This window comes from Chrysoperla carnea, chromosome 4 (genome assembly GCF_905475395.1).
Source record: "Chrysoperla carnea chromosome 4, inChrCarn1.1, whole genome shotgun sequence".
NCBI classification, from domain to species: Eukaryota; Metazoa; Arthropoda; class Insecta; order Neuroptera; family Chrysopidae; genus Chrysoperla; species Chrysoperla carnea.
The window spans coordinates 75,588,550-75,710,445 of record NC_058340.1 but is presented as its reverse complement, the minus strand read 5'-3'; the positions used below and the strand labels follow the sequence as shown (position 1 = coordinate 75,710,445).

Below are 121,896 nucleotides of genomic sequence, written 5' to 3'. Positions count from 1 at the left end.
TTAGAGATTCAATTGTTTTTTATTAGTCTAAAAATAAAATTTAAGTACTTGCTAAGTAACAAGCTTTTAGTTTTAACGAACTAAAAATTAGAACATAAATTTTTTTCTCTCAGAAAATACAACTTTTGTTCGAAACAGAAAATACAACTCAATTCTTTTGCTGTAAAGCAGTCAGATTTCCATTTTACATGTTACATTTTCTATTTTTTCTATGTCAATAATGAGAATACCACTTCACAAATTGTACGTGTAAACGCCCTACAGACATTTTTTTAATAATTTTTTGTTGTCACGTGATTACACTACTAACGCCCCTCGAGTATCGTCAATTAGTTTTTGTATATTTCATGAGTGTAGGGTCAAGCATTGTATTTGGCATAATGTCCGGGAATTCAAGAATTGTTTTCAAGACTGAAGGTATTTAAAAAACTTTTCCTCTGCGAAAATTTTCGTGACTGGAAACTATTCTTTCATGGGTTCGGAAAATTTTTCATTTTATCAATTTTAAACTTAATGTCAACTTAAAGATTTGCCAGATGAAACGCTTTTACGATATTTTTAGAGCATTTTATTATATTTACGTCATACAAATTGCCTAGTTTACAATATTTTTTTAGAGCATTTTATTACAATTACGTCATACAAATTGCCTAGTTGACTACATAACAGACGGACTACTTTAACATCGTTTTGCACGAAAATCAAGAACAGGGATGGCTTCGTATTTTGGCAAGACTTAATACATGAATAAGTGACTGCCAATTTTTGGAAAAAGTTGTTGTACAAAACCTTAACAACATCTTAAATTCCCAACCGTATTAAAATGACAATCAAATACTACATCTGGCCCTAAACCAAAAATAGTCAAATCGTCTCTATGTAACTACTAACCACACAACGTACTATTTCTATTACCCTTCTTTACTAAAATAAAATAACACGGAAGAACAATTGAACAACAACTGGTAGTCGTAGTTCGTAGTCGTATCTTTTGTCGCATACGTCATACCCATATCATATTTACCTACATTCATGTCATACACATTGCCTATAATATAACATGAAGGCGTTTTTAACATTAACAAAAAAAACATAAACTCTCATAAAATATTAACGAAGTTTTTATTATTTATAAAACCAAACAAGAAAATAGAAAAATAAAATGATGTTCCTTAGTTTATTCATAATTTATTCATCATAGTATGTGGACATTAATTTTGAATAATTGTGATTTTAAAAAATATTCATTGATTTGAATAAAAACAATTTTTACAAAATATATTAAAAAATTGTATTTGTTATTTTCAAAATTAATAAAATTGTAATTGTTGTTTTTTAAAATTATTTTAAATTGAAATATCTGTGCGTGATTTCAAAAGAAACAAAAACATAGGAATTCTTTTTGATTTTCAAACTTGAATTGTAAGTTTCAAAATTTTTTATTGTTTTGAATTTATAAATCTTGGATTGTTTATTTTAAGATTTGTTTTTGATTGTAGGTTAAATTATTTTTGACAATATTGTTTAATTTAATTTTAAAGCAAAATTTGTAGAAAATTTATTTTATTTCATAGAAACAATTATTTAGGCATTCTTTTACAATTTAATAATAATTTTTTCTAAGTGATCTTTTTATATAAATTAAATTAGAAAATTATCTAAAATTGAAAATCTATTTATGTGGTGATGAATGAAAATTAAATTTTTATATGGGTTTTTCCAGGAAAATGTCTAGTCTAGTCATTGTAGTAAAAAACGTATTGTGTATGAACATATCGTGAAAAATAATCTTCCATTCATTGAAAATGACATGTGTGTGTTTTTAATACCCTATCATTATATTTGTTACGGTCAAAATGAGAACACCAATTTCACTAGACATTTAGAAAAGGCAAATTTATTTGAAAAAGGCAAATGTGAAAGTATAAGGTTGTTTGTTTGTTTGTTTGTTATGCTTTCACGCAAAAACAACTGTATGGATTTGAATGAAACTGTACAATAATATAGCTCATACATCAGAAAAACACATGAGCTATAATTTATAAACATTGAATTTAGTCTATGAATTTTCACAACGCCGTCCATGAGCATCATTTTGAACCACGAATTAAATATTTCTTTAAAATGCTTAACGAGATACAATTCATGACCACCTATTCTGATACACTCAATGAATACATAAAAAACATAAAAATTTGAAATCTGTACGTATACTTTTACCTGTGTAATGTTTTTGGCGCTTGATGTTTTGAATTGAATTTTTATACAAACAAATTTTCGTTCACCACTGAAAATTTTGGCGTATCAAGTGAATGAAAATGTAAAGCTTGTGTAGGATAATTGACAGTTTTAATATGAAGTGAAATCTCAATAAGTTTTTCATTAGAATCAATTATAAATTTTAACTGTAACATATATATCTACTATATTATTTTCATGTTCATTATTACTTTTACTATAATGACAATAAATATTACCATGGTAACACCCTTTATATACGATATGATACAGGGCTGGATTGAGAGTTATATTTAGCTATTCCTCAAACGCAAAAGACCTCACACAAATTTGCATTTCGGTCAAACTTTTTCAAATTTTGGAAGTTTAAGTAATTCTAAAGAAAAGTTTCTTATGTATGTATAGGCAAATACATATACAGATATGTTGAACTACATGCATACGTATGTGTTTTAATGTAAGGCTGTTGTTTTTTAATTCTTGTTTTTTTGAAGAATATATTACAAAATTCAAAGAAGAAACAGTATTAAATCGTCAGTGGATCAATAATATGAAGTGTTAAGATCAATATTTTCAGCTACGTATATGATTTTTGACAATTAACCAACTTTAATTTAGCGATAACTTGAAATCCTGTCATTTTCATGACTTGTGACCATGGAAACTTTTATTCAGAATGACTTAAACTATCATAACATTCGATCGAGCAATTTCGAGTCAGACGAGCTTTTTCTTAATTTTTATCCTGCTCGATATCGCGCGAACAAAAAATAATATCGACTTCGTTGAGGTGCCGATCGAAGCGTATTAACGGCAATATGATCCGAAAATAATTTCATAGAATTCGACCAAGTCGTTTCGAGTCGTTCGAGTTTTAATTTTTTTTAAATTTTTATAAATTTTTATTATACTGGGAAGTCTTTCGTGTGGACCTCAAGGGTCGTACCAGATTCTACCCACGGCTTGTTTTTAAATCGATATTGAAAAAATATTTAAAGAACTTTTTTTTGGGACACTTTGTACATACGAGGAAATAAAATAAAAGCCGATTCTGTATGAAAAATATGGGTTTCTAAATAAATAAAAGTTTTATACAAATGCATATCGTATTCGTAGTAGTTCATTGTTACATTTCAGTTGTAATTTAATTGAAATATGTCATAAAAATTTATTAAATTGAATTTAAATAAAATATTTTTAGATTTATGGTTTTTTTTGGTTATCAAATAACTATTTTAATAATTGTTTTATAAACTGACAATGAATAAAATTCAAAATGACAATGACCAACCGAATTTATTTATTTTTTTATTTTATTTTTATAATAAAAAACAAGTGAAAACAAACAATTGACTGAGTTAATTGTTGAAATACCATGCATAGTCATTGTTGATTTCTTTATCACATAACACATACAAACATGTGACACATACATAACTGATAATCAAGTATAGAACATATTATAAAATTTCCGCCTATTTGGCGCCCTCACAGGTAAACAGTGATGTTTACGAAAAAATGTTTCAGACAACAGTTGTTTAATTTTTGATGAGGAACATTTTTTACATTTAAACTTTTGTTCTATCTCTAACGGTTTACAAGATGGGTCTTACGGACCCAAGACACAATTGACCTATGATGCTCATTTACGAACTTGACCTCACTTTTTACGTCCTGAGTACGCTGTAAAAATTTCAGCTCGATATCTTTTTTCGTTTTTGAGTTATCGTGTCCACAGACGAACGGACGGACAACCGGAAATGGACTAATTAGGTGATTTTATGAACACCTATGACAAAATTTTTTCCCTAGCATCATTATTTTTAAGCGTTACAAACTTGGGACTAAACTTAATATACTATGTATATTTCATATACTGGGTGTTCCAAACCACCCGTCCAGGCTGATTATTCTGAATAGTTTTGAAAAAAAATTGAAACGAAAAAACACGTATCAAATATTTTTTGAAACTCTATCTAACCATACCAAAAACACCCTCCACCCTCAACCCCTGTTAGGGGTAGGGGGTGTAACTTGAAAAAATCAAATGGTAACCCCTATTTTTTTTCTGCAGATTTGAATTCTTCAGAAGAAAAGACAAACATTTTGTCTAAGAAATTTTTCCCGATTTTCGGTAGATCACGCTACAATCGACAAAAATCGTTCTTTTAGATTTGGCATTAGAATTGCAGTTCAAGTGAAGGCGAGAAAAGTTTTTTGAGTCGAGAATAGTTATTTTCAATTTTGTTTTTGTTTTTTGAAGAAAAGACTATTCTGATTTGTTTTTCATATTTTATTATGATTTAGAAAAATTATTTTTGTAAAAATGTTTTTTTTTATTTTGGAAAGTCTGAAAAAAAAATTAAATCTAAAATGATTCATATCTAATTCTTTCTAAGAGCTTTATTTAGTATCCTCCCAATTGTCTAGTGGTTTACCTCAATTACCGCAATTCGACATTTTCGCTTCTCTTTTATTTTCGTTGAATTTCTAACTTTTGTGTTGCTTTTGTTTTGTTTTTGTTTTGGTTCTGTGTGTTTGTGTTTTTATTTTTTTTTACTTTTTCGTTTTGATTTTTGTCATTGAACGGCGCAATTCTTATGCCAAATCTAAAAGAACGATTTTTGTCGATTGTAGCGCGATCTACCGAAAATCGGGAAAAATTTCTTAGACAAAATGTTTGTCTTTTCTTCTGAAGAATCCAAATCTGCAGAAAAAAATAGGGGTTACCATTTGATTTTTTCAAGTTACACCCCCTACCCCTAACAGGGGTTGAGGGTGGAGGGTGTTTTTGGTATGGTTAGATAGAGTTTCAAAAAATATTTGATACGTGTTTTTTCGTTTCAATTTTTTTTCAAAACTATTCAGAATAATCAGCCTGGACGGGTGGTTTGGAACACCCAGTATACATGGTATAATAAGGAATAAGTACAGAGTGTATGGGAGTTTTTATGCCAAATACTTCAGGCTAGAAAATTTATAATAATTTTGAGACCTGCACTTAAGAACACTTTTTTAATTAGAATTATTTTTAATTATATTTGTGTGTTGTTTTTAATGCTGTTATTACAGGATACCTTGTATAATATAAAACGTATCATATCAATCAATTAAAATTAAGTATGTCAACACACAACTTGATAGAGTAACGATAAAATTATTAATTAATTAAATAATTGCTTTTAATTAGTTAATAATTAATTTAGAACAATAATAAAACTAATTAAACAATATAATTGAATGAAATTCAATATAAAATCAATTATACAGAATATTGGGTACAAGGGCTGGCAACGTTTTTGAAATTGAATTTAAAGACGACTGAATTTTAGATATTTCTCTTCAGTCTTGAATTTAGGAAGGGGTGAAGAACATTCAGTGCTCGATCTAGGGTTGGGCAGATCGTGCAACCGCCCGAAACGACAAAAATTTGGGGCGGTAAATCCTTAAAATATTATAAACAGTAAACTTGACAATCGAGACTCAACTTTGATTGTATGGAAAAAATTGAGCCGTTTTAAAATCAATTTCATCAAGGTATATATACAGCCGCTTTGAAATCAATTATTTTGTGACGTTTGCCAGCTCTTTAGCTCTTTTACTTAATAAATTTTATAAAATTGATTACAAGGTATGTGTAAACTAAACGCACGTTTTAATAATTTACAAGTTAACACGTTTATAACAAGTTTTTATTAACACAGCTACCTACAAAATTAATTTTATACTTTTAAACAATATTTTATAACAATTATTTTAATAAATTGCGTACAGAATGTGCCAAATAATTATATATTACGTAATAAAATTACTTCATTAGGAGCTACCCCTTCGCGTAAGTGGAAAAGTTTATGTTAAAAATTACGACGGCTATCGATAGAAGAATGAATTCTAAGCAATAATAGTTTGGATTTTGCAGTGTTTGCAAATAAATTTGGAAAATTATTATTGTTTATAAAATATAATCATAATAATAATAAGAAATCATGATTTTATAATAAAATTTCATAATTTTAGGATTTTATTTTGAATAAAATAATAAATTAATTTTTATGTCCTCATTTATTTTATAATTTTATGCTGTAATTGCGATTTACAATTATAAAATTATTGATTTTGTGTTCTAAAATTAATCACAGTGTATTAATTAATGCCAAATGTTAATGCCATTGTGGTTCTATTGAGAAATCTAGTGACATTCCTTCGAGATTAAGCCCTTCGTATATACGAATTTGGCCGATATCTCAAAAACTACACGTTTGATCGTTAAATAGACCTGATTTTTAAAAAGTTCTATATTCAAAACAGATGTTTCGATTTTAGCAAAATTTTTATGCATCGGACTTTACTAAAACTTTGTAAATAGCGTAATTTTGATTCAAAAAGTACTAAAATCGGGTCCATTTAACGATTAGATTAATTATTCTTCTGATATCGTGTACGGAAAGTTTTTATTTCGGAGATAGGTATTTTGAAAAATACTAATCAAATCATTAGTTTTTACGATTGAATGACAAGTTTCTGGAATATTAGTCTGAAAAAGTAATCCAACTTTCAATCCCTTTCGCAGGATTTCAAGTTATTTGCTAAGAAGCAGTAGCCTGCCCGTTTCCTTGGACACTTTCACTTACCCCCAAAGAAACAAACTCTGCAGCTTTATAATATTAGTAAAGATTAGGTACTTAAAAAAAGTTGACTTCTTTACTTTTTGAAGCGTGTAACGTATGACTATCGATCCTCAAGGAACTCTAAAATTTAGCAATAAGCAGGTGTTTGTTAAAGTTTTTTTAACACTCTGTATAAAAACAATCTATCACTATTCCTCCATCGGTCTCATTCTATCATATGACAATCAAAATACTACAATAATATAATCATGATCCCCTTCGTTCCCTTGATAGTACTTTCCCCTCGCTCCCACTCTCCCACACATGGTCTCCTCTAACTACGTTTGTTTGTGGGTACTTTGTATATTATAGTTATGTTCACCTCCACTAAACAATAAAACTAATAATCTGTCATAGATTATAACATTTAGAGATCAGATCAATAACTTCCTGATTAAGGACGTTCCCGAAAAATTACGTTTTCTTAGGATTCTGTTTTTTATTGATAGATAGACATATGTATGCCTATCTATATACATTTTGGGGGTTGGTGATTCTCACAGGATATCCCACGCAACTTTTCTCTCCACGGCCCATCATTTACGGGAAAATATAGTACTACTCCTCAGTCCCATTCGCTGTTGATAGGAATTTTATTAGGAAGAAAATTATTTTATTTCTGCGTGTTCGCGTTCTATCTAGATCAGGGGTTCTTAAACTATGGGTCGCGACCCCATTTGGGGTCGCGTAGCAAAATTCTGGGGTCGCGAGAGGTAAAAATACAATTTAAAGATAAAATTTTAAGATAAATACAATTTAAAGATAAAATAACAATTATCGTAGATAAATATATCATAAAATCTTCTAGTTCGGAAAGATTATTTGTACCTGCATTTCTATTAAGAGTATTATAATAACTTGAATAACATTTACTATGAATTATGAAATGTTATTGGAATTAATAAAAAATATAAATTTATTTTTGTCAATCTCTAAAAGCCGAAATAATCCCTAGAAATAATTATGAACAAAATTTCTAGGTTTTATTGCTGAAGAAACAGCTTTAACACATATTAAATCCCAATTTGATTTGTTATGCAATAAAAAACAGGCACATCCATCTCATTAAATTTTTAACTTATACTTTAATTTAAAACTTACCACGCAACTACTTGAATATATTCGAGAGAATTAAGACGGTCAGAATCCAAAAGTGGTAATAAATACAATTTTATAATTTTTTTTTGCAATTTATAATTTTAGATTTTTGTATGTTTCAAAACGAATTCTAAACTTATATATTTTCATATGTATATGTATATTGTTACCTAATAAATAAATCATCAAAAAATATTAATTTATTTTTCTTTTATATTTGTATGGGGTCGTCAAGAAACTCGCAATCATAAATGGGGTCGTGGATTACAAAAGTTTAAGAAGCCCTGATCTAGATGTTTAGTTTTGGGATGAGCCTCGCTATCAATCTACTTGTTGTGGACGTTTGTCACCGTTCTTGCCACTCATGGTCAAATTGCTTACTTACAATTGCTTTTCGTTCATCTTTCAGCTATCCTATCATTCGGAGCTGGTATAGTTCTTTCCGCTCAACAGTTTGTAAACCGATCGGAATTACCTTTGAAATGACTAGCATCACTGCTTCGGAGACTGCGGGTTACGTACAGGTAATCTGGAGTACGGCTGGTCTTTGGACTGAGGCAAGTTTCTGCCTGTATCTTTCCGATCTTCAGACATTATCGATCTAAGCTATGTTTTCAACGACGACGACGCAAAGTTGAAAAGAAGCGTTCATTCGTCACTGTTGCAGCAGGAAAAACTGCTAGAGCGCGAAGCATTTGGTAAACATTTAAAAGCACTACATTGCAGATATCGAGTGCTTCGATCGAATTTTAGACGTCCTGTCCGATAATACGTTTTCGCCAAGTTTAACTTCGACGATCCAGATGTTACGGAAATCATCGTACAAAATTGCAGAGTATGGTACAAAAAGTTGCCACTATCTTAGGTTAGATTAGGTTAGATTAGGTTAGGCTAGATTAGGTTAGGCCAGATTAGGTTAGAGTGCCTGTCCTGGCGTGGGACACACTTAGACCATAGGGTCCGTTGTGATACCGTTGGCCCATCCCCGGCCACTACTCCATGAACCATTTAGAGCTTTTTTTGAACACCTGGAGTGCTGTGAGGTCAACGAACTTCAGGTCGGAGAGATCGTCAAAGAAAGGCTGGCTCAAGTGAGTTCACCTCCTCGTGCCAAGAGCTGGGCAGTGACAGAGAAAATGAGACATCTGCCACTACCTTAATAACAACCTTTTAAATTTCCCGTCAGTCTGAAATGACTGTTAATTAAACCTGGTTCTGGATCAACTAAAAAAATCATGAAATTTTGGTTTTCAGAATGAAATCACTAACTATTTGTATCAAATATGCTAAAAACTCAGGTGTATTTATCATAACAATAAACAAGAAATAAATTTACCTGTGCTGTTTTGTGTTGTTGTGTATGATTATTTGGATTCGCGTGTTTCCAACATTATATTGCAGCGCTCCGCTTATTACCAGTCCGTTCCGTTGTGTTCCGTGTTCTGTTCACCTCACATGTTCAATTCATTTTTATATGACAGACTTCATAAAACTCTCTGGCGTGGCCTAGTGGTGGTTCGTTTTATAATAAAAACAGTGTTTTGTCAGTTAGTATTTTAAGTGCATTTTTATACACAGACGCGACTCGACGCCGAAGCGACCGATTCGATCCCATTTACAATGCGAACGAATGCTTTTGAAATCATAACAATGGGAAAATTATAATAATGGGCCTATTAAATCATTCGGAAGTTTGCTTTTAAATTTTAAGTGGTTTTGTAAAAAAATGGTTGGGTTATTTTTTTGTTTGTGAAGTGAAATTTAATGTTTTGTTTTGTGTTTGAGTGATTTTTTTTTAGGTAGAATTTTTTCGATAAGAAAGTTTTTAAAATAGTGACACCTGTTCATTTTTAACGGTCGAATTTAATTCATAAAAAAAGAAAAAAATTTACCCCCAGAAAATATTTTTTTAAATCATTATTGTATCTGTCTGTTTGTCTATCGACGAATGTTTTCTTCGTAATGAAAAATTTTTCTATCGACTTCCAGGAACTTTGCGGGGACAACCCTGGTCCAAAAAATTTGAAATTTCAGAGCATATTAGTTGTCAATAAAGATTTATCGATCTAGTAGAAAATTTGTTATGTGAGAGCAAAGTTAATTGTGCTCTAATTAATTTTGGTACAGAATGCTTCATGATAAGTGGGCGAAATTTTTCGAATAATTTGCTATTTTTGTAATAGGGCTTATATGAAATTTATCGATGGAAAAACCAAAACTTATTCAGGTTCTAAATGTGTTTTTGGAGAATTTTCAAAGTCATACACTGAATAAAAGGAAATTTCCAATTAAAGGCTCCACTGAATTAGTGGAAAAATTGAGGTCTCAGGAGTCTAGATGGACTTGTCATGCCTTTTTTGATTCGGTAAATTGCGGAGCATCTTGCTTTGGGAATGACAGGTTCAGGTGAAAGAGGCGGTTTAGACGACCCTTCTCGTGCCAACGATTCTCCTGTTTCATTCCCTTTAACGCCAGGATGACCCGGTACCCAGATCAGCCTGACTGTGTTGTTCAGTGGCAGGTGATTTAGTTCCTCGAAGAATTCATAGACTATCCTCTATTGAAATCTTGACGCCTAAAGAGCTTGAAGGGCGGCCTGACTATCTGAGAAGATGCTGATGTGTCCCACTGTAACCTTTCGAGTTACAGATCTGGGCAGCTCTCGATTCCATTATTCTAGGTCCATAAGCCATGCACCAGATAGATCTCCAACTCTTTACCTATCCGTATAAAGATACGGTCCAGGAGTGGGCGAAAAGTTAGTCACATGCTGATGTGTGTCCCACTGTAATCTTTCGAGTTACAGATCTGGGAACCTCTCGATTCCTTTATTCTGGATCCATAAGCCCCTGCACCAGATAGATCTCCGGCTCTTGACCCGTCCGTATAAAGATATGGCCCAGGAGGGGGCGCACAGTTAGGCACATCTTTGTTCAAGTTTGTTCACAACTAATTACGCTATTTTTCATGAATCATTCTGTACATAAAATTATATAAAAAAACACTTTGATGCAAAAACTATAAAAATTATTTTTTTTCTTATAAAATAAAAAGTACCGTTTAGAAAAAAAAAAAAACTTTGGCGGTTGATTAATGAATAAAGTTTTTCCACAGTGATAAATAACAGTTCTAACAACGTGATAATGTATTCGGTAGTGTTACCACGTGAACGAGAATTATTTTATTCACAATTATCTGGAAATCATATTCCAGGGTGCGTATTTACAACTTTCTTATAAATGCACTTTAATATAGATGTTTAATTTGATTGTTGATGTAAGATTACAATGACATTCAACAACAACAACAATGATGATGATGATGATAATATTAAAAACATTTGTAGTAGATCATTTTGTTTGTTTTTTAATTATTTTCATACATCACACACGTGTTAAAATCAAAAAGATAAAAAACACCGGTTATGTGTTAAATTAAAAATTTGTTTTAATTGATTTTTTTGGTTGATATTATGTATTTGGATTGTTTTCCGAATGAACAAACAATTTTCTTTAAGCAACGTACCGATGGATTTATTCCTGGGTTTGTACTTTTTTATTTATTTATTTATTTATTTTTTTTTTTGTTATATTATCCTTTCTATTTATGTTTTATTTTTTCATTATTCGAAATTTTTTCATTTTTTCTTTATTTTTATTTTTTTATTGTTAATTTTGGTTTATTTTTTTTTTTTTTTTTTTTTTTTTTTTTTTTTATTATTTCTTGTTTTTTTTATTTAAATTTTATTTCATTTGGTATTTTCTTTAATTTCTGTTTTATAATTTGTTTATTATTTCATGTTTATGAAATATATCAAGGTATACTAAGTTTAGTCCCAAGTTTGTAACGCTTAAAAATATCGATGCTATCAACAAAATTTTGGTATAGGTGTTCATAAAATCACCTAATTAGTCCATTTACGGTTGTCTGCATTTCTGTCGTTTGTCTGTCGTCTGTCATCACGATAACTCAAAAACGAAAAGAGATATCAAGCTGAAATTTATATAGCATGCTGAGGACAAGTAAAAAGTGAGATCGAGTTCGTAAATGAGCAACATAGGTCAATTGGGTCTTGGGTCCGTAGAAACCATCTTGTAAACCGTTAGAGATAGAACAAAAGTTTAAAAATAAAAGATGTTTCTTATAAAAAAATTAACAACTTTTGTTTGAAACATTTTTTCGTAAACATCACTATATACCCGTAAGAACGCAAATTGTATAGTATGTACTTTTTTTATACTTTTGTTTTGCTAAATACAATATAATTCAGTATACATAATATATTTAAACAATTAAATATGTATAGTTTAAAATTTTCCATGAAATTCAATAATAAAATAATTAAATAATTGAAACATTTTCCAATAAACACGTGTAATAAAATATGCATATCAAGATGGCATGTTATTGGAAAATGATTTGTTAATTAAAAATTGAAAAATTTATTTATCTTTTGTATAAAAACACAAAGAAAATACCACCAACAACGAAGTTTACCTATATTCTAATACAGAGTGTTCTAAAAGTATCGTATACGAAGAGTAGAACGATGTTGAGGATGCAATTCTATATAGACAGTTCCTTTGCAATTTTTGGATTCGAAAATAATCGTTTTCAACTTTGAGAATGAAAGCTATCTATATATTATGTAAAAACGAAGAAATTGGTGCCTAGAAGCCACGGTGCCTAGAAGCATTAAGTGACGTTAGTATGTAATAAGAAGGGATTTCAGGAAATTCACCCCCTTTTTATGAGACTTGGCCAATTTTGAAGTTAGAAATATATACAATGATTTGAGGCAAAAATTTACTGTATCACTTTTATATGACAATTTGATTGTAAACCTACAGTATTGTAAAAAAGTTTTGGTTTATTGCACGGTACATACATATATAAACTAAATACATGCTTTGTAGTCAAATAATGTGTTATTTTTAGCTTTAAAACACCACGCAACTACAAAAATATATAATATATTGTGTGCAAGTGATGCTTATAAATTTGATTATATAGAAATAGCTCTTCAATCATCAATAATAATATAATTTTATCACCCTGCACTTCGTATACGTCAGTTTTAGGACACGCTGTATATTAATAAATCACAAGCGATAAGGATAAGGGTAATGTTGTAAGGATGAGGGATTGTGTAAGTTCCATGCAAAATATTTTATAATGCTGTTATCATACATAAACTAAATTACTTTACTAGCTTATTTAAAATAAAATGTAGGTAACGCAAATTGTTTTGTATTATAAATAGATAAAATAGTTCAAACTGTGTGTGTTCCTAGTTCCTAGATACACATTCAAGGTCTGTAGATAAAAATCCACAATAAACTAGTATGAAATTACGGACATTTACTGAAGAAAAAATCCTTAATACCAACCGATATGAAGTTGTCTCAACCTCATCGCGAGATTATATATGGCGAATGGTGCCACAAAAGTGATACAACTACCGTACGGAGTTGAGTGGTGAAGTTGACACAAACGCATGAGTTGTTTGTATGAAAGTAATATACTGTTTAACAAATATCAAATATTATTATTTTGAAATGCAACATAGTTTTAAAAAATATGTTTTTGATGGGTTCTACCACTTATAAGTATTATAACAAAATACTGATTGATGTGATTGTCACAACCACATGAGTAGGTAAAAAAATAAAAGGTTTAAACATGCTAATAGGTTTATTAGGGTTTTTTTTAACTATGACAGCAGAATATATATCTGAATACGGAATACTAATTTATTATGCGTTTGCTATTGCTGTATTATTGTATGTACGCATATGGATTAGTTCTATTCACACTTAACTATAAAATAAAAATGTGTATATTTTATCTGTTTCTGCTATAGTTTTGATATGGCTGATTTTTTGTTGTTGTTATTAAAGTTTTGTTTCGTTCCAATCGGTGAATAACACAAGATAGAGAATTATTATAAAATAAAATAATATATTATTAATATACAGGGTGTCACCAAGTCTTTCGTTCCCATTGGGCATTGTGGGCAAGTGTCCCGGACCCCACCATTCTAAAGACACCCAAAAACTATTGCGAATTTTTTTCCTGTTAATATCAAAACGATTTTAAAATGTGCTGCTGAATCATCCTTCTAATAATTATTCCTAACTAACACTGATTTTAGGTAGATGTAATTATCAGGTCCGGCTGTTGTGTAGTCAATTAGGCAATTTGTATGACGTAAATGTAATAAAATGCTCTAAAGATATTGTAAAAGCGTCAAAAACCAAAGTTTTCTTAGCGAAAAGCTGGTCTGATAATAAAGTATAGTCAACTTTATGTTCTACAACTTTGCTTATTATAAAAATGAAATTTTTTCCCGAATATTATTCAAGAAACGTTCCCGAAGAACGTTTTTTTTTTTTTAGAATTTCATAGGAAATTCAAAATTTTGTGTGTGTGTAATTTAGGGGGACACTCTATATAATAAATATTAAGATTGTTATAAAAATATTTGATATTAAAAATGGTTCAATGGTTTTATATAACTATAACTGATTTGATTCTGAATAATAAATAATATAAAAATTATTTATTACTTATTAGGTACAAGTTAGTTAGTCATTAGTCCGTGTTTTGTACTTGTTTGTACAAAATTTTTATATTCATTATTACAATAGGAATTATCTATTATCTACAATTCATTCAGTTCCTGATATCAATATCATTATCTTTATTTTATTACCTTTAGAGTACAGTTCTGATTCAATTAAATCGAATCATTCTAATATTAAATTTGTATACATAAATCTTATTATTGTGGAAAATTATTGACGACCACAAGCATTCAATATGGCAGTCATAAGTTGGCCTTACTTCGATAATTATCAATCATGTTTACCACGAAAAATAACGATTAAAAAATTGTTTTTTAAAAGACAAATTGTTTACTTTTCTTCTTACTTTTCGTCTTATATTGCCAAGTTATAACACAATTCTCAATCAAAATTCTTGATTACGTGAATATTGTACTTTATTTGGTACAATATAGACTAGGTGTGCAAGGCTTTATCCTGATAGAAATATTTTTCATATTTTTGACGCAGGGAAGTGATCTATATTGATTCATATTTATTGTATAATATTGTACACGATAATATTAAAATGATAGATAGTCATTAAGATTTATTATTATCAGTTAATTAGTTTGTTTTAATTATAAACCAATGTGATTTTATAAATTTATAAATAAATTATAAGGGCACTTCTATACGGTTACAATTTACATACCACATCCAAATTTTATCCAATTTTGTTAAACTAAGTATGTAATCAAACTAAATTTGGGTCATACTTTTCAAATTTGTGATCAAAATTAACCTAGCTCTAATAGGTTTCAAGAATGTGGAATCCTGGTCCCGAAATTAAGCACATTAGTAATAGCTAGCGAACAACTAACATCACAGCTGAAAATAATGACCCAAAATTAGTGGGTTTCAAAAAAATTCCAATAAGAACGGATAATATTTGCCTGTGTTATCAAAAAAATCGAATTTTTTAACTTTGTGACGTCAACAGAATTCAAAAATTTAATTTTTCTCTATCATATCCAATTTTTATCCAATTTTAATAAACCCAGTATGTAATCCTACTAAATTTGGGTCATACTTTTCAAATTTGTGATCAAAATTAACCTTGCTCTAATAGGTTTCAAGAATGTGGAGTCCTGGTCCCGGAAAAAAACACATTAGTGATAGCTAGCGAAAAACTGGCATCACAGCTGAAAAGAATTTAGTGGATTTCAAAAAAAATTCCATGGTGGAGTCCTGTTCTGTTTCCCAAATTCCCAAATTTTGTTTCGAAAATGCGGCAAAATAAAAATTTAAATTATAAAACACCATAAATATTTAAAGTAAAAGTGAAAATATAACTTTTCACTTCATATCACATATAAATGTACAATCAGTGACAAGTAAACGGAAACGAAATATATATATATCATAATTTTGTTTGTTAAACTATTTTTCCAACACACGATACAAATACCTTACAAATTTACTTTTATTAAAGAAAAATAAATAATAACAAATATATTAATAATAAAAAAAATATACATAAACTTTTAAATAGCAAAGGAAATTAAAATAAACGAATTTAATCACGAAATAAATTGTTTAGCAAAAATAATAATTTTTAAATCAAAGTTAACACACACTGTTACCTACATTGACATACAACTATTGTGGAGGTGGAGGTAAACATCAAACGTACAGACAGACAGACAGACACACGCAATAAATATCAATTTGTTTTTTTGGTAAATATTCTTTTAATAAAATCATTTAAATGCTTATTTTTTTCTTGTTAAAATATAAAATTTAATTTGATATTTGACATTGATTAGTTTATTTAAAAACAAAAAAACTGAAGGAAATATTATTTTATTATTTTGTTTGTCTAATTTATTTTTAGAGAATTTTCTCTTCAAGGTCAAGTATGATTTGTACCAGTCCTGGAGTCATTAGCATTCGCTTTCTAGAAAACACAATTTAAGCCCTACCGGAATGAAATAACCATGCACAAATCTTGTGGGAATTCAGATTTTGAAAAAAATAACCTGAAAAAAACTGAAATTTTCAAATGTTGTACCTTGTAATGATGAAAATCTCGATTTTTTCGAGTTTTTTGCATTTTTGTTTTCTAATATTTCGGCTCATAATCAGGTTTCGAAAAAAGAAACCGTTCGCACTATCCGAAAGTGCATTTAAAAAAGTTGCATAAACTGTATGAGCTGTTTTTCTCAAAATTAAGGTTATGTATCGGGCTAAATTTTTCCAACCTTTTTTATGATCATAAGTTACATCTTTTCCCAAAATTGCAACTCAATTGCTTCATTTTTCGAAAATTAATCAAAGTTGAAAATTTGAGGTAACTGCTGTTTTCCTGAAATTTTGAGGTTAATTTGCTATGTTCAGTGTTCGATTGTAAGCAAGGTCGGTGCAGAAACTCTAGCCTTTTCCCAAAAATTAGCCTTTTCCAAGAATTTTTTGTTTAAACTTTTTATATGAAAATAAATCAAAATCAATTTAATTCAAAATTAAATGAGTTTTTTTTTTGAATCTGTGCACACCCACCTGCTTCATTTAACTATTTAACTTTGATTGATGGTGACCTTTAAACAATAATCATGATAATCATAATTATAATATTATTGTAAACATTTAACAATGGTTTACAACAATTCACAATTGATTGTTAATTAATTATATTGTTATTATTTAACAATGATAAATAGCCTTGATTTTGTAACAAAATAATTATATTTATTTATTTTGTATTTACTAGTTCGACCCGTGCGAAATTTCGCAGTGTTAGAAACAGCCTAGATAATTAATAATTAAGTGATAATTTACTTTTTTTATCTATAGGCAATTTTATTACAGGTATGATACAAAAATCACATAATAAACAAAATTAAGTCTTAATATTATTTCTCTGGCGTGTTTTTTCCTAAATGAAACAAATTTAGACCGTGAATCTAATTTTCGCCAGCATGATAAGCTTTAAAATGAGGGATAAATCATGGAATTTTTTAAAGGAATAAAAAATACCTATAATATTTTTAATGCAGTTGGAAAAACTAAGCGTTACGGTGAAACAAAGAATCAAAGATATTATTTACCCATGGAAGCGCAAAAAAAGCGTAACTGCGACCATATTTTCGGCATGCATTAAGTCAAATTTGACCTAAATACATAATTCTACCATGACTGTATTAATCTAGTAGTAATTCATTTAATACATTTTAAAACAACAAATGTAATATTTGTATATGTAAATTTATTTGCATAATCCACTTTTTTTTAAAAATTTTTCAAAGAAAAATTAATTGTTATGTATACATTCGATCACTTGGATCATCTTCAGAACATATCCATTATGGAATTCCACAAAGTAAATCTCAACACATTGAATAAATAATTTTTTTTAAATATTCAATAATTTTGTATTTTTTTATTTGCAGATATACGGGTCATTGTCCAACATTAAAATTCCGTTTTGGCCAATGTTATGGCGCCAATACAAAACAAATAATGCAGGTATGTTTATCTACACTCTACTTAAATATCGTTCTATTCCAAAGACATAGAGAATCGACTGATCAATACTCGCACAAAATTGACCGTTCTGCCAAAAGAAACAAATACTAACCTAACATTCGCTTCTCATACTGTTTCTTGCCCATATTAGCAGTCCATTCTATAGGTCTTTGTTCTATTTCTTATGTATGACCAAAAAATAATGAAATATAGTATGTTTTATCTGTGTATCCGGCTCGAAGGACCAATTTTATATTGTTGTTAGCTGTCATAACTAAGAAGAGATTCGTATAGAAGATCCTTTATAATAAAATACATTAAATTTGATATATTTAAATAATATAGAAAGTTTATTTTAATATCAAACAACACAAAACTACAACAAGACGGAAAAAAAATATATAAACTTGAGAAGCGTAACACAATAAAACAATTGGAAGATTAAAAAGAAAGCATTGCAAACAAAACAAGACTCTGATTTACCTAAAAATAAAATATAAATTAAAATCATATTAAAACAATAAAGAAGAAAGTATTTATTTACTTATGACATAGAATACATTTAAAACTAAACTTAATATACCCATCTATTTATATTTAATGAAGTTGTAATATATTACTTGTAAAAAAAATATATAAATGTAATTTAATTCATATCTTCATACATCACTTTTATTCATTCATTCATACATCACTTTTATTATTTGATAAAAATCTAAAAAAATAATTTTACATTTCTAATTTTAAACGTCTCATACACGACCCAAAAATTTTATTTGGTAATATCAAAATAGTTTTTACTTATTATTAGGGAAAAGTGTCCTAAAATGATCTCCCTAATTTATAGCCAAACTATTCAACATTGCAATATTAGCACGCAAATTTCTTTTCATTTGTTTTAATTTTTAGTAACTATTCAATATTACTCAGAAGGGATCATTTTACTGACCTTCTATGAATATTGGGTAAAATGATCCCATTGAGCTTTTACCCAAACAGTTCACATAAAATATTAATTTTTTTTTTTTTTTCAATTGCATCAACGACGAACACAAAAATCACTGGTAAAATCATCTAAATCAACATAATCAAGACTATTATAAATTTACCTATTAAACTATTATAAATTTACACACAAAATAGGGATCATTTCACCTGTATAAAGGGGATCATTTTACCCGTATCGACATATTTGAATATCCGCATGAAAAGTGACCTTGAAATTTATTATACGCCTATCAAAATTAAATTATAATGGAATTAGAGACTAAATTTTTACTTCAAACTCATTTTAGGATTTTAAGAAAATTATTTCGCGAATTATGTTCTTTTCTTTTAAAAATTTATTTTTATGTTTCACTTTGTGCAGGAATTTAGTGATCAAAAAATCATGAAACGAGTACAACGTGAACCGTATCGACATCGTAATGCAGAAACATTACAACCAAGTCGTCAACAAACAGCAGCAACATCGACTGCAGCCATACATGGTTCACGTCCTACGGGGGTTCCTTTACGTGAAAATGGTACTACCAAAGATAATGTTGTACAGCATAGAAGTCGTAGATATATTTTAGGTTACACTGGTAAGTTATATCCGGTATATACATATGTACACATGAAGCAATATGTATAAGAAAGAGATATTATTATAGATATGCTTTCTGGCATATGTTGTAACTTCGTACGAAAGAGAGATTGGTCCGCTTTGACTTGTGTGACGGTAAACTACTATTCTGTGTGCTTATATGCTTTACTACTATGCTGTGTATTTCTTATACACATTGCTTAATACGCACACATATGTATGTACTCTTTCATACTGAAATGTACTATGAAAAAGTTTGAATCAAACGCTCGGTATATTTAATTTTAGTCCGAAGTTTGAAACCCTTAGAAATAGAAACATTGATACCTAACCGAAGTATTTTCTTTTTATTTTAGGTTATATACCTGGATTAAGTTTTCGTTATGGTAAATCATATGTAAGAGCTGCCGATGATTGTATGGCCGAATTCGGTGCACGATTATACGAACAACGTAGACGATTTGAGAGTGAACGGCGGGCTCGAAGTGCCCCACAAATGGAACCGATTCGAGGACGTGATGATGTTTCAAAACAAATGAAAGATTATTCAGTGAAGAAACAAACACGATTCAAAGGTAATGTATTTATTTTTACTTGAACAGGATCAAACAGGCCAGCGTAAAATTATTCTGAACTCTTCAGTTCAGATTTGATGAATATTTTAGGTAATAACATAAAAAATTTTAATATATAGAAATTTTAGATCATCATTTATCACCGAATTCACCACCGATAGCTGGTTACACCGGACACATACCACGATTGGCGAACACTGAAACATCATTATCACAGCGTTATGATGCGGCTGCACGTACAAGTCTAGCACATTTAGAAAAGGAACGTAGACAGCGTAGAGAGCTACGTTCAGCCGAACGTAAAGTTAATAGTCATGTTACCGAATATAAACAAAGAAAAAATATTAATTGAGAGAGAGAGAGAAAGCAATGTATATATTATATCAATTATGAGTGAATGAAATAGATCTGTTTTTTTTTTTTTTTTTTAATTACGAACAGATAATTCCATCACACTTAAAATATGCATCCGGCTTGAAGGACCAATTGAAGAATTCATTTTTACTTGAAACGCCTTTAATTCTCCAAATAGGTCAATAGTATATTAAGGCTTTACTGGTAAGCTCATAACTTTTGCTACACGCTACGATTTGAAATAAATAGACCCGTAAATAAAGTTCAAAATGTTTTAATCAAATAAACGGCCTAAATTTAATAAGTACCGGTTACACGACAGCTTGCCTTTGCTATTTTTATTTTCGAAAGTGATAAGTTACGAGAAATGATCAGATGTGTTATCTAAATTTTTGTGCTATAAAAATTATATACATTTTTGAAAATATGTAAAAAATAATTAAATTTAATGTACCTATTACAAAATTAGGTGGTTCGAAATTCGAAAAAGGTGATGACGTAACGTTTTTTACCGATTCACTCTTTGTATTTATTTTTTGAGTGGTGCGAGTAAAGAAGTTTCACTTCAATATTCGTTGAAAACGCTACTAGATTTATCAACTTTCTTTCGATCTAGGGACTCTTCGAACCACCTTTCGAGTGACGAAAGTTTTCTCTATATATATTTATTATAAAAGATTGAAAACGTTTTCAGGTACAATTGAATTGCTTAAAAAAAATGTTTATCAGTATTAAAATAAATAAATTAATAATTTTATAAATAGTATTAAATTATTCAAGATGACTGATAATTTGGGGGGCGTATCTTTGTTATATATCACGTAGATAGGGCACACAAAAAAACTAATTTTAGATCTAGGCGCCAGGCTGTAATATTTAAGAGCCACTTCAGAATGGATACCAAGTGAAATATTACAAAATTTAAAAAACCCTCGACAAATTTTTTGGATACGAAACAATAAACTTGCAATTGAAACATAGCTTAGATCATTATCCATTTAATTACCTTTCAAACGAAACAAAAAAAATCAAAATCGGTTGTGGACAGACAGACAGACACACACACATAGCGGTCCAACTTATAACACCTCTTTTTTGGTTCGGGGGTTTAAAATACATTCTGGAATAGCTGTTAAATATCACACATGGTACTAGACTAATTTGTATAAAATAATTATGTAAAAAAAATATCAACTAATTAATAATTTATTGTATGAATTATACATAGATGTTAATACAAAAATCTAGATGGCTTACTTAATACAAATATTAGCGATCTAGGTTTATTTTTACAATATTTGTGGTAAATTATTGATCATCTCATTGTTTACAAAAACCTACTTTTTTAATTTATTAGTACCGATTTTGAAATAACATCAAAATTTATGCCAAAAAAACTGCACTTATTAATGAATTTTGCACTTCCAGAATGTAACTGTTGTGTTTGGAATCGATAGCATTCACTGTTAGTATATTAGGCTGGCCGTAAAAGTTCCAAGAAAATATTTTGAAATGCCAAAATATGGCCTCTTCGAAGTTTTTCTTTTTAAAAACTAAGATCATATCAAAGTTGGAAAAAGATATAAAACGGGTGCTACAAAATTTTCACGGTTCATTCTTTCAAATTTGTCACTAAAAATTGCCGTCCATTAGCACATTTTTTTCAGTGGGACCACATTTCTATTGCTAATTAGAAAATCATTTAGAAACGGCACTTTCTTAATCGAAAACTAATTAAGAAATTATTAGGATTCAACAGTTACATTCTCATTTCTAGGTAATTAAAATATGCTTTGTATAGAGCTTTTAAAGTGAATTTAATTTTAAAAATATAAAAAAAAAGCCATCAATCAAAATATTGACAATAAAAAAAGAAAATTTATAGAGAGAGAGAAGGTACTTGTCAAATTTTCTTGTCTTTGAAAATTTATACAAAGTCATTTTTACTTAAATCCTATTATGCGCTTCAAAACCATTGTGCTCCTTTTTAACTTAAATATTTGTAGATTATTGATTTAACAGCTCCATGAAATTATCGTTAATTAACTGTTAAATCGATAAGCTAAAAATACTACAACTTCAGTTTATTAAATTCATAATTCAAGCTGTTTTATTCTTCTTTTTAGTAAATCCTCAAATCCAAAAAAAAGGATTTACCAACCTTTAATAAAGTTTTCTTAACAAAATCCACAGATGTCACTATTAAAAGGTAAATCGTAAAGTTGTGAGTTAGGATATTTTGGTATCTATGGTAATATAAAAGTTATAACTATTGAAAGGAAGATTTAATCTTCTACGATATTTCAAAAATATAAAAATCGGAAATAGTTCTAAGCTCACATTCAAGCACCATAAATTGTCAGCGATTTAGTTTTAATAAAAACGTCTGTGATTTCAGAATATGAATTTAATAATACTTGAACCAAATAAGTTTGAATTATTTTCGTTTTATGGAAATAATTACAAGCTTTTATTTTTACCAAATTTTCTTGTATACTCAAAACCCTTGAAAAAAAACTTTATATATCTCTATAAAACAAAAAACCATTTTCTAACCTCAAATAAAAAGGTTAGGGTCACGTGGAGTATTTGACAGTAATTTCAAAATGGCTATCAAATAAAGAGTGTCCCAAAATTAACACAAGATTTGAATGTTTGTCCATTTGCGTCAGTGGTGGATTTACCAGCAGGCTGAGTAGGCTGGAGCCTAGGGCGGCAAATTTTAAGGGGCGGCAAATTTAGTTCATAAATTTTTTATTTCGATTGACAAAATTTAGAAAAAATTATAATACAGTCCTATATACAGTGCTAAATAATAAATATCTCAAAATCTCTGCATAAACAATTGCTAAACGCTTTTGATATAATAAATGATTTTGCGAATTCAAAGTGTCGCAAAATAGTATTGTAATGCTTTTATAATTTGACTTGAATTATAATACTAACAAATAATTAAGAAAGGATATATTTATTGTGTTGTTTTGTAACTGTAAGTGTAATAATAAATATTTATCAACGTTCGCCAAATCTAGATTTTTTGTGTAAGCTTTATTCCTATTACATAAGTATTGTATAGTTTTAACACATACCTTAACTTACTTTAAAATTGGTACATGTTTGAGATATTTTTTGCATAAAATATTGTTTTTTGATAATTCTTTGCTGTAAAAATAATCAAGGATCTAACACGGTACCATAGTTCTCGATGATACTAACCATACGGGAAAAGTTGATGTAATGAGGATAATGGAGCACAAATCATAAAGTTGCAATTTTATTGATAAATAATTGATATGATTGTGAACTAAGATATCAAAATTTAGAGGCGGCAAAAATTGAATAGCCTACGGGCGGCAAATCTCTAAATCCGCCACTGATTTGCGTGTTAAAGTGTCCATAACTAAAAAGCAAAGACAGCCTGTCACGCTAGCAGTTTACGGTCTTTAAAATGGAGGACTAGACGAAAAAAGAACACGTCCTCAATACTGGGTGTTTTAGACCGTGATAGACCGCCCAAATCATAGGATTTAACATAATTGGATTTTTACCATGGAGTTTTTTTGAAGTATGAGTTTTCTGACAACAAGTATGCGATGGCTCACGCCTTAATGAAGAAAATTCAGTTTTAAATTTTACCGGAATTAATTTACAACTTTCACTTCTTGCGTTTATTTAGGGACACCCGTTACTACGCGTGATCCTAGATCGATACTATCTAAGTGGCCATTTCTCATTTATTGAATGCAAGCTAAAAGAAACAAATTTAGCCACTTCGCATATAAAATGAACCACACTGCTCTTCGCTCTGGCCTAGCCTACACTACCAAAGTTAATTTATTTTTATTTCAAGATAAATTTTAAAAAAAATGCAGCAATATTTTATTAATTAGATTGTTTTCTTAAAAATAAATAAATAATTAAACAAATTTTTACAAAAAAAAAAAACTGTGTATTTATATAAATATTGAATAAAAATTAAAACCAATTGTTTATTTGAAAGTTGTATATTTATTATTTCCAACCTTCCTTGCACACCCTGTCATTATTTCAGCTTGGTGAGAAAAAATTGGTGAGAAAACTGAAAATATAAAAACTTCATAGAAAGAAATATCAATATCTTTATAGAAATTCGAGAATAAAGATGAACCAAGCTACATTGTACCCGTCACTTGGTACTTGGTACTGTGACTTACCCTATACTTAAACTATATAAGCACTACAATGATTATGAACTTATTATCCTTTGTATTTGCTTCTGTAATGAGATAGATGATGATATGTTAATTTTGTAATCAAAACAATTTAAAATTTATCAAATCATCTTCAACACTACTAATTACATTGGCGTGGTAGCTATGGAGGAGCAAGAAATCAGCTGTGCTCACCGTAAAAAACTAATCTCCTTCCGTAGAAAATATTCATTTTTCATGGTTTTAGTCGCTCCCTTCCGGTCACCATTTTTGTTCTATCTCTAACGGTTTAAAAGTAACTTTAACTATTTTTAAGGGTCTCCGGATCGAAGATCCAATTGACCTATATTGCTCATTTACGTACTCAGACTCACTTTACTTCCTTAGCACGCTATAAAAATTTTAGCTTGATATCTCTTGTCGTTTTTTGACTCATTGTGATCACGGACGGACAGACAACCAGAAATGAACTAATTAGGTGATAAATATCAACATTTCTAAACGTTACAATCTTAGGATTAAAATTAGTATACCTTGATATATATTTCACATAGACAGGGTATAAAAATACGTCATAATTTTATATTCCAAAAAAAGAATCTTCTAAATAATTTTTTACGCGAAGTTGACCTAAAATAAACTCTCCAGCTACGCCAATGACTACTAAATCATCATTTATTTACAACAAGCAAATAATAATCATTTATCAACTTTTATAAATTAAATTTTATAAAACATAGTTCCTAGTTACAATCAGAACAACGATATAAAAACAGTATCGTTTTATAAATTATTTTAAAATACTTATTAAAATGAATTTTAAAAATTATTTAGTATTATTTATAAATATAATATTATTTATTGATAATGTATTTAGTGCGAATATTTTAGTATTATCACACGTTTTATCACCTAGTCATACAATATGGCATATACCAATTGTACAAGAATTAGTTAAAAATGGTCATAATGTTACATTGGTTACACCTGAATTTCAAAAAAATGCTAATAATTATACTTTAATACATCTTAAAGGTAAAGCAATTATTTTTTTCTAAATTAATTTTTTTTAAATAATTTTTTTTGACTATTTTAACTGCATTTAAGTCTAACAAGTTGCCTATAATAGAAAACGATGTAAGTTGATTTCAGCCCAGTTGATTTTATGAGATTTTTTTTCCTGGACGTACTTCATCCCTTTTACTCCAGTAAACGAGGAGAAAGAAAGATGGACTTTCTAAAAAATATATGTTAAAATGACAGCGGGGATCGACAGTGATAAAATCTAAGCAAATTTTTTTGCATTTTAATTGCAATATTATTTCAAAAACTATATATATCTGAAACTGCTAGAACTTTTTGAGCATGTCAGGAAAGCGGTCAGCCTTATATATATATACAAATTTTATTACCACACTGTAAAAAAATTGCCTAAATTATTGAAAAGTTTTCAGTTTGAATTTTTATACCATGTATATATGAAATATACATAGTATTATAAGTTTAGTCCCAAGTTTGTAACGCCTAAAAATATTGATGCTACAAAAAAAAAATTGGTATAGGTGTTCATAAAATCACCTAATTAATCCATTTCCGGTTGTCCGTCCGTCCGTCCGTCCGGCTGTCCGGCCGTCCGTCCGTCCGTCCGTCTGTGGTCACGATTACTCAAAAACGAAAAGAGATATCAAGCTGAAATTTTTACAGCGTGCTTAGGACGTAAAAAGTGAGGTCAAGTTCGTAAATGAGCAACATGGGTCAATTGGGTCATGGGTCCGTAGTACCCATCTTGTAAACCGTTAGAGATAGAATAAAAGTTTAAATGTAAAAAATGTTCCTTACAAAAAAATAAACAACTTTTGTTTGAAACATTTTTTTGTAAACATCACTGTTTACCCACGAGGGCGTTAATTAGATACAAATTTTATAGTATGTATTAATATAGGAATACCAAAGTGAATATCTTTTGTTATTTACATGACGTCAAAAAAAAACAAACGATTGCGCATCAACACTTGCGCATTATATGAGAATATCAGTTAAATATGTCAGATATGTATGTATGTGAAATGTGAGTTATCAACACTGCCTATACATGGTATTTCAACAATTAACTCAGTCAATTGTTTGTTTTCACTTGTTGTATTTTATTTTCAGGAGGTTACGAAAAATTAAATTTTGCTTCTTGGAATTTAGATGATTTTCAAGATTTCAAGGCGTTTGATACATTATTATTAGATTATTTCCCTATAAGCTGTCAATTGACATTAGAATCAAATGGATTTGAACAAATCTTGAATTATCCAAAAAATTCATTTGATTTAATTTTACTTGATGTTACAATGTCAGCCGAATGTTTTTATCCATTAATAAAAAAGCTTGGAACACCACCAATTATTGGAACTAGTCCATTAGGTTTAGTACCATGGAGTGGGAGTTTTACTGGAGATTGGATTTATCCAGCGATTTTTCCATTTTATACATTACCATTTACTGATAAAATGACTTTTTGGCAAAGATTTATAAATTTTTATGTTCATATATATCTGATATTGCATCGTAATTACGTAGCAACCCCAAGTGTTATGGATGTCATGAAACCAGTTTATGGTCCTGATGCGGATTATTCCTTAGATTTAGAAAAGCGGATTAGCCTTTTCTTATTAAATTTAGATCCCGTTCTTGGATTTCCTAGACCTATAACACCAAATGTTATACCAGTTGGAGGTTTACATGCAAGATTAAGGGGAAATTTACCAAAAGTAAGTTACAATTTTCGCATATTTGTACATTATTATTATAAAAAAACTGATTTTAGGATGTAGAAAAATTTTTGGATGATGCCAAAGAAGGTGCTATATTATTTTCTCTAGGTTCCAATATTCGATCAGATGTTCTTGTTAAATCGAAAAGAGAAGCTTTATTAAATGCATTCGCTCAATTACCATATAAAATACTGTGGAAATTTGAATCCGATGATTTACCGGGGAAACCTGATAATGTGATGATCCATAAATGGTTACCACAACCAAACGTTTTAAGTAAGTATCATTGTTTTGACAGGGCTGAATTAACCTTGTCGGGACCCAGAGGCCATGCAATTTGGGGTAGCTCTTTTCAAAATGTTTTATTTTTGTTAATTTGATATAATTTGATTAGCTCTCTGAACATGTGAATAAAGATTTTAATAATTAATGGTTTATTTAAAACAATAAGGGATCATTTTATCCTGAGGGATCATTATGTAGCACTTTCCTCTACTGAGAGTTTAGCAATCTTCTCGAGAAGATAAGTGGTCGAATTTTTCCATCTGTTATAGATAAATAGACAAATTTCCTGCCTTTGAAAAGTTATACCCATAAAAGAGCAAATCTATTTTATTTATCGAAAATTTTTCAGATCATCCAAATGTAAAGTTATTCATAACGCATTGTGGAGAATTAAGTACCCAAGAAACAATTTATTTTCATAAACCCACAGTTGGAATACCAGTATTTATGGATCAAAAGTACAATGCCCAAAGAATGCAACAAAAAGAAATAGGTGTTGCCTTAAACTTTGCAACTCTCAACACAAAAGATATTGTTAAAGCTGTCCGTGAAGTTATTGAAAATCCAAAGTAAGTTTTATTTATATTTTTTTTAGTTTCCAAAAATGATTTTATAAACTTTATTTACAGATACACCAAAAATATTGAAAGAATATCTTCAGCATTTCGTGATCAACCTCAAACACCACTAGAACGTGCAATATTTTGGATTGAATATGTACTTCGCCATAAAGGAGCTAAAGAATTAGAACCAGCATCTTTACACATGCCTTTCTATCAGACATATTGTTTAGATATCGTTGCCATAACTTTATTATTCAGTATTTTAATTCTTTATATTTTAAAAATTGTTATCAGTAAATGTTTAAGATTTATTAAAAGTAATTTATTTAAAAAAAAATTAAAAAAACATTAAATTTTGCTAAGTCATAATTATAATTAAATTAAAAAATTTTAATTAAAAAACTTTTTATTGAAAAATTTAAGTATTTAATCCTTTTTTATTATCTTTAGTTTTTTCTGTCAAGTACAACATCTTCTCCCAAAATACTATTCCGGGTACGTCACTGAAGAGACGATAATAATTTTAATTAAATTTAATAGCCTTGATGCGAATTAGAGATGTAGATAAACTGCGATTACTAATTTAGGCAGAATGGGCAGCATTGACATAACTAGGAAGAGACAAGGATTTTCGTTGCTCTGCACCCTTTTCTTGTTGTCCTAAGAATAAGAAAGTTGATCCTCATAAAAAAACTAACAATTTTTATTTAAAACGTTTTTTTCGAAAATCGTTTGTTTTCGGAAGAAATGGGACTTGAAAATATGTCATTCTTGCATTTAATCAAGCTATTAGCCATAATAATTAAATTGTTACACTTTGTATGTATAAAAAAGTATCTTTTTTTATACTCGCTGTACATACCTCCAGCATGTTAATTATGCACATTTTGATTGCTAATAATCTCATTCCACAGACGGTGAACAAATTCCTTTTTTTTTAAACACAGAATAATTTTATTAATCTTATACTTCAATTTTATTGAATACTAAGAAAAGCCATTTCTCGAGTAAACTACCTTAAAAGCATGAAAATTATAAAATTATTAACTACACAAAAAATGCTCTTGAAAAGTAATAAAATTGAATCCACGCCTGATTTTGTCTATTCAAATAAAATCCTTTCATCTGTAAAATTTTATCTGACCTTGATAAGTTAATTACTATGCATTGTATTTAATTTTCCAATTAATTGTATCTTCATCTAATCTGTAGGTATTTTATATTTATTAATCAGTATTAGTGTCAAAAAATTAGAATTAATTCAAGTGGTTTTAGAATAATTTACTTATTTATTGATTAAAGTTTTTATTTTTTTTCAAGCTTATTGTTAAATTAAAAAATGAATTATAAAAATTATTTAGTTTTATTTATAAATATAATATTTTTTGCTGATAATGTATTTAGTGTAAATATTTTAGTATTATCACCAATTCCATCTCATAGTCACTCGTTATGGCATCGTGTACTTGTTCAAGAATTGGTCAAAAATGGTCACAATGTTACATTTGTTTCACCTGATTTTGAAAAAAATCCTAATAATTATACTTTTATACATCTTGAAGGTAAGTATTAATTTTTATAAAAGATTTTCTACCTACAGCAACTCTTTCTGCATATGTGTCTAACACGTTGCCTATATTTTAGGTGTTTATGAAAAATTACTTGTGGAGGATTGGAATTTCGATGAATTTGAAAAAGTCAATCCATTCGATACCCTGTTATTAGATTGGGGTCCAACTTGTTGTCAATTTCAATTGGAATCAAATGGATTTAAACAACTTATGGAATATCCAAAAAATACATTTGATTTAATAATATATGACATATCAATGTTACCAGAATGTAATTATCCATTAATTAAGAAACTTGGCTCCCCGCCAATAATTGGTACCAGTCCGTTAGGAATGCTACCATGGTACAACGTACATACTGGTGATTGGTTATATCCAGCAATTTTCCCATTTTATACTTTACCATGTGATGATAAAATGTCGTTTGGAGAACGATTTATAAATTTTTATGTACATTTATATCAAATATGGCATCGAATTTATATCACAACCCCGAAAGTTTTAAATGTGATGAAAGAATTTTATGGTCCTGATGCTGATTATTCTTTGGATTTGGATAAACAAATTAGTTTGTTTTTAATGAATATGGATCCTGTTCTTGGATATCCAAGACCTTTAACACCCAATACCATACCGATTGGTGGCTTACATATTAAATTAAAAGGAAGTTTACCAAAAGTAAGTTAAAAGTAAAACAACCAAAACTATTTTCTGGTAAAAGAATCCTATTGTTTTCTAAAAAGTTAATTATTAGTTAAATTTTTAAGTGGTTCGGCTGTTTGAGCAAGTACTTTTCGATGAACAGCTGTTCAACCCGGCTTATTAGTTATACTATAAGTTTTAATTTTAATGAAAGATTTTCTACTTACAGCAACTTTTTATGCATTTGTGTCTAACACGTTGCCTATATTTTAGGCGTTTATGAAAAATTATATGTGGAAGATTGGAATTAGATTAAAACTAATTTTCAAACACAAATCTTTTATTTATCTAATCTTTTGTAGGATGTAAAGGAATTTTTGGATAATGCCAAAGAAGGTGCAATATTCTTTTCTATGGGATCTAATATTCGTTCAGATATTCTAGATAAATCGAAAAGAGAAGCTTTATTAAACGCATTCGCTCAATTACCATATAAAATACTGTGGAAATTTGAATCCGATAATTTACCGGGGAAACCTGATAATGTGATGATCCATAAATGGTTGCCACAACCCGACGTTTTAAGTGAGTATCAACATTTTGATCTTAATAATTAAGATACAACAGATTTGATCTCTATGAAATTTTTTGTTCTAGATCATCCAAATGTAAAATTATTCATAACGCATGGTGGAGAATTAAGTAGCCAAGAAGCAATTTATTTTCATAAACCGACAGTTGGAATACCAATATACTTAGATCAAAAGTTTAACACTGAACGAATGCAACGAAAGGGCATAAGTATTGCCTTAAATTTGCACACGCTCAACGCAAATGATATTGTTAAAGCTGTCCATGAAGTTATTGAAAATCCAAAGTAAGTTATTTATTAATATTTTTGTCACAAAAATTTCATTTTTTATATTTTTGTAGATACACAAAAAACATCGAACGTATATCTTCTGCATTTCGTAACCAACCTCTAACGCCAATGAAAAGAGCTATATTTTGGATTGAATACGTGATTCGCCATAAAGGAGCTAAAGAATTAGAACCAGCATCTTTACACATGCCTTTCTATCAGACATATTGTTTAGATATCGTTGCCATAACTTTAATATTCAGTATTTTAATTCTTTATATTTTAAAAATGGTTCTTAGCAAATGTTTAACACTTTTATGTAAAAATACACTTAAAACTAAACATAAGACACAATAAGCTCGAAAGAATTAGCTATTAAACTCGAAATTGTTTATATTATAAAAATAACTAAAAACTTTTGTAGAAAAAATTTATCTATTTTTATCTAGTTATGCTATAGTTGTGACATACAGGTTACACATATTGCCTACACAAGGTATTAATTAAATTCCTTTTTTTAAAAGAATGTTTTTTTTAAAGTACAAGCTTGATGTTGAACTAAAAAGTAAAAAGTAAATAATATAAATAAACTAAATACAAAGTTGTTTGCACTCACAAGATCTCAAAACTAAAGGGATAATAAATTAATTGTAGATAGTAATTAATAAGAAACAAATCAAAAAAATATCTTTTTGAACAATAAAATTAAGTGTTTGATATGATTGGAGTTGGAGCCTTGAGAATTTGGAGCACACTCGTAGCCTTGAGTCAATGTAATTGAACATTATACAAAGTTTAAAGTCTATTCACATCAAATTCTTGTGGAATAATATTTATTATTGTTACATATTATCATAATTTATAACTGCAATTATTTGTTAAATTTATGTAAATAATATTGAGTTTTATTCAATAAATTATTCTTTTTTTACCATTATCTTGCTTCCAAAAATTCCTTACCTTTTAACTGTAGAATATCTTGTCCGTGAAATATTTACCTTAAAACAAACGAAACTTTGATTATAGGTAATTTAATATTTGAACACCTGTTTATTGATACTACAAACATGGCGGTGTATGCGAAAATATTAAATTTTGGGGTGCTAAATTCGAATTTCTTGAATATATAAGGTGTTCGAAATATTTTTACTTGAAAAAGGGAAAAATCCGTTTTTCGGCTATATTCGAAATTCCGTAACACCATTCTTTTCTCATATGGAAATTGGAAACCTTCCTTTTCCTTTAAATGACTTTTTCAATCCTTCCAATATCCATTTTGCTCTTCGAGAAATCATATGATATTTAACATAAGTACTAATAAAAATATTAAGAGTACTAGAGCTTGATACTGACCCACTTCGTTGGACTTAAAAGTAAAGACCACCGCGTTTTAGCCAACATCTCTCTTACTCGCACTTATCCCCTCTTCCAACACTGGAAATATAGGGATAGGGATTGTTTTACACAGGAAAAATATATTTACAGTTTCCAATTTCTTTTTTAAATGAAAAATAGCCATATTCATTAAGTATATCAGAACAGATGGCCATAAATTGTATCTCGTGATCATAAATTGTAAGTGACATGAGTCACTTAAGGATGAATACCATGTCAAATTCGGGTAGTACATCTAATTAATTTTTTAATTAATTTTTATAGAGAATCATACATACTAATATTTTTTTAAGTAATTATAAGTAATTATAAGTATGAAATAATTAATATTGTATCTTTAATTAATTATTTATCATAAAACAAGTATGTAATTTGACTTGAAATTTTCATAAAATAATGTCATAATGACATTTAAATGACATAAAAGTATGACTTTCCCAAAATTGAACTCAAATATTTCTGCAAAAACCACGGTAAGGACCAATTTTTTTTGCATAAAATAATTCTAAAAAGTGCATAGTTTTCAAAAATTAGTTTTTTTTTTACTTGAGTTCAATTTTACGTATCAAATTTTTTAATTTTGTTCTAATTTAAACTACTTCCGGCAAAAATAACCCGGAGTTAATGACGCTTTCAATTTCGATTATTTCTCTTAAACCCACGGAAAAGTACTATTTTTTTCCATGTAATCGAAAGAGTGGAGTTTATTCTTCAACATACTTTAAATTGAATAAAATGACTTCAAATTTAATATTGGGTATTCATCCTTAAACTTCACCGTTTTTTTGTTATCTAGTCTGTAATGTCCTTCAGATTTAGGTAGAAAAAGACAATAGGATTTTTAAAATGAGTTAAATTCAATAATTTAGATAAAAATTTTATTTATTGACTTCCATTTTGTTTTCAATTTGATGTTTTGTACATTGTAAGTAAAATAATAAAAACACAATATTTAAAGTTTGATTTGCATTTTATTTCAAAATGAATCGAGGACGCAAAATGTATTTTTTAATTATTTTTAATCGCCATGCCATTACAAAACTTTTCAATAAGCAAATCAAACAAAAATAACAATTTTAAACTTCCAAACAAAATCCTTCCACCAAATCTTCTCACAATAACAGTTTTTAAAACAATTTCTAAAACATCTTCCAACAAACCTTAACTTCCTTCTTTCTCATTCTACTTCCTCTTCCTCGTGCTTCTCTCTCTCTCTCTCTGTCCCACTTACTAAACTACATTTAAAAGAATACATTTTGTATTGTTTTAAATGTACCAACAAACTCAAGAAACCTTCGAAACCACTCTTTAGCTCCAAAACTTGGGACGGCCTTCATCAATAAATGACGTCAAACTATTCGTCAACAAAAAAAAATATCACAATTTTCATTAAAAATCAAACTCCTAGCGAGAATATTAATTTTATATTATCTTAACACGAAAACGGGTTCCAAATTTATTAAATCATCTGGATTTAAGAGTATTATGGAAATTTTAGCAGATATTGTTCAAAGTCGTGCCTCAAAACTTTTAAATACGAAAATTTCCATAACTAGGAACTTCTCTTTCAAGGGGCATCGGATTTTTTTTTTTCGGGGTGACGAACTATGTCACATATTTAAACAAGAACACAATTGAAGGAAGAATGCAAAAATATCCGACATTCGAAAACGAACTATTTTCGCCGCACGAAAACTTTTAGTTTTCAAATTAATTAAAAAAAGAATTACTTAATTTTCCTATGTCCCTGAATTAATATTTGACTCGATAATAAAATTAATATCCTCATAAAAACTGTTGAATCGTGAAACATGAATATTCAATAATATCTTCGTACTTAACTGTTCAATTGTCTTCACATCATGATCTCTTTCTTTCTCTCTCTCTCTAAATTAATAAATACTTCTCTCTCTCTGTCTTTCTAAAGCTCAATAGATACGACTCAGACTTTATTATATAAAAATATTTTATATAAAATATCACTGTTATCAAAAAGAAATTTGTATCAAAAATAAAGTATTTTTCTTGGTAAATATTCATTATAATATTTTCGCCAAATAAATTTTCTTTTTATTAATTTTCCTTTACTTTTTATAAACAACCTGATTTCTCACAAAAAAAATTAATTTAGAAAAATAAAATTAAAAAATAAATACAGAATGTTTCAGAAACGTTTTACAAAAAAAAAATTTACCTAATTCGTATAAAAAAAAATTCACAAAATTTTAATATAAAGGATTAAATACAAAAAAAAACGAAAAAAATTAAACCACAAATATACAATTTATATTGCATACTCTTTTTTATAATGCTTAAACTGAAATTGAAAGTCAGCCTTGTACACACTGTATGTAACAATAGTTGTCAATTTTTTATTTTGAGAGTTTAAAAACCAAGTTTTTTCTTCTCCATTTTCAGGGTAGCAAACGATTTGACTATTATCTAACTCCTTTTGAAACGAACAATCGTTTATTCGGAAAAATCGATAAAGAATATGGTCTTTCAAGTTTTCGTTACTTGCGTTTATTCAAAATCTGAATATTGGATGTTTACAATTTAACATTTATAATTACAATCAATTTTCAGATCGTTCGTCACCCTGAGTTTTCAAAAACATTCGGTCCGTCAAGAAAACAGAAATAAAAATATAAAAATTTATTCGAAAAAATTTGTTAGTGACTCATTTTTTTGGAATGTTTGATAGCAAATGTTTTCGAATAAATTCGACGAAGGTTCTTTGAAATAACTTATACAAAAATACACCAATGAATTTTCCATTTTTTTTTCTATATATTTGAGTTTTTCATAATAATATATATTTATTTTTCGTTTAAAAACATTACTTTTTTTTGTAAAATTTCCTTTTAAGACATAGGATGAGCACTAGCTCACCTTAAATTCCCATCTTAAATTAAAGTTTGAGAAACAGCCAACGTGAATTCATTTGCCCGCTGTTTATTTTTTTTACTTTCTTTTTTTTTTTTGTTAAAACGAAAAAAAAAAACTGTCTCAAGCCTCTGGGCCTCTTTTTTCTGTATTTATTTAAATTTGCATATCAATTTATGGATACTTTGTTATTTGAATTGCTTTAAGAGCCTCAGTTTGTGTAACTAACAAATCAAATTTTTAATATATTATCTCCATCGGCTGCGTTACAAAAATTAGGATAACCGTTCTCAGGTCCAAACATTATAATTAATTAATAGGTTTTGTAATTATGAAAATGTTGTAAAAGTTGTTTTGAAAAAAGATTCCAACTTTTACTTTCTGACATCTTGTTCGCAATCACGCCTAAGATGTCCCGGTTGATTGCAAATGTAACACGCCTTAGTACTCTCTGGACAATTTCTCGAAATATGACCTGTCTTTTGACATGTATAGCACAATTGTGAATTGTAACGACCACCTCCGTCACGATCGGAATTCGATTCAGGGCATGCGCGCGCAATATGCCCTGGTTTATTACAATTGTAACATGACGGAGCGTCAGGACTTTGTAAACAATCCTTGGCAATATGGCCGGTGCTATTGCAACGATAACAACGGTCTTGATCTTTACAATCACGTGCAAAATGACCAAAACGATTACATTTGTAACACTTTTCACGTCTGTTGAAGCCGCCACCGTCCATACCACCACGACCACCACCGTCACGTCCACCGCCGCTGCCACCGCCTTGTGGACATTCACGGGCAAAATGACCGATACGGTTGCATTTGTAACAGCATAAACTTGAACTCATCTTGGAAAATTATTTCTGTAATTTAAATAAATAAATAAAAATTAACAACAAAAAAACCCAACAGAGTAAAGGAGCTACATCGTCGAGGAAACCTGCCTAGAGGAGTCAAAAATTTTGAATGTTGGATTAGGTTCCTCAGCTGTCTTTCAGGTATCGATTATACCGAAACGCCTAACATTTGGAATTTCGGCTGCTAAGGTAGCATATTTTTGACTATATGGTGGCCATTTGTAAATTGTAACTGTAGGCATTTAAAATTTTGAAAAGCTGCCATATGTTTCTGTAGTACTAGAAATTGCAAAGATTCGAGAAACTTATTTAAAATTTCAGTATTTAATGAATATTTCAATTCGAAAAGATTGAAGAAAGTGCATAAATTTACAATTTAAATACAATTAAATTAAAAATTATCATAAATTGGCAAATAGCTACTACATTTATAATAATTAGTCGACTACCTCCAAAATTCCTGTAAATTAGGTATACGGTTTACATAACTGATTAAAAATTTCCGTAATTTATTCAATCGATACTTTTTGACTAAGAAGGAGAAAGCATTTTGTAATTTTCATAATAGGATTCAAAAATTCAGTTTATTTAGAATTTTTCATACTGTCAAATACAAAACTTCTTTTTTTTTTCTTTGATCATTATATTAGAGAATTTCTGAGGGCCAAGCTTATAAACCTCGAAATAAATTTCGATTTTTGCCCCAATTTCCTAGATCAGTTTTTTGTATTTTTAAAATACGTATTTCGATTACCAAGTAGTCATCTTCAGTAAGAATTAGCTAGTGATTACTCTTATTAAGAATGTTACTCTTTGCTAATTTGGTGGCGGACTGCACTTTTGTGCTTTTATTAACTGTAACTGCAATAATAATTGATTCAAGAATAAAAAATTTTACGTCTTGATATCGATCAAGTTTAAAATTACCACAAAATTTACGACTCGAAAAAAGATACGCCTTCAGCCATTAATTAATCAATTTCGATTGTTAAAATTCAAAATTAAGACCTACACGATAATATTAATTGAAAAATCCGTATTTCACCATAAAATTTCATGCAAATTAAATGAATATTTTAAAAAATTCCGATGTTTATCATTTTTAAATTATTACTATTTCTATTTATAAATTTCAAAACAATACAAAGAAAATTCATAATATATACAAGAAAAATTTTAAATGCGATGTTAACATATTTAGACTTTTGAAAAACTTGAAATATATGGAAAAATTTTGTTTAAAAACAGATACATTTGGACAAAAAACTATTAATCCCTAATATAATTCGCTAATATATAATAAAACAATAACTTAAACTTTTTTTCTTTGTAAAAATTTCTTACAATGGAGTCACATACGATTTTCATAAAATGCAAAAAAAAAAAAATCATGCTCTTAAAATCGAAAAATTAAACCGGTGTTAAAGTTTATCGAATATTGATAAATAATCGGAATGAAATGAATTTAAAAGAAATAAAAACAATAATGAAAAACTATGAAAAAGATATGTTTTTTTTTTGTAAAAATGAATAAACCACGTGTAAATCGATCTCTGAAATACGTATGTCGGGTTCGATTATATACAAATTTTATTAAAAATAAAGAATATATTTACTTACTTTGTAAAAATAATAATAACAACAACAAAACTAATTTAACTGATGAAATTAATTTGAGAAATCAACGTTAATTTTGATAAGAAATTTATTAATAATAATTCCTTAAACAATATACTCCGTGGCCCCTGCCACCATTTAATTCAAGAGGAAGGCTCGGTCGTCGACAAACCGACAAATGCATTTAGTGCGCGCCAATCGTGGTTGTTTTCATTCACATGCATGCAACCATGCAACCAAATTGTGCAACCGAACACAATGAATTGTCTCTACATTTATAAATTATTTATTCTAAAGCTTCGTGTACATGCATACCTTTTTGTTCAAGTTCAAATAAAACCTTTAGAATTTATCCAAAACTTCACAAATCACAACCACAGTTTTATACAAAATTTATACGCTCAATTTAATTTAAGCAGCCTCTAATAATTGAACTAGAAAGTTTCCATGAAGTGCCTTATTGTTAATTTTTCAGCTCCCGCTGCTCCTTCTTTTATGTTTAAAAAGTATGTTTTTTTCTTTATATTCGTACCAACAATCTGATTCGAGTTATTGTTAAGGAAATACCTTTTGGCAAAGTCAACTCTGTTTTTCAAGGTCGATAAAAAACTTTATTTGGTTAAATAAATCAATCAATATATATATATTCATCTAAGACAAAATAAAATGAAAACTAAAAATTAAATTTAGAAACATTTATAATATTTTTGTTTTATTTACAGAATTCATTGATATGCTATTTTTATTTTGTAAGATCCGATCTGATTTTACTGCTGTAGTGTTTGTAGTAGTACTTAGTATAGGCAATACAAAATAATTCAATCTTTTTAGGATTTAGTTTGCAAAAAATATTTTGATGAAGAAATCTTTTCGAAAACTTTTAAACGTCATCTCAAAAGTTCATTGTAAAATTGTGGTACGTAAAAAAGAGTTATTAAAGATAATTGTTATTAAAGAGGAAACGATGTCTCACCTTCTCTGTCACTATCCAGCTCCTGTCATGATCATGAAATCGTTGATGTAAAAGCACTCTTGCTGTTCTTAAAGAACTCAAAATGGGTCAAGGAGTAGTGACCGGATGTGGGCCAACCTTTCTTCGGTATCACAACGGCAACTATGATCTAATTGAATCCCACCCCAGGACAGACACGCTAACCTTATCTAGTAGTTTTAGTTTTTATTAAATAGAGTCAAAATCGGTTATTACGGCATCGGATAAAAGGACATTCTACTTATAACGGGCTTCATTAGATGAATGAGTCGTCTATAACGATCAATATTTACTATTTTGAACATTATTAACTAATGAACTCTAACTAAGAAATTCAGACAGAAACTTATTTTCGAGTCCTTACTCATGAATAAAATTTTTTTCTCTTTTGTATTTTAATGAACTTTTGACAAAATATATGTTACACAAGTTTAGAGAAAAAATTACATCATTAGAAAATTGTTTATCCGAAAATGATTGAATTAAAAAATTGTTTTTAATCAAAATTTAAAAATATTGCACAAAATTCATGTTTTTAAAAAGAAAAAACATAGAAACCTTTCAGTTTTAAGTTGGTTTCAAATAAAAAAGCAACTACCACAATCTAAATTCTATTTAATTAATAATTAAATTATTGTTGTTTTTTTTATTAATTAATTAATTAGATAATTAGTAATAACATGATAAATATTTTTTTATAATCTTCCATATTTTTATATTTATTTTATATAAATAAAAAATTGAATAGGACTTAACTTTTTAACTTTTATGAGCTTTGGAATACAAAATTACAACTTTGTAAACTAAATGTAAAAAATTGGTTGATTTTTAGTAATTGGTTGACTATAAGTCTAAGGGCAGGCGTAGTGTTCATATCGGCTGAGAAAATCTCATTCTTTGGGAAAATCAATTATAAGTTAGCCGCGCAATTCAAAAATTTTCTAGGTCTTCGAAAAGAAAAATTTACGGCTAAGTAATTTAAAAAGTTGGTATACAGAACATTGACAGCAACCTCTCGTACGAATGCCCTTCAGACTTATTGTGATAAATAAAAGACCTCGCGAAAAGAAACTCGTAACCAGTAAGTTAAATTAAATAAGTACATAATTGTAGTAAATTTAGAATTTACAAAATGGTTTTTTATTTATTTCTAAGTTCCACATGATATGCAGATGTCTGTAAAAAAAACCATTTTGTAAATTCGATTAGTATTGGATAAATTAATAAAAACTAAATTACTTATTTATCTAATTAGCCATAGTATAAAAGATCTGTGAAAAAAATAAAATTGATTTAATTAAATGAATAAAAACAAATTCACATTTTCTTAGTCATTTAAGATAATAAAAAACAATTGAAAGACATTTAAGATAATAAAAAAAAAACAATTGAATGACATTTAAGATCATTAAAAACAATTGAATGACTTTTAAGATCATTAAAAAACAATTGAATGACTTTTAAGATCATTAAAACACAATTGAATGACATTTAAGATCATTAAAAACAATTGGATGACATTTAAGATCATTAAAACATAATTGAATGACAATTAAGATCATTAAAAACAATTGGATGACATTTAAGATCATTAAAACATAATTGAATGACAATTAAGATCATTAAAAACAATGACATTTAAGAGCCTACTTAAATCCTAAAAACAACTGAAGAATGAGACAGACATTTAAAAGCTCACTTAAATTACTAACAAAAAAAAAAAAAATTAAAAAACAAATGAAAATGTTTGTTTTTTATTTTTCATTAAATATTTGGACAGTTTGGATTTCAATCATGCACAGAGAAGAAAAATTCATTCATCAATAGCATATCACACAATTTCATTTAAAGGGACGGCGGTTCCGCGTCCAGAGGCTCGGAAACTCTTGCTCATACGCTCAACAATCAAATGGACAGTCGGACAACGGAACGATTAAAAGGTTCAAAAATCACTTATATGTGTTTTCCTTTTTTAAAATATTTGCAGCTGTATAATTTTTGAAGGGAAATTTTAAAACGATTTGAATTTGACAACCAATTACAACAAATAGTGGTCTTTACGAAACGGTCTAAATGAAACCAGGTAGTTTTTAAATAATGACGTATCCAAGAATTTTAAAAACCTGTGAATTGAAGTAATTAAAAACCTGACATTGGTAATACTCATTACTTCAAATGAGTCAATTTGTGTAAGACTGGTTTAACTGACAGATAAATTCTTGATTCGTTACGGAACACTCTATTAATAAATTTATTGCCTGCAAATTCTATCCGTTTTATGCTACACCCATTTTACAAAGTAAATCAGTCAGAATTTATGCCGATTTCTGGTTTGAAAAAAGATTTTCGTCTTGATAAAATGACTTGCCTTGTTAAGTTCCCCTCCCCTCTTCAATTACACAATTGCAAATCTTTTCAAAATTTTATGTAACACTTTAGAAAATATACTTTTACGAAATTCGTTGTTGCTAAAATTTGTATTATTGGCAATTATTGATATTGAAAATAAAAAATTCAATTGAGAAAAGTAGATTTTTGAAGTTTTGTAGAATTTAGAATAATTATCGGGTTGAAAAGGTTGAAAGTAAATTTTCTAAAATTTACAAAATTAACTTAAACATCTAATTTTGTTATATTTTTTTTGGACAATGTGTTTTTCTTGGATGGTGTCATTTCTAATATAAACAATTTGTTAATATTTAGTCGATCAAGTAGGAAAATTCAAATTTTGAAAGACTTAAGTTTTATGGCAGATAAAATTGGCGAAAAGAATCCATAGATGTTTATACTAAATTCAAATTACAGAAATTTCGTTACGTACAATTTCTGATTTTATTGTAAGACGTTTTTGAGTAAAGTTTGGAGTATTAAGCCAGAGAAGTAATTGTCCAAAGTCCTTAAATTAGCCAAGGGAACAAATGAATGTTAATCTGGTATGGATAACGGGACACAGAAACATTCCAAGTAGGTGTGAAGCCGACGAGCTTGGTAAATGGCACAAGACTGCCGGACACAATAATCAATAGGCATCTGGGAGTTCCGTTTGCGAACAGCAAGCTTCTCCTAAATGAAGATTTCAGCTATTACAGGGCACTGGTTAGGCGGCAGGCACGCTGAACGCCTGGGTCTAACAGTGCCACGAGGAGATAGACTCATTCGAGCCAGCCTTTCTTTGACGATATCTCTCACCTGAAGCCCGTTGACGTCAAAGCACTCCTGCTGTTCTTTTTCGGTATCACACGAACTCTTTGGTCTAATTGTGTACCACTTCAGGACAGCCACTTTAACCTAATCTAACCTATACTAATTCTTGATCAAAATTTTGTTTATTTCAACCTATGAGTAGCCTTGTCATATCAGACGCGATCGTCGATGTCGTAGAACTGTCCTAGTTTTATAAGACACACGTTTCAATATCCCAATTTCCAAATAACGGTGCACTTTCTGCATACAAAACATTGGTTGAAAAAAGAAGTCAGTTATCTAGAGTTTAGTATTAAACATCTGTGAAATTCATTCATGAAAATTTCTTAAATATTACGATGATGATTTTGAATAGCTTGAATTTCGACTAAATATTAAAACACCATTTTTTTTCTTTAAACTATGTAAAAATAAGTTTCAACTACCGCCTAAAATTACAGTTAATAACAATTATTATTTTTATTTAAATGGTTCAAGGGCCGATCCTAGTCAACTCTCCCCTGATAACATACTCTAAAAGTTAAATTTTAAGTTAGTTAGATTGATCAGATGAGATTTGACTGCGATCGACTCTTCTACTACAAAAAAAAATTATAAGTAATTTTCAAAAACCAAAAAAATGTTTTTTTTTTTGGAAAAGATTCGTTTGGAAAACTACACATTTTGTTGAAATTTTCCATTTTGTTTTATATTACAATTATTTTATTAAATTTATTAATTATTTTTAGTATTAAATACTTTCATTTCTAAATGCTGCCCTCAACCAAAAAAGAAACCAAAAAAAAAAAAACCATACAATAACCTAAACGAAAATGATTAGCTGACTAGTATCAGCATTTTAATTGGATGACGCTTATAGCTGCCAAATTTTTTTTTTTTTTATTAACAATTATTGGATCAACAGTTTTTTTTTATAAATATATTTTTATAAACAATTAAAAACATTATGTTAAATACATTATAAATTTTTTAAGGAAAATTAATGTGTAATTTTAATCAAAAACAAATAAATCTTGACTCTACATTTTGAAAAAAGGGATTATAGTACAAATAGATTTGCGGCGAAGCGTAGTTTTATTGAGTCATTTGAGAACGACTGAAAATTTCAAAGATGGTAGCCAGTACTGCGTTTTCAATCATAACCCTGTTCCGTGTTCTCAAAGTGGAGAGCTTTGTCCTTAATGAAGTACCAAAGATGCAGCGTCACAGAAATTCCAAAAAAATAAAGGCTGAAAGTTTACATCATGTTTTCGGACGATGAATTGTTAAGTAGTTACCTGAGCATACGCCCATAACCGGTACGCAAGCTCAGTCCACCAGTCCACATTTTTGATGTGAGCTTACATCTATTTAGCTTATACAAGGGTCAGTTCGATGTGAATACACCAAACTGACAGTGTGTAGCGTTTCTAAAATGGCTCACTAAAAACTACGCTTGACCGTAGGCCTAAAATGTTATGTAAAAATCCATTTTAACCGCCATTTTCCAAGATGGACGGCCATTTTTCGATCATGGATTATTTTTAGTTTTCTAATCAAAATTACACGTTAATTTTTTTCGGAGGGGACAAATTTAAAATAAATTTTCATTCCCCGCCTGTTTGTTTTTGAATCATACGTCTAATTGTTATCGAATTTTCATTACTTTTTGTCTTAAATATCTAAACATTTATAGTTTATAGACTCTCGATTTTAATTTTATTATTAAAAATAAATTTTATGGTTTAAAAATAATGTGGCCATATTTTTTGCCCATCATGCGTGTAATCTCAGAATAAAATAAAAACTTCATTTTTGTACAAAACTCGTCTTGTTTCGTATAAAATTTCACTTAAACGATCAATTTCCAATAAGAATCCATTTTTTAGTTAGTTCTAATCGTTGTTCGATAGCATCTCGCAAATAGGGAATATTCATGTATTTTTTTTATATTTTTAATTCATTGTTTACGCCGTTATAACAAAGTAAAAAATATAAATACTGTTTAAAAATACTGTATTTAAGTGTAAAAAAATATTTAAAATACATTATAATTTTGAGGTATTTAAACGCAGTTTTTTCGCGAGCTCTGTTGATGACGTATAAGTACGTGATCTGTCAATTTTTGACAGTTCAATGTATAATTTGTACTTTAAAAAAATGAATTTACAACACAGAATTTACACTCGTTATTATTAAATTTTCTAATAAAAAGCCGTAGAATAATATAATTTAATGAAATATCATATAAAATGTAAGTAATTAATATCATACAGTATGTCAACAAATTTGACAAGCCCGTACTATGATGTCACGTCCGTATAAAAATTTGAATTTTCGTTTCAGAAATTTTTAAACGCCCTCATTTAATTTGTACTTTTATTAATTAATTTTAAGTAATTAAAAACATATTAATTACTAAAATAATGGTTTAGTTGAAATGTCCAGTAATTAAAGTTACGGAAGAAAAATATTTGAACCAAATTTAAATTTCATGAATATTCCCTATTGTAAAGTTTGACTGCCAAGAGATGCAGAAAGATTTCAAAATAGGGTCTAATTTATAGTTTTAAAAATAGTAAATAGTTTAAAGTTTATGATGCATAAACATTTATGCGTGAAAAAAAATTATGGATCACGCAATTTTAATACGGTCGGTTGGAAAACTTTATTAAAATAAAAAATTTCGTCACGCTCCTACAAACCCTAAGTTATTAAAAAAAAAACATTCTTATTCATAGAAGGAGCGCCCTAATATTGAATCCATCAGGATCGATATTAAAACTATCGAAGAATTCTAAAAATAATTCTGGAAATAAACCCCCAAAAATTGGTTATTTACATTTTAAAAAATGTTGTAACAAATGCAATTACACACATGACAGCCCTGGACGACCTCGGCTAGAAGAAATCTCGACTAGTTTGCGGACGACCCGTTCGAGGGAATGCAGTTTTACCACCACGTCCCCCAATACCACCAGGTCGACGTGCATTTCGTATTTCACGATCCATTTCTAATTCTTCTAATTTTTGTGTTAAACTTAATTTTTGTTGTACAGCAATACGTAATAATTGATTTAACGTTTTCTTTTCATCTTCTGCTGCACTCAATTGATTTTGTAGATCGTCCACTTGTGTTGAATATTCTTCGCAACGTGCAGCAAACATTGCACGTAAACCTAAGTTGTTGTTGGGATAAAAATGAATTTTATTTAAAATTTTTATGATTTTATTTGATATCTAAAATAATTATAACTAGATAAATAAAAGCGTGGATCCAGAGAGGAGGATTCATGGACCAAGTGCGTGTAGTCAGGCCTGGATTTTCATATTGGGCCCTAGGCGACAAATTGATGAAAGGGAAGGCATCAAAAATGTAAGGGAAGGAGATGAAAACCAGATTCACGCTCTTAAAAAAGAAAAAAACAAAACAAAATTAAGAAAAGGATAGTGATAAGTGATACATACTTGAGAATGTAGCTGCATCTTCTTTTAATGATCGTAATTCATTACGTAATTTCATCATTGTTTCGGATACAATTGATTTTTCATTCTCATATTTTGATTTCAAATTCGTTAATGCCACTTCGGCTGTATTCTTATTTGATTTCAAAACCGTTCGTAAAGTGGCGATTTGTTCACGTTTTGTGGACAATAATGATTTTAATTTGATCACTTGTTCTTGTAATTCACTTAATTCAGCTTCTTTACATTCATCTTTGTTTCCTGTTAAAATAAATTAAAAAATTTTAATATGATCTGATTCCAGGGCTAGGCGTAGTATTTGACAATCATTTCAGAACTCTTAACTTTACACCCGGTTCCGAAATAACAGTCAAATATAACAAGGCTGACCGTAAATGATAACTTACCTTCAGAGCTGCTCATACGCATTCCTTTCATTTTGGATAATTCAATTGTATTCTCAACAGCTGAACGTAAATGTTTGATTTGATCCACAATAGTTTCCACATGTTTAGCCATTTCAGCAGCATCACTTAAACTTTCTAAGTTCTTCAATGGTATATCAGTCTTTAATCTACTTTGTAATATTTGCATTTTCGATAATTCACCAATAGTGGGTGCTGTTTCATTCACTGGAAACGAAGCAAAAAAAAAATCATTTTAAATAAACTAAAGAGCACTGGTGCGGTGGCCCTTTTTTCTTCCCCTTTTTAAGGAACAACCGAGTTTGACGTCGACTGACTTTAGGTCGGAGAGGTCGTCAAAAAGAGGCTGGCTCAAGTAAGTCCATCTCCTCATGACAAGAGCTGGACAGTGACAGAGAAGATAAGACATTGTCTCCTCCTCGTCATCACTGTGACAGCTCCTGCAGTAGTCGTGATACACTGCCAGGCCTAAGCGTTCAGCATGCTTGCCGCCCAATAAGTGTCCTGTGATAGCCGCAACAACTTTGCGAACAGAGGCCCTTGGAAGTGATATGAGAACTTCGGAACGCCTGCGATTGTACTCAGACCATATCTGTCTTGTAGTACCACAAGTACGTTCTTCCCTCCATCTAAGATTGGCCTTTTTCAGAATATCCTCTTTCAGGAGTAACTTGCAGTTCGCAAATGGAACTCCCGGGTATTTATTTATGCTTGTGTCCGGCAGCATCGTGCCATTTCTGGCAAGCTTCACAATTTCTCATAGATGCATGATAAAACCTCGACAACTCAAAGAAAACCGTGAAAACATAAAAATAAAATAAAATACATACTTGGAGTCATTCCACCATGTTTTTCATGATCCAAGACCACCCGACTAGGTGTCTCTCCATTCACCGTACACACATGATGATACAATTGAGCTAATTCATCGGACACCGTACTTAAATCATTTTGAGCAACATCCAGTGCAGATCCCGCTTCACCAGCAATTTCACCTAATATTCGTACATCCGTTTCTAATTCCGCTGATTTCTGTTCCATATCTAATAATTTATTTTTCAAATTTGTTACTTCCGTACGTAATTGTAACGTAGCATCCGAAATATTTAAATTCTTTTCTAAATCTTTTAATTCATTCCGCAATTGTTCGATTTCTTTCGAGGAAAGTGTAAACCATCGATGATATTGATCAACAATTATCGATAGTTTATCAATAGCTGTGTTCTCTTTATTTGGACCAATTTCTTTGTCGACTTTTTGCCGTAAATGTTGTAAAGATTCAACGTGCGCGGATAATTGAATTAAACGTGTCATAAAACCTTGAAGTTCATTTTGATTTTTCTCAACTTGTAATTGGCTGTCCCGTAAGTTTTGCGTTAATAAATTCTTTTCCGTTTCTGCTAGTTCCAATTGTTTTTCCAATTTCTTTAATTCGTTCAAATGAATTTCCGAAAATAGATCGACCTGTTTTGGATCAGGTGAACTATCATCCCCACCACTTTTCAAGTCAGCTTCAATCCGTTTCAACGCAGGTAATTCGTCTTCGCCATCACTTCCAATTTGAGTATCGTCGGTCATTCCACGAATACTGTACGCTAAATTACTAATATTATACATAGACTCCCGATTTATATGTTGATCGAGTTCCTTTTTAATCGCATACTTCGCTTCACGCTCCGATTGTAATGATTCTAACGCTTCTTCCATTTGTTTTTCGGCAATTTTCTTTAAATTTGCTAATTCTTCAACTTGAGAATTTAACAATTCAACTTCTTCTTGTAGCCGACGCATTTCATGTTTGATACTTTCGAATTCAACTTGAGAGGATTTTAAAACGGAAACTTGTTTTTGTAACGTGATATTTTCCTCTTCGAGTTCATTATTTTCGGTTATTAAACTTGTTTCACGGTATTTGATTTCTCGAAGTTCTAATTTTAATTTTTTACGTTCTAATTCCAAATCTTCTTTATCTTTACCGACGTCTGTGTTCTCTTGAAGCATACGATCCCGTTCGGCGGTAACGCGTTCCAATTCATGACGTAACTAAAACAGATATAAACTCAAATTCATTTTAAGCATTCCGTATTTCGAGGAAGTTGCATGTTTTGTTTGGAATCTTTGGAATCAAAGAGAATTTTTTAGTTTCATTTTCATTCGATTCATTGTCTCTGAGGCCAATGAATCAAATGGAAATAGTCTCGAGAATTACGATAAACTATCTTTTGTGGAAGGTATGCAAAAACGCGTTTCCATTTATGTCAAAAGAACCAATTAGAAACCTTAGGTTAGGTTAGAGTGGCTGTCCTGGGGTGGGACACACTTAGACCATAGGGTCCGTTGTGATACCGTAAATGGGTTACCCCGTCCCAGGCCACTACTCCATGAACCATTTGGAGCTGTTTAAGAACAGCAGGAGGGCTTTGACGTCGATTGACTTTAGGTCGGAGATGTCTTCAAAGAGAGGCTGGCTCAAGTAAGTCCATCTCCTCATGACAAGAGCTGGGCAGTGACAGAGAAGATAAGACATTGTCTTCTAAGCGTTCAGCATGCTTTCCGCCCAGCCAGTGTCCTGTGATAGCCGCAACAACTTTGCGAACAGAGGCCCTTGGAAGTGATATGAGAACTTCGGAACGCCTGCGAATGTACTCAGACCATATCTGTCTTGTAGTACCACAAGTAGGTTCGTCCCTCCATCTTAGATTGGCCTTTTTCAGAATATCCTCTTTCAGGAGTAACTTGCAGTTCGCAAATGGAACTCCCGGGTATTTATTGATGCTTGTGTCCGGCAACATCGTGCCATTTCTGGCAAGCTCGTCATTTCTGACTTTTTTTCTTAAAATGAAAAATAAGAAAATTTACTAGTTATCTCTATCTGGGGGGACACACTGTATATTACATATATACAGGGTGTATAATAATCCTGGATGTCAAATATTCAAATTTTTTTAGGTTCAAAGGTTTTAAATATTTCACAGATGGATGCCCACGGATGGACACAGTGACCACGAGTATAAAATTTTTAATTTTAGGTTAAATTCTACCCACTTTCAGGAAATTTTTTGGAATAAAATACATTTTGAAAGGTATACAAAATATAATTTTCAATTCTACGACTTTTTAAAATGTTTAATTCAACAGATTTATGAACTTTTCACGAATTTTATTTCTACTACGATAAGTTTTTAAGGACTTACCTGTTTCGTTTCATTTTCTAAATCAATAATTTGAGAATTTAAAGATGTTTCTCGAGCTGCACTTTCTGTAAGTAGCGATTCTTCTTGTTCAATCCCAGATTTTGTGGTGACTTTATGTGTGGATTGAAACTTAGTAAGAGCCTATAAAAACAAAAAAGAAAAACTAGATTCATCCAAAAACTACAAGAAAACAAGAAAATTTACCTCTTGTGTATTGTGTAAATCCTGTTTTGTATTTTCATATAAAGTTTCTAACTCTTCACATCGTTGCTCCAAACTTTGTTTCTCTTCCAATAATACTAAACCATACTTTGCGGATTGGATTTTTTCGCTACTAGCTTGATCCAATTCACGAGTTAATCGTTCAATTTCTTCTTTAAGTTCTGTCACAGTTTGTGATAGATTATTGTTATCCATATTTGAATAAAATATATATTTTTGCTAAGTCTTATTTGAATAAAAACTCCATTAAAATTTAATTTTAAAAATAAAACTTATTCACTAAAATGTAAAATACTTCATAATAAAAATCTTTAAAACGTTTTCATTATTTTTTATTTAGTTTTTTTCGACATTTGGATTTGACAATTATATTTTAATAAAAAACGTCTGAGTCTGACACAAAATTCTATTTTTGCAGATGACTGCACTTGTATGGACAAAGCGCTTGCGCTTGTAGGTCGAACTCCAGTCAAGATATTTTCAAATTGTTGTTTCCTCTATTTTTTAAATAAAAAAATTTATATTAATTTAGATCATGCAATTTTTATTTTACTTTGAGCATTTCTCTTCTTAGCATTTTTCACTTTTTAATTTTAATGCCAAATACCTTTTTTGAAGCATTTTTACCTGGCCTGTTACATCAAAAATCAAATGTGTTGTTTTTTATCAATTTTTCTTTTCTGGAAGATACTTACTCCAGCTGCTCGATAAAGGAATATCGAAAAGAATTACAAATTAAGTCAAATTACTATTAGTCGCCAAAATCCATAAAAATAAATTTTATCTTTGAGCAAATAAATTTTATTCGATTTGAATAAATTAGTGTTCAAGTTGTTTTAATGCCCAAAACTTTTTGTAATATTATTCATGTTTTTGAAAAGATCCAAAACGATTAATTACTACAATATAATTATCATTAATTACTCTATCGCATTTTGGACTTTCATAAAAAGGTGCATTTTTTTACAGATTAAGAAACGCTAAAAAAAGTATATAGACAAGTGAAAAGAAACAATTGACTGAGTTAATTGTTGAAATACCATGCATAGTCAGTGTTGATTTCTTTATCACATAACACATACAAAAATGTATAGACAGTGTTGATGCGCAATCGTTTGTTTTTTTGACGTCACGTAAATAACAAAAGATATTCACTTTTAAATAGACACACACACAACTGATATTCCTATATTAATACATACTATAAAATTTGCACCTAATTAACGCCCTCGTGGGTAAACAGTGATGTTTACAAAAAAATGTTTCAAACAAAAGTTTTTTATTTTTTTAAAAGCAACATTTTTTACATTTAAACTTTTGTTCTATCTCTAACGGTTTACAAGATGGGTCCTACGGACCCAAGACCCAATTGACCTATGATGCTCATTTACGAACTTGACCCCACTTTTTACGTCCTGAGTACGCTGTAAAAATTTCAGCTCGATATCTTTTTTCGTTTTTGAGTTATCGTGTCCACAGACGGACGGACGGACGGACAACCGGAAATGGACTAATTAGGTGATTTTATGAACAGCTATGACAAAATTTTTTTCCTAGCAACATTATTTTTAAACGTTACAAACTTGGGACTAAACTTAATATACTATGTATATTTCATATATGCATGGTATAAAAATTGTTGGAGCTAGAGTAGCAGAGCTCCAGATCACTAAGGTCATATTTCTTTGTGACGTCATGTGAAACCAATGGGGAGGTGACTTTTGTATCACTTTCGGTGAAGAATTCTCCGTCGTTGCACGGGCATAAAACTAAAGTTGATTTTTGAAAATTTTTAGAAGTACGCAAAATATGAACGTTTAAATTTCCTAACAAAAAAAAAGGAAGATACTTTAAAAGTAACGTCATAGATTCAGTAACGCCATAGAGATTACAAAAAAACCTGATTTTGCAGGAAAGAGATGGACAATAATCTTTGAATGCTTATAACTTCTTTGTTTTTTAATCAATTTTAATTCAACTTTCAAATTTTGTTCTGGTATCAAGTATTTTGTTATGATATCATGGTATCAAGCAAATTCGATATCAGTCATCTAGATACTTCATTTAATTTAGCGTTCTAGCCCCGACATGTAGTGTAAGAGTAAATATAGCAGCAAAAACCAACATCAAAAATTAAAAATTTGGCTTTCTGTTATAAAAAACATTGAGATTCTTAAACCAAAATTCCACTTTATTTCAACAAAGGGCTTTTCATTTAAAAAATAATTATTTTTTGTTTAGCACAGATGTCAATCAAGTAAAAACATATCACATATCTTCTATCTTTGTCATAAAGCGGTGTTTATTAAAGATAAAATAATTCGATTTTCTTTAATTGAATAGTTTTTTTGACAATTCTCCGAAACAAAAGCAAATTGATGAAAAGACCTATTGAAAGGGAATTAGGAAAAATGGACAAATCTAAAAAAAGGTTCAAACATTATTAAAGATTTGAGACATAAAAAATATTAAATTTTATTATTGAATTTTACATAATTACAATGCCTTGTAACAATCACGAGCATAAAATTAAAGTCCTATCTATTTGACAAATCGTGCCAATATTTATAAAAGGTGGCATGGAAAAGAATATACAGCAATCATCTTAATCCTTACTATCACCCCCTCCTCCATTCGATCCTATGACAACAACATACATTCACGGGTAAATGAACACTTCGAAAAATAAAAATAAAATAAATATTATGTACATGGCTGTTTGTCTTTTATTTTTACCTATAATAGGTATTTTTGATCAAAGAAAAGTGGGAAATTTGCATTTGTGTTCAATGTCAAAGAACAGCAAAGGACCACTTGTGTATATTAAGAGGAATTATATATTTTTGAAGTGAAAATTTCTTAAGCCGCATTGGGCGATTTTATTATAATAGTATTTTAGTAGGTGGTAAAAATTCTAGTTTGGTAGTTATCATTTATCTAAGCAGATTGGATTATTTAACACCAATTAAAAAACCATAGCCTCAACCTAAAATCAAATGAGTATTAGGAGAAATTCAAACTTATCATGACTAATCCACAAAGATCAAGTTCTAGTCAAAATGATTAGTGAATTTGAAATGAGACTTAGAGACGAGTTCAATCTAAAGAAGCATCTGTATAAAATGAGCGAAACATCGCGTCGTCTCACTAGTTTCTCATTCAGTGGGAATTAGCTTTTATTTTCAATAATTCTAGATGTAGACCTAAAAAAAATTATAACGACTAACTTTAAAAAAACGATTGAAAGCTTATAAATAATGCTATAAGCAATTCTTTAATTATTTTATTTACATTTCTTATACAATAATGACTAGTAGCAAGCATTAATACAGGGTGGACTTAAATATTTATTCAAAGGAGACTTTATTTCTTCAAAAACGAAATTTCCATAGAAAATTAAGCAATCATAAATGTTACTACACATTTTTTCGTCGAAAACAACGAGATATTTTCAAATATTGTATTCTTAACAAAAATTTCGATGTGAAAGGTTTACCCTCGTAAAATTAAAATATATAATTTTAATTATACGTGTGCTTTATGAAGTTCATAAATCGCGCCACAAAATATAAATAATTTTCCATTTAAAAACAAAAGCATAACGTTTTCAAGTATGGCGTTGGTATGTTTCTAGAATTAATATTTTGTGATTTATTAATTAAAAGTAATTTAATTAAAATATTTTTACTTAATTATTAATCAATAATGAAGTGTTTTATCCAGTCTGGTAAGTTAACTATTCATATTTATCTTAAAATATATTCAAGTGTAAACTTTTAAAAAGGCTCATCTTTTGAAAACATAAAAGATACTTTATTGTTTTATTATTAAGAAAATAATATTATTTAAACCTAAAATGACTCCAAAAGAATTTTATTTTATCATTCATTAATTAAAAATGATTGGATAAATTTTATTTAAAAAATTTAATTAATTTCGTATAATTTGAATTATACGCGCTTTATATTCATATGACAGTCAGCGCCATTAACTATAAATACATTTTAAAACAAAAACATAACGTTTTTAAGTGTGGCGTTGGTTTGATCCTTTTTAATTTTTCTCATTTTTGTTTAAAATTAATTATATTTGTGCTTCATTAATAATTTGTATTTTATCCAATTATGTGAACAAATTATTCATATTTATATTTAAGAAAATTGTTGCTTTCATCATACGTTTTATGATGAAAGAATATAAGATTTATATTCTGTGTGTTATCGTTGGGAAAAAAATTTATGAATACAAAATCATATTTACTGTGTGTTATCATTGAAAAAAATTTATGAATATAAAATCATATTTCATTTGGTCATTTCTTAAAAATGATTAATTAGACTGTTTTTATTGAAAAATTAAAATAAATTCATGTAATTTGAATTGTACGCGCTTTATTGTAGTTAATATATAGATAGCACCACTAACTACAAATCATACTTATATTTAAAAAACAAAAGCATAACGTTTAAATTTTTAAGTATAGCTTGGGTTTATTTTGCACTTTTTAATAATTATGAAGTGATTTTTATTAACTTTAAACTTAGTAATTTTTGTTCAAGTGGTTTTAGTGATTGATTAAAAAAATATTTTGTTTTGTTTAATCAAGTAAGTCAATAATTATTCATATTTTATGTTAAATTCAATCACAGAAGTATTGTTGTGTTGAAATCAAACAAATGTTTACAATTGTATATTTATTTTTTAACAAAAGTTTGAAAAGCACATAAATCTTTTTAAACAAAATTTGTTCTAAATGGGCTAAAATATATTATTAAATATTATACAGCTAATATATATTCACTCACTTTGTTTTTTTTTCATAATTACCCAAAATTTTTCCAAATACAATTCTGAACATAATGCGAATGATCGGCGATACAACCCATGTCTCATATAAATATTTTCAAAAGAAAATAAATGAGAACTCTAGGATATATCGAAATAAATTTCTATTTTTGCCCCAATTTCCTAGATCAGTTTTTTGTATTTTTAAAATACGTATTTTCGACTACCAAGTAGTCATCTTCAGTGAGAATTAGCTAGTGATTACTCTTATTATGAATGTTACTCTTTGCTAATTTGGTGGCGGACTGCACAATGATACTTTCGTGTGTCTACAATTTATACTGTTCACAGTATCTGTCAAATTGTAGTGTCAGTGGCGCTAGCCAATCAACTTCCATCAGTTGACTAGTGCTTGGCCAATGAGCGTGATACTTGTGCGCAAGACTATTCGAGTATTTTTTGACCTTTAAAATATAATTTGTTATACACGAAAGTATCATTGTGCAGTCCGCCACCAAATTAGCAAAGAGTAACATTCATAATAAGAGTAATCACTTGCTAATTCTTACTGATGATGACTACTTGGTAGTCGAAAATACGTATTTTAAAAATGCAATCTAGGAAATTGGGACAAAAATCGAAATTTATTTCCATGTCTCATACTTCAAAATTTAGTTATTGAGATCTATATTAACAATTTTGGTCATACTTTTTGCGCACTCTATAGGTTGTGTTGACTTGACAACTCTTCAAATCAGTCCCTTAATTTGAGCTAAATATTTAAGCTTGAACACCCTTATATTTTAGTTTGTATCATGAAATTGTGATGAAAATATCTTAAGAATAGCTTTGAAAAGGAAGCACTGTTTTTTATGTGCAAAACAACAAAGTTATTAAAGATTTCATTCAAATGTTTTATTTATCAGAAAACAAATTCACCATTTTTTGATGAAATTCTATTTTAAAAACAGTTACAATTTTAAAAATGTAAAATTTGTGGTTATTTTGTCCCTATAAATAGTCTTGTGTAAATTTTAGTCGATTTAAATGCGCTGAACCATTAATTTAATCTTTTAGAATTCTATATTTTTGAACAAAATCATCGTAAAATACGTTGTAGATAGTTAGGTACAGAACTAAAACCAAAGAGTTTATATACATAGGGAACGCGAAGTATCTGATAGCCTGTAGGTGGGTGCGATATGATGAATGAGAGAGAAGACTGCCAGTGAGTTCTCCCGTGTCCTTGTCATAATCATATGTACATATATACTTATTATATGTATTAGATAAGGGCACAGGAGAATTTACTAACAGTCTTCTCTCTCACTTCATATATCGCATCCACTTACAGGCTAGCGTTCTCTATCTTCATATCTCTATGATTAAAACAAAGAGAGCACCGTAAATGTAGGCAGTGTTTACAACAGACTTTGTTGACATAAAAAAAGTTAAATATAATTAAATTTTTTGATTTAACCCCAATTTCCTAGTTCAATTTTTTGTATTATAGGAAAGGTCGAATGACTTAAGGTAGTACCAGCATGAAATCACTTTTCGACAGATTTGGCCGAATTTTTTTTCTCGGGTTTATAATAGCTTTATTTATGAATTCCTAAAATTTCATAATTTTTGACCGTTTAGATCGCGAGATATTTAAAGACAAAGTTCGCGATTTTGAGGGTCATGTCCCATTTAAAGCATGTAAAATGTCCGGTCTCTCCAACTATTTTTTATGATATTATTATATATTGAAGAAAAAGTAGAAAAAAATGTTTATACAATACAATTCTAAAAAAAAAATTTAGAAATTAATTTTCACTTTCGAGATATTAATTTTGACGTAAATTGATCGAAATTGGGACGTTGGCATAATTATTTCCCATTTTAAACGGTCAAAATTTCTGAAACTTTGGGAATTAATAGTAAGCATTATTAAATTCTTAAATTTAATTTTTCGTTAAATTCTGTCGAAAAAAAAATTGTACCATTGCTTTAACATAGAAACTGCAAATACCATGCTGGAACATCCTTAATTGAAAATTCCCAAATTAAGATGCTGTTAATTCTCTATATATATTTTTCACTAAATTATACGAAATTTTAGTCCTAGGGCCTCACGTAGTATTTGACACAGTTTTAAAATAGAAAAATTTTCATAGCCGAAGATTTTTTGTTGTTACATACAACCTTGAAGACCCTCTCAAATTTCTCGCTGCTCTAAAATGATCATCAAATATTGACCCTAGATATAATAAAATTGAAATAAAAATATAAAAACAATAAATTAAAAATAATTGATCACAAAAGGAGTTTGTAGTGTACTTTAAAAATTAGTTAACATCAAATATTGCGCAAAACACAAAGCAATAACAAGAAAAAAAAAAACAATGAAAAATAGTACATTATTTTATTATTAGCCACTGATAGGTTTCAAAAGTGGGACATTCACCATATATGTACGGCCTAGTCAAATAAAATATTCATCAAAACGTATCAATTTTTCCAAAACCGGCCCATTTGAAATATTCTGGTTGTTGGACATTTTGGACATAGCTAGTGGTATATTAACCTATAACTTTCGAAGTGTAATACATCGATTATACGATGTATTTTTCGTACTATCTTGGACAATGCTCGGTATTCCTTTCTCATATTGTGATGTAATCGTAGAGAATTATATAATTTTAAATTTTAATCGAGGGTTTGTTAAACCTCACGTCATGTTTCCCATAAATTTACATACAGTTTTGTTATTAAAGAGGTTCATTTTTTTGTTTTAATTATCTATCACAATTTCTCGAATTCATAATTCACCCCTCACTTCGAAAGTTTGATACAAAAACGTGTTAGAAATCTTAAAAAATTTTAAATTATCCCACTTTCTATACCATTTGTTGCAGAGTGAATTTATTTTGAAATGACGGTAATTGACCACCCAAATCAAGGAATTTAACACCGTTAGATTTTTACCTCGGAATTCATTTTGAGGTTTATTTTTCTATCCGCGTCCACCCACGTCTTGAGAGAGGAAATTGCAAGTTGTATCAACAAAATTTAACCACATTGATGTAAAATGCTTATTCCCTTTTATCTATTAAATATTTCATTAATTTTAATTACTGCGTGTCACAGGAATATGGTAACATTTCAAAATAAATTTACTCGTATTTTGTATAAATTTAGTCACATAAAGCAGCACCACACGTCAGCGACAAGTGTAAATCGTTTAAATCGCGCACAAAGTTTTTTGTTTGTTTTGCACATAATAAAAATTTGTTTAAAAAAAATAAATATGAATGTAATATCACAGTTGAAGTAATTCTGATAGATTTCCTTTGGGTTGTCTCATATTCTCTGGGAAATAGTTCATTAATTGTTCAAACAATTGACTTCGATGAAAATACCCTGAATTCAATTCATTCAGCGTTGCAGTTGCCACTTGATTCGATTCGCACGTTTCAATGCCTGTTGAATTATTAATGAGTGCATTATCACAAAATAACTCACTGGCTAACGCTTGAAACTCTTGGGTTTGTTGTTTGTCAGAGTGATCGATCACTTCGAAGAGTGTTGTTTGTAAATATTCTAACGCTTGTAAGCTATTCGTATGGGCCATTTCACGAAAATGATATTTTCGTATGTGTAGTCGACATTGTTGTAGTAAATGTGCAGCGGTGGGTTTACATAAACGTAATTGCCAAAAGTCATCTAAACGTAATTGTGGTAATACTATTCTACCTGGATTTCCTCCAAACAAATAATGCACCTATAAAAAATAAAAATAAACCTAATTATTTCACTTATACCGGTATCGAATTCTATCGAAGTTTTCAGGTTCAATTAAATCTCATTCTGATTTATAATTAAACAAGTGAAAACAAACAATTGACTGAGTTAATTGTTGAAATACCATGCATAAATAGTGTTGATTACTCTATCACATTGCACATACATATACAATATAATTATATAATACATACTATACAATTTACGCCTAATTTGCGCCCTCACGGGTAAACAATGATGTTTACAAAAAAATGTTTCAAACAAAAGTTGTTTATATTTTGATAAGGAACATTTTTTATACCATGTATATATGAAATATACATAGTATATTAAGTTTAGTCCCAAGTTTGTAACGCTTAAAAATAATGATGCTAGGAAAAAAATTTTGTCATAGGTGTTTATAAAATCACCTAATTAGTCCATTTCCGGTTGTCCGTCCGTCCGTCTGTGGACACGATAACTCAAAAACGAAAAAAGATATCGAGCTGAAATTTTTACAGCGTACTCAGGACGTAAAAAGTGAGGTCGAGTTCGTAAATGAGCATCATAGGTCAATTGGGTCTTGGGTCCGTAGGACCCATCTTGTAAACCGTTAGAGATAGAACAAAAGTTTAAATGTAAAAAAATGTTCCTTATCAAAAAATAAACAACTTTTGTTTGAAACATTTTTTTGTAAACATCACTGTTTACCCGTGAGGGCGCCAATTAGGCGGAAATTTTATAATATGTACTATACTTGATTATCAGTTATGTATGTGTCATGTTTGTATGTGTAATGTGATAAAGAAATCAACACTGACTATGCATGGTATTTCAACAATTAACTCAGTCAATTGTTTGTTTTCACTTGTTACATTTAAACTTTTGTTCTATCTCTAACGGTTGACAAGATGAGTCCTACGGACCCATAGGTCAAGACCCAATTGACCAATGTTGCTCATTTATGAACTCGTACTCACTTTTTACGTCCTGAGTAAGCTGTAAAAATTTCAGCTTGATATCTTTTTTCGTTTTTGAGTTATCGTGTCCACAGACGGACGGACAACCGGAAATGGACTAATTAGATGATTCTATGAACACCTATACCAAAATTTTTTTCGTATATATCGTAGCATCAATATTTTTAAGCGTTACAAACTTGGGACTGAACTTAATATACTATGTATATTTCATATATACATGGTATAAAAACATTAGATGAACGCTTTAAACTAGAAAGTTGTTCTTTATAAATAAGCAAACATTTTTTTGTAAACCGAATAGTTTAGACAGTAATTGATAACAAAAATTTAGCTTTTTGTGCGTTTTGAACAGGAATGGTCTTTATAGAAAAACTAACTACTTTTATTGGATTTATTGGAAAATAGCAGATACCCGCTCGCTTTCTGGATAATTTCTCTTTTAAAAACTAAGACTATCACGTTATAGCCCTCAGTTATCCTCCCATTTGTTCACAATTTTATGGATTTTAATTTTTTTGTGAGGAACTCTTAACTTTTTTGAAAATTGTGCCCATTTTTTTTGCGTTTTTCTCGATTTTTTCAAAGGAGTACCCCTTAAAAAAATTGCAAAATATCGAGAAATTTTTTTATCTCCAATTTCGATAAAACTCAGTATATAAGGGAATTTTGACCCAAAAAGTACAAAAATCGGGTGCATTTGATGACTGGTCGAATAGTTTTTGAGATACGGTCTAAAATCGATCCAAATATTCCGATATCTCTGAAACTCTGCATCCAATCGTTAAATTAACCGGATTTTTGTACTTTTTGAGTCAAAATTACCCCTTCCACCGAGTTTCATCAAATTCTCAAAAAAAAATTTTTTTCCCGATTTTCTCGATTTTTTCAAAGGGGCACCCCTTAAAAAAATTGCAAAAAATCGAGAAATTTTTTTCATCTCCAATTTCGATAAAACTTAGTATATAAGGTAAATTTGGCCCAAAAAGTACAAAAATCGGGTGCATTTGATGACTGATCGAATAGTTTTTGAGATACGGTCTAAAATCGATCCAAATATTGTGATATCTCTGAAACTCTGCATCCAATTGTTAAATTAACCGGATTTTTGTACTTTTTGGGTCAAAATTACCCCTTCCACCGTCAAGTTTCATCAAATTCAAAGGGGTACCCCTAAAAAGAAATTAAAAAAATTGAGACATTTTTCCGATTGCATATCTTTTTGAATTAAAGTTATGTGATTTAAACAGTAGGCCTTAAACTGATTACATACCTTTTTGACGTGATCGTAAACTAATTGATGTGCAAAACGTGGACATGGTTCAATATGTTGCATTTTTCGCCAATAATTTTCACCAGAATTCTCATTTTTATAAATACATTTCCACTTTTGTTGAGTTATATAATAGACCCAAAACGAATTCTGTATATTATCGTCACGTTTATCTTTCTCCTTGCTTAGACCAGATAACACATAAATTTCGTTACGTTCAACGTCAATGGTTGCACGTTGCGTAAAGCCAGGTGGTGGAATATTACCAGGAATATCCGTTCGGCAACCTTCTTGCATTACTTGCTTTGTGTACACATCGAATGTGAAAAAATCATTTAGGTATTCTTTACTACGTTGTCCACCAAACACATATAATTTCCCAGTGCCCTAACAACAAATTATCAAATTAAACAACGTGTTCCAAAAGTTATTAACTCAATTTTATGAATACCGTATGAAATAACATCGAATGTCCAACACGTGATCGAATCGCTGGAATTCCAGGTGTGCTCATATAGCTGAAATCACTTAATAAGTGTGTCCAAGTGTTTGTTGAAACTTGATACGAAAATAAACCAGAATATGGGGCATCTACTTGTCCTCCCATATCACTGAAACAAAGTATTTTTGATAAAATTGTCGAAAAATAGTTCGATTTTAGTCGACTTACTTCGTAGATTGCATTAAAGTTCGTCCACCAAAGATATATAAAGTACGATTTTCTACATCCATACACATTTGATGATCGTAAATAAGTTGTGGGCCACCCATTGCAGCCGTATCAGATGTAATTTGTGTCCATCGATTAGCTTCTATGTCATACATATAAAAATCACTCTGAAAATTAATCACACATCCAAAAATTATATTCAACTTTTGATTTTCATTCAAAAAATTTTAATCCACTGAATAAGATCAACCTGATTTGATTAATAATAATAATAAATAAGAGGGGATACCGCAAATGGTTTCCTAGGCACCTAGACCGAAAGGTCCTATGTGGCTTCCTTGAAAACAACCAGTCATCTGAAAGCGAGACCCCTCTGGAGATGCTATTCTAAACAGATGAAGCTTTAGGATTCTATCAACGTCACGCTTACTTTACCACGCTTAAAGTCTACAGCTTTTCCACCGGAATATCTACCAGGATTGATGTATTCAAGGTTTTCATACAGGCCCTACAATCCCCATGTTATAAAGCTGGTAGTGCAATTGACAGTGTTCTGTCAAAAGCGCTACCGAGTTTTAGGCGAGCACAGACGAATGGCCTTGTTCTACAATATGTCCCAGTAATCAAGAGCGGCTTGTCCTGGCCATTTCTAGATTCCATAAATTACAGAGCATCTTGCTATAGAAATGACATCCTGGGATCAATCTTAGTAGAAATTATAGTTTTTTTTACTTAAAAAATTATTATTCCAGGATTTTATTATATTTTGGAAAACTCCACGACATTTATCTTTTGGGACGAAAACAGTATCAAAAAGTTAGAAAAAATAATTACCTTTAAAGATTCTGGTGATCGATTCAAAGTATCCAAATATCGTCCGAATGTAAAAAGTTGTTGTCGTTTGGTATCCAAACACATTTTGTGGCATGAACGCGGTGTTGGTCCACCCATAAGTTCAGCTTCCCGACACAATAACGTCCATTTATTTGTTGGTATTGAATATGCCCATAAATCACTTAAATCTTGATTACCATCCCAGCCCCCCAATAGATAAATAGTTTCTGTATAAGGATCCACACACATTTGATGTCCACCACGCATTCCAGGTTTTGTATCGGGATCTGTGTTTACAGGACTTACTGGTTGCCAATAAGGAGTGTATTCTTGATTATTTACATAATTTTGAAAATATCCATCTGTAATTTAATTTTCATCTTTTGAAAAAAACTTTAGGCAAATTTTTAGAATTCCGTAGAAGGAAACAAATACATTCGCGATTCTTATAATTTTCAATTTAAATAAATAAAATGTAATAGAAAGAGACAGGAAAAATAGGAATTTACCTTGTACTGATTGTTCAATAAATTTTTCAGCCCCAACAAAATCACCATTTTGTACCAAAATTTCGTGTAATCTTGTAATGTGTGGATCTTCTAATTGTATACCAGTTTGTCCTTCCAAAGCTTTCATTGCCACTGTATAATTTTTTTCACGAAAATGCTTCAGGCATAATCGAATTATTTCCTTTTCTTTAAACTGAAAAATTAAAAGGACGTTTTTAAAGGCGTAAACTCAATAAATAGGTTAAAAAGTTTTTTTTTGCTTACATTTTTTAAATGTTTAATTCCCGCATCGACTACATGATAATCATCTTCACCATTTAATTCCACAAACCATATACTAAAATTAAAGCTTGAGCCCCATGATAAAAGTGGCATAATTTGAATATATTTAACGGGAAAATTACCATCACCTAGAGTGTGTCTTAAGGGGAACGTTTCTGGAATACTGTCATTTTTTAAACCACTAAAATACCAAAAATCATATAAATAAGATCTACTGCAAATCTATCTTTTTATAGTGTGCTTAAGACGTAAAAAGTGAGATCGAGTTCGTAAATGAGCAACATAGGTCAATTGGGTCTTGGGTCCGTAGGATCTTGTAAACCGTTAGAGATAGAACAAATGTAAAATGTAAAAAATGTTCCCTATAAAAAAATAAACAACTAATGTTTGAAACATTTTCTTGTAAACATCACTGTTTACTCACGAGGGCGCTAATTAGGTGAAAATTTTGTAGTATGTATTAATATGGGAATATCAGTTATGTGTGTGTGGCTATTTAAGAGTGGAAATCTTTCTTTATTTACGTCACGTCAAAAAACAAACGATTGCGTCATTAAAACTGTCTATACATGGTATTTAAACAATTAACTCAGTCAATTGTTTGTTTTGACTTGTTTAAAATGGGTATGATACCCCATTGAGTTTATGCTCTCCTTTCTGATGAAGAGACAAATATTAAATTTCAATAAAAAAAACACCTTATAATAACGAGATTTTTCTGGGATTTCCAAACATGAATTTTCTGAAAGAATCTGGACTAAAGCGAGTCTATATGTTTTATGATGTCTAGCGAAACCATGCGTAAGATTTATGCCAGGAACTAGTTTTAAACAAAACATTACCCTTCTAAAAGCTCCATCATACTGGTTTCCTCCATGCCGCCAAAAATTTTGAATTTTTTTAAATTGCAAACATGCGTTTGCTCGTATTTACCAAATGTAATTGTTTTTACAATTGCCGGCTGATGTAATTTTAATATTAAATATTGTGGTGGATTGTTACTATCTGATGTCCATCTTGACGATTGATCATTACTTCGATTTTCCTTGATATTTCTAAAAAAGTAAAATCATACACTTTTAGAACTGGCAGCTAACGAAAACTTGTTTGCCATTGGGTTACAGGCATTAAGTTATTGTTAGACATGGTGACCCTAATTTTTTAGGCGCTAAAGGTTATAATATATAATTAAATATATTATGTAAATAATATATTTAATATTATTTTTAATATATTTAATATTAGGTTATAATATATAAAGGTTATAATAATAATTCGCTCATGTTTGTAACTGGTAAATAGTCGCGAATTCCGCTAGATTTACAACGAAGTTTATGAGCATAGAAAAATGGTATTGTTATCGGAAACGTTTATTATACATTTGGTTAGACATTGTATTCCTGAAAATAATTGGACGTAAATAATGAACTTACTCTGGGCTATAAGATGTCGAAAAACTGGAACATTTGTGAATACTATAATCTAATTTTTTAAAAGTGGTATTTAATGGTATGCTAGTCATGATTTTTTTTAAAAGCTACTGTTTGAATCTATAAATAATACTATCGATTTATTACTTGTGTTTATTATGTACACAAAAAAATTGACATTAGTATTTCTATATATTTTTTTATATTCAAGAATTACTTAAGTCCAATTCTAACCTCTATTCACAAATATAACTTGTAAAAACACTACGTTTTCAAGAGCGACACCGACTGTTGAATTAGCTACCATTTTCGAACAGTCCATTTCCCTTGCTACCAAACTTTTAGCCTGAACTTTAGTCGGCTAAAAATGCGAATTTTGGCTCTACGAAAATTTCCTTAACCAATCGGAGACTTTTCTTTCAATGGGTCTAAAAAATGTTTAATTCATGCTTAAAATTTTATCATGGTTTTTAAAATATTACTTATTGCCAGGAAATCTTGAAAGAGTCTTCTAGAACCATGCGCATCATAAAATAGCATCTGCTCTTTGTATTTGGCAGCCAAATTTTGGAATCAGATCATACTTCCAAAAAAAATACAGTTGGGAACCATTTCGTATAGCCATTTAAAATACATGAAGTAAGTCTCTTTGAGTCTTTGTACATCACTTGAATTCCTTAAAGAACATTCCCTCTTTGTTTTATACATAAGAACTTCCGTAAAAACTCTTCTTACGTCATATATTTAAAATGGCTGACGAGATGGTTGCCTAAACTGTATATAACAAGTACTAATTATTAAATTAACAGAATAAGCGAGTGATTTTGAGTGAATACTCAAGTTTTTTTGCTAAAGTCTAAAGTAGTACAGCCTTTATCAAACCATTAAAAAAGCCACTTCAATAATCTATTTATATACTAAATTGTGAAATATTGAGCCATTATGTATTTCACAATATTGTGAAATACTGAGTCATCATTTGTTTCACAATATTGTGAAATATTGAGTCGTTATTTATTTCACAATATTATAAAATATTGAGCCATATTTATTTCATAATATTGTGAAAAATTGAGGCATATTTTATTTCACAATATTGTGAAATATTCAGTCATCATTTGTTTCATAATATTGTCAAATATTGAACCATTATTTATTTCACAATATGTTAAATTATTTTATTTATTTCACAATCATTAGAAACTTTAAGCCATTTAATAAATATGTATTACATGAGCCATTATTTATCCCAATATTTTAAATATATTTCTCAATGCACGATAAGGTTGGTTTATACATAAACAATCATTTTGTATTTTTGATTTCTAATATGAGTGGTTCACATATGAACCTGTCTTTATTTCTTAGAAATTTTTTATACCTTACGTAATTTAATTCAATTTTTACAACGAAAATAATATATAAACTAAAATTTAAATAAATCCGTTCATATTCACATTCAGAATTCCGGATATCTTGTTATATGAAATGAATATTAGAAAAAATTTTTAAGGGCGCACCTAATAATTTGTTATTAATTATTTTTCTTTTGGTTTAATAAAATTTTTACTGAATTATTTTTTCTAAAAGAAACTTTAATACTACTGCCTATATTTTTATTGGTTTTAAATTTGGAACCATTTTTAAAAAGTGTTTATGCCATTGCTACCAATACTACCTGCTACCATTTTAAAGGTTACCAACTTATAAGTAAGTTTACAAAAAAGAAGTTTGGTGTATTTTAATTTTCTAGATTGTGTCAAGTCAAAAGTATTTATAACCTGATGATATTTTGAGCATTTTCGAATATTAAGTTACATGATGAGTTAGAAAATTACGATTTTTAATATTTATTTGACAAAAAATAAAAAGCGTTCTGCCAAAATGGCTGTTGGAAGTACGCGAGTTGTGCAAATTACAAACATAGCACCTCAAGCAACGAAAGATCAAATGCAAACACTATTCGGCTATCTGGGTAAAATTGATGATATACGGTTGTATCCAACAATTCGAGATGTTTCATGTCCTGTACAATCTCGTATTTGTTATGTGAAATTCGTAGATGCAACAACAGTTGGGGTTGCTCAACATATGACAAATACCGTATTCATAGACCGGGCATTGATTGTTATACCGATAGTCGGTGGTGAAATACCTGATGAATATAAAGCTTTGGAAATGAGTAACAATGGTACAATTGTACCGGGATTATATCCTTCAGAGCCGAAGTTACCACCGAATGTAGTGAATACAATAGAAGGTGTTGCTCCAAATCAAATTATTCAAACACGCGATCCACAATTAGAAGTACTAGGATTACCTCTTTATCCGCCATTACCGGCTACCTATGATTTGCGAAAGGTTGAAGAAATACGACGTTCGATTCTGGTGATAAACGTTGATCCGACATGGACATCACAGAAAATCATCGATTTTTTTACGGTCGCTGGAGAAGTGAAATACATTCGATTCTGTGTTCGAGATTCGGATAAATCGAGTTGTGTAATTGTTGAATTTTCGGAGCAACCAAGTATATTAAGTGCGCTTCAATTGAATGGAAAATTGTTAGATGGTAAGCCTGTAATGATACATCATTCTACGCAAGCGATTGTAAAGCCGCAAGCGAAAAGTAACGAAGCGGCTCAACGAGAAATTGAGGAAGCTATGTCTAGAGTTAAAGAAGCACAAAGTTTAATATCAGCTGCTATTGATCCGGTTATTGGAATGTTATCGAAAGATAAACGTAGTTCTCGAAGAACTAGGTCGCGATCACGTGATCGGCATCGTAGATCACGATCAAGGTCTAGGAGATCTCGTTCTAGGCATCGTGGACATTCGAGATCACGCAGATCTACATCAAGATCAAAACGATCACGTTCTAGAGATAGACGTAGGCGATCAAAATCACGTAGTCGAAAACGTACGAGATCACGTTCAAGAAGTAGACGTAGTTCAAGAAGATCTAGATCAAGATCTAAATCTAGATCAAAAACATCTCGTTCACGTGGCGATCGTGATAAAGATCGTCGTTCTAAAGAGAAAGACTTGGTGGAGAAAGAGAGGAAAACGCCAGACGATAAAAGTGATCGTGAAAATGGTGTTGAATTGGAAGAACGGAAACCGACAAAGGATAAAAAATCTAGAAGATCTAGGTCACCTTCAAGAACGAAACATCGTTCTAGGTCAAGAGATCGTGAACGAGATCGTAGACGATCAAGATCTAGAGATAGGCGGCGCTCTCGTTCTCGCGACAGAAAACGTTCACGTGATCGAGATCGTAAACGATCTCGATCACGTGATAGAAAAAGATCAAGGTCACGTGATCGTAAAAGATCACGTTCCAGGGGTAAAAGTCGTCGTCACTCACCATCTCCTAGACACTCACGAAAGAGATCCAAATCCCGTAGTCGCGATGATAAACGAGTACCACGAACAAAAGATCGTCATCGTGAGAAAGCCTTATCGAAAGAACGATCACCATCGAGATCGAAAGTTCCAAGAAATTATGATGAAGAAGAAGTGGGTTACAATGAAGATCGAAGAGGTAAAAATCGTTTACCACCTATAGAATCTGGTGATGAGAGCTCCACTGATTCAAAAGGTGATAAGGATTCACCAGAGAAATCTGATAATATGGATATTTCAAATTCACCATGAAGTTAAAATTTTTAAATGAAGGTTGCGTTCCACAGATACGAAGCCTGCCGAATACTGAAATGGAATTAAATACAGGGACGTCGAACGATAATCTAAACAGACAAATCTTTGTGTCTGTTGAACGCTTCCATGAATGAAGCATAATTTTATGAAATTAATAATTTATGTTTTAATTAGCAATTATTGTAATTTAAGATCCTTGAAATAATTATAATAAGTCAATGTTTATTTTTTCTTTTGTTATGCTTAGAATTAATTGTAAACAGATAAGTTGTAAAATTTAATTTTAAACACATTAATGGCGACTACATTACTGGTGTTTCTCAAATAAAAAAATTTGATTAATCCATCTTTTTAAGTAAATAAATAAATGCATTTTTTGAATAAAAAATAAACCGTTTTTATTACGTAGATACCTTTTTGTATCCATCAATTATGGAGGGTATAGATAAGGAGAATCATCTCTGTAAGTAAATAAAGTGTCAACGAAAAGCAGAAAATTGGTGGTGATGCTGTAGCAAAAATATAAGTTTTAAAAGAAAGGAATAAGAGAAAGATGAAGAGCTAAACAATTCTTTAAAAAAGGTTAGAGAAGTTCAAATCAAATACGTTTTGCTACAAAAGCTCAGTTTACACAATAGGGTATCGTTATTCAAAAATAAATCATGAAATTTGAAAAAAGTAAAAATAGACTTAAATATTCTGATTTCGAGTCATAAAAGCACATTTTGCTTTTAGAATATTAAAATTAAAAATCGTAATTTTTAAACTGTATATCACGTGACCTAAAACGCGGGTAAGCCCTGCTGTGATGTCATAGCGGTATGAGTCATAGACCATCAGTTAGTTCAGTGTAGAAAGTTGGGTATAATATATACATAGATAATAAGTATATTTATTATAATCAGATGTCTATGAATATATCTGTCAAACTTATTTGTGTTATTTCGTATAGTAATACCCATATTACGTCATCAAATTGGATGCCCGCGTTTTTGACAGTTTAAAAAAGGTTTAAAATTTAATTTAAGTTTTTGGCAAGAAAGCGTGTGTATTTTTCCGAAATAAATTTTTGGTGGCTTTTTATTAGCATAATCAACATTTTGAAGTACTTTTTCAAAAATAGTGGAAGACCCTATTGAAATTGTTTTAAATCACTTTCAATTGATTGAAAACAAAAGATAGCCTGAAGCGCAGTACAAAGTACGCAACGACTGAGGACTAGACCTCTCCCAGATTGGCGCATTATTTCCTGCTATCCTCTCCACTCGATTTTCACGTCCTTGTTATATGGTGTCGTGTCTAGAATTCTTAGTTTTTGTTTTCACTCTATTGAGAGAGGACTTTGTGCTGATATGAACTAAAATTATGAGCTAAATTAAATAAAAGACCAATTAAAAATTATATTTAAAAAAAATTATTTAATATTCATTTTACAAAACGGTATCTGTTCATATAACCATTTTTTCCATTTGGTATCCACCAGACGCAGCATGGTAACTTCTTTAAAAATTTCACTACGACCCACTTCAGTAAAACCTAATTTTGTAAACATTTTAATACTTTTCTCATTGGCTAAACCAATTTTTGCTTGAAATGTTTCTACCCCTAACATTTCTATACCATAATAAAACATTAAACACATTGCTTCCATGCCACGACGTTTCCCCCGTGCAGTTGGCTCTGCAATCATTATTTCACATTCGGCTAATTTTTTATTATCTGGATCGATAAAGAAAAGATTTGTATCACCAATCATTGCTGCAATTTCATCTCCGGTACCATCATAAATTGTTTTTTCTAATATTATAAATGTACATTCTGGAAAAATAAAGTGGAGAAGTTTTTTATTTAATAATGAAAAGATGGGCATAAATTATTTAAGGTAGTTGGGTCAAGGGTAAACAAAATCGCCGAGATATACCTTTTTGAAATTTTGAGAAAATTAAAAATTTTTTAAGCGCGTCACTTTTTTTGCGGGCAATATATTTCGTTTCATAATAGTGATACAGAATTTCATTTTTTTCCAAGAAAAGTGTATTTACGACCAAACTACCTTAACATTCTATACTATAGTTTTAATGTAATCAAGATGTTCTTGAAGAAAATGTTGTTGTGTTAATACTTAACTATCTAAATCATTTAACCATGATTTTTGCATTTGATATTCCTCTTCTAAACTTAAAGGTTCGGATGCAGTTAATAATTGTAACTCTGGATCAGCCATCCATGTATGATACCTTAAATATTAAAATTTCATCCCATAAATATTCAAAGTTTTTCAAAATCGGGAATACAACTCCGATTTTAACTTGCATATTAGTGACAGACTTATGTATCTTATTTTCTCGCTTCTACCTCGGACTCTCGGAGAGTTTGGCTAAAATGAGACGAAAATTGTGACTGAACTGCATGGATAACGTATCGAAAAATTCATTTTCAATCTTTGAAATCCATAATCTTATTTTGCCATTCGTAGATCTTAGACCAAAATATTAGTAGGCCTCGTAATAAGTACCGACTTTTATAATTTCGATTAGCCTAAAATTGCCAAGTTTCGTTAGAAAATTTGGTAATTGTTTTAATCTTTTGGTCAGTTGCAACTACTTGCAACGCTTACGTCTATCATTTTCCGACGATAGTTTTCCAAATCGGCGGCAAAACATGGCAGTATTGATATACTTATTATAGGCAGATACGAGAAAATGGGATATTATCATAATCTTACGGTTAATCTCTTATTCTTAAGGACATTGTGACAGGATTGTTGTATTCCTAAGGTTTAAGAAGTGATTTGATGAACTTACTTTAAAACATGTTCTTTTTTATAGGATACAAGAACAACATTTTTACCATTAATTATTGTATCTTTATTTAAACGCATTTTGGGGTTATCAAAATTTTACATTCTAAAAAAAATAATAAACAAAAATTTAAATATAGGTATTTCAAAGTGAGGTTAATTTATTTATGAAATCCATAAATGCATTTTAGGTTAATAGTTTGGTCAATTTAGAGAAAAAACAACCATTTTTTTCTGCCAAGGGAAGTGGACGCATTGAATGAAACTGTTGTTTGAATTTGAATTGCTTTTTTAGTACAGGTTGAGAATTTAATCTCGTAGTTGCATGATGAAACCGTGAAAACGCAAAGAAAAACGCGAAATTACAAGCTATGGTGCATCTAGGAGATTACTATTTATGCAGAGGATGTAAAGCAACTCTTAACGCACCTACTTTCGCATTTCGCAAATTGTGCGAAAATTATTTTGTTACGAAATTTTTTTAACAAAAAGACACCATTAAAAGCTACAATTTGAGTCGCCAAAGGATTTCCTGCGATACAAGTTGCGAAAATAAATTCAGAAAAAAGCGATTTTTTCCGCGATAAATCCGTGTTTTCTCGTCAAGTTTTCATCGGATTTGAGTTCTCCTAGTCTTATTTTTTCGCTTTTAGCGCTACAACCCCCTATTTTTTGTTTTTTTAATAAAATGCTTTTCCGTTTTTTTCCAAAGTATTTTTTCTGAAAAACTATTATTTTTCTCTACACATGCTGCACTATTTGGACCATAAAAGTTGATGAGTGTGAAGTAAGCAGACATTTTTAAAAGCTATCTTCACTTGTATTTGAAGTGACATTCAAATGTCAATACTTTCAAACGCACATGGCAAGGTATAGGTTAGAGTGAAGGGGGCATTTCTAGACATTTTAAACATTAAAAAATGGATTACGACAATGTGTTCTGTGATGCAGATGAAACTGATCCGATTTCATATGAAAATAATGTTGACGTTCAACTTTCAAAGCTTAAACTCACTGAGACTAACCCAGATGAGACTGAAACATTTAACGAAGAATTAGAAGATGAGGAAGATTATTACGAAGATGATGAGAATGAAGACAGTAATGACGAATGGGCACCACAATGGCAAACAAAAACTGATACGAATGTACAAAGTGGTACAAATAAAGTGGTGAACTATCAACCCCCTGATAAATTATTTAAAAAATTCACAAACAAAATTAATGTTGACAAATATGAAGCACCGAATTTACCAAATCATGCTGCAAATATCCTCAAGGAGAGTGAAAAACGTGCTTCAGCTGATCGAATCCGTACTAAAGATAAAAATGATCGTGCAACTGCTGAACAAGTTATGGATCCACGTACTCGAATGATCTTATTTAAATTACTTAGTAAAGGTTTGTACAAATATTTTTTAAGTTCTTGGTCTCTTTTCGTAGACAATAAGAGGGGTGATTCCATATGTGACTGACTCTACATTTGACCCAAAATGGGTTTTATTTTAGTTTTAGTATAATTTTATGGTTGATTCTACATTTATCCCTCTGTAGTAAAAAATGTGCTCATGATACTTTATGGGCTAATTATTTAACAAAATGCAAATGTTACTGATACTAAATGCAAAAGAAAGTCACGTTCGAGAGTGCTTTTAAACTTCGAATATCTTCCTCTTTTCAGAAAATTCAAACTTCGTCCCATCACTAGTATGTGGGTATTTCTTTATTAATATTTCCACTGAGGAAGTAAGAAGAAAGGTACTCTTATTACTGTGTGTGTAAGAGTGACTATCTTTCTTTAATTACATGACGTAAAATTCTAAAATGTTAAATAATATTAAAATTAAATAATAATAAATTTAAATCTAGTAATATTCGATTATGTCACAGTTGGATTACTTGGTTGGCAGCTAAAGATATACTGTCGTGAGACGCTCGTGTATTTATTGTAAGGTTTTGGGAATTGTAGTTGCGATTTTAAAAGAGTTATCTTCTGAATGGATACGTTTATGCTTTTGTATTATCATAGCATAAACGAATCCATTCTGGGGATAATTTTTTTTTTACAACATTCTTCTACAACTTTTAGGAACTGCAGTTGTGGTTTTAAAAGTGTTATCTTCCCTATGAATACGCTTGTGTTTTTATATTATCATAGCATAAACGTATTCATAGGGGGAATAATTTTTTTTTTTTACAACATTCTTCTACAACTTTTAGGAACTGCAGTTGTGGTTTTAAAAGTGTTATCTTCCCTATGAATACGCTTGTGTTTTTATATTATCATAGCATAAACGTATTCATAGGGGGAATAATTTTTTTTTTTTACAACATTCTCCTACAACTTTTAGGAACTGCAGTTGTGGTGTTGAAAGTGTTATCTTCCCTATGAATACGCTTGTGTTTTTATATTACATAGCATAAACGTATTCATAGGGGGAATAATTTTTTTTTTACAACATTCTTCTACAACTTTTAGGAACTGCAGTTGTGGTGTTGAAGGTGTTATCTTCCCTATGAATACGTTTGTGTTTTTATATTATCATAGCATAAACGTATTCATAGGGGGAATAATTTTTTTTTTTTACAACATTCTTCTACAACTTTTAGGAACTGCAGTTGTGGTGTTAAAAGTGTTATCTTCAGTATGGATCCGTTTGTGTTTTTATATTATCATAGCATAAACGAATCCATACTGGGGATAATTTTTTTTTTTACAACATTCTTCTACAACTTTTAGGAACTGCAGTTGTGGTGTTAAAAGTGTTATTTTCACTATGAATACGCTTGTGTTTTTATATTATCATAGCACAAACGAATTCATAGTGGGGATTTTTATTAATTAAGCTGAGAAAAAGTGTCGAAATGGGAAAAGTGGGGAAACAGCACCAATTTTAATGAAACTTTTTTTAACGTGTTTATAGGAATATTTCCATTGAGAAAGTGAGAAGAAAGATACTCTTATTATTGGTATTATTTTCCACCTGTTTATATAAAAATTTACCGGCGCAAAGTCGATTTCTGAGTCAAATACCCTATTTCCTCGATTAAAACAATTGTATTAATCTTATTGATTTTTATCTGCTGATAATTTAACGATTCCACCTCAATTGCCTTCGAAAAGAGACCTAACTCTACTCTACAAGCTTTTTAATGTTAGAATTTTTACTGATTTGTTGATTGTCTCTCCTAGGTACCATTCTTGAAATTAACGGATGTATTTCCACGGGAAAAGAAGCGAATGTATACCATGCCACATCAAATAATGGTCCTGATTTGGCCATCAAAATATTTAAAACTTCCATTCTAGTTTTCAAAGATCGTGATAAATATGTGAGCGGTGAATTTCGATTTCGTCATGGTTACTGTCGACATAACCCACGCAAGATGGTACGTACATGGGCTGAAAAAGAAATGCGAAATTTGGTACGAATGCACACAGCCGGTTTACCAGTTCCTGAACCGATTTTATTACGTAGCCATGTGTTAATTATGAAATTTATTGGACAAGATGGTTGGCCAGCTCCAAAACTCAAAGATGTGGAACTAAATCAATCCAAAGCATGTGCTTTATACCGTGAATGCGTTGTAATGATGTGGGAGATCTACAATAAGTGTAAATTAGTTCATGCAGATTTATCTGAATTTAATTTGTTGTATCATGATGGCAAAATTGTTATAATCGATGTTTCGCAATCGGTTGAACACGATCATCCACATGCGTTAGAATTTCTTCGAAAAGATTGTACAAATATATCTGATTTCTTCCGTAAAAATAATGTTGCAACAATGACGATCAAAGAATTATTTGATTTTATTACTGATCCCACGATTAACGAAAATAATATGGACGCTGTTTTGGAGAAAATAAGTGAAAAAAGTGCAGAACGTAGTTTTGAAGATATGTCTGCACAAGAGGCGGTTGAAGAAGCTGTTTTTATGCAACGTTTCATACCAAAACGTTTAATGGAAGTGGTTGATTTTGAACGAGATATTGCTAAAGCTAAAACTGGTGAAGGTGATGATTTAATTTATAAAAAATTAACTGGACTAAAATCTGATTTGAGTGGAGCAGCTGTTAATCCTGATATATTGAGTTCTGATGAGAATTCATCGGAATCTGATTCAGATTCCGAAAATCCGGAAAGTAGTAAATTTGTAAATGCTGCTCGGCCACGGGATGAATCACCGAATAGTAAGAAGGCTCGTAAACAAGCGGTAAAAGATGCACAAGCTGAAAAACGGAAAACTAAATTAAAGAAACATATTAAAAAACGAAAGGAAAAAGTTGGGAGTAAAAAGAAATAAATGCCAGGTCTATATTTTTAATTTTGTAAATTATTTTAAATTTTTTTTATTTATTTTGTGAATTTATACAAAAATTTGAAAAAGAAATAAAATTTATACATAAAATTTAATGGTTAATCTTTACAATGTCTTTTTTCACTTCAAAATAGTTTCATCAGTCTTCTTTTTCTTTATTGATTTAAATTCGGATTATTTTTAGAGTATGGAGGGTGTAGGTAAGAAAAATCACCTTTGTATATAAAAAAGTGTCCACGTAAAGCATAAAATTTGTGACGCGGTCAATTTTAGAACTGTTAATTTCTGCTTTCAGTTGGGCCCTTTTTTACTTTTACCACTATTTAAAATTGTCCTCTTTACCTCTACCCTCACTATTTTAGAGATTCTTATACATATTTCGGGTTGTGTTGTCTATAGAAGTAAGAATATAATAGGAAAAGAAAATGTATTTGTTCTTATCCAGTTTTTTAAGTCTTTACCTACGAAATCGTTTGCCATAATGCTTCTGAATTTTTTTTTGTTCTTTTTCATTCTAAGTTGAAAAACTGAAGTTAAAAAGAAGTCAAGAAGGACTCATTAGCTTATTTCAAAATGATTTCGTTACCATCTGATTATATTCTTACTTCTATGACATGTAGAACATTCTGATATTTAATTACCAATTATAGTTAATTAATTTTTCAATTGATTTTTTTTGACAGATTTTAAGAAGCGTTCAGTATGGAACCGTTAACATGGTTATCAATTGTTTAAGGGTAAGTTTTGTTCCTTTTATTTTTTTTTATATGATCGAACTTTGACGTGGATTTAGAACTGAATTGTCAGGTGAAGACGGAGTTTTGGTCTTTAAATTACTTTTAACTTGGTTTTTACCCACGACCTTTCATCTCTCTGAATCCTCCTTTGTCGATCAGTGAGTGTTTATTAATTGAATATTTTGAACTGACGCATTTTTCTATATCTCTGATGATTTTAAAAAAAATTTTTCTTAAAAAGACTGATAACGCGATAAATTGGTTAATATACTAAGAGTATTCTGCCATTTTTTCTTAAACAAATTAGGAAATAAAGATACGCTTTGATAAGAGGGTGTGTAGTAATCATAGAGATAATACCATAGAACTGCAAAGTAGGTTGATCTCAGTAGAGAGAGACCAGATAAGTTAGGCGTGTATAGTTGTCTTCGTCATAATATACAAAACATTGATTGGCGTCTGTGAGATAGTGTGGGAAGAATTCTATCAGTTGTCTATTTCTCTACGGTCAAGAATTCACTTATTGCGTTTTCTATGTCTATACAGCTCTATAGTATTTTTATCTCTATGGTAATAACATTATATTTTCTATTTCTTTCCTTGATTAATATACAAAACTATAATTTAAATTTTTTTATTTAAAATAATCATATTTTTGATTAATAAAATATCACAGATTTCTAAATCTGGGTTCATTTTAATTGTTATTGAAATAATGTGTTATTGAATTCGAACTGAAAAACTGAACTTCACGGCGTAAAAACATCTTCCTTTTACCCGTAGATTTAGTTCAATTCAATATTTTAATCCTATAATAACAGGGAAAATACAAAAAATCTCTGTTAGGTCACAGTGACAAGAGACCACATTTAAAATCGTTAATGAACTCAAACTTTTAGATCCAAACAAATAAAATAATCGATTCAAGATCTATATAGTTATTATATCTACATTTAGAATTTACAACAGTTTAAGGTCTGCTCGAAAGTTTGATGTGTGTCGACAAATTGACAAATTCCTGGTTAAGACAAACCATTTCAAATCATTCTATCATTTTTTAGTCATTTTGACGCCAAAATACGTGCATGTCGGAATCAAGTTGAGACCAATTCGCCAATTTGTCGATACTCGTCGAACCCGAATGTTTCATTAATTTTGGTTCAAGTCAAAATTAAAAATTATTTTTAAACTACCAACAAAATATATCAAAAAAAGCGAACTGGGTACTTAAACCAAAGCTTATGAAACTTGACCTTGGAATATTTACAGGTTTAGGGCCTAAGCTTGTTACACAATTCAAAATTTCCAAGGCACCTAAAAGAGAAATCTTCAATTATGCAAATTTTCGTATTTTAAAAACTTGTAAACCCCGATGTAACTGTCTCTTAAACTTCCGTACTGAAATGATTATCAAATACTACGCTTAGCCCTAGACCTGCTATAAAACCTGTTTCCTTTTTGGTAAAAAATAATTAATTAAATATATTAAAAGTACAAACACATTTTAAATTAATTTGAACTATTACAATATTGGCACGATTGTAGATTCTAAAAGGGCCAACATATTTTTGATGATTCGACTATCAGGGTTAAAACCGAACATAAATCTAAGTATTAACACAAGGTCTACAAAATAAAACCTCTCCCGTGAAATAAGTGTTAATTTCATACAAAAATTATGATAATTAGATTAATTTGAAATGATTTGCACTAAATCGAAATATAAATCACTTATTTGCGCAATCAATCATAGATTTACGCACTATCCTCAACTCGCCTTATTTAAGACTTTGGACCAGGCATAGTATTTATCAGTTATTTCAAAACAGAAATTTGTTAGACTCGACTCGAAAATAGTTTCTCGAATTCTCAACCAATTTGAAATAACTGTCAAATACTTCGTCTGATCCCAGACCTTCATCTCGTTTATGATTAAAAAAAAAAAACATTTCAGTAAATGTACAAAATGTCTTAAAATTATTTATCGTACAAACCGCCATCTTAAACTAACATAACAAATAGTTCTAAAGAATAATAAAATGCCAACCATAGCGGCTAACTCCGACCAAACGGATGAATTTGATATATCCAAGAAATTTAATAATTTTTCTGGATGATCAAATAAACAATATACATCGTTACAATCCAAAACTGGACGATCGTAACCGAACACGGTTAATACTAAGGCAACGACACCACAACGCATGAATGATACTTTCATGACAGCGTATAAAAACCATGGTATTTCTTTTGCAAAATCAAAACCGTATACGGCCAAACCTAAAAATGGCGCTACAACACCTGGTCCAACCGCACATCCATTCTGTAAATAAGCAGAAAATTTAAATTATTTTGTGGATCATAAAATTTAATGTCTTATACAAGTCCTTACGCAGGAATCATCAAAGGGAGGGGGGTCCAATTAGTATATACATTTTTTTAAGGGCATTTTAGCGCCTCCACATAGACTAGGAGGTATTGAGTTTGTGGAAAATGTCTATAATTTATGATCATAGTGCGTAGTCTAGCTTTCTTTTCTCTTGGTTTGATGAGTCTAGCTGTCTTAGAATCTGTCATGACTTTGGGTTCTTTGACTAATGAATAATTATAGACATCAAAAACTCGTGCGCTACTAGAAGCATCTTCCTACAAATAGAACGAGTTTCTTACCGTTATATTAAAAATGGAACCAATTGCCAAACCAATACCTTCCGCAATGAATGATGTTAAATTGCCAATTAATGCAAACAATGTGAACCGGAACCATTCGTTTGGTAATCCAGACATAAAATAAACCATTGCTAGGAACATCATGTTTAATGTTAATTGCACAGGAATTTTGGATACGGTTAAAGCCGCATAATATGGCGTTAAACTGTACCAACGATTGAATATTTCTTTTTTCACTAATTTCACTTCAGTTGGAACTAAAAAATTTAAATTAATTTTTATTATTAGGTTCATATCTCACAAATTTTGCTTTAAAAGTGAAATTTTTGCTGTAGGAAGGAATTGACTTTTATTTTTATGTCAAATTTCACTTAAATTATTTTAACAAATTTTGAGGAAAACGTTTACGACAGGATTTATGAAGCTAGTCCGGAAAATCATTTCCTATGTTAGTGAGGTACGCAACCAGAATTTAACGCTGACCGGGAGAGTTATTGCATTCTCTTTTCCATCTGGCAAATTAAAAATCGTAATTTTTAAACTGTATACACGTGACCTAAAATGCGGGTAAGCCCTCCTGTGATGTCATATCGGTATGAACCATAGACCATCAGTTAGTTCAGTGTAGACAGCTGGGTATAATATATCCATAGATAATAAGTATTTATATTTATTATAATCAGATGTCTATGAATATATCTGTCAAACTTATTTGTGTTATTTCGTATAGTGATACCCATATTACGTCATCAAATTGGATGCCCGCGTTTTTGACAGTTTAAAAATGGTTTAAAATTTAATTGAAGTTTTTGGCGAGAAAGCGTGTGTATTTTTCCGAAATAAATTTTTGGTGGCTTTTTATTAGCAAAATCAACATTTTAAAGTACTTTTTCAAAAATAGTGGAATACCCTATTGGTTTAGGTAGAAAAACTTCCGACTGCCATAGGTTGATTACCTCCGGAGACAATCTTTGGTACTCTTCTACCGATTTCCGTAAAAGGTGGACGCCACAGTTCTATTATGGTTGTGGGCAGGACCATCGTGCTAATAACGGTGGATTCGCGCTCACAGTCTTTTTCCTTACGTTCTCTGGTGAACAGTCACAAAGCAGGCAGTGGGGGGGTATGTTGATGAAGAAAATCCTACCAAAGTGGTCAATCGGTAGCAAAAATTTAACTTTTTTGGAAAGCGAATTGTTGATAATACTTACACACTAGAACCGGTATCATTAATTGTGTATATGCAAAGAATAAAATAACTCCAACACAAAACTTCAAGTGGTTAAACATTTGCGCACCATCGTTTGCATTATTGTAGAACATGGTTCCAATCATTAAACCACACATCAAATAATGTGTAAATTGTACTTTTAATCCAGTTGTATTCCTAAATATTTGTTTTAACATTCGTTGTAAAATCACAATAAATTGATGGAATTTATTCGTTGAATAATTAAATTCGTATTCCATGTACGTTGATAATCGTTCAAAATCGCATGCATGCGTTAACGGTAACGTTGTACTCTCATACACTTTACTGATACTTTTTGTTTTGGTATATTTGGTTATTGTACGCATATTATTGTCATTTTCGTTTTGTGTTGCATCGTTCTGTTGATAGTTTTGTATACGATTTGTCATTTTATCAATTTCAATTGCTGCATATTTACACAGTTTGCCGTTACCGATTTTATCACTTAACATTTTTATGTTGTCTAAATTATCACCATCAGTTACTTCGATTACTGTAAAAGATAAACAAAAATTAATATTAATCAATCAATTTTGTACTAACTCTTATATTATACTGTGGTCAGACCCCAAGTCGAACACATCAAACAAAAAACGAAAATAGTATCAATTAAACATTTTGAGACTGAAAAATGTCTAAGGTATCAATGGAAGTTAGTTATTGCTCTGAGATATTACACGTCGTATTCGATTTTAGTCGATTTTCTCAGAAACTATTCGTTCAATTATAAAATGGACCCAATTTTTGTAGTTTTTGGGTCCAAATTACTCTAGAAATTGACTTTTATCCAAATCGGAGGCAAAATAATTGTTTCGATTTTTTGCGATATTCTTAAGGAGTACCCCTTTGGAAAATCGAAAAAATCACAAAAAATTGGTAAATAGGGTAATTTTGACCCAAAAAAAAACATTAATAGGGTTCATTTAACGATTAGAATAGTAGTTTTTGGTATATTGCTCGAAACCTTGTACGAAATGCTTACATTTCCGAGCAATTCGGGAAATATCTTGAAAAATACTCATCATATCGTAACATGAGTGAGATTTTGACTTTTTTGGTGTTTTTATGACCCTAAATAAAACGTAAACTCGAAAATCAGGTTTGTTTTGAGACTGAAGGGATTTGTGAGGTATCAACGGAAATAATTGATCCTCGATATCACAACTCGTATGTGATTTTAGTCGATATCTCAGAAACTATTAGTTCAATTATCAAATGGACCAAATTTTTGAAGTTTTTGGGTCCAAATTACTCTAGAAATTGACTTTTATCCAAATTGGAGGCAAAATAATTGTTTTGATTTTTTGCGATATTCTTAAGGAAAAATCGAAAAAATCACTAACAATTTTTAGTATCGGAATTTGATGAAAATTGGTAAATAGGGTAAGTTTGACCCCAAAAAACCATAAATATTGTTCATTTAAGGTAGTACCAGCATGAAATCACTTTTCGACAGATTTGGCCGAATTTTTTTTCTCGGGTTTATAATAGCTTTATTTATGAATTCCTAAAATTTCATAATTTTTGACCGTTTAGATCGCGAGATATTTAAAGACAAAGTTCGCGATTTTGAGGGTCATGTCCCATTTAAAGCATGTAAAATGTCCGGTCTCTCCAACTATTTTTTATGATATTATTATATATTGAAGAAAAAGTAGAAAAAAATGTTTATACAATACAATTCTAAAAAAAAAATTTAGAAATTAATTTTCACTTTCGAGATATTAATTTTGACGTAAATTGATCGAAATTGGGACGTTGGCATAATTATTTCCCATTTTAAACGGTCAAAATTTCTGAAACTTTGGGAATTAATAGTAAGCATTATTAAATTCTTAAATTTAATTTTTCGTTAAATTCTGTCGAAAAAAAAATTGTACCATTGCTTTAACATAGAAACTGCAAATACCATGCTGGAAATACCTTAACGATGTTCCAGCATGGTATTTGCAGTTTCTATGTTAAAGCAATGGTACAATTTTTTTTTTACAATTTCGATCAATTTACGTCAAAATTAATATCTCGAAAGTGAAAATTAATTTCTAAATTTTTTTTTTAGAATTTTATTGTATAAACATTTTTTTCTACTTTTTCTTCAATATATAATAATATCATAAAAAATAGTTGGAGAGACCGGACATTTTACATGCTTTAAATGGGACATGACCCTCAAAATCGCGAACTTTGTCTTTAAATATCTCGCGATCTAAACGGTCAAAAATTATGAAATTTTAGGAATTCATAAATAAAGCTATTATAAACCCGAGAAAAAAAATTCGGCCAAATCTGTCGAAAAGTGATTTCATGCTGGTACTACCTTAACGATTAGATGAGTAGTTTTTGGTATATCGCTTGAAACCTTGTACGAAATGCTTATATTTCGGAGAAATTTGGGAGATATCTAGAAAAATACTCATCATATCGTCATATGAGTGAGACTTTTGACTGTGTTATTGTTTTTATGATCCTAAATAATAAATAAACACGAATATCAGGTTTGTTTTGAGACTGAAGGGATTTCCGAGGTATCAACGGAAGCTATAAGGGGGCAAAAAACATTTTACTCCGGTACGCATACTTAGAACTAGGTTGGTCTGAACACGCTCATTATTGTAATAATGTAGACGTAGATTAAACCATAAAATACTTACTAAAATCAGCTGGATTATAATGTTTGGGACATTCTAATCCAGACGATGATAAGAACGACACCAATGCATTTGTAGCCCCCTGGTACACACACTGACCACGTGACAACACATACACATGATCAAACATTTCAAATAATGTTGCCGACGGCTGATGAATTGTACAAACAATTGTCCGTCCTTGTCTAGATAACTTATGTAATAATTTAATACAATATTTTGTGGAGACATCATCCAAACCGGATGTCGGCTCATCCAAAAAGAATATCGGTGGATTATTGACTAATTCTAATGCAATTGATAAACGTTTCTTTTGTCCACCCGATAAACATTCGGTTGACGTTAATTTATGATCATATAAACCTAAATCCGTTAATATTGTATCAACAATTGTTTGTTTTTTCTCTGCACTAATGTCCGTTGATAGTTTTAAATTTGATGCAAATGTCATGACTTCGTCAACGGATAAGAACGGTTGTAGCAAATCTTCTTGTGTTATGTAACATGATGATTTATGGAATGTATTTTCGTCACGTAATTGATCGTTTATTTTAAATATCCCTTTTACTCCCACAGATCTGTAAAATAAATTAAAATCATTTTAACCATTAAACAAGTGAAAATAATAACTAACTTAGAATTAAATATTTAAAACACCCTGTATGCTCGTGTGATATCGAAATCAGGTCTCTAATCTATTAGTTTTCTATGTATTCGAGAATATTCTGTCATTTGATGAGAGATTGTTTGTACTAAACCGATTTTGATTTTTTTCTTCTTATCTTAGCTTCGTTTGAAGAAAATCGGTTCAGTTAACGAAAGAACTACAAGAAAAAAACCGCAATTGTTAGGGGGTTTATCAAATTTTGTAATTTTCACTTGTTGTATTTACAGGGTATCGAAAATAGTGATTTGCAAAAGAATGATGGATTTTTTGGTGTTTTTCGATCTAACGTTAACATGATAAGGCTTCGTTAAAATCTTTTTTAATAGAATTTCTTGATAAATAATAGGAAAACTAAAGTTTTTATAATAAGTAAAGTTCTGGGAAATAAAATTTACTACAATTTATGATCAGATCATTTTACAAAATATTGTTTCTACTATCAAAATTTCTAAGCGTTACTTAAAACCAAATTGAATATACTTTGTTACTTATACCTACGTAAGGTATAAATAGAAATTTTTCTTATCGGCTTCTGTTAATTAGTTTGACTATTATTAAATAGAGGTCATTCAGTGCATAAATTCTGAAATTGATCTATGGATCCATTATGTAATGTGTATTGCCGGAACACAAAATTTAATGAAATTTAAATTTTTACATTGGAGATTTATTTTTGCATTGCCAGTAATTTTTTTTATACATTCTATTTTGTATATTTTTGAAATGTTTTGGAGCCTTCGAAATTCAAAATATTTTCTTGTTTAGTTAAACTGAAATATTATCGATTTTTAACAATTTTCCAATTCGATACTTTACTCTTTTAATTCATTGTTGCTGTCAAAAATAGGCCGAACTTTTAACCAAAATTTTGAGCTAATTAAGTTATTTATACTTTATTGATATTAACGAAACTGAATTTTATTGATACTAACGAAAATTATTTAGGTGAACACTTTTGAAGCAAGTCAAAGATAGCGAATAGTCTGATAGATAAAGATTACTTAATCCACAGTTAAATTGAGACCTTGAGAGCCAGAGTGGCCTAAGTACAGAAACAAAAGTTTACAGTATTGAGAAAAAGGAATGAGCTCACGCTGTCAAACTTTTTAAATTTTCGGTAGGCAAGAATAGATTAATGCTGTTATCTATTTAAAAAAATTAAAGAATAAATTTTATGCCACTATTGCGCTATTACTTTTACTGTTTAGAGAGCAGATTCCAATACAAAGCACAATATTGAAAAAAATGCAGTTAGGCCACTCTGGCTCTCATGGCCTCAATTGATGTTGATGAAACGACCAGGCCTATAAAATTTAAATAACAAGAAACAACACTAATCAAATTAATTTTATTCAAAAATAAACAATAATTTTGATATTACAAAATTTACAGTAAAAAGATAAGCAATTACTAATTACTAATGTGACAAATGAAAGTAATTGAAGTGGATAATTACATTTAGTAATTACAAAACTACGACATTATTATAATCATAAGAGTTAGAGCTAGATTGATTAATTAGAAAATTTAATTTTTAATTGACTTCAAAAAAACTACATTTTTTCTTCTGGAAGAAGGGCTTTTAAAGAATTTTTAGTTTAAAAAATATTCTAGCAGAGTTTTAAAGATATTGTAGCCTAGGTAATATTGTTCACGAATATCTCGAAAACCTCAGGAAAATTAATAGACCTTTTCATCATGTCACATGCGCAAGTGCAGAGTTTATTTTTTCGTACTGACAGCAATAAGTAGGACTAAGATAGAAGATATTTGTTATTCATTTTATCACATTGGTTATAAATCATTTAGTACGAAACAAATGTGAGTCGTGATTTTAAAATGAAAAGCCCTATTTATATTCATAATGGTTTTGATAGGGATTTAATCTAAATTAACTAAAATTTGTTACTAGACAGAACAATATCTTAGAGCGGAGATAGATTTCAGTAATTTTGAGACCATTTCTGGAAGAAAAACGACATTTCCGACGTTTCTAAGGATTTATTCACCTTTACAACCTCTTTAAATTGAAGTAGAGAATCCGATATTACTTTTCCTTCTTTTTATGTCGAAATATCAGCATTCAATATCAGTAGTTTTTTCGCAGACATGCGCTTACTCGGTGTAAACACTACGGTATTGGTCCGCAGTCGTTCGTGCCATTTTGTTAGTAATGAACGAGGCTTTGTTGAAGCAACAGGTTAGATACTGTGTTATAATTTTTCGTCTTAAAAAGTTATAGGTGCCTTATAAGTTGAATTTTTAGTATAAGTTTAGCTGAGTTTTGGTGCTGATAAGATATTTTTGATGTCGGTTGTATTTTTTTAGGTATAAATAATAATAGTTATAAACATATAATAAAGAATGGAAGGTACTAGGTAGTAGATTTATTGTGATTGTGTTGCAAGATTGATTTCATATTAAATTTTATTAATTTTATTAAAATTGTTAAAACATGACATATTTTTAATGAATATAAAAAAAAAAATTAAATATTATTTGATTTCTTCATACATATAACATGCACAAACATACACACACTTTGGTAATAAATTATTTTTCAATTAATGTTCTAAAAATTTTATTTTGCGAAATCTTTACAAAACTAGCTAAACATTACCTTGATTGTAAATCTTTGTATCTAAAGAAAGTTATTCTAGAATATTCTTTTCAGTTAAAATTCACGCCAACTGCAAAATTCTATAATTTTATCCGTTTTTCTTGCACTTTCCTCTTGGGGAATATGTTTCACCATAAGGATATAAATTAAATGAAAATTTTCCATTCTTTTACTTTTTCTTCCGCAGATTGAACTTTAAAGATTTAATAATATTCAACAGGCTTTCAAAAGAAATTAATAGGCAATGTTTTTTAGGCAAATAGATAACATTTGTGTATTGAGTGTTGCCTAACCAATATAGTATATTATAAAAGAAATATATTATATAACATAGATATTTATTATTAAACATGGATTGCTATATATATAATACTCCTGTTGGTTTAGAGACCAATTATAAAGCAACCTGCTTCTATTTAACCACAAGTTTCCCGATTTCGTACAAAAATTAAAAAATTTATTCCTTTCTATCTTGGATTTTATCTCCGTTATTCTCTTAAAACGAAGTTCCCAATTCTTCAAAGAAAATTTACTTCTGAACACTGCGTATAAAGTAATTTGAAGCTAGAGTAAACGTGAATTTTCCATAGGTATGCTCGTGTCATACGTTAAAAACTTTAAAAAACTACGATTTAAAAGTAAAATGTAAACAACCTATAAAAAACCCAACCCAACCCAACTGATTTCGATAGTTAATATCTCCAAAACCGTACAGAGGATCAATATGAATTTTTCACAAAAGATATATAAAAGGATGATTAATTGATTAAAAAAACTTAAAATTGGTATCAAAATACCTTAAAATAAATTTTTTCATCGATATATACAGCACCGTTACGCAAATAAAAAAGTCTATTTCTATTATTATTTATAATTTAAGTCAGCAATTTAATAATAATGCATAAACATCCATGATTATTAACATATGAATAATTTAGGCTGTGTGAATGCAATGAACTCAATGTGCTTTTAACATGCAACAACTAACGGAATTCAAAATAATCATAAATAATCCAGTCTTTTAAGGATTTATCTTCGGAAAAATTCTAATGCAGAAATTTTTCTTCGAAGATAAATATAAAGATAATGATTTTATGAATGAATAAGCATGACAAAATGCTTGATTTAAAGGCTCAAATTTTTAGATAGACTTTTACTTAAAGAATATGTGGTTATAATTTCAGCTTAGGTATTCATGCAAATTTTTGAGAAAAAAATCATTGAAAAACGATTTAAAATATATTAGCTCTTATAAAGAAAGTTTTTCAAAATTTTCACTTCGAACGAATGAAAACCAAAAAAAATACAACTTTTTAATAGAAAATAAGCATATTAGCAACGAAATAGAAAAAAAACCAAGTGTTTCCATCCATATACGGAATGCACGAGCAGGCTAGATTTAAGGTTGAAATTATTTTTATGTTATTTTCAACTTTGTTAATGAATTTTAAATAAGAATAAAATTTTTTCGATATTTGCACTGGTTTTCGAAATATCATAAACTGAATAGTTAAAGAAAATTTTCAATTTGTAAGACTCTTTGAAAGATATTTTTGACAGCTAAAATGTCTGGATTATAACACAGTCAATTCAATCAGTCAGTTGTTCTGTTGTTCTGTTGTTAAATGTCTGTCATATGACTTAAACGGATTTAAAAAATGAATAAGTTCATTTCCGTTAAATAATAATTATCGAATGAATCAACATATTTTTTTAATTCTTTTCATTTTTGTTATCATATATCCAAGTTTATAGTCCAAAATTTGTACCTAACGATTAAAAATGACATACAAATACGTAGTTTTTATCTAGCATAATTTACCAAAAGTAAGGGAAAGTTCTAATGTTTCTAAGTCTAAAAGTGATTTTCTCTAAATCAATAGGCATCAATATTTCAAAAATTATGGTTTATATCGAACAATTTTATTCTTAAGTTCTCCACCCTTCACCACCTTCAAAATTTGAAACGTAAGTCTCAAATATTTGCATACACCCATTTTTTTGGGAACGTCCATATTCGTAAATACCCCACTCTCCTCTATCTACTGATGTTCATAATTTAAACTCACTATATACAGGCTATTTCAATTTTTAACTCTGTTAGTTGTAATATTTTTTTCTTTATAAAATACAAACCTATATCCGGAAACAGCATTTAAAAGACTACTTTTTCCAGCACCAGATGGACCCATAATTGCTGATAGATGACCAGATTGGAATCGTCCATTTACTGATTTTAAGATTGTTTGTGTCCCGGCTGTAACAAAAAAAAATAAATTCATTTAGAATAATTGACGTGATTAATTTGACATTGATCAAAATCGATTATAAATAGCGGTTAAATAGCAATTTTTGGAAACAAACTGGTCTGTCAAGATATTTTATATATTTAAAAATTTGCAAATGTTTGTTTGAATGACGACAGTAGCTAATAAATTTTTTTTGAATTTAAATTATTTGAAGTCCGGTTTAATCACCATGCTAACATTTTTTAGTGTTACGTAGGTATTATTACGTTATTGGGTAGAGTGTCCCCTGTAATGACTCTGATTCTGTAAAGGTTGTTGTGTTGTCCTGAACACAGACCCGTTCTAACCAGACTAGATCCGACAAAATTCATCATTGAGCATGAACAATTTTTACAGGATCCCGTTTAAAAAATGCTTCTGAACGTAAAAGTGTAGGTTGCCGGTGGGTAACCCGGTAGGATATTGTTGAAACAAATTTTTTTAAAAATATATATAATATTGACCGAATCGTTTCGGAAAATTTTTTATCATATAACTGGGATCAAAATTAATAAAAAAAAAAAGGTTCTAAGACTTTTTTTACAAACCTTCTTTAATTTAGAGAATTTATGGTGTTTTGAAGTTAAGTGGGCCTTATATGATTCCAGTACCTTAAATCTTATTAGTTGTTTTTACATTACATATTTGTATATAATTTAACTTTAGATTGGATGATAACAATTAATTAACATCCATATTGAATATTGAGTATATGTATAGATACAATGTCTTAGTATTGTACACTGTTGTTACAAATAGTGCACGAATATAAGAGCATATTTTTATGTACTCGACTATAACGATTGTCTACCTTAAATCTATAAAGTTTCATATTTTTATCACATAATTCAATTTTTTCCAGTGAAAAAAAGATTCTGACTAAAAATCATTATGAAGTAAAGTTTCAAGTTCCAAGAATAATAAACTGACGTCTATGTGACGATATTACTTAATATGTTGAAATGAAACTAATTTCTGTAATTCTTTGCCCCTGAGCTGATTTAGATGCTTAACATCTGAAATAATTATAAATTAATTTATATAATTTATGTATAATAAAAAATGTCAAAATTGATTAAGTCATCTTTATACAGATAGCTACGACAGACTTGCCAACTAATTACAGTTATTTAAGTATAAAATGCATAAATAATTAGAAAATGATTTGCATCTTATTTAAAAATTCAACTATCTTTAAAATATAATAAATTCTGTTGCCCTATTTTAATCAAAATACAGTCTGTTTGTTATCATCATATCTAATGTCTTTTATCAGGGAACATGAATGGGAACAAAAATTTACTGTTGTTGATGGTAACAAATAAAATAGGATATTCCACTATTTTTGAAAAAGTACTTCAAAATGTTGATTTTGCTAATAAAAAGCCACCAAAAATTTATTTCGGAAAAATAAACACGCTTTCTTGCCAAAAACTTAAAATTAAATTTTAAACCTTTTTTAAACTGTCAAAAACACGGGTATTCAATTTGATGACGTAATATGGGTATCACTATACGAAATAACACAAATAAGTTTGACAGATATATTCATAGACATTTGATTATAATAAATATAAATACTTATTATCTATGGATATATTATACCCAGCTGTCTACACTGAACTAACTGATGGTCTATGACTCATACCGATATGACATCACAGCAGGGCTTACCCGCGTTTTAGGTCACGTGATATACAATTTAAAAATTACGATTTTTAATTTTAATATATTAAAAGAAAAATGTGCTTTTATGACTCGAAATCAGAATATTTAAGTCTATTTTTACATTAATTTTAACTTTTTACAAATTTCATGATTTATTTTTGACTAACGATAATACCCTATTTTGAGTTAAATGTAGTGTCAGCCACATATGAAATCATCCATCTAACCACATTCCACTTGTTATCATCTAATCTAAAGTTAAATTCGGATATTATCTATTGTTACGTTTATGATTAAAATTGATCATGACAGGAAAGAAAAGTTAATTGGTTTTTTGTTTGTTTAAATTAATTATTAAATGACACATAGTAAGGTTATTAAGATCATAAAATTAAACAGACTTAAAACAACGCAATTAGAATAAAATCTCCTACAGTGAAACCGTATCTAATTACATTCAATTATTGACATTTGCCATTGACAGTTACAATGTGTTTTATTTGAAAATTTATCCTTGAAATTAATATTTAAAAAAAAAATCTAATAAGACGAATTTGTTTTTAATTACAAAAAACAATTATTTATTTAATATTATTTATAATTATACAAAATGTCTCAGAATAATTTTTCTTCTAATATGATACTTAATACAGATGATCTTTTAATTTCATTGGGGAATTTGAAACTATTGAATGAAAATTTTCCCAACTTTTTTGTGGAAATCTAATGATTAAAATTGCAAATGACCATGTATAAACCTTATGGAATTTGGCTATCAGCTGAATTACCTGATATTTTTGTTGTAGCAATTGAAAACGGCTTCACTTCCTGTTTTAACTAGTACGAATTATTATCGCCAGTTAGCGTGATTTATCTGATTTGAATTTGAATGTTTTGATTGGTCTTCAAAATGGTATTTGAATATTTTGATTGGTAAATACAAAATAGTAATAGTACAAAATATTATTCCCAGTTGGCGGGTTGCTAAAAGCCAATAAAATTTGTCCGTTGTTCTTTCGAGTAATCCAGGATAATCGATTATAAACAAGAGTATATTTTTTGTAGTACACAGGTTACTGAATCAAATTGAACACATTCAATTCTTTACCTGCTTGGGCGTAGAAATACGCGTGGGGGTTTGAAATCTAAAATTTCTACGTTCTGCTCCAATAAGTTGTTGATAAACTGAAGGTTTATGTAGATTTTTTTGTCCTATAAACCAATGCCAACATACCTAATTTTAGCAAAATAGCTTTTCGTGTTTGAAGTTACAAAAAACGCTTTCAAAATTTTAATTTAACGATAAATAAACGATAAATTTTTTTAATAACGATAGCTCGAACCGGAGAACTTCCGCAAACAATCAAGGTGATTTTACAGGTTCTAAGAAATAAAGAACTTGAAACTAAAGAACTAAAAAAGGTCTTGATTGATATAATTTCTAAATCCGCTTCTGGATAGAGTGTTGTACAGACCATTTAGAGACACTCTGTCTGTGTAATTATTTCTCCTTCAAATAAATGTGCAATTTTATCCTTGATACTTTTATACATAAATAAATAATCGTAGAAAGAACAGAACCTCAACATTGTTTTTATGTTTAAATGTTTTTATCGTAATGAATGCGTGCTTAGTATTGATACAAAGATATAAAAATATGAAGCGTTGTTTATTAAATGATTTTTTTAGCACGTAGTCAGTATTTTTATGTAAAAGACCTCACACGTTTTACAAATAACTACTTTATTTTATTTTATTTTATAGATAAAAAAGACATTCTGCGAATTATCAATCATGTCTTTACAATGATTCATTCTCTCAACGAGAATTGTTCAAAATTAATTTAAACAAGTGAAAACAAACAATGGACTGAGTTAATTGTTGAAATACCATGTAAAGACAATGTTGATTACGCAATCGTTTGTTTTTTTACGTCATATAGGTAACAGTGATGTTTACGAAAAAATGTTTCAAACAAAAGTTGTTTAATTTTATGTAAGAATCATTTTTTAAATTTTTGTTCTATCTCTAACGGTTTACAAAATGGGTCCCACGGAAGCTAGACAAACTTGACCTATGTTCCTCATCAGTGTTGGATTTACCGGGAAGCAAAGGAAGCAATTGCTTGGGGGCCCGCTTGGACAAGGGCCCCAAAAAATGAAAAATTTTGAAAACACATTCGAAAATTTGAAAAAAAAAAATAAATAACACATGAAAAAAAAAAAATCCGTGTCAACAATATATATATTGTACCAAATCATTTTCAAGGATGAACTGTTTTCAGCGTTTCCAAATGTTGAATGCCTCATCAGACTATTCCTTACAATACCGATAGCTAATAGTACAAATTATTTACGCTCATCGATGTGTCAAGAAAAAGTTAGTGATTTAGGCTTACTGTTTATCGAAAAAGACAAGCTTGAAAAACTTGACTTTGATGATGTCATTCATCAATTTGCGACTGAGAAAAGTAGAAAAAAGTTGTAATTTAGATAGTAAATTATAAGTTAACTGTAAAATATATTGATTATGCAAAATTAACTAGTTATTCATTATTTTGAAATATCGGGGGGGGGGGGGGGAGTTTACAATGAGGGCCCCAAAAACCTGAGGTTGCTTGGGGCCCCGTCAGAGGTAAATCCGGCACTGTTCCTCATTTACGAATTCGACCTCACTTTTTATGTCCTGAGGACGCTATGTTTTTGAGTTATCTTGTTGACAGACAGTCGAAAATGGACTAATTTTTTTTGTTAATCTTTTTTCTCTATTCGATCCTCTTTGATTGAATTATAATTTAACCTGAATCAATCAAATCAATATGCAGTTATAATAAGAAATCATTAACATATTTGAAATGCATCACATTCACATTTGCATTGTTTTGCATATTTAAAAATAAATATCATATCTTAATAAAAACGTTTTAAGAATAATTTATTTTTTAATAAAAAATTAATCTTAGGTTCTTTCACCTAAATCATTTGTTTTGAAAAAATTTTTTTTTTTGCGTTTTTCTCGATTTTTTCAAAGGGGTACCCCTTAAAAAAATTGCAAAAAAAACAGGAAATTTTTTTTATCTCCAATTTCGATAAAACTCAGTATATAAGAAAATTTTGACCCAAAAAGTACAAAAATCGGGGGCATTTGATGACTGGTCGAATAATTTTTGAGATACGGACTAAAATCGATCCAAATATTGCGATATCTCGAAAACTCTGCATCCAATCATTAAATTAACCTGATTTTTATACTTTTTGGATCAAAATTACCCCATCCACCGAGTATCATAAAATTCCAAAACAAAATTTTTTTGGCGATTTTCTCGATTTTTTCAAAGGGGTACGTACCCCTTAAAAAAATTGCAAAAAACCGAGAAATTTTTTTGATCTCGAATTTCGATAAAACTCATCATATAAGATAATTTTGACTCAAAAATTACAAAAATCGGGTGCATTTGATGACTGGTCGAATAGTTTTTGAGATACGGACTAAAATCGATCCAAGTATTGCGATATCTCGAAAACTCTGCATCCAATCATTAAATTAACCTGATTTTTATACTTTTTGGGTCAAAATTACCTCATCCACCGAGTTTCATCATATTCCAAAACAAAATTTTTGTTTGCGTTTTTCTCAATTTTTTCAACATGTGTACAAAATTTCAGGCTTCTAGACTCAGCGGTTTCAGCTGTGCGTTGATCGATCAGTCAGCTTCCATTCTTATATATATCGATTATAGACATCACAAAAAATGACATATCGCATACACTTGTTTAATTTAAGTTTAAGTTTTCAAAGTTCGGATAGTCTTAATGGAAAACCGTATATTTGATGACGATCTTGGTACAAAAACAATTTCTATTATTCGCTGATGAATACAAAGCTACATAAAGTGCAAATATTAATAATTATAAGCAACCTTCACACAGAATGTAATTATTTAATTTAAATTATTAAATTAATTAATTTTAAGTTAATTATTCTCACATGATTTGGATAATATTTCACTTATTAAAACTTATATAATTTATCATTTCTTTATTATTCCAATTTTTATTAGATCATCAAAGTTCATGGATTCCATACTCGACACGTGCTAACGAGACTTAATCATGTACCTGATGATTTAAACGTGATCCGTAATTTTCAAAATCAATCAATCAATTATCAAAGTTAATTGAAAACATGCTTTGTTTTTTATGTTATTTAATTAATGTTTAACAAATTAAATTATTAATGAATTATATATATGGACGTTTTTGTAATTAATCGCAAATTAGTCAGATCCATTAGAAAAAATGATTTAGCGTTATTCAAATGTTAAGCAATCTGGAACACTGGCGTTGTGTGGCATTTTTTTCGAGATTAAAATTCATAATAGTAATAAGTTCTTTTCGAATGTATAAAGATTCCATGAAATAGTGTACCATGAATGAAAAAATTACTGTTTTTGATGGTAAAAATATTTTAGTATGGTGCCAACACTGTTGTACTTTTAGCTTTCTATAGGTCCAATCATTAAATTAACCTCATTTTTATACTTTTTGGGTCAAAATTACCCAATCTACCGAGTTTCATCAAGTTCCACAACAAAATTTTTTTTGCGTTTTTCTCGGTTTTTTCAAAGGGTGGTTTAAAAAAATTGCAAAAAATTGAGAAATTTATTGTATCTCCAATTTCGATAAAACTAAGTATATAAAGTAATTTTGACCCAAAAAGTATGGGTGCATTTGATGACTGGTCGAATAGTTTTTGTGATACGGACTAAAATCGATTAAAATATTGCGATATCTCAGAAACTCTGCATGGCAACTTATTTTTTTTCAATTTAATTTAATTTTATTCTATTTATGAATCAATTATTTGTTGTATTTTGCGTGTTATCTACTATTTTATTGAATGGTTTTCCGGACGTTTGCACTAATTAATAATAATTATAGTTACCTAACACAGGTCACGTGTTAACGATAATATTTATCTTAAAATAATTCCTTGAATATATTTAAGGTTAAGTCATATGAAATATTATTTAGTGATAATTACTTTACAGTAATTATAGAAAGATGTATATAATTATTATTAATTACATTGCAATAACTAATAATATTCATTATTTTTAAGATAATATATACCTACCAATGAATTTAAAACTTATTAAGGTCCGTCCGTGTGTTTGAAAATGATTAATTCAAATTTAATATAATATTTCGGCATATTATTAAATAAATTTAAATAATATGATTTATTTATTAGTGTTTCCGGTATTTTTGTTTTGTCTATATTTTGTTTTTGCATAATGTTATTTTGGCTGACAAAACCACACATAATTATTATTAAGGTAGTTTACTCGTTATAGTCAAGTTCGTAAAAACATGCTTTCTATTTGTGACAACAGTGTACAATACTAAGACATTGTATGTATACATATACTCAAAACACACACAACTGCAAATTTATAATTTGTGTTGTTTTTCTAATTCATTAAACTAGCATATTTAAGGCGTAGGTCTGAGAAACCGGCTCATGGAATTTGTAGGCCAGTAAGAACTTTCAGTTTTACTAATAATCATTAAACATTTCTGTAAAAATTAGCCGGTTGTTGACGAATTCGATAGCTAGCGAAAAACTGAAATTACAGCTGAAAAGAATGACCCAAAATAGTGGGTTTCAAAATAAATTCCAAAAAGATCAAATCAAATCAAATCTGATTGTGTTTCAAAATCGAATTTTTTAACTTTATGACGTCATCAAAAACCAAAAAATTTAATTTTGCACTATCACATCCAAATTTTATCCAATTTTGATAAACCTAGTATGTAATTATACTAAATTTGGGTCAGTCTTTTCATATTTGTGATCAAAATTAACCTAGCTCTAATAGCTAGGATGTGGAGGCCTGGTGGCTAATCTAGAATGTGAAGGCCTGGTGACGAAATTAAGCACATAAGTGATAGCTAGCGAAAAACTGACATCACAGCTGAGAAAAATGACCCTAAATTGGTGGGTTTAAAAAAAAAATTCCAATAAAATCGGATCAAATTTGCCTGTGTTATCAAAAAAATTTTTAACTTTATGACGTCATTAAAATTAAAAAAAATTTAATAGTTTTTGTTTTACGTATAAAACATACTGTTTGTTTTGCGTCTCAATTTATGTTGCGCCGGTGGCGAGTGCCTCCTTTGCCACGCCCTAGTTACGGAGCTGATTTTACGTTAATTAGTAAATTTTTAGTTTTTAAGGGAGTTTTTTTTCTGCAGCGACTCGATAACCTTAATCAAACTTTTCTTCCTGTTGCATGTATCAAGTAGATAGCATGTAAGTCAGTTGAACTAATGTCGATTGACTTAATTCCGTACAATAAGTTGTAGGCTGTCAATATTAATAGATAGATACTTAATATTAATAATAATCATAATGAGTTAGATTTTAACTATGTTGACCTTAATCTTGACTTAAGTAGTAAATAAAATATATAAAGTAAAGTAATTATCTCACATAGGTAAGTAGTTTTTTTAGTCAAGGATTTATCTTTTTAAAACGTGTGTGTATTTAAATTCTATTTCAGTATGTTCTATTCAAACATCTGATTTTACACGCAGGAAAAAATTTAATTAATTAATAGACATTTGATTTAATTAATTATGAAAATTATAAAAAAAAACTTTTAGTAATCATTGTAGTTACAAGGACCTTTGTTACCCGACTGTGTCAAAAAGGAGAGTTATATTTTTCAAGTGTATGTATGTATATTTTTATATGGATTTTACCTTCAGAGGTTTCGTTAGATTCGTGTTAATTGTGAGAGTAACTGTTTGAGCCATTTAAAAGAGCGTCATTGAACGCTCACTAAATTCTATTTAAGTTAAATGATTTACAGTTGGTAACACAGACAATTCAAATTTTGTTTAATCTTCACAACGGTAAAAAAGTATGGGCTACGAGTTGGTCATTGATTCCTGTTATTCATTCATTGCGTAACAGCACAGCCGAGAATTTAATTGTTTCTTTTACTTTTCGTTTTTCTCTGGTTTGAGACACATGGTCTCGATACTTTTTTCGAAGTGTAAATTCAAAATGAATCTGAAAGTTTAATTTTCTAATCGAATGTAATTTCAATTTATTTAATAGTTATTCTTTCGTCTTGAAACGCGCGATTTCAACGACATTTTTCTAAATTAAAGTTTTTCAAAGAGTGTTCAAAGGTTTGAGTTGACTTATTGTATCAAAATTTTTAAAATTAAAATGGTTTATTTTTGGCGTCATATTATATGGCTTCAACAAATTTTTTCCTTGAAAATCTATCAAGTGGGATTTCATTGAATAGGTATTAAGTAAACAAATCGATTGACGTAAGAATCATTAATATCCGTGCACGCGCTTGAATCCCGGCTTTAAATCGGCTTAAATCTCCCTAATAATCATTATGTCGTAAATGCAAGCCGTAATTTATCGCTACCTAAGTTTAACAAAGAAATGAACATTCGAACATGTTAAGCCCGTTTTCGTTTGGGGGCAATTTAGTATTATACAAACTCGATTATATTTTGATTGTGCAAAAAGTGATTTGATAAAAAATAAAAATTTAATTTTAAAATACAAATATTAAAAAATTGAGTTATATAAAAAGTAAAAGTTATGTACCAATAACAGTACCCATTGTATGTATGGGTTGTTAAACTTGACTTTCTTTCAGTCACTCCAAAACATACATCATATTAAGTACTTTTTGAAACGTGTAAGTCAAGTTAAAAATCAGCGGCGTATCTATTGAGGTTTATTGGGGCCCGCCGCTAAAACTATAGAAAAACTTAATCAATGACAATTTTTTTGACATGGAACTTTTACACAGTGAAAATTGATTATAACAACACATCGGCTATAAAGACCAATATTCATTGGAATTATAAATAAATCGGCTATAACGACCAACGCATATAAAACACATTTTTTTTTTAAACAAAACCCTGATGCCTTCCCTTTGCGTAGAATAATATAACATGCACGTTGTGTCGTCTCAATTTCGCATCTTACTCGCACTCATCACTAACGGTTTGTCCAAATTCGCGCTCTCACGGTCAAAACAATGATATTTACGAACAAATGTTTCAAATTAAAGTTGTTAATTTTTTTAATAAGAACATTTTTTACATTCAAATTTTTGTTCCATCTATAATGGTCTATAAGATGGGTTCTACGGATTTAAGACCTTGGAAGACCTTGTTGCTCATTTACCTCAATCTCACTTTTTACATCCTGGGCACGCTATAAAAATTTCAGCTTGATGTCTCCTTTCGTTATCGTGCTTACCGACGGACTTTTTAGTTCGTTTTATCAATATTTTTTAGCATTACAAACTTGGTATTAAACTTAGTATACCTTGATATATTTCATGGTATAAAAATACTTGGAGGTCTAACATTTATGCCTTATTAGCCCTCATGTAGATCCACTATTGAATAAAATCTACAGCTTCTTGTTGATGTTGAAATACAAAAACATTCATTTTAAAAGTATGTTATTTATTCATACTTTTTGTTAATTAAAAAAAAAATAGCACACTTGAATTAAGTTCAACGTTCAGCCATATAATTATTAGTAATGACAGTTTTCACATACACGCCTTTCAAAAATATCTTATATAATAAATCTTATATTTATTTTTTGGAACAGAAGTTTATACTATTATGTTTTTTCAAGTTTTTGATGACCCGTAATTTCGTCCGCTTTGGAATTGAAATCGACACAATTTTTAAGATTAAATGTTAATAAATAGTCCACATAATTTTTTTTTATTTGACCTCCAATGATTAAGTTCATATAAATTTGGTAAACAGATTTATTCTAATTCTTTTTATAATCAATTGCAACATTTATTTTGACCTACGATAAAAAAATTAAATACATTTTTATTTAAGATATGCTCACGTGTTGATCTCAGAAATGAAAATTTTATCTAAAATAAAATATGTTAAAACAAAAAAAAAAAACATTCAAAATATTTTTAGGTGAAGTGTATTGAACTCACATAATAAAAAAAATGTTATTAAACTATTTACAGAAAATGCACATGTTGTCTAAATAAAAATTTGATAGTCCCCACAACTGAATTTGCATGATAAGATTATTTATAAAATACAAACAAAAATAGATTTACAGTTAAAATTGGTTTTTTTGGTGATACCTATTTGATATGTGGCCGACCGCGACGGCTAATGACAGGTAGATCGATTAACATTTAATTAGATAACTTGAGTGTTGCATAAATTAGTTTTTAAGGATGTATGATCAAGTATAATTTCAGGTTAACAATTAAAAAATATATAAATTTTACAATTTTGATAATGAATTATGTTATAACTTGACGATATATAACGAAAAGTAAGAATACAATTTTTCGATAGTTGGTATAATGTTCGAAAATATTGAAAATTGATAATTTTCTTTAATTATTCAGCTTACGATATTTCGAAAACCAATCCAGGTATCGAAAAATTTTATCCATGCATGAAGTTATAATAAAATTTATCATCAAAGTTAAAAATAATATAAAAATTGTTTCAACCTTAAATCCAGCCTGCTCGTACTTACGACTTTTTCTAAGTCATTGCTAATATGTTTCAAACCGCCCCAAAAATGTTCTTCGGATCGTTCTGATCAACAAGCTCTAACAGCCACAAAATTTTTTAACTGGTAATTTTCTGGCTACGGGCGATCAAAGCTAAATTGTCCAGATATTTTTTTTTGTTTTTAGGAGGTTCTAGTAAGAGGAAATAAATAAGTACTATTTTTTCTTTGTACGGATAATTAAATCTATTGATTACAATATCGATTATAAAATATTTGATGTAAGTGATTTTAAAATGAACATGAAATACTGGTGTAATAAGAATGTGATGTTTATGATTAAATTAATAAATCAATATTATTAATATTAATTAATAAATAATATACTTTATTTACAAAATTACCCTACAGCAATTACACCTTTAACAAGTTCACCCTCAATTGTGATGCTGATGTGATGCAATACAAATCAATAATCAATATTGTAATATATATATAATTGATTGATAATAATTATCAATAAATTATGGATTTCTTTGCTATTCTATTATGAATACTTTTTTAGCATTCTGTGTTTGAACAAAGTATTTCTAACGACACTAGATTAATATTATCTGTTCTAAATGGTCAACATTTCTAAACGACCATGAACATTCATGCCGAACTTTTTCAATTTGCGGACAACTCTGTACATTCGATGTCAAAAGTGAATAGCTAAATGTTAATATTTTCGAAATCAGAGATTTTTATAAAAGATAACTTTCTTCGTAAACCGAAAGATAATTTAATTACGAAAATAATGGTAAAGGCTTGCCTGCAAAAAAACCGTTCATGAAAAACATTTATTAAAATTAATTTAATTAAAAATAGCCATGAGCACTTTTCGATTCGATAGAAAACCTATGATAGACGTGTTTATAAATCAATAAAATTTCATAAAAAATATGTCTCATTTGGTGATCAGATGAGTGAAGATCGACCTTATACACATGTGTCTTTTAGGCACATAACTTATATTATGTTTTATGAATCTCTTATTCTGTTGTATTATCTCACGCTTTATTTATTTTATTAATTCTAATGATTAAAAAAATCAATCGATTTAATGCTCCATGTTTCCTTATAATTTGTTTTGTTTCATTCAAAGAAAAGCAATTTGAATTCTTAATTAACAGTCCAATTAAATTGTTTTTCCAAGTTTCAATTTTTCAATTCAAAACAAGATCCAGTTTTGAAATAAATTGCGTTGTGTTTATGGAAAACTAATTATCGAATCATTAATAAAACATTTTTCGTCTTGCAAAGAATTCAATTACTTCATTTTTTTAGAATTTAACTGTAGGCCAGAAATGTTTTCAAATAAATTTACATTGAATTTCAATTTGTCAACGTGATTGAACTGCTTCAAAGAATATATTAAAAGCCTTGTTTTTATAGCCCGTAGCATCATTCCTGAAAAATGAACGTGGTCTCCCAAAGAATCTATTTTTCGGCAAGTGCAGCCGCTCGTCGTACAATACTGCGCCATAATAATAAAATAAAATTCATCATCAATGTTGAAAATAAGATAAAAATAATTTCAACCTTAAATCTAGTCTGGTTGTAGGTACATCCCTTATATGGATGGAGATACTTGGTTTTTTCTATTCTATGTCATTGCGCTATGTTTACTTTCTATTAAAAAGTTATTTTATATATTTTTTTCATTCGTTCCAAGTGAAAATTATTAAAAATTTTTTAAATATGTCGTTTTTTTGAGATTTTTTCATAAGAGGAATGTATTTTATATCGATATTTAATGATTTTTTTCTTAAAAATTTGCATGGATACCTAAGCTGAAATTTTATCCACATATTCTTTTTAAATCAAACATTGTTGCCATGCCCATACATCCTTAATCGAGAAATTATCAAAAATATAAACGATAATTAACTAAGTTCTATCTCGTTAATGGGATCGAAAAATTTCTAGGGATTTTTGATACACCCCGTATAAATATTTACGTTTTTTTTTGAAATTTCAAATTGAATCGAATCTTTTTGCCGAGTTATCGTACGACAAAACTATTGCCTCGAGGTGTATACAAACTAGATAGAAATAATGATTAGAAATTTATAAATTGACAGACAATTGTAAAATAGAAATCATTTTTAAATGGTACACAAAATTGCAATAAAAGTAAAAAATTTGCAAATGAAAGTAAAAACCAAGCAAATAAAAGATTATTTAATAAAAAAAACCCAACAAAATAATTACATATTTTGATATTAGAAGTCAAATGAAGTTTTTACTTCTTACGTGGACGCCCTTCACCATCAATTATTTTCAATTTTATAACATCAAAAGAACAGCTGATCGTACCAGAGTTCTTATGTACTGGACTTGACCAGACTAGATGGTACGCGGTAAAAAAATTTAATAAGTCTAGAACAAGTTGTAGTAATTGACAGTTATTTCAGAATATCTAAAAATTTAAGAAACATTTCAGAAGATCGATACACTAGGATAGGTTAGGTTATATTGCCTGCCCACGAAGGACACATTTAGTCTGTGTGTCTGTCTGTGGCATCGTAGCGTCTAAACGGATGAACCGATTTGGATTTTTTTTGTTTCGTTTGAAGAGTAATTTAACGGGTAGTGTTTCAAGTGTTAGTTTAGGGTTCCGTACCCTGAAAAACTAAAAAATAAAGTGTAATTTATTTTCTTATCTGCCTGTGTACTCTTTTTTCGGCCAGATGACCTTGTGCATGATGAGCGAGCTCCATTACCACTACACCATTACCACATGACTTATGAGATATTAATATTTCAAGATAATATTATTAAAATCTTTCAAATACCACACCCGATCCTAGACTTAGTATTCATTTTATATAGTAGTTACTTTCCCATTTATGGTTTTATATAATTTTTTCTTTTTTTTATAAAAACATAAATAACGCGTTCAAAGACATTTAATTAAAAAGAGAGAGCAGTATTTTTTTTACTTCAATGTCATTCTCAAATGAAGTTCATTTCTAAATATAATGATATGTGTATATTAACTTCCTAATAGGAAGTAATGTCTTTCATCCCGTAAAATAAAATCGAATATATTGTGATATATCTCCATATTTTTATATGTCCAAGAATGTCTCCACATTCTTGAACTTATTTGAGCTAGGTTAATTTTGATCACAAGTTTGAAAAGTATGACCCAAATTTAGTAGGATTACATACTTGGTTTAACAAAATTGGATAAAATTTAGATGTGATAGAGCAAAATTAAATTTTTTGGATTCCGATGACGTCATAAAGTTAAAAAATTCGATTTTTTTGATAACACAGGCAAATTTGATCCGATCTGATTGGAATTTTTTTTTAAACCCTCTAATTTTGGGTCATTCGATTTTCAGCTGTGATGTCAGTTTTTCGGTAGCTACCACTTTTGAGCTTAATTCCGAGACAAGGACTCCACATTCTTGAAACCTATTAGAGCTAGGTTTATTTTAATCACACATTTGAAAAATATGACCTAAATGTTAGTAGTATTACATACTTGGTTTAACAAAAGTGGATTAAATTTGGATGTGATAGAGCAAAATTAAATTTTTTGGATTCTTATGATATCATAAAGTTAAAAAATTTGATTTTTTTGATAACGCAATTACTTTATTTACAATCAACAAAATTTTGATCAGTTTCTTATGCAAAATACTGCAGTATCATTTAGGAGAGTAAATAAGTTCCTTAAAAATATGTTTTGCTTGAAAACGTAGAGAGAAATCTATACTTTAATTTGATGGTCTATCATTTGGATAAATTTAAAAAATTTATCAATTCAATGTACAGACACTTTAAGGTAAAGGAACGATTATGGCTACCTTTCCCAATTTTGCCTTTTCTTATGTTAAATAGTATCAGTATACGAATTTTCGTTATAGGCGATCTAGATATATATAAGGCGCAACTTTAATACTTGCCACCGGGCGGCGCTATGTACCCTTGTTACAGCCCTGTCTAATAACATCGAATATATCTTCTAAATATTCCTATACTTCAGATGCATGATGCATTGTCAGATTCCATGACGCCACACGTGGAAAAGTCGAGTAGTATTAAAATCTGTTTTTGAATGAAACACATCAGAAAATTCTCTATTTTTAGCCAGTTTTGATTTCAACTCTTACTTGAACGTAAACTCTTCAAATTTAGTATTTTTCCCTCTCAAGGAAACCAATATTTAAAGTATCTATTTAAAATATTTTCATCAATGATCTCAGATTTCCATATATAAATAATAAAGTGTTAAAAAAAACTTATAAAAACCGGTTCTTTAATAATAATATATTTTAAATATTTCTAAATTAATTTTAATAAATGTAGCGGTTTTTTTTTGTGTGTAATATTTTTATTTCTTATTTATTTACATGCCAATTTTTTTTCGGTACCGCATAAATTAATAACTTCCATGTAAAAATAAAAATGACTTGCCAAAATAATTTAAATACAATAGCATTTACCATGATTCATGAACCTTTTTATACCATGCATATATGTAATACGCATGGTATACTAGGTTTAGTCCCAAGTTTGTAACGCTGAAAAATATTGATGCTATGAACAAAATTTTGGTATACGTGTTCATAAAAACATCTAATTAGTCCATTTCCGGTTGTCTGCCTGTCCATCTGTCATCACGATTACTCAAAAACGAAAAGAGATATCATGCTGAAATTTTTAAAAGTAAGGTCGAGTTTGTATGAGCAATATGGGTCAATTGGATCTTGGTTCCGTAGGACCCATCTTGTAAACCGTTAGAGATAGAACAAAAGTTTAATGGTAAAATGTCCCTTATAAAAAAATAAACAACTTTTGTTTGAAACATTTTTTCGTAAACATCACTGTTTAACCGTGAGAGCGCAAATTGTATAGTATGTATTATATGTGACATGTATGTATGTGTAATGAGTAATCAACACTGTCTATACCTGGTATTTCAACAGTTAACTCAGTCAATTGTTTATTTTCACTTGTTTTTTTTTTTTAATTTCAGCCATGAGAAAATTCTCTTCCTGATTACGCATGGTTGTTTTCAAGGCTACTGAATTTTTGATAATTTCTTTTTTTTTATCGAAATTAGGAAGAGATAAAGTTTATTTAGCACTTGTTTGGAGAGAGTTGCGTTTAGTAATACACAATCCCGAAAATAATACGAAAATTGTAGACTTAATTTTTCATGTCTTTTAAGCAATTTAAATTATAATAAAAGTGCAGTTTTGAAATTAAAAACATGACGGCAGATATTATTTTAATCCGCCAGAACTTGTGCCAACCATTCGGTAATCTTTATTCGCGTGATGAGAAATTTACTCACGTGCTCTGCATTTTAACTTTGTAAATCATAATCTCTACATAATTTTATATAAATTAATTTTTTTAATTAAAAATAATTTGAATACATGATTATTCAGAGAGCACATCCCATTCATCACCATTCTATCTACCATTCATTTATTTTACCGTTCGGTAATCTTAAGTCACGTCATGGCAAATTTGCACACGTGTTCTGTTTGTGCGTGTAATATTTCGGACATATATTATTTAACTTTGTAAATCATAACCTCTACATAATTTTATATAAATTTATTTTTTAATACACGTGATTATTGAATAATGTCTGAGAGTGAAAATATTATAATAGAGAAATAATCTAAGAAATTAAATTAATTTTAACTAATTTCTTCATATTTCTATCATAATACGAGCTTTTTTAATTTAGTGAGTGCGTATTACTAAACTAACAAAAGTACCTACAACAGGTCCGAAAATTCCCGTTAAGTTAATATTTTTTTCCTTGCACCTTTACTCTCGAGATGGGAGAAATACCCAAAATTTTTAAATACCCAGGACTTTAGCACAAAGCAGAAAAACTTTACTCGTCTATGTTTTATTGCACATTTTCCAAACACTTGAATGATATGCAAAAAAATTTTCATATTTTGCAAATGCAAATTTTTTTTTTTAAATAATAGAAGTAACATGATGTTTTACGATAATCGTGTATTTTAAATTTAAATTCAAGATTATGATTTTGAGACAAAAACCTATGACGAAATTGTTAGGTTAATCTCTCTATATCTGGTCATAATTATATGATTTATGATTTGATCAACAATTTTTTGCTCTATTATAATTGCATTTTTTTGCATTGACTAGCAAAAAAAAAGAAGATATTTTAAAAAAGGTTAACAACATTTCAAGGATGACAGATGATAGTAAATTGACCCCAAATTATTTATTGTCAAAGTTTTGCTAGTTTTTTTTAAATGGTATCGCTAAAATCTTCAAGGATAAAGTCATAAAAAGTTGGTTTGCCATTTTACAAATAAGAAAAAAACTTTTTTGCGTTCTTTTTTAAGAGGCTCAGAAACTTAATGATTTGCCGAAGCTTTAAATTTAAAGATATTCATTTTTAATACCATCAAGGTATAATAAATTTAGTCCCAAAATTGCAACGCTTAAAAATATTGATGCCACGAATAAAATATTGGTATACATGTTCATAAAATCAACTAAAGAGTCCATTTCCGATTATCCATTCGTCTGTATTTCCTTCACGATAACTCAAAAACGCAAGGCGAAAATTAGGGAAAAAATTTGGTGTTCATTTTCTTCAAAATTATTGAAGATAGGAATTTGAAAATTTACAGGTAGCTTCAACTAATAGTTTTTTAAAAGATTCTCGAAAAACCACAAAAATTTTTGAAAATACTTTAGAAAATTTAAAACCAAATAAATTGCGCCATAAATTGTGTTGGTTTTTTAAACTTTTGTAATTAATAAAAAAAAATAAAGCGGGAACTGACATTCAGCTTTTTCTATACAGGATATTTCAGCAATTAACTCAGTCAACTGTTTGTTTTCTCTTGTTTTGTTATTTTTCCTGTTAAAATAACCAACCATCTTTCAATTTGAAGCTCATGAAAAAGAATCCAATTCTCTCGCACCAATATCGAGAACTTTTCTGGTATAAGACGTTTATTGCAAGAAATAAAGAACACATCGGTCAAGCGTGACTTATACTCGCACACGGTTCCATACCAAAGTTCCATACCAACGTACAAAATAAAACACTAGTTTTTTTTTGCATGGCATTCATTTTGGAATTCGCGCTATCTTAGTTTTTATTATTTTTTTTAAATTTTAACTGTCTAACTATTGAGATATAGCCCTCTAACAGACAGACGGACAACTTTGTCTTAAAAATATGGTTCCGTTGATGACCCTTCGGGTACGGAACCATAAAAGCGTCTCAACGGTGTTCTACTCATTAATTTTTTGGACAGGAACCTGCATACTATTAATTAAAAAGTATCAAAGACAAATATGTATTACTGTACCCAATTAAAAAAAACTATCTCTATTAGTTAATTCATAGATATTTCATCGACTTCGTACATAATAACATCCTTATATTTCAATATATTAATTAATAATTTAATTTTCTTTAAAGAAACTCTCAACGGAATTACGCAGTTTTAAATGAAAAATGAATCATTTTGTAACTACTACATAACAATAACAACATAAATTATTTATTTTGTAATTAAATAAAATTAATTACTATTATTTTGTTAATTAATTTACCATAATCATATAGGTACGATCATACGATCATAGTGGTTACAAGTATAATTAAATTATTTATAATTTTGTATTTGTTTTTTAAACAAAAATTTATAATTTTTTGTTTCATTTTTAAAGAATTGCTTTAATGTTTTTGAAAGTTATTATTAAAAATTACAAAATAGTTAAATTTTGATATCAACTTTCTAATAAAAACAAAAAACTGTTAACCATACATAACTGAATCGAATCTGAGAGAAGCCTTTGGGTAATTAATGTAAGGTGTGTTATATGCTATTTGAAATTCGATAATTAAAAAATTATTATTTGTAATCAAATGAATAAATTACTTCATATTTAAAGTAATTTTTGAGAAACAATGTTGGGTCTTTCAATTAGAATGATCAGGGCCAAAATTAAAATTGGGCAAGCGAAGTACCCGCACCGTTCAGCCTCGTTTTAAAAATTTTTATTTTGGCGTACAAAATTATTAGCTGTTGATACTGTAGATTAAATTTTTAATTCAGCACCTCTAACTTGTACTATCAGTTACTTCAAACTTCACTTCAATTGACATACGACAAAAATGTATCTAAATCTAAGCACATAAGTAAAAGTTGTTACCCACAAATGAATAATTTACTTGATATTAAAAGTAATTTTTGATAAGCTATCTAAAAATATTGAATCTTTTAATAGCAATGATCATAGGCTAAATTACAATAAGGCAAGCAGAGTACTCGCCTCGCATTTGCCTCTTTTATTTTGACGTACAAAATTATTTGCTATCGATGCTGCAGATTAAATTTAAATTCAGCACCCCTAGCGTTTACGATATCAGTTACTTCAAACTTCACTTCAATTGATATACGTCAAATATGTATCTAAATCTAAGCACATACCGAAAAGTACGATACCCAGATTTTTATTTTTCATCGATTACGCACCGACGGCCAGCGCTGTGATCGCCATTATGATCGCATAAATTTCAGTTCGTTTTGCCACTAAAAACCTATCTTTAATAATATAAATTTTGACTTACAGTTTCTGCCATGCTGACGTACAATATATGATAGATCGTAGAATTGAACATCCATTTTGAATTAAAATTTAAAATAAATAAATTATTTTAAATAAACAAATTAATAAAAATATTTTAATTTAATTGATTAATTTATTATTATTTTTTACTTTAATGTTTTTATATTATTAATATTAATATTTTTAACGAATCCATTCAACATTCCAACATTCAAATAGTAGTGATTCCCTGTAACAAAAATAAAACATATGTAAATAATTTTATGTTAAAAATCATTAGAAATAAAATTAAAAGTCAAGGTAAATTTCTAGCCATTTTTGAATATGAATAACATATAATTCCATTTTTAATAATCGGTTTTTATTAATCGACTCTTTCGTAATTTGTTTTTTTTGGGTGGTAAAAGTCTAGACTATATTCGTCACAGTAAAAATAGTATAATAATCTGATACTTTAAGAGTTGAGCTGACTAATTTAATGGTGCATTGTCATCCCATTTTTAAATCGTGATTAATTAATCGATTTTTACTTTTTTTTTTATTGCTAAAAAGTCTATTTTCAGAACATTTTATAATCTGATAAACTAGGAGCCAGATCTACCCAATTTTTATCGTATATTGAACTTTATAAAGGGTTTTCTATCTAAAATGATATATAGACCTTTAAACTTGTATGTATGAGATGTACGTAATACTGTGTCGAAAAAATAAGGTGACATTTGAATTTAAACTGCGCGCGTTTGTTGTACATTATAAATTCCTTCCGTCCGGCCAAAAAATCAACAAGGAATATTATTTGAACGTTATGTGCCATTTGCGTAACGCTATCCGCCTAAAAAGGCCAGAATTGTGGAAAGACAATTCATGGTTTTTACACCACGATAATGCACCATCCCATACTGCACTCATAATTCGTGATCATTTCATCAAAAACTCAACCCATATCGTTCCGCAAAAACTCAACCCATATCGTTTAGTGCATTAACAAAATTTGGCAGGTCCGACTCTTGGATAAAAAAACTTATGCAGAAAAAAATTATTTACCTGAACACAAACTTTAAAAAACAAGAAACAATTTATAATAAAAATATTTGATTAATGAACTAGTCTGGTGAGTGAATCTGATCCAATTCATAAATATTATTTAGTATTTCCCATTCTATCACGCATAAACTATGATTACATAGACAAGGTTCAAAAAGTTCATTTTGATCCGCACGTGAGGGAATATTTTAAAAATAATTAAATTATGTTATCACTTTAAATAATAATTAATTAATTAAACTTAAAAAAATATATTAAGTACTTTATTTATGATACGCATTACACAATCTGGTATATCTATTATGTATGTCACTGAATTCACTAAATTCGTTGCCATCAATAATAAATATATTGCCCAATCAATTTATAACAGATCATTGATCAATTTTGTGTACTTTCATGAATATTAGGTCGTTTCAAAAGTTTTGTCCAGTCCTATGAGTCTACTTTATCTCACACTGAGAAAAAACATATTTAGGTTAGGTTAAGTTAGGTTATATTGGCTGTCCATGAAAGACACAATTAGGTTTTAGAGCCCATTGTGATACCATATATGTGTTTTACCACCTTTTTACGCTGATAATTTCTTGATCATACGCACCCATACATTCTTAATTTCCAAAAAAATTGACCTCACAAGGCCCACGTACACTCACTGTCAGAAAAAGTGCCACAGTTAAAACATTCTAAGCGTACGCATCATATGTTATGTTATAATAGTAACACTTAGAATGTTTTAAAACGAGCATTTTTTGTGACATTGAGTATACCTTATTAGTTTATCTCACTATGATAAGAATAATTTTTAAGACGAAATGAACGCACGAAAAAGCAAACTTTGAGCCAAAACTTTTATTAAAAAATTTATTTAAAAAACAAATTTTTATCTAGCATGGATGTTACTAAATTTTTTTAATACTCAAATTTGATTTCACTTATTAAAAAGGATATTACTAATAATTAATTTTACTAATTAAACTATTTAAGTAAGAACTACAAATTTAAGTAATTAATTAATTTAATGAAAGTAAGGAAATCTTTAATAACAAAGTACTATCTTTAGAAAACTAAAAAAATATTTTGAAATAAAAATATTATGTTGGTGTTACTAATAATAATAAATATGTATTTGTTTTTAACTAAAAATAGATTATATTGACTCATCAAAGTCACTTTTAATAAATCTGTGTAAATATAGATTGAGAAACTATCACATCAAAATTTGCATGAAGTTTAAGAGATATCTACGTTTACGTAGAATTGTATTCGATGTGTTTCGACAAACTTTCCAATTGGCGTAAAATTTAATGCCAAATTTCACGTTGAAATGATTCACGCGCTTTTTTTCGTATATTTTGGTGTCAATAAGTCCAATACACCCTTCCGGTTCGCGGTTATTTAAAATTCGAATAAATAAAAGATATTTGAAATATAAGGTTTGCTAAATAATATAAAATCAAATCTCACTCTCTTCCAGGAGGTGAGACGTTTTCATTAGGACAGGTACCGCTATTGTAATCTTTGAATAGGAAACTCTGACTGAGTTTTGGCAACATTTTCAACTTTTATGATGAAATTTTTGTATCCATAATAAAATGAACTTTTGAGGTCATAAGCTCCTATTCTATAAACAAAACAATTTGAATGCGTCGCATCGTGTCGCGTCGGTACATTAACAAAGTTTACTATTATTATTATTTATGTTTTGTCTACAAAAACATCGTTGTTTATTTAAAATTAAGTAAAATTTTATTAGTTTTTGTTTGTAAAACATAAATTACTCTTATTTTTTAAATGGTATGATTAAAACTTTTTCTATCTTGATATCATTTTATCTATTTTCGAATTTTGAATTATTTTTAACTATTTACAGATTTTTTTTAATATTTTTTTTTCAAGTTCTTCAGAAATTGTGAGAATTTCTCTCATCACGAGAGTAAAATTGTTAGAAAAAATATTAAATTTTGACATATTCGTTAGTTTAATATAAGTCGTTCTCAGTAAATTAAAAAAAACTGAATTTCTATTATTTTGTATTATTTCTCTTCTCTATTATTTTCAATCTCAAATATCATTCAATAATCACGTAATCAAACTATTTTCAATTAGCTAGTGCATTAAAAAATAAATTTAAATAAAATTATGTACGCGATTAATGATTACCGGACGATTGACGCAATAATCGACGGATTAACAGCTTATTTGGAATAAAATTGATAATTAAAATTCGAAATTTAAATGGAAAAAAACAAAAAAACTAAAATTGCACAATTATATTTTTAACGAATAAATTATAAACTAATTTATTTAATGATTAATTTATATTTTAAAGTATTGTGTGCAAATATAGCCTGCAAAATATTATATGTATACTAAACTAAAACTTGCAAAATTCATTCAGCCATAAATTTAAATCAGATTTTATTTTTAAATTGGTGTGAACAGGTGAGTAAGCGGTGTGCTTGCTATCAGCTAATCTCAACTGGTATGTGTGTAATACTATGCAAATATTTAAAAAACTATTAAATATAATTAATTTTGAATAAAAAAATTTATATTTCGAAATTATTAATTAATTCATACTTTAATTTATCATATTATTTAAACACTGGAAAATATTTATTTTGACAGATATACAATCAAAGATCTTAACACTTAAATTTAGATTACTACTACCAATGAATGTGAGGTATCTTGAATTAAGTTTTGAACCCCTTTTCAACCGGGCTTATTTAGATCGTTGGCTCTCAACGGTACATAAACCTTCAAATTTAAAGTCATAAAGTCATTTTTTCGTAGTTACACCTGTCCCGTTGTCTGTCTATAATCAAATCTTGCAAGTCAAATTTGATCCACTTCCTGATTTCCGATTGAGCTGAAATTTTGCATGCACATTTAGTTTGGATGACAATGCATGATAAGGTGGCGTCCTGAATTTCCCATCGCTTCCACCATATTTGAAATATATACATTTTTTTAAGTCTTAAAAATTTAAATAAAACATACTTTTAATAAAAAATTGCTTTTATTGTACTAAAAAATAGAAAATAATTTTATCTATGAGTCACTCATACCACACTATATGGACAAGCTTGAGGCGCTCAATTTAAAATATCAAAAATGAATCGGAACGCCTCATCTACTCTACATAACTTAATGTATTTTTCGATTCATTCATGATATTATACACTATTTAAAAATATTGTGGTTTGAGTGACTCATAGATAAAATTATTTTTTACTTTTTATTACAATAAAAGCTTGTACCTTAAAAATTATTTTTTATTAAAATTTGTTTAGCTTTCTAAATGTATAAGATAATCTGTGATTGCTAATATTTGATATGACCATGGAATTATGAATAGACTAAAATGTTGCAAAATTTTTTATAAGCTTTCTATAAAATTATTTCACAAAAAAATAAACACAATAAAAACCACTTTTTATCAATCATGATAGTACTTACCTAGTGTACTTAAACATAAGTTAAGTAAAATAAAACTTTTTGCACGCATATTTATAAGTAGTAATTACTTAAGTATAGGTATATTAATAGTAATAGATAAGTAATAAATTTTACAGGTATTGGTATGTTCAAATGAAAACTTTTTACATAAAAACGGAAGTACTTAGTCATTATAAAATAATAATATGCACGGAAATACTATGCAAATATTCTCTTTACAATATATTATCGGATGATGGGTGTATTTAATGTGTTTTTATGTCGAAATTATTTATTTATTTATTAAGTGAAACTAGATTTTATTTTCTTTTAGCTTTCAATTCTCATTTTTGAAAACAATTATAATAGAAAGACCATTATACGTCTAGTATCATAGGTGCAGCCATGCGAGGATATAGGTAAGGGCAACTGCCTCCGTTGGTTTTCATTGATATTTAGTTTAACCTCTTCTTTGAAATAATGCCATTCCATTTCACAAAATGTTATTTCCCTGCGAGGTATTGATATTGAGTTATTTCAAAAAGTACACTCAACAGCCAAAACAACCGGTACTAGGACTATGTATATAAATTTGCATGTGGGTTTTTTGCCACTGTAGATGAGAACTAAAAAGGATTTATGAAAATTTATCGGCGAATGAGAAATATAAAACTTGATATATGAGCTCATGGTTTTAGACAAAAGTTTATTTTACTTTTTAAAAAAAAATTTGCCAAGCTCGCTTAAAAAGAAATTTCCATTTATAACAATTTTCGTAGAAAAGAAAATTAATTAACATAACCTGGTAAAAACCAAAAAATTAATTTTTTATAGGATTGTTGGAATCTACATGCTTTGAAACGAATTTTTACATTAAAAATTTTTCCGACATTTTTTTAACAGATAATTCAATGAGATCAATATTCTAGAAATCATGAATCAGATAGATAATTAAAAAAATTTTAAATTTTTCTGAGGAAAAATCTGTTTTAAAACATTCCGAAAGAGAAGTTGAAGCTCTTGTGGAATCATTTACAAAGTTTCTGTTTACAAAATTAATTAAAATCTGTATAATGAAATTTTTTTTTTAAACAAATAAGCAGTTTACAGTTAGATTTATTTGTTTATATTTATATTGACTCATTTATTTATTAATTTCCTGTTTTAGTTTGTAAAAATTTATTATCATTACCGTTTCAATAAAATCATAAAGTTTATGATACAACAAAACAAATGCAACTACTATAAGAGCAACGAAAATAAAGATAGATGTTAAAACAAATGACAGTAGCTGTCAAATATACAATAATAATAATTCATCATCTATGAAATATCATAGATTAAATTGTCAAAAGTACAATATATTGTCTATGATCATGGAATTGTGATGAAATGCATACATTTATGATGAAATCATAGCTTTGTTTACAATTTTATTTTTGCTACTTAAATGATTGTTGAACTTTTTTTAAGATTTGCATAAAATAAAAATTCATAGATAATAATCTGTTTTCTGATAAACATTATTCCATTATTCCATATGAATAAGTTCGATTACGTATGTCCGGATATAACTCCCGACATTAATGTAATCGATTCAAAAAATTGAGATTCGTGAAAAACCTTACACCTATAGTTCTTTTTTCTATCGCTAGATAGAGTCTTTCTTAGTATTCAAATCCAATTGCTAATCACTTGTCGGTGTCGTCGCTTTGATTCATTCTTTGGCAATTATTGTAAAAAAATTGTTAAAAAAGAAGTTGTATAATTAGTTAAAAATTTACTAATTACTGAACTTACAAATAATTAAAATAATTTCTTGAAAAAAGATTATTAAATTTTTACTTTGTAAGGAAAATTAGAGGATTTACATATTTCGAATGAAAAAATAATTTTATGACTCTGAATATGTTTCTATAATTTTTTTTCTGTAATTTTATTATATTTTTCAAAGAATTAAAATAAATAATAACAGGTTGCTTCATAATCTTTAGTTCCTATTTAAAAAAAAAAAATATTTTTAACATACTTCGTTCGTACCTAGAGCTAAACTAAGGTATCATAAAAGTTTATTACTCATAAATAATTAGGTTCTAACTTCATATCAAAAAGGGTTTTTATTTTATTACATATAAGTTAAGATCGGAAAAAACATGTGATAATATTTTAAATAAAATAAACCCGCACAAAATATAGGATGACTCACACTTCATTTTTTTTACTTTCAATGTCTCTGGAAATATTTAATTATTCGTAATGAGCATTTTGCTCACACTCGATTGCGAAAACATAAGTAACTTTTATTTTTCAAATGGTATATGTGGTTTAAACTTTTTCTATCTTCATATAATAGAGAATAGAATACCTAATTCATCTAAAGTAGATTTTTTATGCAACTTTTTAAAAAATTAATATTTTTTTTATTAATTATTAATACAAAAAAATATTTTTTTGAATAAAAAAAAACGATAGTGGCGTATTTACATCCGTTGATGCAGTGAGCCAATCGGAATCATGCTAAATTCACATTTTTTAGCTTGTTTCTATGGAAAGTTACATTATAATATCTTGAAAGCAAGTTTAAAAACAAACCATTTATCATTCTGTATGTTATTTTATCATTTCTCCGTGCGGTGGCATTGTTAAAAACACTGTGTGTTGACGTCACCGGCGTTTGAATTTATAGTTTAGAAAAACCAAGGCGTAAGCAAAAACATTAACTTCGGAAATTTTGGTGTACTTTCGTTAGTTTATATAAGTCGTACTCAGTAAATTAGAAAAAAACTTGTGATAGATAAAAAAATATGGTCAAATTATTTAAAATGAATTTAATTATTTCTCTGCTTTAATGTTTTAACTCTGATTAATAATCTTTAATGATTCAATAATCACGGAACTAAATTATTTTAATTAGCTAGTGCATTAAACAATAAATTTATATAAAATTATGTAGAGGGTATGATTTACAAAGTTAAATAATATTAAACGTCTGAAATATTTAACGCATAAGCAGAAAACGTGAGCAAATTTCCCATCACGCGACTTAAGAATACCGAACGGTAAAATAAATGAATGGTAGATAGAATGGAGATGAATGGGATGTGCTCTCTGTATTTGAATTAACATAAAAATACATTCTTTATAGATAACATTTGTGTTTTTGTGTAATGGTGCGGTGCGGTATTTTTAAAATACACAAACACAAAATACAAAAAAAAAAAAAAAAAACATTTTTATGATAGATGATGAATAAATAAGTTTATTTTGTTGTATGTAAATGTAAATGTAAGTGTAATAGACCGGAATTTAGACCGAAATTCGGATCAAGGCTCTGAATCGGCACCCATTTTATTGTAGAAGAGTATTGTGATTGTAACCGAAACAACTATAGTACACGATAAATTTTTTTTGCCGAATTCACTATATAAGTATAGGCGTGAACGTAATACTGTATGTTTTCGATGATTTTGATTTGCTATAAAATTTTAAATGTTAATGAATGATTTTACCATTAAATGTATTGGAACATGAGCAAAAGTTAAGACACATGAGCCGATGTTAGTATGGGTGTTAGGCCCATTCGTGCGAATGGGAATTCGAATCCATTTTTCGAAATAAATACCCGGTCTATAAATGTAAATATTTAATGTATTGTTGTGTAATTTTTAAAATATAATCGTGATGCATGCAAAGTAAGATATAGAAATAGATAGAATTCACATTCAAAAGCTATCATAAATTTTATTAGTCTTGGACTTGGATGCGATAACGACATTTAACTCACTCACTAACACAAATAACAAAACATTAAAATATTATTACAAATACAGACATAAATATAAATGTAATGATTCTAATTCTTTTTAACTGTTTAAAACTTGAATTCTAAATATCTTACTTATATGTGTGAATTGAAATTTTAATCGAAAATGATTAAAATAGTTAATTATTTAAGTTAAGTATCTCTCTACGTTTCCGAGAAAAACAAGGAACTCATTACTCATCTAAACGGTACTGAGGTATTTTGCATAAGGAATTGATTAACATCCTCTCTGAAATTTTGTTTATAGTGTAAATAAGGTAAATAAAACAGAGTAATACAAACAAAATTGGATTAAAATTATTATTAATATATTCGTTGTTCATTAAAAGGTATCAAAAAGTACTATATTGGCAATTTTGATAAACTAAGTATATAGTCCTACTAAATTTGGGTCATACTTTTCAAATTTGTAATAAAAAATAACCTAGCCCTAATAGGTTTCAAGATTGTGGAGGCCTGGTCACGGAATTAAGCACATAAGGGATAGCTAGCGAAAAACTGACATCGCACCTGAAAAGAATGGCCCAAAATTAGTGGGTTTCAAAAAAAATTCCAATAAGATCGGATTAAATTTGACTATGTTATCAAAAAATCAAATTTGTTAACTTTGTGACGTCATCAGAATCCAAAAAATTTAATTTTGATCTATCTCATTCAAATTTTATCCAATTTTGTTAAACCAAGCATGTAATCCTACTAAATTTGGGTCATACTTTTCAAATTTGTGATCAAAAATAACCTAGCTCTAATAGGTTTCAAGAATTTAGGATCCTGATCTCGGAATTAGGCACATAAGTGATAGCTAGAGAAAAAGCGGCATCGCAGCTAAAAAAATGACCCAAAAATTCCAATAATATCGGATCAAATTTGCCTGTCTTATAAAAAAAAACGAATTTTTTAACTTTATGACTTATTCAGATTTCAAAAAATTTAATTTTGCTCTTTTTCTATGATTCTATACTAATTTATTGTTTTAAGTAAACAAACTTTTTGTTTTGCGCCTCTATTTCTGTTGCGTCGGTGGCGGCTGCTTTCTTTGCCACGCCCTAGTTACGGACCTGCTCAATTTAGCTACAAATTGAAAAGAATGAACAATTTAATGACAGAATGAACATTTTTTTTATTATCTACAATATTTATTATTATTATTATTATATTCCTAGATAACACATTAATTTATTTATAATAAACAGTAAGTATTAACAACAGATGACCTTGAAAAGAAAGTATATACATGCATGCATATCATTGATAATGATATGCATTTTATAAATAATAATAACAAACAATTATAATTAATTATTTAAAACATTTATTTATAAATTATTAAAGTGCAGTTCACTCACTATACATGGATGGATGCATATATATTTATTTATTATTAAAATGTGACTTTAATGTCAAAAATAATATTATTTGTGTCATCATACAATAGCATACTTTAACAATAGAGAATAATAATAAATCTTAATTATTGTTATTATTTATTATTTATGAATTATTTGTGTAAAAATACCATAGACAGACAATATTATATTTATAAGAATAGAAAGATGTATATCAATTTTAAATATATTTGTTACGTAAGAGTTGCATAAGTTAATCGAATTAGCTACTTAAGGATAATTAAAACAGAAATCATCAATAGAGTCTTTAATAATGGGGGTTTAACCTCCGTTTTTGTAACGCATGCCTTATCACAGAGGCCACCCACATCATTATTTGTTAATCTTTTTTATTCCATTACAAACATATTTACAAATACATTTTTGATGTGGGTGGAATCAGTTACTTCGTTCTTATCCAAGAGACGACACTGTGATCAATTCTGCACTCCCATTATTTATAAAATGGTTCACACTCCCGTACCTGGATTCGAACCCGCAACCTAAGTCTAAATCGTCCAACGTTCTAAAACTAGCGCATTAGACTGCTCGGCCATTTAGGCTCTAATGTCTTTTACCTTTATCAAGCACCGTTTTTTGACATAAAATAGAAAGATAGAAAGACTAAATCTAAAATTGATTTGGTGCTCGTACTGGCTTAAGAATAATTAAAACAGAAATCTTCAGATGAAGAGAAATTTCATAAAATTAACATTATTTTAATAATTTCCGAAAGTTTTTCTAGTTTAACAATTGAATTGTAATTTTGTAGTCTTATAATTTTGTTTATTATAAAAATTTCAATTAATATTAATTGAGAATTTTCCAAATTTTTGTTACAGCTCTTCTTTAACACGAAACTAAGAACTTGTGTCTCGATTGCACCGAAATTTTGGCCTCTAGAACTCGTAAAGGTAAGTAAGCTAAATATTATCTAAAAGAACGAACAAATGATTGGCAGGACCGGATTAACCATGTACGGGCCCCTAGGTAATGTATTTCTCGGGCCCTCTTTTCAGCTCTTATCAAGTTGATGAAGGGATGAGTATAAACGAAAGTAAATTGTTTTGTCAAGTATTTAAGTTTAAATATAAAATTTTTTGGAAACAAAATCGTTCATATTATTTTGAAAATTGATCTTTTCGTCGATAAAAAGCAATAATACCTATTAGAAATCAGTCAATCAGGATGCAAATATGCCCATTTTTTCTCCTTATGAAATATTTTCAATTTTTTTAGTGCTCGCACGAGGCCCTTAGACATTTGTCTAATCCGTCTAATGGTTAATACGGCCCTGATTATCAGTAAAAATTTTAAACTAATTAGCTCTTTTTACTGCAAAATATTTTTTCATGATGTAGTATTAATAATGTTAAAAAAGCTGAAGCTTTTAGCCCAAGGGGGGGGGGGGGGGGTTGACACAAATAGAAAATATTTTATTTAAAGGAAGGGTGGGTAATCATCAAGTTTATTAAAGGATGGCTACACAATATTTTCTCTCTCGACTTACCCATGCAAGATGTCGCCCTATTAGGTCAGTTAGTTAAGGCGTAAACAATTCCGTCCGCGGTATGCTTAGGGTAGCGGGTTCGATTCCCGCCGTCGCAAACAAAATTTATTTAATTAATAGTTGTAATGGGCTGGTGTAGTGCATGGTATACGCATGAAGGAGGTGCACTCAGCCTCTGAAATTAAGGAGCTGATAAATGAAATTATCAGCGGAAAGGTGGTAAAACACATATATGGTATCAAATTGGCTCTATAGCCCAAGTGTGCTCTTCGTGGACAGCCAATATAACCTAACCTAACCTACCCATACAAGATAATGACTGAAACTTAGTTTTCAGCAAAGATTATTGGTAATTTCAAACAAAGTGTGTATTATCTGATTTTAAGAGGCCATCCAAACAAATCTTACCATTGATTATATATAAATATATAATTAACTGGCTCATTAGTGACTAGTAAATAGTATAATAATAATTATAATAAAAATAATAATAATTGATCGTTCCGCATTAAAAGGCATAAAAATTGAGTTAGCTAATAATAACTCATTGTCCTCTTTTGTTGTTACATTCAATATCAATGAACATACGTAAATATTAATAAATTATTAAGCATTGTGTATTCAATATTAATTTTAATATTTCATTACATTTAAGGTTTGATTTGATCAAAATCGGATGTTATTGTTAAAAGTTCGAAGTAAATAAATAACAGTTTAAATAAAACTAAAAACACAGTAAAATTCAAAGCGTGGGGTGTTCTCTCCATGCATTTCTGAAATTGAATGATTTAACAGATACCAAACACCCGACGGTTTGAGTTTTACATTACAATTAAAATTATTGTCCACTTTTTAGTGCAATAAAGTGTTTTTTTTTTTAAATTTAAACTATAATTTATTTTCTTATTGTATACTCTCGCTAATTAAAAGATTGTTAACTCTTTGGGTAACAAAGTAAAATAAAAAAATCGATTAACTTGGATGGGGATCCATCTGGTGACTTTCAGCACTCTTCCAAATTTTCGGAACTCTAATGGAATGAAAAGAAAATCCGTCGGATATAAGAGATGTAGATTTTTTAAAATCAAACTACTCCGCGATCTCATGGGACCGGCGGACTTTTAAATAGTCGACTCAGTTGAAATATTGTTAACGTTTTGTTTCCTTAAAAATTCGAACCACTAACGTGAACCATTGAAAAATGGGGGCTACTCACCTTAAAAGGTGCAGATACTAGTGTTGCCAACTTAAAATTCTCAAGCCCACTAAACAAACAATAAAAACATTACAGTCGTACCTTTCAACCCCGGCTACCCCTATCGTGCGTATTGCGCAAATTATAGAGTATGTCTAAAGTTCGTCAGGAAATATTTATAACAATTATTAAAATATGACCCTGAATGGTGACACTAGAATTAATCAAGTGTAAGTGCTCAGCAAGTGTTTTAATGACAAACAATACAAAAAAAATAAATACAAAGTAATGATAATGAAATACGTATTAATTTGATTAAAATTATGGAAATGTGTATTTCTAGTTCATTGTCTATACATTATTATTATTAATAATTTATAATCATTATTATTAACTATTTTAATCTGTTTATGTTTTTTATTTATTAAAAATAAATTAAATAATACTCTAAAAATCGGTAAATAAATAACATACTAATATAAGTAGTACTAGAGCTGTAGGAAAAATGGTCATGAATGTTGTTCGAAAAGTAAGAGGCTAAACCTCCTATTGAACGAAGGTTAAAGTTTAGATAAAACATTTATCCATTTTTAGTATAAATAAAATTCCACCTTTTCCGAGAGATTACTAGATGTTTCGAACTTTTTTTTAACAAAATTCAAATAAATTTGTATACTAACTCGGGATCCTTTGTAACCGACGGACTTTTATATTTTCGAAGAAAAGTCCATGAAATGTATTTTTGATAAAATTCGCTTGGAGACATACAAGACCAATAAGTCCTAGCACAACTCATGTGAAGTGATTTTTTGAAAGAAAAATTTGCTAAAACGAAAAGTTCATTTAGATGCTTATCGATCCGACAGACTATAAACAAGATAAACTTTCATCAGTTGAATTAAATATTCAATTTTAAGAATTTCGTAATTCAAATTAGTAAAATTGAAATATTTATAATGAACAAAGTTGTAGAACATAAAATTTACTACATTTTTTTAGCATTCTTAACAATACAAATTTTCGTCAATTATTTTGGCAATTAAAACAAATTTTCGATTAATATTATCTATTAATTAAAATTTTTTAATGTAAAAAGTTCTAAAAATTTCCTACTATTTAAATTTTAACGTTCATGATTTAATAAAAATTTTTTTGAAGATTTCTTTTCTTTCAAAATTTATATTTTAGAACAATAAAATATTTCTATACATTCTTTAATAGAAAAATTTATTAGAAGCTAAATTAAAGCAACATTTCAAATTTTCATTCACTTAGAGCAACATTAAAATTTTCAAAATTCAACATTATCAGTAATCAATCTTATCACGTTGGTAGTATCTATCGAATATAAAAATTGCCAGAATTTTTTCGTCAGAATTTCACCTCTTAATAAAATTTTTCCTGCTCCATGTGGTTTTTGGAACTCTTTTTAAGAAGTATGACAATCGTTATCCGATGAAATTTAGCAAAAAATTGCATACATAGGATGGGTCATTTTAATCTATAATGGATAATTGGCTCGTTTTGTAGTTAACCAATCAAAAAATAACTTCGGAATCGGATATATGGTGTGAAATTACTAAAATTTCAAACTTGATTGTTGTGAATTTAGATAAAATTCATTGGCACAGAAATTTAGAACTTTTTCTGGTGTAGAAAATCCTTGAGCTAAATTTCACTACCAATTCAGAATTTGATTGGATTATTGA

The 121,896-nt window shown here is 29.1% G+C and overlaps 10 protein-coding genes and 1 long non-coding RNA gene across 13 annotated transcripts; 6 read left to right on the top strand and 5 right to left on the bottom strand.

The window, feature by feature from the left end:
• The first annotated feature begins 11,424 nt into the window (after nt 1-11,424).
• LOC123298987 (UPF0605 protein CG18335-like) lies at nt 11,425-20,957 on the top strand. Of its 2 annotated transcripts, none has more exons than XM_044881090.1 (5): nt 11,425-11,546; nt 17,998-18,073; nt 19,443-19,659; nt 20,018-20,236; nt 20,365-20,957. In XM_044881090.1, exons 1-5 carry the CDS (start codon nt 11,476-11,478, stop codon nt 20,586-20,588), a joined length of 807 nt encoding a protein of 268 aa, XP_044737025.1. In that variant the 5' UTR covers nt 11,425-11,475; the 3' UTR covers nt 20,589-20,957. The 2 variants fall into 2 exon arrangements, with proteins under 2 accessions (XP_044737025.1, XP_044737023.1); XM_044881088.1 differs by having other exon boundaries at nt 20,356-20,957.
• Nucleotides 20,958-23,095: 2,138 nt separating this feature from the next.
• Nucleotides 23,096-24,236, top strand: LOC123298989. The gene is made up of 2 exons (XR_006535295.1): nt 23,096-23,257; nt 24,004-24,236. It is a non-coding gene; the product is annotated as an uncharacterized LOC123298989 (long non-coding RNA).
• A 1,404-nt stretch (nt 24,237-25,640) lies between these two features.
• On the top strand, nt 25,641-29,963 carry LOC123298942 (UDP-glycosyltransferase UGT5-like; the record flags this gene model as incomplete). The annotated part of the gene is made up of 6 exons (XM_044881043.1): nt 25,641-25,815; nt 26,935-27,539; nt 27,596-27,818; nt 28,177-28,396; nt 28,457-28,678; nt 29,795-29,963. Coding segments are annotated over 6 exons (1,614 nt in total), but the record flags the coding sequence as incomplete, so codon positions are not given.
• LOC123298986 (UDP-glycosyltransferase UGT5-like) lies at nt 29,781-31,842 on the top strand. The gene is made up of 5 exons (XM_044881087.1): nt 29,781-29,952; nt 30,035-30,639; nt 30,966-31,188; nt 31,261-31,480; nt 31,537-31,842. Exons 2-5 carry the CDS (start codon nt 30,172-30,174, stop codon nt 31,820-31,822), a joined length of 1,197 nt encoding a protein of 398 aa, XP_044737022.1. The 5' UTR covers nt 29,781-29,952; nt 30,035-30,171; the 3' UTR covers nt 31,823-31,842.
• Nucleotides 31,843-35,124: 3,282 nt separating this feature from the next.
• LOC123298988 (CCHC-type zinc finger protein CG3800) lies at nt 35,125-38,400 on the bottom strand. The gene is made up of 2 exons (XM_044881091.1): nt 38,233-38,400; nt 35,125-36,618 (listed from the first exon to the last, which is right to left on the bottom strand). Exon 2 carries the CDS (start codon nt 36,601-36,603, stop codon nt 36,121-36,123), a length of 483 nt encoding a protein of 160 aa, XP_044737026.1. The 5' UTR covers nt 36,604-36,618; nt 38,233-38,400; the 3' UTR covers nt 35,125-36,120.
• Nucleotides 38,401-45,005: 6,605 nt separating this feature from the next.
• LOC123297321 (protein bicaudal D) lies at nt 45,006-49,943 on the bottom strand. Of its 2 annotated transcripts, none has more exons than XM_044878933.1 (6): nt 49,692-49,943; nt 49,488-49,628; nt 47,139-48,336; nt 46,276-46,488; nt 45,872-46,129; nt 45,006-45,582 (listed from the first exon to the last, which is right to left on the bottom strand). In XM_044878933.1, exons 1-6 carry the CDS (start codon nt 49,902-49,904, stop codon nt 45,305-45,307), a joined length of 2,301 nt encoding a protein of 766 aa, XP_044734868.1. In that variant the 5' UTR covers nt 49,905-49,943; the 3' UTR covers nt 45,006-45,304. The 2 variants fall into 2 exon arrangements, with proteins under 2 accessions (XP_044734868.1, XP_044734867.1); XM_044878932.1 differs by having other exon boundaries at nt 45,010-45,582; nt 46,276-46,500; nt 47,124-48,336.
• A 6,588-nt stretch (nt 49,944-56,531) lies between these two features.
• LOC123297308 (muskelin) lies at nt 56,532-64,435 on the bottom strand. The gene is made up of 9 exons (XM_044878917.1): nt 64,244-64,435; nt 63,653-63,865; nt 62,793-62,991; nt 62,529-62,721; nt 62,020-62,381; nt 61,186-61,352; nt 60,967-61,126; nt 60,516-60,902; nt 56,532-58,263 (listed from the first exon to the last, which is right to left on the bottom strand). The coding sequence occupies exons 1-9, from the start codon at nt 64,330-64,332 to the stop codon at nt 57,802-57,804; spliced, it is 2,232 nt and encodes a 743-aa protein (XP_044734852.1). The 5' UTR covers nt 64,333-64,435; the 3' UTR covers nt 56,532-57,801.
• A 1,551-nt stretch (nt 64,436-65,986) lies between these two features.
• Nucleotides 65,987-68,258, top strand: LOC123297298 (probable splicing factor, arginine/serine-rich 7). Its single transcript, XM_044878907.1, has one exon. It carries the CDS (start codon nt 66,125-66,127, stop codon nt 67,895-67,897), a length of 1,773 nt encoding a protein of 590 aa, XP_044734842.1. The 5' UTR covers nt 65,987-66,124; the 3' UTR covers nt 67,898-68,258.
• Nucleotides 68,259-69,298: 1,040 nt separating this feature from the next.
• On the bottom strand, nt 69,299-70,840 carry LOC123298424 (N-acetyltransferase 9-like protein). Its single transcript, XM_044880418.1, has 3 exons — nt 70,705-70,840; nt 70,028-70,137; nt 69,299-69,718 (listed from the first exon to the last, which is right to left on the bottom strand). The coding sequence occupies exons 1-3, from the start codon at nt 70,779-70,781 to the stop codon at nt 69,315-69,317; spliced, it is 591 nt and encodes a 196-aa protein (XP_044736353.1). The 5' UTR covers nt 70,782-70,840; the 3' UTR covers nt 69,299-69,314.
• A 700-nt stretch (nt 70,841-71,540) lies between these two features.
• LOC123297660 (serine/threonine-protein kinase RIO1) lies at nt 71,541-75,011 on the top strand. Its single transcript, XM_044879409.1, has 2 exons — nt 71,541-72,101; nt 73,894-75,011. The coding sequence occupies exons 1-2, from the start codon at nt 71,621-71,623 to the stop codon at nt 75,006-75,008; spliced, it is 1,596 nt and encodes a 531-aa protein (XP_044735344.1). The 5' UTR covers nt 71,541-71,620; the 3' UTR covers nt 75,009-75,011.
• Nucleotides 75,012-77,501: 2,490 nt separating this feature from the next.
• Nucleotides 77,502-107,870, bottom strand: LOC123297632 (ATP-binding cassette sub-family G member 4). Its single transcript, XM_044879376.1, has 6 exons — nt 107,788-107,870; nt 87,754-87,874; nt 82,334-82,908; nt 79,642-80,175; nt 78,431-78,687; nt 77,502-78,083 (listed from the first exon to the last, which is right to left on the bottom strand). Exons 1-6 carry the CDS (start codon nt 107,840-107,842, stop codon nt 77,742-77,744), a joined length of 1,884 nt encoding a protein of 627 aa, XP_044735311.1. The 5' UTR covers nt 107,843-107,870; the 3' UTR covers nt 77,502-77,741.
• Between the last annotated feature and the right edge of the window lie 14,026 nt (nt 107,871-121,896).

What these genes read in the sequence shown, in the direction of transcription:
- LOC123298986 (XM_044881087.1), top strand. Translation starts at nt 30,172, where the DNA reads ATGGAATATCCAAAAAATACATTTGATTTAATAATATATGACATATCA. An exon ending in TAAAAGGAAGTTTACCAAAA is followed by an intron (nt 30,640 to 30,965) that starts GTAAGTTAAAAG and finishes AATCTTTTGTAG; the next exon opens with GATGTAAAGGAATTTTTGGA. An exon ending in GCCACAACCCGACGTTTTAA is followed by an intron (nt 31,189 to 31,260) that starts GTGAGTATCAAC and finishes TTTTTGTTCTAG; the next exon opens with ATCATCCAAATGTAAAATTA.
- LOC123297298 (XM_044878907.1), top strand. Translation starts at nt 66,125, where the DNA reads ATGGCTGTTGGAAGTACGCGAGTTGTGCAAATTACAAACATAGCACCT.
- LOC123298987 (XM_044881088.1), top strand. Translation starts at nt 11,476, where the DNA reads ATGTATTTGGATTGTTTTCCGAATGAACAAACAATTTTCTTTAAGCAA. An exon ending in ATACAAAACAAATAATGCAG is followed by an intron (nt 18,074 to 19,442) that starts GTATGTTTATCT and finishes CACTTTGTGCAG; the next exon opens with GAATTTAGTGATCAAAAAAT. An exon ending in GAAACAAACACGATTCAAAG is followed by an intron (nt 20,237 to 20,355) that starts GTAATGTATTTA and finishes TTTAATATATAG; the next exon opens with AAATTTTAGATCATCATTTA.
- LOC123297660 (XM_044879409.1), top strand. Translation starts at nt 71,621, where the DNA reads ATGGATTACGACAATGTGTTCTGTGATGCAGATGAAACTGATCCGATT. An exon ending in ATTTAAATTACTTAGTAAAG is followed by an intron (nt 72,102 to 73,893) that starts GTTTGTACAAAT and finishes TGTCTCTCCTAG; the next exon opens with GTACCATTCTTGAAATTAAC.
- LOC123297321 (XM_044878932.1), bottom strand. Translation starts at nt 49,904, where the DNA reads ATGGATAACAATAATCTATCACAAACTGTGACAGAACTTAAAGAAGAA. An exon ending in GCGTATGAGCAGCTCTGAAG is followed by an intron (nt 46,130 to 46,275) that starts GTAAGTTATCAT and finishes TTATTTTAACAG; the next exon opens with GAAACAAAGATGAATGTAAA. An exon ending in AGATGCAGCTACATTCTCAA is followed by an intron (nt 45,583 to 45,871) that starts GTATGTATCACT and finishes ACAACAACTTAG; the next exon opens with GTTTACGTGCAATGTTTGCT.
- LOC123298424 (XM_044880418.1), bottom strand. Translation starts at nt 70,781, where the DNA reads ATGCGTTTAAATAAAGATACAATAATTAATGGTAAAAATGTTGTTCTT. An exon ending in AAAAAAGAACATGTTTTAAA is followed by an intron (nt 70,138 to 70,704) that starts GTAAGTTCATCA and finishes TTAATATTTAAG; the next exon opens with GTATCATACATGGATGGCTG. An exon ending in ATGGTTAAATGATTTAGATA is followed by an intron (nt 69,719 to 70,027) that starts GTTAAGTATTAA and finishes TTATTTTTCCAG; the next exon opens with AATGTACATTTATAATATTA.
- LOC123297632 (XM_044879376.1), bottom strand. Translation starts at nt 107,842, where the DNA reads ATGGATGTTCAATTCTACGATCTATCATATATTGTACGTCAGCATGGC. An exon ending in ACGTCAGCATGGCAGAAACT is followed by an intron (nt 87,875 to 107,787) that starts GTAAGTCAAAAT and finishes TTTTTGTTACAG; the next exon opens with CCGGGACACAAACAATCTTA. An exon ending in AATGATACCGGTTCTAGTGT is followed by an intron (nt 78,688 to 79,641) that starts GTAAGTATTATC and finishes TAAATTTTTTAG; the next exon opens with TTCCAACTGAAGTGAAATTA.
- LOC123298988 (XM_044881091.1), bottom strand. Translation starts at nt 36,603, where the DNA reads ATGAGTTCAAGTTTATGCTGTTACAAATGCAACCGTATCGGTCATTTT.
- LOC123297308 (XM_044878917.1), bottom strand. Translation starts at nt 64,332, where the DNA reads ATGACTAGCATACCATTAAATACCACTTTTAAAAAATTAGATTATAGT. An exon ending in ATGATGGAGCTTTTAGAAGG is followed by an intron (nt 62,992 to 63,652) that starts GTAATGTTTTGT and finishes TTGGTATTTTAG; the next exon opens with TGGTTTAAAAAATGACAGTA. An exon ending in TTTACGATCACGTCAAAAAG is followed by an intron (nt 58,264 to 60,515) that starts GTATGTAATCAG and finishes TATTTTTTATAG; the next exon opens with GTGCATTATTTGTTTGGAGG.